This window comes from Cygnus olor, chromosome Z (genome assembly GCF_009769625.2).
Source record: "Cygnus olor isolate bCygOlo1 chromosome Z, bCygOlo1.pri.v2, whole genome shotgun sequence".
Classification (NCBI taxonomy): domain Eukaryota; kingdom Metazoa; phylum Chordata; class Aves; order Anseriformes; family Anatidae; genus Cygnus; species Cygnus olor.
Genome location: NC_049198.1, coordinates 45,320,166 through 45,464,344, shown reverse-complemented (window position 1 = coordinate 45,464,344; position 144,179 = coordinate 45,320,166). Strand labels below are relative to the sequence as shown.

Below are 144,179 nucleotides of genomic sequence, written 5' to 3'. Positions count from 1 at the left end.
AATACATTAACCTCTCAATGGTTTTGATGGCTCAGAATCATTCCCTCTTCATTTATAAGTAAAAGAGAGTGAAGTGTACTTTGTAAAAAATCCATTAAAAGGAGGCAACAGATGGCCATTATCTCCCTAATAATGTTTAATTATTCATACAAAAAATGCCATCGGCATTATTTTAGTCACAGAAGGCCATGGTTTAAACAAGCAAGTGCAATTTTGGAGAGCCTCCATTTCTGTGTGCACAGCCTGAGAAAAAGCACAGGACCTTGCTCTCACAGGTAACATGCTTGATTCTTTCTGGAACACTTGCGTAATGAAAAGCTCGGCTGCTGCTTCTCCCAGATGGGTTTTCTCTCTGTGAACAACAGTTTTGGCTGTGCCGGTCAGTAATGCCATCACTTCCAGAGAATCTGTTCTGGCGGTCTAGTCTCTCCACAGAAAATAAGCTTACTGCGGTGATGTGTTGAGCAGTATTCTTTAGCTTGTAATCTTTCCAGGCTGATTGTTTTTTTGTCTGGTAAGAAGAAAGAATGAAACTCACAATTTAATATTGTTTCGCCTTGTGAATTTATATTAGAAACGCTGGAGAGCACTCAGAACCCCCATATAACACTTCTTGACATCCTGTTTGAATTTCTGTAGGTATTATTCTTTGTGAAACATGAACCTCCTAGGACAGTTATGGCCTTTTTTGGTCTCATACCAATAATGTCTCCAGCTGAGGCACAGGAAATCCAAATTGCTCTTTAAATTAAATCAGGGGAAACCTTGATTCCTTGCTCGCCTCAGGAAGAGTTAATGGGAAACAGATGCACACTCCTATGAAAACATTACATTTTATATTTATCTACTCTTTGCTCATCTTTTGGCCTACTGGATTAAAATGTTAATATTCAGATTTTTTTCTTCTTTAATTAGTGTTGTGTTTGGTTTTACAAAATACTGATGATTTCATCAAAACTGAAATTCATGTCCTCTGGGAAAAACAGTAGCAAAAGTACCATTCGTGATCCAAACTTACACAAAAAAATGAAACACCTAATTGTCTTCTGTAATAAAATAGTCAATCTAGACTCAAATAAAATACTTTTTTTTGACTCAACCCAACAACTGTCTGCTGAAGTAAATCTCCCCTTAACAGAAAATTAAGATCTATCTTAGTTTTTACACCCCACTCCCTTCTCTATGAAACTATGAAATCTATTCACTAGAAGCATACCTTCGGTGGTGACAAAAGTGGCTTCCAGGTATCCTTCATCAAAACTCCACAGATAACATTTTAAGATCATCAGTTAGGTAATTACATGCCAGAAAACAAGTGAGCAGTTGTCAGTGACAGAATCAGAAAAAAAAAATTACCATTCCTGAGCTGGTTTAAATCCACGTGTACATTGATTCTTTTTCTCTGATGTATTTCTCAGGAGTATGAATGAACAAGGTTAGCATCCTTCTCCTCCCTCTGACTCGGGAAGTACACAAATATTCTTGAAAAGTAGAAAGCATTTTGTAAGAGTTTTTTTGATGACTGTGCTGCCTAGTATATACTAGTCAGCAATAGTGAGTCATATGTTGTAAAAATAATGCAAAAGGGAAAAAATATTTCTTTGTGGAAAAAAAAAAAAAAAAAAACAACTTTTAAAGTCCTTTTCAAAGCCTTTGTGTGGTTCAGAAATGTGGATAAAAATTGCTTTTAGCTGAAAATTGAGGAATCTGGCTGTCCAGGGTAACACTACATTTTATAAATACAGAATAAATAATTCATGTCTCAGCACCTGACACTATATGGCTAATGTTCTGAATTTGGTGACATTGCCCTCACCTGCAAGCAAGTAACTGAAAGGTTAATCAGGCTTATCCATATTTCATAAAAGCAAAGTCAGGAGCTCTTCATAACACTGAATGTCACAATCTCAGTCTGAAATTTACTTTCACTGTGACACGAAAAGCCAGTATTTAACATCTGTCATTTTTATAACCTGACACGTTCACCCAGCTGCATCAGCACACAACATTGTTAGTTGATGCTTCTCTCCACTTTGCTTTCCCATGTCCCTTGAACACTGGGAGTAGGCAAGTCCTCAATTTACTTGTCATTGACTGCTGAAAGTCCCTTGCTTCAAAAGTTACTGATGAGGCCTCTTATCAAATGACCAACTCCATCTTCCAGCTTTGAAAGGGATATACCCTCTCTCTGGCCCCCACTGTTTTTCCAAAAATATATGACATCTTTGAAAAAAGGGGCTGGTCCAGAATAAATGTGCCCAGCTAAGTGGAGCCCAGACCCCAGTCACACTGATATAAAATCAGAAGGTCTCTTGTGTTTTAACTGAGGTTGAGTAACCTCATATTCATTTCCCTTCTTTTCGTTTCTTGAAAGCACTAGTTTTATCACCTCCGGAGAGCTTGCTCTTTGCATGGCGACAGGAGGATATTGGCTAAAGGAGCTGTGGCTCCCTTGCAAGCGTAGCATTTTCTCCACCTTCTGGTTTCTTTATCAGCATCTCAGTGAGGAAAGAATGCAAACAAAGCACAAGGCAAGTAATGCTTCCGCAGCGCTGCCTCCCACCCCTGCTGCTGACCCACATGTGCAGTCTCCCCAGGAAGACCTCTGTGTGGCTCCACGGGCTCCCCAAGCTTGTTCTTTCCTCATGCTGCACCAGGGACCTCCAGGCAGTGTCAGATGTGCACACAGAGCATATTGCTGCGCTGTCTTTTATTTTGTTCTCACCCAGTCTTTTTACAGAAAGTATTTTTATAGTCTTCCATTGTAATAGACTGGCCTGACAAAAAAAGTGTTGGGTTTGTTTGTTGTTTTTGTTTGTTTGGCTGGTTTTGTTTGGTTGGTTTTGTTTGGTTTTAGTTTGTTTGCTTTGGTTTGTTTGTTTTGGGTGGGGGGGGGGATTGGTGTTGTTTTTTGGGTTTGCTTTTTTTTTTTTGGTTGGTTGGTGGGTTGTTGTTGTTATTTTTTTGTTTGTTGCTTTCAGACAGAAAAAGCAATTTTGTGCATAAGATAAGAAAGTAACTAGAAGCTGCTAAGCTTTATGTGTTCATTGCCTCACTGGCAATAGGTCTAACCTAGTAAGCAAAATACATGTTATTAGGAAATGCCATGATGGAGGTTTTAGATAACCATTTAAAGATAATGTTGCTGGAGGTGGGAAGTGCACAGGAAAGGGCTGCAGTAGTCGCCGTAATAAATGGGAGAGAAATAGCTACATAACAGCAGAGACGGTCTACCATCATTAAAATGCAGTAGTTCAAACCATGCAGGAAAGGAAGGTTGAAGGAGTTGATAGACAGGCAGATGAGGTGGGCAAGGTGATTGCAAGAAATGGCAGAGGTTGTGACTTGACAAGGAGTCGAAGTGGTAGAGATGCACTGTGCTCAGGAGGGGAGTCTGAAGCTGTGGTAGAAAACTGAATATTACTTGTTTGAGGGGCAGGAGGAAGAGTGATGGTAGGTCTGATTTTATTTGAGTTCATGTCCTGTGCAGAACACCTGCAAATGCCTTAGGCTGATGGATGAGTTGTTTTTTTGTTTTGTTTTGTTTGCTTTTAATGAACATAGCTTGCCATAGGAATGTATCCAATACAACAAAGCAGACCAGGCTTGGGACTTTCCATGTAGTATGCAGTCATTCACAGGATGGCCTAATTTTCACTTGGACATGTTTTCTCAAGTATTTGAACATTTTGTAGGGGCAAATCTCTGGATTTTGGTCATTCTCCTTGCTGTGGCATCTGGGCATGTCATTCATTGATCACAAAGAAGAGAGGTAAAATAAAGAAATCCTGTTATCCTGTGAGGCATGGGCAGATGTGGCTTGCCCAGAGAGGGTCTGCCATGACCAGCTCCCAAGCAAGCATGCCAGCTACTGGCCTGTTGTGCTCTTGACTGCATCTCCCTTGCTGTTTCCTGCCACCACATAAAGCTGAGATCTGCACTGATAGACACCAAAAGAGGCAACCTCATGGTTAATTTATATTTGCTTAAACAACTGCTGCCCAATTTCGTTTAGCACCTGTAAGTCTGTGCATGGTAAGCTGAAGTGCTTCCTGTGCAGTCTTGCCCTGTGCTCATGAATGGCATTTTGCAGTCTGTGGCTTGGGTCCAGGTCCTGCTCTCAGGTGCAGCTGGATAAGTCGGTTCTACCCAAAGACTTGTCAGGCTTTTCCTCCCTTAACTCAGCCTTAGTTACTTGCTCAGATGCTTATTTATTTTGTATGCTCTGTACAGTTTATCCTTTTTGTTTTACTTCAGAATTTACAAAATTATGTGTTTTTTGTTGTTAGTTGGTTGGTTTTGTTTGTTTGCTTGTTGGGGGGGGGGGGGGGGGGGGCTTGTTTGCTTGTTTGTTTTAATAATATGTGTGTGTGTGTTAACCCTACCTGGATTTCTTCTTGATGACATCAAGTTCAAAATAAATCTTTTCAAGTAGTGCATGTGTTACACACTGAGGCAAGTTTATGTATTTTTCATACCACAACAGTCTTTTAATATCTGGTACAAATGACTCGTAGATTCAGCTGGTTGTTGTCTTCTTGTAAGAGTAGTAAACTCAGTCTCTTCCTCAGTTGCTGTGTTGTACTTTGCATTTCTGGTTATGTCCCATTAAGCATAGAAGAATGAAGGGAGCGATGCTCACTGCAGCAGGAGCACTCTCAGTCGTACCAGCATCTCTCTCCTTTTTTGGTAATGTTTGGGTTAGGTTCTGGACCTGCAGCAGTCTGCCAGGCAGAAAAGCACCTCAATATTTGTAAGGGTGGAAAATTTGAACCCCCTCGTTGGTTTATTTACTATGTTTTACAGGGGACCAACTGCAGGTTTAAATGCTGTGACTGCTTTTAACAATCTCTGTCAGAAGCAGTCGTGGTGCTTGGAAGTGAGTGAATTTTTAGGGTGCTTAAAGAGCTGGCTGACATCATCGCGGGACCTCTCTCTATTGTTTTTCAATGATCTTGGGACTCTGGAAAGGTCCCAGTAGACTGGAAGCTGGCAAATGTTGTGCCAGTTTCCAAGAAGGGTAAGAAAGAAGACCCTAGCAATTACAGGCCTGTCAGTCTCATGTCAGTGCCTGGTAAAATTATGGAGAAGATGATCCTTGAAGTTATTGAAGCACACCTGGGGGACAATGCAGTCACTGGTCTCAGCCAATATATGTTCATGAGGGGTAGGTCCTGCCTAACAAATTTGATTTCCTTTTATGATAAGATCGCCCATCTAGTCGATCAAGGGAAACCAGCTGATGTGATCTTTTTGGACTTCAGCAAAGCTTTTGACACGGTTTCCCATAAGATCCTACTGGACAAAATGTCCAGCATACAACTTAGCAAAAACATCATACGATGGGTGAGCAATTGGCTGACGGGCAGGGCTCAAATGGTTGTGGTAAATGGGGCCACATCTGGCTGCCGGATGGTCGCTAGTGGGATCCCTCAAGGCTCCATTTTAGGGCCAGTCCTCTTCAATGTTTTTATAAATGATTTGGATGTGGGACTAGAAGGTGTTTTGAGCAAATTTGCTGATGACACCAAACTTGGAGGAGTTGTGGACTCGGATGAGGGTAGAAAGACCTTGCAGAGAGATCTGGACAGATTGGAGAGCTGGGCAATCACCAACCGCATGACGTTTAACAAGAGCAAGTGCCGGGTCCTGCACCTGGGACAGGGCAACCCTGGCTATACGTACAGACGGGGCGACGAGACGTTGGAGAGCAGCCCTGCAGAGAGGGATCTGGGGGCTGTGGTTGACAGCAAGTTGAATATGAGCCAGCAGTGTGCCCTAGCAGCCAGAAGGGCCAACCGTATCAATGCATCAAGCACGGCATCGCTGGTCAGTCGAGGGAAGTGATTGTCCCGCTCTACTCTGCACTGGTGTGGCCTCACCTCAAGTACTGTGTGCAGTTTTGGGCACCACAGTACAAAAAGGACATTAAACTGTTGGAGAGTGTCCAGAGGAGGGCGGCGAAGATGGTGAAGGGCCTAGAGGGGAAGACATATGAAGAGCAGCTGAGGTCACTGGGTCTGTTCAGCCTGGAGAAGAGGAGGCTGAGGGCAGACCTCATCGCAGCCTACAACTTCCTCGTGAGGGGGAGTGGAGAGGCAGGTGACCTATTCTCCATTATCACCAGAGATAGGACCCGCGGGAATGGTGTTAAGCTGAGGTAGGGGAAGTTTAGGCTGGACATCAGGAAGAGGTTCTTCACCGAGAGGGTGGTCGCACACTGGAACAGGCTCCCCAGTGAAGTAGTCACTGCACAAAGCATGTCTGAATTTAAGAAGTGATTGGACTGTGCACTGAGTCACATGGTCTAAAATTTTGGGTAGACCTGTGCGGTGCCAGGAGTTGGACTTGATGATCCTTATGGGTCCCTTCCAGCTTGGGATATTCTATGGTTCTATGATTCTATGACGATTTTCAGGTGTGTCAGCAGCCTACTAGGGCAGGACTGGGGGCGGGTAAGGAGGAGTGAGTTGGGACTGTGGGGTGGGCTTGGCTGGGTGTTGGTGCTGTGACCCCTCTGCATGCTGGACTCACCCCTTGTCCTGCCTAGGAGTGCACAAGAGGAACTGGAGAGGGGCTGATGTGCAGACAGGGAGTTGGGAGCTCCTGATGGCAGAGATGCACTCTTAGTCTGAGCTGCCATGCTTGCTGACTGAAAGAAACTACAGTACAAGTAATAGGGGCAGAAGTTAAGGCTTTTCTTCTTATTTTTGCAGCAAGATTATCTGGAGCTGCATTATGCCTGGGGGAGCATACAGTGAAGTCAGTGCCATCCTGCCTTAGCTGCTCTGAACACAAGCTGGATGGATTCAAAATGCTCGCACATGGTGCAACTAGTCCTCCCACTCACAGTAGGGCATGCCCTGTATCCCTTTATTTTCCTTCCAGAGTATTGCTTCATTATTATGCTAAATTGCAGAAACATCACAAATGTTTCTTCACCATTCTTAATAGCTGATTAAGTAGTTTTACCCTTACGTACTCCAACAAGCCCTGTTTAGCAAGGCTATTTGTGTTAACTAATTCTGATGCACCCTCTTGGATTTGACTTCTCTAATGAGAGTGCAGCAAGTCTGTTGTATCTAGATAGTGAAGCACTTCAGAGGTTCCAGCGGAAGATTAGAAGATCCACCTACACTCTCGGCCTGTACCTGCCATGCACCCTTCGACTGCTGTGCAATCTGTTTTTGTCCAGCACTGAACTACTGGAAGCCTCATGGTAAAATACAAAATTGATCATAGAGTTTACATTCCACAAATTATTCAAACAATTTAAAATGAACTTGAGTGGACTTTTTAACCTTTCTACCAAGTTATGCACACTGTTTTTACTGGCAGGAGGCTTTATGGTTGGGGTAAAAAAGTGAAACAAAGAGTCAATCATCTTATCTTAGCTGAGTCACCAACTCACTGTGTGAACGGTGCAAAGCCCTTAGTCTCTCCTGCCTTACTAACTAGTTTATTTTTCTAATTTATGAGTAAGCTGGGAGTCAAATACACCACTTGAAAGATTATTTTCTTGTTAAATCTATGTCTTCTTTTCGAAGGATTATCCAAGCATGGAACATATTGCACAATGCTGAGAAACAACACAGACATGCTGGGAATACCCTGACGATTTCTCTATTGTGAGTCTTCCAAAACATGAACCGGGCTGTTAGTACACATTCATCATACTTAGTACTGCCAGCAGTTCTTGAAAGTCCACTACAGCTTGCATGAGTTTGGTCATGAGTTTTGTTTTTCTCAGAATTCACACATTTCTCAAGGAGGGGAGACTTTCAGGTAATGATCTTATCTTTTCCTCAGGGTTGAATCATAACATTTTAGAGCATGCAAGTGGAACATGTAGCAAAGGCACGTTTGGCCCAGTGATGTCACTGGACTAGTCAGAACTTAAAACCAGATTCTGCACATAATTCTATTCATTTTGGATCAATTCTGTAGCTATCCTGGCTCTTGCATTTCTGTCATTCCTGAGAACTCTCTGTCTCAAGAATCGTGGTATGAAGAATTGTGCCCTATATGGTTGAGTCAGTGATACTGGCACGAAACTAAATATTTAACAAATTTATACTTCTGAAGACATCTACTCACTTCTGGGATTCCCCAGCTCTGATTATGATCATTCTACCACAATGAATAATCAGTCCATAATATTGAAGATACAGAAATATACTTGATTTTAGTTTACAGAACTCTATGACAGTTTGTATGTTACTTCATGGCCAAAGTATAACTATTTACTGCTTTAACTGTTGTGTTCTTTGTAATACATCATTATTTATTGCTTATCCTTAGATGGATATTGAGGTAATATCCATCCAAAATGAAAAGACTGTATTTAAGTCTCCTGACCCTGATTTTGACAAAAGCCTTGAACATTCCCACAGACTGTGGCTTGACTTATATGCAATATTCCTTTTAGTAAGAGTAACTTCTTTGTGAGCACGGCCCACATATTGCCAGCTGGCTGTGGAAAAGAGGCATGCCACAAAAAATATTAGCATTTGATTAAAAATGCTCTGACAAGAATAGAATGGTTGCAATATCAAGCATCACAATTGAAGTTATTATTTATCTCTTCCTTAATAAATAAATAAATAAAAGCAAGAAATAACATCTTACCCACTTTTGACCTCTTTGTTCATGTCAGCAGCACTTGGCGTCCAGTGGAGGTACGGAGATGGGCTGAAATCACACCCTTCAGTCAGGATGCTGCCTTTCCACATCAGGGACTTTGGAGGACAGACTGTCTGCATGTCCACAGCTCCACACTGTCTCCCACAGCACAGAGCAGGCTGCCTTGCCAGGGAGGGACTGGCTGGGGGAAGCCTGAGGGGGACATGGGAAAGGGAGGTGACAGCCTTGAAGGGAATTAGCTGCTCACACAGACTTCAAGCAAGGGAAGACACCACTGTGTCCTTTGGTCAAGTAGAGAGAGAAAAAGAAATGTGTACATGCAGATTCCACACTTAATTTAGATGATAATTGGTGTACTCTCTTACCTTTGTTGAGATTCAGAAATGAACAAGCAAATAGTGTTGAATAAAAGTTATGTAAATAGCAGTGAAGACGTTGGCTCGGTGAATGTGCAGGGTGTCCTGCTGAACTGGTGAACAGACACAAGCCAATTGGGCCCTAACCTTGACCGAGGTATCTGTACAATCTTCCGTTACCCAGAGAAACCAGGCTCTTCTGTGCTGGTGTCCATTTAGTCCTTCAGTGTGAGCAGAACTGATTATCTGACTCTACTTTTTACTTTACATTAGCTGCCTCTATAGAATTTTACATGAGTTTGTGTGTTTAAGGGCCGTTAAAATGGTATGCCATGGGTCTATTTGGTGATTTTTATTTTTTTTCTGAAAAGCATTGATGCTAGAATTTTTTGTGAAAATGATAACTGAATAAATGTGGGAATCATTGTGGGAGTGGGGGCAGAGGGTGGGAAGAGAGTGGGTGGCAGAGGAGGAAAAGAAAAACACTGCCTTCAGATTTCAACAAGACAGGAAATACAGAGACAATAGGAATGCTGAAAGATATAGTTGCCATGTGTTCTCTATTTTGAAATTATCATGTCTTTGCATACTTATTCATTATGTATTTTACACCTTTTTGCAGATCATCCCTTTATCTCAAAGGTTACAACAACAAACACTAGCTACTGTCTGAAGCCTGGGAAATGTGTTTTTTTACTTAGCAGACTTGAAAAAGAGATGTTACACTAACAATTTTACTGCTGGGTATAGGAAAATAACTTATTTGTTTTGCATCTTTTAAAACTAAATATATGTTTACTTGTGTGCTGTAATGCACTGGTGTAGGTATAAAAAATATTCGACAGTGTCATCTCTAGTTATAACAAACACTTTCTTGAAAGAGTGCCAAGTCCCAGGCAGCACTGCAGCCTTCCTTTCTCAGAGCCAGGCAGCATGTCCTTGTAGGACGGGTGGTCCCACAGCTGCCTCCCACAGGGTCCCTGTGATTTCTGGAGTCAGCACGGGGAGCATCACACTAGATTGGATCAAAATCAGGAGTGACACCACTTGACGTGCCCTGTCTCCCTGTGGGAAGCACTGTGATGGGTGGCTCACCGAACTTTCCAGTCACAAAATGGGGTAAGAGCAATACAAGCTTTGTCATGGCTACCCAATGGACACTTCAGCCTGCTAGCAAACTCTGGGGACTTCAATTTACTTATCTCTACTGAGTCTGAGCACCTGGCAGATCGTAAGACATCATGAGATCTACTGGAAATCTTTCCCATGGGATACTTCACAGACCCTTAAGAGCAGCTTTTGAAGTTTCAGATCTGCTGCAGGAGAAGGTCAGATCCCTTGTCACTTCTCTATGGAACAGATAAATCACTGGCTGGAGGAAGCTCTTCTTGCTGTGACCTGGGCCCACTGAAGTGGATGCCAAAAGAGGGTGTAACCCACCTCTTCGTCTGCACAGATAGGAGGAGAGGTGCCAGTGTCGCTCCTGCCACGAACCACCACCAGCACCATCCAGGGCTGTACCCCCTGTGGAAACCAAGGAACAGGAGGAGAGCTCAGACAGAGCCCTTTGTAATGGAGATGTCCCTTTTTACAAGGGTTGTTGCCACTGAGGGTGGTGGCAGCTGACAGGAGAATCCTGCCCCAAGAAGTGCAGTTGCAGCACATCCAGGCCTCTCTGAGGAGTCTCACAGGAGCTTGCCTGCAGCCCAAAGTCCTTTCCTCCATTATCACACGAGCTGGTGTTGCGGCCCTGCTGCAGCCACTGGTGGTACCAGCGTGTGCATTTGGAAAATGGTGACAGCGTAGGTTTTTCTGTAGATTTGCTGCTTTTTTAGGTGTGATGCTATGCAACTGTGATGACAGAAGATTCAAAAGGAGGTCTGAGGGATGAGAGGAAAAAAAAAAAAAAAAAAGGATTGAAATCTAGGAAACAAAAGGAAGAGAAGTCCTCAGAGAACTACAAAGTGTTACTAGCAAAAACAAGGGAAAAGTGAAGGCCTATTTCTGCTGTAACCTTCCTGGGTACAACAGGTCACTTTTGATTTCTAAGACAAATTCTACAGTTTCTAGTGTCCTCTGATTTCAAAGCATTTTTTCAAGGTGGAAAAACATCATCCACATTTAATTCATGGGAAACAGCAGCTGGGAGATCTGCACAAGGTCACACAGCAAGTGAATTTCAGAAGCTGGAAAGAAAATAAACCAGTGTGATTTTCAGTATCTTTCCCTGATCACTGGCTCTCTCAGCTTTCCCCTGGGAGACTTCTGCTCTCATTGCCTCTTCAGTCACAGGACAGGCTCTTCCTACCTCTACATTTAATGGGGGATGGAAACAGTCTCCTGTCTGCATCCCACTTCAATCACCGCTTTTAAGCCTGCACCAGCTCTTCCCAAGACTAATAGTGCTTTCCTGAGAGTGCCACTTGGTCTGCAGAATGCACAATAGGATGAGCCCATTGTTTTCTGTAAAAGCTCTTAGAGAAAGAAGGACTGCAGCTTATTGCTATAATAAAGGTCATAACACTGTTTTCTTATATTCACACTGTGTTTTTAGAAAGATCACGCATTCCTGATCACAAAAATAATAAATCTTCATGAGAATGTTGAGACTTCATCCTGCAAGCAGTTTACATTTTTAAGCTGTTCTCAGTCACACTAAGATTTCACAGTCTTAATCAACTCTTGATTTTAATTAGTAAGTATAATTCATCTATTACAAAGTCCACAGGCTAATAATGAAATTAGGATGGTCCTTTTTATTGCATTGGCTGCTACAAGCTGTAAGCAGAGAGCTGGTCCTCAGCACACAAAACAAGCAATTAAAAAACATCTTCTCTTAGATACCAGCACTGCTCAAGAATTGTTCAACACTTTGCAGGATGGGGGACTCCAGGTGCACACTTGTGTGCTAATTCTTCTGCTTTATCTGTTAGAATGGGTCCAGAGGAGGTCCACAAATATGATCAGAGGGCTGAAGCACCTCTCCTATGAAGAAGGCTGAGAGAGCTGGGGCTGTTCAGCCTAAAGAAGACAAGGCTCTGAGGTGACCTCATTGCAAATTTTCAGGACTTAAAGGGGGCTTATAAAAAAAGATGGAGAGCAACTTATTGATTGGGCAGACAATGATTGGACAAGGGGAATGGTTTTAAACTAAAAGAGGGGAAATTTAGATTAGAGGTTAAGAGGAAATTTTTCACTCAGAGGGTGGTTAGAGGGTTGTCCAGAGAAGCTGTGGATGCCCCATCCTTGGAGGTGTTCAAGACCAGGTTGGATGAGGCTCTGTGCAACCTGGTCTAGTGGGAGATGTCCCTGCCTATGGCAGGGGGGTTAGTATTAGTTGATCTTTAAGGTCCCTTCTAACCCAAGCCGTTGTATGATTCTGTGATTATAACAAAGATCCATGTCCTCACCAAAGCACCCCTGAAGCCCAAAGCTCCTTTACCGCAGCTGGTGCTGCTGCGCCTTCCTTTCTCCAGAACACAGTCCCAGAGAACTGCTGCCTGCTGTCACCCATGGCTCTTCCATGTCTGATATCTCTACTCTGCTGCACTTTGCCAGGAGGAGATTTCACAAGGCAGGGAGCAAAAGAGGGACTGCCTGTGTCTGTGATACAGGCAAGCCTCCAGAAAATAGAAGAAACTGACAGAGACCAAGTCCCCAGAATGGAATATCTGCCGGCAAGTAGCAGAAGACTATACCTGGGGTGACGAAACAACTCCTTGTTACTGACAGTAGAACAAGTCCTTGGAAATTACTTTTTAATTTAGACTCATAGGCATTGTCTGTTGTGCTTAACCTACTTTTGTCTGGTAGTAGTGTCTGAGCATTAGAGGATCACAGCTTCCCCCTCTTCCATCTCGAGCACCCAGAAGAGAAGGAATATTCTGACCCACACAGTCCCAGCTCTAAGGTAAGTTGGAGCCCATTGCCATGACACTGCACGTCTTCCACATCACTCCAGAAAAAGCATGCTGACCATGTGATCTAGTTGGTCAACGTTGACTGGTAGTAATGAGGGGAAATGGGTGGTGGGTGAGAAAAATGGGAACGTCAGCAGTGCTCTAGGAGCTGCATCAGGAAACAGGCGGGACTGGGAGCTAGCAGGGAACATACTTGTTTCTCTTACAAGTCATTATTTTTCTGTTTGTCATAATAGGAAGAAAATGAATAGAACACTAGAATAAGGCTTTAATCCTTTAGTATGTTGGGTTTGGCCAATAACGCATGGCAGCATTTGCAGGGATCTCCACACCAGTAACAACCACCATCACGTTATCACTGCAGGTTGAATGATCTACTGTACAGATTTTTTGTCTTTTTTTTTCTTTTAATTGCAAAGATGTTTAAGAAATAAAAACTCTACCATGCATAAGATTCTTCCTATGCATAGGACTTCTGTTCTATACCCTCAGACAAATACTAATGTAATTAAAAGATGTAGAAATAAGATTCTAAGGCGTTGGGAACATGGAACCATAACAATAGTACTGCATTTGCAGATCTCTGTCAAATTCGTTTGACTTTTTGATGGGAAACCACTTGCTCTTTTTATATATATACCTTTTCCAATCTTTAATTTCAAGCCAGATATTTCCTTGGCCAGTATTGTGTTACATTCAAACAACAGAAAAGTATATGCGTTTGAACTCCTCTGCTGAAAGCCATGAAAGACAAAATGAAAACGTCAGCTCACAAAAGCTGAGCACAAATAAGAGAGACTAAAACATTTATCTAGATTTCCTTCCTAGCTACAGAGAAGGTAATCATTACAGGATCCAATGGAAAACTAACAAACAAACAAAACAAAACAAACAAACAAAACTGTGATTTCAAACTCAATTATTTTCCAAAGTACTTTTTATTTATTTATTTATTTATTTATTTATTTTAAAGAGTTTTATTTAAGAACAGATCCGGGTAGTCTGCAACAATGATAGAGGCTTAAAAAATGTTCAGCAAAGAACAGTGTTTCTATTTGGAATAGTCAGAGGTCTTATTTAAATGTTTTTACAATAGTGTGTCTTGTCAAATCTATCAGAGAGGTTTTCATATTTGTATGGCTCATGCTCTACAATATTGTGCCTGGCAATGCAATCTAGCATTTTGAAAACCAATCCGCTTAGAAGCAAAAGAAAATGTGTTCTTGACATCTCACACGTCTCACATCTCTAAGCCAGGGTCCCAAAAACTACAGTACAAGCTCTAGAAAAACAATATCTTTCCATCCGCAGACATGTGTTTTAAAGTTGAAGATCCCAGAATGTGAGGGAAAGTCAGATAAGCCATGTAAGAGACATGGTTTGTTTTAGCAGGACAGATTAAAACTTGAAATAAACTTCCTATTCTTTCCCATCAAGCTTAGTTCATGTGCAAGAAAAGACCAGTGTATGTACGATGGTAACTCTCCAACAGGTAGCCTACCACTGCAGAGCCATGTGTAGGGCTTCCCCGGTCAGCCTACTTGTCAGATTATCTCGTTTCAAATTGGATGTAGTCTGTAAGTGCAGACAAGGTGCTAAGAGAATATTTTATCTCACATTTAGCTTCTTTAGTTGGAACAAGGCTCTTCATTGAACTGACAGGTGTTTTTTTTTTTTTTTTGTTTTGTTTTGTTTTTAAGGCTGTATCTAGACAAGATATGAAGCTGACAAGCAACTAAGAGCTGCACTTTAAGTGTCTACACTTAACTGACTTTTGCGTATTTTAATAAGCACAACTATCCAACAAAAAGAAAAGAAGAAAAAAAAAATTAAAAAAAAAAAGCTGAAGAACGAAAATTTTAAAATCGCAAGAAAAAGTGAGATTGGAGCTACAAAGCAATTGTAATTTGAAATGTATGGATGTTTATGGTCTGCATGTTTATGATTTGATCCTTATGCATCATTCAGGTAGCAGAAGAAGCTTTGGGTAGATGCTAAATGGCCTTTCAGGCAGTCAAAACCACAAAGCAGCCAAGAGAGACCACAGTGTATTGTTCACAGTAAGGCAACAAAGTTCCTTTCAGAGATCATCACTACCAGAACACATGAATAATCACACCATCCACTGAATTAATATTATCTACAATGGCAAACAGCTTCAAGGAATGCAAACAAAGGCATCTGCTGGGAACATTTTCAAATGTTGGGAAAGAAAACATCAGCAATTTGAACTTTGCTGGTTTTCAAATCTTTGCATTACAAAATTCCAGAAAAATCTCAGAGAAATATAACTTATTCCAGTTTCAATATTCTTGTTTGTTTCAGGAAGCTTTTTGGATATTAAAAAAAAAATAAAAATAGAATTATTAGAATCCTGAACTCAAATAGGAATTATACATTTTTATTTTTTTTTCTCCTTGATGTTAGGGTTTTAAAATATGCAGCATGTCTGTTCCGAGTTAAGCAAACTGTTGTGGGAGCTTCACCAATTGTAAGACTAAATACTCCCCCTCAGAATGTGTCTACAGTTTGCTTTCCAAACAGCTGTGTCAAAACAAAAGGCCTGGAGCCAGGAAGCCCTGATGCCTAACCCTGGAGGTGACACAGACAGTCTTGGGTAAGCTGTGTAGGCTCGATCCTGGAAGATATTAAATGCCTCCTGTAAGACAGAGAGATGTGTGCCTGGCATGGATTTCTGCTGAGGCGTCTCTTCTGGAACACCCTTTATCTTCGCTGCTGCTGTGGTGAGGAGAGAATCATGAAGAGGAGCTGGATGTTGCAATACTGCGGTGATGTGCTGAAGTGTGAGGTGGCAAAATAAAATGGTAGCCCTGGCATGGATTCTGTTAGCTTGTCCTCTCTGCATGTAGAATCCTAGAATCACAGAATGGCTCTGGTTGGAAGGGATCTTAAAGACCATCTCATTCCAACCCCCCTGCCATGGGCAGGGGCACCTCCCACTAGGACCAGGTTGCTCAAAGCCCCATCCAGCCTGGACTGGAACAGGCTAAGAGTGACTATAAAGGCTAAGAGAAGAAAAACTACCTGTAAAAACTTTAAAGAGGTGGGTATACATCATGGAAGGACTAGGCAGTGGCTAACACGTCTTGGGATCTACTAGGCAAATACAGATTGCTAACTGTTAGGTGGGAAGAGCTCTTATAGATTAAATAACCCAAGGTTAGTGTAAAGGGTAGCTTATGTGAGTGTGCATCAGTGCACTGATGCATGTTACCAGAACACTGAACAGTAATTATCACCTTCCCCTCCTCACCCTCTCCCACCCCACGCTCCCCACCACTCACAGATACTCACAGGGATCATGTTCCTTTAACATGTTTGATAGTTATGTTACTTAAGGATAGCAGGCCAGCACTAAAGTCTGAAGCTGCCTACCTGCCGAATATAAATTCAGAAAACACCTTACAAGATTCCAGGAGAGCACACATGTTTGAGACTCAAGTAACAAAAAAGAACTTTGGGGTTTACATGACCCATTACCAGTGAATGGTCCCCTGGTTATTAATGCTTCAGCACCTTTGCCAACAAATAGCCTTCCGGTTATTGATGATTCTTAAGCATACTGTTAAGTAGATCTACTTAGGTAAGAGCAGCTCTGTGAACAGCGTATGATGACATCAGTGAAAGGGGTAACGTGCCGGATGGCAAGCACTGGAAGTTTTCTCCTACTCAGGAATTGAATGTAAGGATGACATTGCCCTCTCGTGGGTAATCGCTGAAATGGAAAACGGCAAGCTCCAGTCCTAATGCTGGCCTGGTCGAATTAATACTGGAAGTCTCACTGCAGCCTCCGGAAAGCACATTTCATGTGCTCCGGTCATTGAGTTGAGAAATCCTCATGTGCTGCAGGATCAGGACTTGGTCGTGGCTAGAAAACTCAGTGTGCTGTCTAGGAGTAAACCTGTGAGGCTATGATCCAGGAACCAGATACCTGTAAGTGCCAGATACTTGAGCTCAAGACTCTCTTTGCTGGAGGAAGACAGGGAAAAACACCACGTTTTAGTGTTTTAGCCTAGGAACTAAGACACAGAACTAGGCCTGTGAGAGCCAAATCTGACTAGGACTGTTGTGCTTTCAGATCACCCTTTCTTTTCTTTTAACAATTTTTAGACTAAGTAGTTCAGATCACGTCTCCTGAGAGAGGAGTTCCCACAGTATAGTGTGAAGAGATGCAGGAGAGATGGGATTCATTTGAGAAGATGCAAATTTTTCACAGACTGTACTGAAAGTCCATTGTATAGAGGTAGAGATTGGCCCACCATGGCTGCCATATTACTTATTAATATTACTAATTTGAAGTATTACTATATTATTCTCTTCTCAACTCAAGAATATTCCCAGTGCTGTTAACCACTGTGAGAGCAGCAGTAAACCACCACAGCAAAAATACATAGGAATACACTAAACCAGCAATGTTTTGGTTTTAAAATTATTTATCTCCCATTCTGCTTTGATGTATATGTGTGTGTATTTATGTGTATTTATATATATATATGTGTGTGTATGTGTATATATAAATGAATGATGTATATTTGAATGTTGGTAGGAACTGCAGCCACTAAGTAAAACCTTTACCTATGAAGTCCTTATTCAGACTGTCTCAATTTCAATGTACTTGGAATGGAGGCAAAATAGAGAATGAGCAAGCAATGTCTTGCTCAGAGAACAAGCGGTGCTTTGAAGATCCAGCTGGCTGCTGGAAAGGTAAGATGGGAGATAAAAGGACTATCTAACAGACCAATGCACACAAAAAGAAGCCATGTTCATATAGCAAGTCTTTCAGACTAATACAATTGAGGAGACAGCAGCCACTTCCAAATAATAGCTACTTTTATTGTGTTGGATATTGTGCCTCCCACTGGAGCTGTGCGTCCTTGGCCCCCTCGCTGCAGCACGGCACCACAGGGCATGTGGAGGCAGCCTGGCCTCATCCCCATCACTTCTGGGCCCTCCTGTAACACACAGCCCCCTGCCTCTTCAGCTCTGATCCCTTGTCCTGACACCAGCGGTGCATCCCAGATCAGAACCATATGGTTGCAAGACCAAAACTCAGTTTCTCCCATTGTGGATCATCTCACCCCTTTGTAGTGTCTCCCTAAGTTCTTCATCCTGAGCCGCCAGCCTTACGCTCTTTGCCCATCTCTCCCCAAGCCCTCTGTTCAGCAGCCAGGCCCCAGATGCTTGGTTCTTCCTGCTGTGCTGGATTTGCTCCTGCTGCTCCTGCTTCCACACAGCAGTGCTGGCTCCTGCTTTCACAGAGATAAAAACCACAGGCACGAGCTGCTTCTACCAAAAGTCTGCCTGGGCAAGACTGAGAGTATGCATCCTGGAAAAAAATGTGTGCCTGTCTCTTTGAAACAAAGTTAGAAGGTACCTGTGGGGTCTCTGCATCTTTCCTCCATTAACTCTGGTGTCATGTGTGTGCTTGGAACTGTATCAATTTTCTTGGAGTAAATATTCTCTCCTTCCTCACTTTTTTTTTTTTTTTTTTTCCCCCTAAGGTAAGCATACCTTTGGTGCTGTGGGTTCATTTAAACGACATGTCTTGCTATCATGTTTTTTGTTCATACTTTTCTCAAGAGAAAGACACAGATTCATGAAGACACAACTTGTTTAGCAATTGCAGCTACAGGCATTTTGACTATGTTATATTTTTTCTTATCCACAGCAAAATGTGGTGCTTTCCAAATATTTTAACCCAGGAGAGCATAACTTTTCACACTCCCTTACTAACAACTTTGTAATGGAAAGCTTTATCAAAGCAATACAGTTTTGTGGATCACCTATAGATTATTTACCATAATTCTGCAGTGAGTCCACAGGCATAGTTTGGTAACTACTGGCTTAGGAAGTAAATCCCACCACAGTTTGTGTTCAGGTCCTGACATTGCCACAGATTTCATGGGGAACCTTTCCAGACAGTTTTATTATACTTTATTTTCCCCATCCGTAAAATGAATACAGATTGTATCAGCTGCTTCCCAGGACTGTTTGGATGACTGGTGTTTTGATGATGGTGAAATCTGGATGGATGTGACTAGACATGCAAAAAATGTTGGCGCCATTTTACCATCAAATGAGACCTGTAGTTTAGGGTTAGTCTTTAGCAGACTTCAAGAAAAAGCAGATTTAGAAATAAAAATAGCCAAAGACTAAATGTCAAAAATCATTCATAATTTCTTGTTGAATTATGTGTTTGAGAAAAAAAAGATCAAGGTTAACAGTCACAGAAAACAGGCAGATTTATCTACAAAAGAAGACAATGAAAACAAATTGAAAGAGCCACGCAGAAAAAAAAATATAAATCAGCAGCCTTTGGCTGCTGCCTTGCATTCATTGGATCTGGCTAATGGAACAATTTGGCACAATGTTTAAAAAAAATAATGCTTTAGCCACTAAATAATGTTCATTATTTTGTTGCTAAGAACAACTTTTAAGCCATTATTTCCCTGGTTAGTTTACAGCTTTGCAGCTTCTAGTGTTTGGATGGAAAGATTTCTCTACTAAACTAAGCTAAAAAAAAAAAAAAAAAAGTTGCATTTTTTCTCATGACAAAGATCTTTTTTTTCTTAGAGAACAAATCATGTTTAACTGAAGGCTAAGAACAGAACTGTAAAAATCTGCCCCAGAATCTGCTATTTTTCTTGTGCTTACTAGTTTCCATTTGTGAATCCATTTGCTAGTTTCATAGTTAGAACAATCCTCTACTATCCACTTTGCTATTACGAGTCCTAAGAGAAAAAAAAAAAACATTCTGCTTTTCATCAATGTTCCTTCCATCGATTTGCTTTTGCTATTATTATGGTCTATAGCAGCCCAGCTGAATTTCCACTTAGTGCAAGTAATGCAAGAGCACACTGCTGGTCCACATTCAGAATATTCAAGGACAGTAATCATTATTTCTGAGCATGCTGATAAAAATGCTTGAACCTGGACACTTTAAGTGGAGAATAATAGTTACTTTGTTATATAATGGGAGCTGCTACACATTTTATTTTTCTCTAAAATTATGGTTAATGTTTATGTAAATTCTGGAGATATTCATTGGGGGTAAAGAGAGAAAACAGTGTCACCACAAATCAGTGTCATAACTGCGGTGATGTCAGCGCAAGGAGGGAAAGATAAATATCATTGTTATGCTGAAGATAATCCTTAAATTGTTTTAAACCCACTTAAATCTGCTTTTCAGCATTAAATTTAAGTTAAGGAGGCAATCGACTCTGCTCTTGCATACAGGAGAATTTATCTTCAAGAATCTGGCTGGTTTCGCATGTGTGCCTTCCAAATAGTTGATGAATCTATCTATTTAGCTGTTATTTTTATCGTAGTACACCTCAATACTCTCACCTAACTGAGACAGCATGGTGCTGAGTTAACTTCCTCAGTGCTGTGAATAGTGCCAGACATGCATGCAACTAATAAGGTAATATCTCACTATCTGAACTAGGGAGAAAAAAGGTGAGAAAAAAAAAAAAAGATTAACTGCTAAATTCATTTTAAATGGAAGCACTGTTTCACAGTTGCTTTTATTTTACACACAGCAACAGAGCTCCTGCTGTGATAAACTAGAAGGCTGAAAAGCCACTGGAAGTATTCTCCCATGGATCAGACCTTGGAGGGCATCTCAGTTCAGAAACTCTGAACTGTTATTCAGAGAAAGAAAGAAAGAATGACAACCAATTTTATTGGAGCAATTTGAAATCAGATTTAAGAGAATCAAAGAAATTTTGACCTTTATGCAATCACTCACAGAAAAATGTAAAACATTTCTTTCAATAAGTGATATTTTATCCTGGGCAATTTCTCATGGGTGAAAAAGGTTTTATGTTTCAAAGCTGTTAAAAATCCAGTGGTATAGTTTTATTGCCTTTTTAAAATCTCAGAAGGCCATAATGAGGTGCAAGTTTGATGAGTCCATATTCTCCATGACCTACAGTGACACTGTTTGTGACGATAGCCTTACCTTCTCAGGATCATTCTGCTTCAGAGGGCAGACTGAGGTTCATGTCTTAGAAAATTTTTGATGTGTCTTTTCAGTGCAATAGACTATCAAGAAACAGTTTAATTTTTCCAGACAAACAAGAAGATAGAGGGCTTTTTAATGTGGTGAAAGTTAGGAGTAAAAACCAGTAGTGATTAATTACTGATAAAAAAAAAAAAAGTGTGAACATGAATATATCACTAAATCAGCATGACTGGCTGCTCATGTCTTGGACAGGCACGTGCTTTGTTGGGTTAAAGGCTGGCTGGGTGGTGGGGCCCAAAGTGTTGTGGTGAACGGAGATAAATCCAGCTGGAGGCTGGTCACTAGTGGTATCCCCCAGGGCTCAGTGTTGGGGCCAGTTCTCTTCAATATCTTCATCAAATACCCGGACGAGTGGACTGTGTGCACCAAGAGTAAGTTTGCAGATGATACCAAGGTAGTTGCAAGCATTGATCTGCTTGAGGGTAGGAGGGCTCTAGATAGGCTGAGGCCAACTCTCTGAGGTTCAGCAAGGCTCAGCGCTGGGTCCTGCACTTGGGACACAACAACCCCATGCAGCGCTACAGGCTGGGGGAAGAGTGGCTGGAGAGCTGTCCAGTGGAAAAGGACCTGGGGGTATTGGTGGACAGACGTTTGAATGTGATCCAGCAGTGTGCTCAGATGGCCAAGAAGGCCAACAGGACCCTGGCTTGTATCAGAAACAGCATGGCCAGCAGGGCCAGGGAAGTGATTTTCCCCCTGTACTCAGCTCTGGTGAGGCCGCACCTCAAGTACTGTGTTCAGTTTTGGGCCTCTCATTACAAGAAGGACATCGAGGTGCTGGAGCCTGTCCAAAGAAGGGCAAGAAAACTGGTGAGGGACCTGGAGCACAAGTCTGATGAGGAGTGGCTGAGGGAGCTGGGGTTGTTTAGCCTGGAGAAAAGAAGGCTCAGGAGAGACTTTCATGTACTTTACACTTACCTTAAAGGAGGTTGTAGTGAGATGAGGCTCTTCTCCGAAGCACCAAGTGACAAGACGAGTAAATGGCCTTAAGTTGTGCCATGGGAGGTTTAAGTTGGATATTAGGAAAAAATTCTTCACTGAAACGGTTGTGAAGTATTGGAACAGGATGCCCAGAAGTAGTTGAGTCACCATTACATTCTGTGATTTATTTTTTGGTGTTGTTGTAATTAAATGGTTTATTTGTTACATACCCTCCTACTTTGGGTAACTAATACAAATGAGAAATGCCTTCTTGTCTGATTAAGAGTTCTCTGTAGTTTGCCCAGATAGGTGTCCAGATGGGTCTATGAATATCTCCAGACTCCACAACCTCCCTGGGCAGCCTGTTACAGTGTTCCGTCACCCTCACTGTGAAGAAGAAAATATATCAAATTATATATAAAAAGATATCAAATTATATAAACCACAATTCTGCATGCATAAAGCAGACACACACACATAGACCATCAATTTCAAATTTATTTTTCTGGCTTAAATTTCTGACCAACTCAAAACAAACAAACAAACAAAAAAATAACTTTTATTTGTAACAAACGTGGTAAAATACACCTAATTTAAACAAAACAAGCAAGCCTGTTAGGTTTTCTATTACTAATGTATAGAAATGTGGGAGCTGGTGTAATTTAGTGTAAATGATAAATAGAAGAGTGATAAAAATGGATAATGAGAACTGGAGAAATACATGGAAAAGTGAAGGTTATATGCTGAAAACCAGCAGGTGACCACTGTTCCAGGGATAACACCTGCATTAAGCTGAACTCTCCTTGTATTTAGTGTAGTGTGACACCTGGTGAGATTGAAATATCCATTCTCACAAGTCCTCAGGAACTGTGAATCTCTTTTTGAAGTAAACCATTAAGGATTTAGAAGCAGTCTGAACTCTGAAAGCAGGTCAAGAGAGAGGACTTCACAATGTGGGCACAGAGCAGGGCAGGGAGAGAAGGTTATAATGCAGTTTGCCACCTTTTCCTTCTCTCACCTTGCAAAGCAAAGGACCAAGCTTGTCTCCTGCAGTTGGATCTCCACATTGGTGACTGAAATTACTTGCTGACTACATTTTGTCAATGAGTACAGCTGGGATTATCCAGACTGCACACAATTGTCCCATCAAGTTCTTTCCTTTAAGCTCTAGCAGATCAAATACTTTCAACATAGCACCTAGTGCCCTCAGAGCTTCTGCTGCATTTTGTTTTGCCATGCAACAATTACATAAGAACATTCTAGGGTGGGATTGAAAACAAATAACTCAAACCCATTGTCTTCTTTCAAAGGATAAGTGTGCCAACTCTTTTCAAACAAATCTGTTAAACAAATTATAAAGGATGGCTTGTTTGATGAGAAAGAAGCATCCTACCTGGATTTCCAGGCTGCAATTCTCTGATTTTTCCAAAGGTGAACAGAGCAGACAATTGAAGAACAGAACACAAATTGTTAAGAAGTTAATTGTTAAGTCTAAGCTCTTATACTTTTGTGCATCACTACACAAAATAGGCTGTGTAGTGAACAGTCTACTTTGCAGGTCCATGTCAGGCAGAAGCGGGTCTTTTCTTCAGCTGTACTAGAGAACAGAGAGCAACAGATTTTCAGCCCTCCATGAATACTAAGCAGTACTAGGGTTTATATAAATTTATAGCAGATAAAAACTGCTCTGCAAAGGGGCCTGACATGGCAGAGCAGCATCTGTGTGGAAAGAAACTTAGGTCCAGTGGGTGTACTGGTTCCACCCCAATAGCTCAGTTCCCACAGCCATACAACCTCCACCTACCTCCATGCAGCTCCTTCCAGCTCTTGCTCACAATGCTGCTGTGCCCTTGACCCAGTTTAAAGCATGTAGAGGCCTGCTCCCATGCCAGAAAATCGTTTGGTTTGGGGCATTTGCTAGGAGATGCAGTTTCTTTCATAACTGTAGTTACAACTACTTGTACATCAAACAGTTCTTCTTTCTGTACATGGGACGCTTCTGCCTTGGTCTCTGCATGTGCTCTCTCCTCCTTCTGCACCACACACAGTAAAATCCTCCACATATATTCAAATTCTTGTGTGAGCTTAAATGTGCAATTGTTTAGACTTTAAAACAGTTACCACTTGGAAAAGGCAATGTCTGCTCTCCCAGATGAGTGTGATAATGTGTCAACTTCAAATCTAAACTGAGACACTATTAACATGAACACTAAGCAGGTGATAGTTGTTAATTAAGGGTTTTAGCAAAAGCAGTGCTTTTCATAAGCACAGACTAGCTGCATTGCTGAATAACTCAGTATGGAACCAGGGTTACAGAGGATGTGTGTGTTAGCATAGATAAGCAAACAAGGACTGGGACACCAGGATACAATCAAGAACTCAAATCATTCTCTTTGCCTGCCCTTCCAGTCTTTGTTCTGTTCACCATATAGGACTACATGTCATAGCTACCTTAGGAAGTCATAAATACACCTAATTTTATATCATGGAATTCTGCTTTGGTGTAACTGACAATGATGCAGCTGCACACCTTCAACGTACACATACTACACTGAGTCACAAAATGCACTGGCATTGCATCAACTTACCTGGAGTTCCACAGCAGCCTTCAAACATCTCAGTCTCTAGAGACCGCATTCATTGTTTTATTATATGTTATTCCAGGAGAAACTGTGAGCAGAGAGGCCTTGTTACTTGCACAACAGATCTGGAACCCCAAGTTACCTTTTGAGGCTCAGAAAATTGTTTTTAATCTCAGAATGAGAAATAAACATAATGAGTAGATGGCTGCAAAAATGAAATTTGACTCAAAATATTCTCTTTTATGTCCAGGCAGACAAGCTTATCTGTTAAATGAAAGACAGAACCTCAACCAGTCCTGCTAGTAACTTGGGTGTATTTCAAACCAAAATTCCCAAAGTACAGAACCTCACTAAACAGCCTCATTCAGATCCACTTATTTTTCTAAAATCACTTATTTTAATACCATTTTGATCCTAGAATAGTAATACTGGTAAATTCTATATTTACACAGGAATTGCACATTCACATTGTATGGATAAAAGTGTGAAAATTGTTTTCTTTGATGCCCTATACTTACATCTCAGATTATTAGTATGAGAAGATTAGCTACTGACTATGCAAAACAATCCTTTATCAACCTATAGGATCTATTTACTTATCAACATCTTACAAATCTACACAGGCACAATTGCAGTGTCAGCATGGCACGGATATTTTCAGGACAATACTTGTGTCTTGCTCACCACCTGCCTGTAGTACTTTATCTATTTGAATTGCCAGGACTCTTGTCTGGGACCCAGTGTTGCAGGAGTCTGAGAGCACTCTTGTGCTGAATTATTTCAACGTGTGGTTGAAGTATTTCTTTGGGATTGTACCACTGTGATTAATTATTATTACCACTGTTATTTGATAGAAACAGTATCTTCCATAGGAACTTCTTCAATGTACAGTGACAGACCTCAGAGAGTCATGAACTGTATTTAACTTGATTCAGAGAATGTTATACGTTATACGTTAATAACGAAATTGATGAGGTAGAAGGCTTAAATACATCTCTGTTTGGGTTCGCTTATTTCTATGTCCATCTTCATAGAGCCTGACAGAACAAAATTTAGGGTTGCTCATTTATTACTATTACCAACACAAAGAACATGGAACTGCTAGAGCTGACTCTTATCAGCATCTGATCTTAATAAGCAAAGTGAAAACATATATTAAAAAAGTATGTTTAATCTAATATGTTCAGGAAATCATTGAAGTATTTGAAGAAATTCCCAATGGGGCAGTAACTACTTTAAATCATTATTCTTCAGCCCAAATTTCAAAATCTTGAAGATGTGACAAAAAACGTGTTAATTTCATTTTTCCTATTCCTAGAGAAAATGAAGGAGTTTTGATAACCATTACTATTTTCTTCCTAGGTATTTATCATGGTCCCATTGCATTCTGGCATAAGACTTGCAGTAGTTTTTGTTTTGTTTTTGCTTTTTTTAACCAGAGCTCCCAGAGGAACCATCTAGATAGGAGACCCGAAGGCTAAAATATGCAAGCCTGAATATTCCTTTCATTGCAAGTCATCCAAAAATTACAATCACATGAAAGAGTAAATGCATTTAAAACATGAAACGTACACATACACATATATTTCAGTGTGTTCCTTGGACACTGTCACTTTCACGGACCCTATCAGCATTATGTGAGGCAGCCTCCTACAAGCTGACAGAAGAGGGCAGAAAACTTTCTGCTGGCCTTGTCTTTGGAACTATCAGTGTGTTCTGTGTTCTATTGAACTATGCAAATTGTAAAAGTGACTAAGCTATTCTATACTGTTTAATGTATCTTATTACAACTGTGCTCAGTAATAACAGTAGCCACAATATATGTTCTACCCAAGAGACAAAAACTAGAAGTGGGACATTGAATTTAGTACCATGTATCTGACTTCATGTGTATCAAAGACCTTTACTTTTGATTCCAAAACATAATTCCAGACCAATAAGAGATTGTTGGTGGACAAAGAATTTCAGAAGTCATTTGGAAGGAAGCACAACTGTCAGCCACAGGAAATCTCTCTACTAGGCAAAAATTGGCATACAGGTTATTTGGCAGACACACTGCAACCCTAGGTAAAGCACCATCAGCCAGAGCCAAAAAAACCCACTTCCTACTTAGTCAAAAACATGTGAACCTTGTTTTGGACATAAAATGTGAAAGAAAAATGCCAGGCTTCGTCCAAGTATTTTGTCAAAGTAATGTAAAATTAATGCACCCTTTGTAATGGTTACTTTGCTCTTATTCTTTTCCTAACAAAACATGCATTCAGGCTACTCCAGCTTTCAGCAGCTAGATCCAATGACAGACTATCAGAATTGCATTAACAGCTAAATAATATAGTATTTTAGCACAATTTAGAATGACCTGAATTTTTATAACTAGATAAATGAACTGCTTTTTGCTCTGTAATGCACAGAAAAATATTCTTGGCATTTTCTTCTTGGTTCAGTGTTCACTATTTTAACCACAAACTGATAGTGACTAGTTGTTGGAACTTAAGCGGACCATACTGCAATTAAATTTATTTAGTAATCATGAAGACAGAATTGAGTTATAACCTTCAGGTATGCCTGTGACACAGTTTTGAACTGAGAATAGATGTTAGACAAATGTGGTAGTTCTGTCTGGTTTCTATTCTTCCACAAGCCAGTTAGCAGCAGTAGTAGGGCAGGAGAGGTACTGCCAAACAGCATTCAAATGATAATACACTGTCAATGACAACTATTTATTTTTTTAAAAGTTAGTGCCCTTTTCTGCAAACCACACAGACACATGGCTAAATTCCAGTGACCATTGCAGTGAGATGAATGCAGACTTAAATTGACCTAAAATCCCTTCATTAACTATTTTCAGTTGCTGTTTCCCTATGAAAGCTTAGGAAACTGTCCACAGACAGCATGATTTTGTGGTGTTTTTATTATTATTATTTTTTAACATCAGATGCCGATTTGATATTTTAACCAATAGTATTTACAGTTCAGGTTAATATGTTGATACATTTAGTTCCAAATTGTCACATATCCAAAGTATTAGCAAACCTTTACTGTTATCCCACTGAGATCTGCCCCTCTAATTTCACATGGTGCTGCTAATAAGCAAGTATCCTCCACTACCCTATATTTTAATGTATATTTTTCTCAAATACACATTAATTTAGCACAAGGGAAAAAAATAATTCTGAGATTCCGAACACTGATGTGCAAACCCAGCCCTCAATGGGTGTCAAAACAGATATTTCATAATATATATTCTCACTTCATCATCATAAATTTCCTAGCTGAATTTTAATTTATGTTACTGAATCAATGTGTCATAATTTAATGTGTCTTAATTATTCAAAGGACGTAATTCCATCTGAGCCTTAAAATCCTGCATTTTTCCATTTACATACATGCAGACAAACAATGAATTAATCTACCTTGGCCTAAGTGATGCCTTATATCTGTCAATAAGTTACAGTGGATGTTTTTGCCATGATTTTCCACATTCAGGCAACATTTGTAAAAGCTTTCAGAAATACTTTTACTATTCTTTTCTCAACTTTTGTTTGAAATGCATTTGCCATTAGCTAGTCCCAGAAGATCAGGTAGAGCCTGCATATTAGTTTCACGGAAAATTCACTAGAGAGCTTGGCATTCATTAGAAGAGAACCTGAGAATTGTTTATACAGTTACACAGTGAAAATTAGAAGTTGCCTGCAGTATCCCCACAGTTGTCATTTAAAGAACAGTTATGAGATGCTCTGACTCACAACTCTCAAACATTTGCCACATCTAACATTTTTTTTTTTAATAACTTCGTTTTTCTGGAGTACTTGCTTTTTGACTTAAGAATACATGACCTCTTTTAAATACATTTCCTTCCACACTGACACTCATCAGGGGAGAAATATTTTTCCTACATTGAAGGAAGATGACACAGTTACAGTAAAATCATCCACATAGCAATTTCAGGCCATCCTTGCTGAGATTTCTCATGGTCAGGCAAAAATTTCTCAGAAAAATAAAGAAACTTTATATATAAAAAATATATTTATATATATATATATATATATATATATATATATATATAAAATCTATAAAAATAAAGAAACTGTATGAAACAGGCAAGCCACGGGCCTGGGCAATGGGAACAGAGAACATTGCAACAACAGAGAGATGAAGTGGGAACACTTTAGGCATAGGCATGTAAAGAAGGAAGTATGCGCAGAACACCTTTATGGGGAAAGGTATCAACCCCATTCTGGGGAATCAATAAATAGGTACATCTCTACTAATACATGCAGCATGGGAAACAGGGCAAGTCAGAAGTCTGTGACGACATAGAGCTCTGACCTCCTTGGGATCGCAGGCGTGGTGGGACAGCTCACACAACTGGAGTGCTGCAATCAATGGATGCAGACTCTGGGAAGTGCAGGCTAGGACAGTGAGGAGGGGATACTGCACTTTGTGTGACAGCAGCTGGAGTTCACGGAGCTCTGCCTTGGTACTGTTCAGGAGCTAGTCAAGAGCTTACGGACCAAGACGAACAGGCAGACCAAAACAGGCACTCTAACAGTACGAATCTGCTACACACCACCTGATCCGGAAGATGACGTTAACTTGAGAGATAACTTACCTTCCAGTGCCAAATTCAGAAATCCAGGGGTAAAGAGAAGCCAGCAAGACTTATACAAATGCCCCCAAAAATAAAACCAGAGAAAGTATTTCATCAGTACTGACAATTAACATGTCATTTTCAGATTAGGTTGTTAACAAAGATAAGGAGAACTTTAGATTTGTATACTTCACAAATGTTTATTAAAGCAAACAATTTAATTTGATTTTCTTGACAAAATGTGTTAATCCCCAGAAAAGATCACCAAGAAAAATAGGTTTGTGAATATAAGATTTTTACTGTACAGATTTTGCAAAATAAGTTATTTGCATAGATATTATAGTGCTTCTTTATTACTATCTAAAATAGGCTATTCTCTTTAAGTTCTTCTGTATTATCAGGAGTGCTTTGGTTCATACTGAATACAGTAGATAAAACAATACAAGTAATTGTAAAATAGGAATTGCGTTTTATAACTTAATGGAATAGCTAATCTTCAAGTTGAAAACAAATTTTGTTTTCAAACAAAGATAAATAATGCAGCCTCACCCTTCTTGTTCTGAAGATGACAATCATTTGAGAGCTCTACAAAGTTTTCCATGATTTCTTGCCTTGATTTCATCTCTCAACTTATATTTAGCTAGAAAAATTCTGAAAGATATCTGCACCCTCAAGCCAGTTCCGAAAACAGGATAGCCCTTTGTCTCTGATCTGTTTTCTTCCCTTGTCAGTAATGACTTCTCCGGTTTGTTTCACAATCACCAGTTTAGGAATTGCTGTTATGTTGTATTTCTTCTTCAGATCACTGAGAGAAAAAAAAGTTAAAAATAAAAGACATCATTAGGAGTCATTTTAGGAAAACTAGTCTCTCATGAAGGCTACTTGAGTTGGTACACATGGGAAAGCAGAAGGAACGAGGGTCTGGACTTTCTCAGAGCTTGAGGCACAGCACGGGGTAGTATGGAGAGGTGGACAAGGCTGCAACATCATTTACCCGACCAGAACTGTGAGTTTACATTGTGAAACTTAGCTGAGGGAGTTGCAGCAACCTTCCCATTACTGCTCTTCACTGCTGTTCATAGTCTCCAGAGGAGCAGAGACTGCCCCTCAGGGACCATAAAGAGGTCCAGGGAAGTGTGACATACCTTTCCACCTTGTTTTTGTTAGTCAGAATCAGGTGTCTTCCAGTCTCCTTTTGATGGATGGGAGGAAATACAAGAGAACAATCTCACTTAAATTAGAATTAGCTATTAGTCCAGTACAGATATGTTGAAGTGGGCCAACTCCATAAAGGTATTTCCTAAAGCCTTCATTAAAGCATGGTTTGTAATTTTTCACTGTAAAAAGAGATTATGGAAGTGTCTTAAATTCCTTCAGTGAAACAGGACTTCTATATAATGAAATGTAAACAAAAGAAAAATTGGAAGAAGCGCACACAGAAGTTGTTCAAGAAAAAATAATTTCAACTCTTCCTCTCTCCATCACACAGACATTACTGATAGTGGCCATTTCTCAAAGTCAGGAGACAGAGAAATCCAGGTAAATTACAAGTAACTGCATTAAACAATTGTTTTCTAACAAAACAGTTAAAATACAGGTAAAAAGTTGAAAAGCCTAACAAATAGCAGTGTTCCGTGGAAGAAATCAGGATCTATTCAAACAGTTGATGAGTAGGGAACCCAAGAAAAATCTGTGAGAAAAGACTTCTGAAGGATGGAAATTCAACAGGACAAAATTCAATACCAGAAGTAAAATAATACTTGGGAGGAAAAAGACAGAACACAAGACATCTGAAAAAAAAATATTTATGTCAGCAAGAATGACTATTAATCACACACCAGAGATGAAAATGCCGAAATAGCAGGCTATCAGCCACACGTCGTAAAACAGAATTCACTGACTGTTTATGTAGATGAGTTGAAAGAGATGAATAAGATGCAAACAAGAGGAACATGCAACAATAAGGGAGAATCGAGGAATACTACCTACTAAACCATTTCAGTTGATCATGACATATGTAACTGAAATGACAAGATGAAAGATTTTCAAGGAAAACAGTTTAACAGCAATGACAGCTTTTGTTTACTTCCTACAGGACAAAATAATGAGCAGAAAGAGAAAGACAATCTCTTCTACACAAGAAATTCACCTTAATGATGTTAATGGGATATGGAAGGAATGAATTTTGTCTACTTGTAAATTACTAGTTTCAGTAATAACAAAGGAAAATTTAGGACACAAGCCAGAAATAAAACAATATCGAGGCTACAACTTAAAAAAAAACACCACTAGCACTAACAATTTGTTGGCATTACTTTTATTTATTCATAACACAGCAAACTGAAAGAGGTTTGTGTTTATTGGCATCACAGGACAGAGTTCATGTTCTGTTTCACTGGACAACAAAAAAATCAGTTTGTTGTTGAGCGTGCTGCTGAAAGTAGGAGCCTTAAATGTTTTAAGGAACTCCAGAACCCATTCACAACCCTGACTCCAAATCAGACAGAAAAGCAGAGATAGCATATTTGAAGTTTCTTCCCTTGCTTATGACAACACCGCAAAAACAAATTATTTCCAAATACACAACACAGCAGAAACTACTACTTTCATACAGTGTCAAAATAAAAGGAAACTATTTGTTGGATACAAACAAACAGGCAGGGAAACATGTTCACACTGACGGTCGTAAAGTCTGAACCACACCAGGGTGTTTTCCCATTGTTTTCAAATTAAGTGAGACAGTTTGAAAATTACCTGCTTCCTACCACAGCACACTCTCAACATGTGTATCCAGATGTTCAGATCAGAGACCCAGGAATCAAACTATATAGATGCCATTGAATTTTTATTGTTCATTTTGGAAGGCACAAGTTCAAAAAAATGCCTTCCAGCACAACACCCTGAGAAGTGATATTTCACACTATTAGTGGTATGAATGCAAGAAAACATTTGTAGGCATTGTTAGAAATACTAGATGTTATGCATACAGACATTCTCTACATTTTCACTGAAACGAGGAGGAGTCTTAAAAATACAAAAAGCAAATCCTCAGTGAAATACAGGCCCAGACAAAACATTCCTGAAACACACATTTCCATCTTTATTTTTTTGAAGAGAAGGAAAATCCCCAGCAGGTGAAGGATACTGCTCTGCCAATAAGTTGGCAGAGCAATAATGCAAGAAATATTAAAGAAGAAACAATACTGTGGTCTAACAACAGGTTTGCTTGCTCAGACAGTTCTGAAATAAAAGCAAACCACCAAGAATAACCACAGACTGTTCTGAAGTCTGCTAAAATGGGACGAATAAACCAGTCTCAAGCAAGCTCATGTAGAAAGAATGTAAAAGGTCATCACCCCATACCACTGGTATGAGTAACAAGATGGAAGATGTGTCTTGTTGGTTCAGCAGACAATCAAATAGCTTGAGATGCCTAACATAATTGTAGCAGAGACAGAACAGTAGGAAACTGATGTTAATTTCCCATGGAGACTGGATGTAACTAATTATTTGCTTTGCTAAGGGAATGAAATGCATATACAGCTTATCCACCCCAGCACAGCCTCTTGTTTACACAGCTCTGGACTGAAGGGTGCTTGCATCAAACCAGACTGAAGCATGCACACAGATTTTGCTTATGTTTGTGCGCAGCTAGTTATAGGAATGGACCTGAAGAAGACCGAGGAACACATCTGCAGATAATGCTTCTTCATCACCATTAATATGGGTAGAGGTGTTTATGAAAGCTTCTTAAAACCTATTAAGATGACCCTCTCTCTCCTGTGGGGATCTCAGATGTTGTGACTCATCTGCACAGAGAACCATATGGAACATCCATGGGCTAACTCCAAAGACAATTTATGAAATCACTACCCGCAAGCAGAAACATCACGCGCCAAAGGGAAACTCAATTTTCTTGCAGTAAAATAAAGCAATAATAACAACGTTTTCAAAGATCAGCTGCCAAGACATTCCCAGGTAAGCATAAAGGTATATACGGTGTATTTACTGACTAGGGAAACAAAACGACAATTCAGAAGAGGAAGCTATAAAAAAAGATAGCTAAGGAAGACTGAATGAGCAACCTTTGCTTAGTCACAGAGAATCTTTCAGTCAAATCCTTGAAAACGGCCCTGGCCACACAAGAGAGCAACTTTCATCTGCATATGAAATACAAGAAATGAAGACATGAAGATTATTCAGGCAAACTGGAAGCCACTTCAGTTGTTAGGCCTCTGATTCTTAGGAGAAGTGCCTACTGCTGGGCAGTGCTCACATGGTCAAGGTCTTGTGTTTCTCACACTGCCCTGCCACTAAGGAGGCTGGTGGTGGGCAAGAGCATGGAAAAGGACACAGCTGACCCCAAATGACCGGACGGATGTCCTGTAGCATCATACTCAGCAATAACAGCTGGGAAAAAGAAGGAGGGACATTCAGATTTACAACATTTGTCGTCTTCTTGGGTAAACATTGTGTGTGATGGAGCCCTGCTTCCCTGGACATGGCTCAATATCCACCACAGGGAGTACTAGACGAATTCCTTATTATGAATTCCTTTGCTTGTGTATGCAGATGTGCTTCATCTTAAATTGCCTTTGTCCAAAACCACAAGTTTCCTCCACTCCCATTCTTTCTCCCAGCACACTGGGCTGAGTGACAAGGAGTGAGATTGAACATGCTGCCAGGAGTGAGACTGAACATGCTGCAACATGGTGCTTTGCTGATACCAAGGGTAACACAACATAGGTGGAATAATTTTATGTGACTGTTTAAGATCTACACATGAGGGTTTCTGAGAGATAGACAACATGGGGCAAAGTCATTATCAGGCTGTGAATATTAATAGTATGTTCATACACTAGGGTAATGTGACATTTTGGCAACATTTGAATTTTAACAGCTTTCACCTGGAACTGCTTTTGCTCAAAAGCGGTAGACATCTTGCTAATCTGCTTCTACAGTATACGCTGTAACCCACAGCTATGTGTTCTCTTAGCAGCAAACTTTCTGCATTAAGTGCAATGTCACTGTTAAGTGACTAATAAGCATGCACATTGTAAGGATGTGATTCAGTTTTAGTGTCTGAAGAGATTTGGGATGACAGTCTGAATAGACAGATCAGGAAAAGGCTACAGCTCAGCTCCTCACAGATAGTTTCACCATCCTCAGCTACCTGCACAGCTGCCAATCCACACTCTCATCTAAAGCTTCTTAATATAAAATGTAAGCATACTTTTTCTTTTTTTTTTTTTTTCCTGGAATCTTTCAGGATTCTAGTTTTCACTAAGGCATACAGCACCCATGTACCCAGTTAAATACCAGTCTACCTGGCAGCCTGCAGATCTACTGGCATGCCACAGACACCTACCTACAGAGTATGACTGATTTCATAGCAGAGCTCAGTATAAACGCAGCAGTTTCCTCACATACCATCATGTAAACAGCAGTCCTCATTTACTAACATTAGTTGTTAACAAATGCTTCCTCCTTTTCCTCTTGCTCTCTACTGTTCCCATTCTCCTCCTATTGCTCATTTCTTTCTAGATCATCTTTGTCCCCACTTCTGCAAGGATCAAAAGCTTGTGCCTGCAGCACCAGAATCAACACTAAAGCCACAAGCAGTCAAGACACCAAGAGCAGTATTTCCTGTTAGTCATGGCACAGATGATATGCAGCAGCAAAGATGCAGCCCCCACATCAGGGAAACTGGGGAAATTGTCAGAGCTGACAGCACAGGAGAGTCCTGAGATCCTGCTCTGAATTCAAATTTTTGCTTCTCTGCAGGTACATACACTTCATACACCACCTCACAGGCTACTTCTAAGTAGGACAAAATTCATCCCCCATAAACTCCATGCCTCCAGGTATGAAATGTGTTTTAACCAAATTCAGGTTGGCTCTTTTGTCCCTACAAAGGACTTCAGTCTATGCTGCAGATGTATATCTTAAACACTGAAGTCACCAGCTAAACTATTTTAACTAATACACAAAGTGTTAAAATATCAAATTGTTACTAAGTTTAGAGTTGTGTTCTTAGAACCAAAGCATTTAGTCAGAATTGAAGTTTAACAAATATGCATCCATCTTGCCTAATGTCTGCAATGGTTCACTCTGCAGCCAGACTGCCAACTAATTCAGACTAAGCTTCTTAAGCACCTCCATGTAGATCCTTATAGTAAAACACAATAAATCACTTCAAAATCATTGCTTTCTCATATCCCTCTATACTTTGTTCTTCCATGAGCCACTTCAAACACTATGATCGTGCGGCTGCCCTAACAGCACAAGCCACATTTCTGTAGATTAGTTTGGAGGTCATTACAGATTTCCACAGAAAAGCCGATTAGGTTACCACCATACCTGTGTTCCATGTGACCTGGGCAAGTCACAGCAGAGTCTGGAACAAAACCCTAATCCACAGAGCCTGAAGCTGTAATTGCATTCCCATGGCCTATGCCAAACAGCTCGCTGCATGCAACACTACAATGCCTTCAGGAAGTTTGCCTGAATTCTATTAGTATTAGTAGTTGCTAAATACAATTACTGCCTGGGGAGCATTTGGAGAACTATGAAAAAAAAGCTCTTTTTTAAAGTCTGTTTTTGAGTCAATGGAAATTGTCATTAAAAACAAAGACCTAGCACTAACTGGCTGCTGACATCCAGGAATGAGCGAAGGAGGGATGAAATAATTCTTGGCTTCAGGTTGTTTGCACTTGAGGTTCTCAAAGTGCACTGACCAAACAGTGTTAGTAAACTCACACCGATCTGAATGAGAAGCTAGGGAATATGATAGCTCTGTCCTGGGTAGCACGCAGATATGGGTCTGATGTTAAATGAACTCTTAGTTTACTGGAAGCACTAGAATTGTGCTCTTCATCAACTTTAACTACGTCTTCTAATTTTTTTTAATGCTTTAACAACCTAGTCCATGTTTAAAAGTGACCCTAACACCTTGACTTTGATGACAGCTGCAACAATGACTTCCACAGTCTACTCATACACTATTTAAAGGGGAAACATCCTTCAGCAGTATTGAATTCACTATTTCCTGATTTCACTGAAGAACACCTTGCTGTTCTTACCTGACAAGATATGGACCACTTGTACCTTTTACTTCTATTACTCAGTACATTCTTACTAACATAAAGCTATGATACATGGTTACACAAAAGCTACTGCTTTATATAGCCCAAAGCTAAAAACATGTATATTTTCAGCCTCCAATTACAGGCATTTCAGTGTCCCCAGATACCTTATCTGTGTCCCCACAGTGTGTCACAATCAATAAATACTTACTGAGAGGAACAAAATCGTATTTCTGACAGGAGTCGAAATGTATCTGTACCCTTGACTTTTATGATCAATTGGGCAATTCTTGGTGTTGTCCTTCACCCTGTTGCTCTAGCCCCTTCTCACCTGCACCTCCCAGGACCTCTCCACAGCATACTGCGCTCTCCCAGCTACGAGTTTTATTTTTTTTTAAGCTGGGTGGCTTTCCCAGCCGGCCACCGCCGGCTCTCCAGCTGGTTTCCGTTACCTACCACACGCCCGAGCCGGGCGGCGCCGCGGTACTCACTGCCTGTAGGGGTCGTGGAAGGGCAGCGCCAGCCAGTCGCCGTGCATGGCGCGCATGTAGCCCGCCATCTCCTCGGCGCTGTGGTCGGAGGAGACGAAGACGACCTCGAAGGGCGCGGGCGGCTGGCTCTCCTCCAGCAGCTCGGTGTAGAAGTCGCAGAGCACGGGGGTGAAGTCGCGGCAGGGCGCGCACCAGCCGGCCGAGAAGTACAAGCCCACCACCTTGTTCTGCAGCGCCTCCTCGGGGTCCACGCTGCGCCCGTCCCTGCCGACCAGCAGCCGCCCCGCGAACACGTCCACCATCTTAGTCGACCCCCCCCAACCCCGCGGCCGCACCGCGCCGGGGAGCGGACCCCCCGCCGCCCCGCCGCTTTTATAGCTGCCCGCCGCTGACTGACAGCGGAGCTGGCCAATGGCCGCGCCAGGATGGGCGAAGCACCGCCCCGCCCCCCGCCGCGAGCCGCTGTTCGGGCGGTAACGGTCGGAGGGGCGGTGGGTGGCGCTGAGGTGGCGGGGGGTAGGTTGCCGTGAGGGGCTCCGAGGCGAGGAGTTTGAGCGAGGGCTGGCGTTTCACGTCTTTCTGTAAAGGCCAGGGCTTACAATTTACTGAAAATAATAAGTGTAAGCAATAATCCCTCCCGCACCAACGTCAGGGCTCATCAGCTTGCCCTGGGTTTCACTCTCTCTCCTGGGAAGGTCTCACCGGAAGGCTTTGGCAGCTTTTGTTGGATGTTTGACACTGGATTTTTCTCTAGCATGGAAAACGTTCTGAATTTTGCTTATATAAGGAAGGGGCTGTCTGTTCTCTGTTCAAGCCGAGTAGAAAGTCACATTCTATTCCAGTGCATTTGACGTGTGTTTGGCTTGAATACTGCTTATCCACCAGATACTGTGATAGAAATTAATAAAAATAGCATTATATTGCAAGTGTGCAATCTCTCGTTTGCCTAAAGAAACTTGTAGGGAAAAAAAAAAAAAAGGTAATTAAGTCTTGGCTGTAGAAGACTTCTAAAGTTTAAAGGGATGTGACAGGGTGATATGATAAACACCTGATATATTGTCTCATTTTCATTAATTACACATCTGATTAAAAGAGAGCATAACTTAAACTAGAAGTATCAATATTCCTCAAACCTAGTGCGGCTATTTACAATGGATACTTCAAGTATCTAAATATGGAGCCATCATATAAAATATTTCACGTTAAAACTGTGTATGTAAATGCTTTCTAGGCTGGTTGTTGCTCCTATTTTTCAGCTGCAGACCCTCAAAAATCTGTTGATTTTACTTTGGAAAAAGAGAGTTGTGACAGAAGTGTATTGTGATTTGAATACTGAATACTAGAATGGAACTAATGTTAATCATAACAAGTGTGTGGTTAGGTATATTGCAACTAAGTCCATGGTGAAATGATATCCCACTTCCACAGAAGTCTCCTGATCATCTACCATCTACTTACCGTATAGGATGCACTGTAAGAACTGAAATACTGGAAGTCAAAATTCAAATCTAATTACAGGAATAAGCTGAGCACAGGTCCTCCCTGCCCCTTTTTTCCTGGATCTTCATGAAGTTTTGACTTCATCTGCCTTTTTGGTTAGCTGCTCCATCTTTCTGTCCTGAGTGAAAGAAACCAAGTATCTCTTTAAAAATTTGAGTTTGTCAGAGAAATCCTAAAGAAGCATCACAAAAATAACACAGCAATCTTATTTAAGGAGGCTCTATCAAAAGTCACTGCGTGGTTGGATCGATATGATTTAAGAGATGCATCCATCTGTCCTTTCTCTCACCTCTTTTTTATTAAAGGAGTCAAGGGTAATACCAATAAACTGCTAATGAAAAGGCTGCTTGCTTCTTATGCAAAAAAGTTCATGCATCTTTAAAAAGGCATAATCAGGAGTTTAGTTATTATTATTCTTTTACAAGAGACTTAAGTATATGCAAATTACTCCTTAGAATCAGGGCCTTTTAACTTATGACATAGTATCTGACTAATTTGTAATCACTATTCTGGTATTTCACTGAAAAAAAAAAAAAAGAATTGTGTGGGCATTTGGAAGGTGTTTTTTTGATTCATGTACAATATTTATCCATGTTCATGGATGGCTGAGTTATGCTGTTTTGTTTGGATTTGAAAACATATCCAAGTTTTGTTTTCAAAACAGAAGTGACGTGAAACAAAGTAATCGTTGCACTTCTCCTATCTCCTATTGATTGTTTCTCCAAGTTTTGAATGCTGTTTTGTCCTGTTCTCCCTCAGACTTCCACCTGATGTCCAAAGTAGAAGAAAAAAGCCATTTTAAAAATTTGCCTCTGTTTTAAATAGCACAGAAGGGAAGTTCAGCTAACACAATCCTTCAGATTGCTCTATGGTCTGCCTTTGTGAGACTACCCATGAAAAAGGACGGAGTCAGAGCCTCTGGAGCCTGGAGAGTCACAGGAAAAACAAGTTCAGGCTTCCATAGGTTTGTTGTTGGTATTCCTTCCAGTTTCTCCTTCAACCAGTGAGAACATTTTTCCTCAGTTAATTATGAAGTGAAGCGATGACCCAAGGAACTTGCAACCATTCCACCTCCGTATGTTAGAAAGCCATTTAGCCAGAAACTGCACTGTTCCATGAGAAAAAGACTTATCAAGATTGCCTTCTAGGCCTCTGGGCAAGCAGGGAAAAGTTCCCAGATACCTACAGTGCCATGGGAGAAAAAGCTGTATGCACAAGGCTTGAGCTGACAGCTGTCTGTACTGGGGTTTGTGACAGATGTAACAAGCAGACAAGGTAATCCAGGCTGACAGGGAATACAGCTATAAATAATATAGTGCTTTGCGGCTCCCTCTATTTGTAACTTGCTGAAAGGCTGCCTGCAAGCAAATCAGCCACCACTTATTTCCCTCTGGTTATTCTTCCAGCTGGTAAAAACAATGATCTTGTATATGAGAAGAAAATTGCACTGCCTTCTAAAATCATTTTAGACTGTTTCCCCATTCCATAAGCATAAAAGCCACAGAGGACAGGAAAAAATAAAAAAATAAAACTTGTGTGGAAGGCTGTATGGATAGAGCACCCTGTCTATACAGAAGATAGGCACATGCACTCATATTAGCATTTAAGGAGAATTATAAATTATTAGCTGATGTGCTCTAGGTTATAAGCCTCAATGACAGTCATAATAAAGTTCTTGAAACTATATAGTGAATAGCTGCAGAACATTTGAGAAACCAAATACCTTCACCAAGAAGCTTAGTGTGATCATCTTTGTCAGGATATCACAGGACATTCACAAAAAAAACACAGCATGATATCACAGAAAGTCTTATTTTGCACCTGCTTTTGATCTGACTGTAAAGAATCTGACTGAAAGATCTGAAAGATCTGACTGTGAAGTCAGATCTGTAATACCAGCATGGACCAATATAAAAAGTTTCACATTGTGATATATCCCAAGCAGGATAGAACCTGTTTTGGCTACTAATGTTTTCTGCTACTATTCTCATTAGAGGTGCTAAAGCTATTGTGATTATTTTACTCCCTGGTTTCCATCTCCTGATAATAATGGAGCTCTTTATTCGGAACATGCGAGCCTTTCTCAGGGGAACTGGTATTGGCTAAGAGATGACACTATCAGGAAGGTTGTAAACAATACTCGTCCAGAGGAAGCCTCCTGGTAAGTCCCAGGGTAAAATAACTGAGATAAAAATTCCCCACCACAGAATATTGCATTTCTGATTTTGCTAGAATACAAGCTTTTAAATATTGTGTTCACTATATTAATGTGGCATTATTTAGTTCTGTCTTTTAATTTAAAAGCAAGACTTTTGGTTTCTTTGTACTCATATTGCAGAGTTGATCCTATTTTCCATGTGTGTTTTGCTTCAATTAACTTTGAAGTTAATTACAATTCCGTATTCTGACAAGCTCACGAGAATTAATAAGTATATCAAGAAAAAATCGCATCAATCAAATTATGTTTTCAATGGTAGAGGGCACCATTCCAAGAAAGAGACAGTGAAGAAAAGAAATGCAAGCAAAAATACGTGTATATATATATACATATATATATATATATATACACACACACACACACACTCAAGCCAGTGTAATTCCATACCCCTCTGGCTGCAGAACCAATGTCTCTATAAACTACATGCAAGTTAAAACATGAAAAGGTTCTGAAAGCCTGTCCAGGTATCTTCTGAATACACCCTTCACCCTCTCCTTCGTCCACCTCTTCCACAGCTGGCAATGCTCTGAGTAGTAAAGGATTTGATCCAATAAGCATTTCCAGTAAGTAGTCTCTTAAAAGTCCAGTTATCACTTGCAGTATATATTGTTATATACTAGCATATACTGAAAAGGTGTTAAATTTCAGTTAGGTCATAATTCTTAAGCAGTCTATAGGGAACGTGTACCTGTGTAACACAACTGGACAAGCCATGTACACACAGAGTGAAGCCATAAGGCAAGAGCTGACTAAATGTACCCAAATGACAGTGTCAAGTGGGTGAGGGCTTGTTGGACTTGTGTTCAGTTTAATCATTAGCATACAGTATACACAATACATCTACTTAATTATACCCTAATTTAAAAACAGAAGTGACAGACCTAATCAAGGTGAACTCTGTTTTGGCAAAATTAAATGTAACCCCTGAAAAGTCATATTAGAAACTGACCCTTGGGCATACCACTGTGTTTAAACTGCTAGTCAGAAAGGCAGACCACTAAGGAGACACTGACAGAAGGAACACACAGACTGAAGAAAAATGCGAGTGGATTAATTAATTGCATAAATAACAACAATTGATGCAACTACGTGAAGTAGTTATTTTTTAATTCACAGCCACAGCATGGACACTGAGGAGGTCCTTTATGTACTTCACAGTACATAGTAATAAGTTTTAGAGAAGAGAGTTGTTATAATTGAGTTATTGATGAGAAAACAGTTAAAATTACTCTCCAGGGTGTACACAGTGTCTTCCAAAAGAGAAGGAAGGAAACCATCTAGATTTCAACCCAATACATTAACCAGTGACCTGTATGATGAGACCAGTGCACAAATAAAATACTGAGCCAAAAAGATTCTGTTTTGTCAGGTACGGTCTGTCAGGTAAAATAGTTATAGGGTATTCATAGCACTCCTTACATTTGACACATTTGGTACACTGTTTTCTCAGCTGGGATCAGGAGACCCAAATACATGGGTCATTATTATATAATGCAGTAATATAAATACTTCGCGAATGTTCCTTCATTAATATTCTTGGATCTACTTCTCCCTATACAATTAGAAAAATTAACCAAATCAATAGCATACAGGTTCTTTAAGTTAAAATTTTGTATAATCATAGAATCACAAAATGCTTTGGGATGGAAGGGACCTTAAAGACCACCCAGTTCCAACCTCCCCTGCCATGGGCAGGGACACCTCCCACCAGACCAGGTTGCTCAAAGCCCCATCCAGCCTGGCCCTGAACACTTCCAGGGATGGGGCATCCACAGCCTCCCTGCGAAACCTGTGCCAGTGCCTCACCAACCTCTTAGCAAGTATTTTTTTCTTGATGTCTAATCTAAATCAACTCTCTTTCAGTTCAAAACCATTAATCCCTGTCTTATTATTCAAACTGTCATGTGCCTAATAACATACTACAGCCATCAAAAGGCGCCTGGGTTCAAAACTAACATAGCTGAGCATCGATAATTTAGCAAAGATTTACTGATTTCTTCTCGCAATCTGAAAATCCTGATTCAATCATCCTTTGTATCTAACTTCATCCTGTGTATCAACCTGGCAAACAGCATTAGGCTGTCCCAGTCAGTGCTGCAGCACACCTGACTTCCAGACAGGTTCAGCGGGGGAGCAATTCAGGGGGATGTAACACAGCAGCAGCACAGCAATAAGTGACAGCATTTGTGCCTGCGGCAATGGAAAAATACTGAAATAAAAATCCGCTCATGTTCATTTGAATTTAAACACTTCCCTCTTCATTCTTTTGCTTTTTTATTTAGTGTAATTAGACATTTCTTCGTGATGAGACCTCTGACTGGTCCATCCCTTCTAGGGTCAGAATCATCCAGCATTAATTAGATCCTGTATTTTTGTGCTTTACTGGGTATGCAGGGCAGTTCGAGACTTCCTGCAGAATCCAGTTTAGTCCCCTAATGACGCTAGCAGCTACCATCTAATCCTATTTGTTCCCAGAGCCTTTGATGGAGAAAGGCAGCCTGGCTCTCACAAAGACTTGGGTGGGAGGGACTCCAGTGTTTTGCTGGTAGCTTCACTTGCTTTGTTTCAGTAATTTGCTAAGCACATATAAAAATAAATGGCATCACTCTATATAAACACAACTGCTTCTGGCAAAATTCAAATAACACGCTTAAGTCATGGAAAGGACAGCCAGCATCTACTTCTGTCAACCTTGTTAGCAGCCTCTCTCCAGGCTGACTTTGAATAATTTAATTAACACAAGGATTTCAGGTGACCATTCACAGTATTGTTTCTGATTAGTTGAAAGAGTTTAGGTAACAAAGAGCTTAGACCTCGAAAACAAATGACAGATTTTTAGAACGGGAGAGGAGTCCCTGGTACCACAGAGGCAGAGCCTTCCTTCCCTCTTGTGAACCATCTTGCAAAGAGAGCACTACAGCATGGGACAGGACCAGCCTTGACCTGGCCCAATGATTAAAGGAATATTGCTTCAGAACTGGGTATGTATCTCCTTACAGCTATGGCAAAGAGCCAGTAAAAAGCTGATTCAGTTACCATTGTATCTTGCTGGAGCCTGCTGTCTCACTGCCATCCCAATGTGAGGTTCAGAATTTCAGTCAGTTGGCCCGGTGACCTCTTCACTCCACAGCACCCTTTTCTCTAGCAGACATTTCTGCACCTTTACATTGCCACGCAGCCATTTAAAATTAATGATTAATCCAAGCATAAACTTAAAAAAAAAAAAATCTCAAAATCGTATTAGTTATTTCTGAGGTGCTTGCCACCGATATAATCAGATAATTTATTGAAAAACAGAGATACGTCTGAAGGCAGAATCTACAGGATTCAAATCTCTCTCTTCAGCAGTACGGTGCATTCTTTCCCTTGCTCTTTCTTGACTCAAGTGGAAAAAGTCATCAGCATCACTTATCTCTGCAATTTACATCCTGTATTGAAAGCTAAAAAGGTTTTTACTTCACAGAGGAGCATCTCAACACAAAGCAGTAAGTAAAACATGGCTTTGAGGGAGATGACTGCATGCATCACATTTTTGAAAGTGAGATTTTTTACACTCACCATGCATTTCCCTACCTTCCACAACCTACTGTAGTCTGTAAGTCTCAAGCAATTTAGATTTTCCTTTTCATACTTTCAGGTTATGTCCAAGTGTATTTGTTAGCAATAATTAGCAGTAATTTAAGTTAGATGTACTTTTGTAATATGAATGTTATTGGTTGAGTTGTAAAAATTCAGCATTAGGAGCACATATGATGTTAATTTAGGCCATTTGCCTAAGCAATTTGATTATGTTTTACATATGAGAATTTCCCCGTGATAAATTAATTCTGTGGAAGCCAAAATGATTTGAATATTCCCTCATGTACATTCTTAGACTTTTAATATAAAGACCAGCTGAATTATATTTGGATTTACACCATTAGAGAACATTGCCCATCCCAGGCTATAGTCTTTTTTCTTTTCAGCAAAATTTAAAATATTGTTTATTATATATTTTCAGCATCTTTTTGGTTAGCCATACTTTCACGCTCCTGGAACGAGCTCTTATTTTTAGGTTGTGATTCAATAGATATATGGATCCATAGATTATATTTTTTCCTTGCTGTCAGAAATTCACTGACTCAATAAGACTAGGTTTACTTCCTTGATTTTGAAAAAAAAACACACACACAAAAAAGAAAAACGCAAACCCCCTGTCCCATAATCCTATTTTTTTTCATTTTATCCCTTCTTTCTGCCAGTTTCTCAGTAAATAGCACTAGAAAAGAACTTTGAAAGGCAGAACAAATATTATTTGAAGGCAGGAAACAGAATGAGTGAACAAAACATGAGATTCACAACAAATTAGTTTCATCCTTTCACAAATGAAGTGTGGGGTAAACTAGGAAAAATGTTTTCTTATAGTGCTGTTGCTATCCTTTTTACACCTCTGAGCACAGGCTCTGATTTATATTATAGATTTCTTTTACATTACTTCTACTATTGATTTTTTTTTCCTTAAAGCTTAAAAGAAACATAGAATCATGGAAAAGCCTGGGTTCTAAAGGACCACCAAAGATCTTGAGGTCCTACCTCTCATTGGGGAAAGGGAGCCTGCATGAGGTTGTCTAGCACCCTGTCCAACTGAATCTTGAAAATCTCCAGTGATGGGGATTGGATTCTACCACATCCCTGGGGAGGATGTTACAGTGATTGATTATATCATGATAAAACCCCTCCTGATGCAGTGTGTCCCCTTGTCTTCTCCATGTGGCTCATTGTGACATGAGAGCCTCCGTCCTAGTTGTAGCCACCCTTTAATTACTGGAATGCTCTAAGGTGGCCCCCCTCCTCTTCATGGTGAAAGACCAAAATCCTTCATACTTTCCACAGGGCAGGCTCTCCAACCTCTTTGATCATCTTTGTGGCCCTCTCCTTTGGACCCTCTCCAGTCTGTTCACACCTTTATCGAATGGTGGGGACCAGAACTGGACACAGTACTCCATGTATGGCCTGAAAAGTGTTGAGTAGAATGGGATGATCACATCTCTTAATTCCACTAGAAGCATCCCCCCTGCAGATGCAGCGCAGGATCCAATTTCCCTTCATTGCTGCAGCAGCCCACTGCTGACTTATGTTCAGCTGGTTGCCCACCAGGACCCCAGGTCCCTTTCAGCAAGGCTGCCCCCCCGCTACAGAGGTCCAAAAAGGTTGCTTTGTTTTCTAATTCATCACATTCGTGAGTGTTCAATGGACATCTGCTTTTGTAAGTTAAAAATGTCTAGGAGTTACTGAACAGTGTTTTAAAACCCATTTATTTAGAACTTTTACAGAAAGCACAACAACCAGTATTCCCAGGGCATCTGACTCCAGTGGAAGACCAAAGTCTTCATGAAGATAGTTTAAGTGGTTGTCCAACAATCAAGCTCAAGGGTATGTAGCGCAGTTCTGCTACAGTTTAGTCCAACTAGTTAGTGCAGCAAGACTAAAAACAGCAAACAAAAACCTGGCTCCAGTGTGGCAAAAGGATATTACTTTTCCTTCCTCATATTTAAAGGACTAAAAACTCTTGTCACTGAGCCATCATCCACACAAACAGTGTAAGGGACGAGGGAAAAAAACATAACAAAACAAACAAACCTCTCTCCCCTCTCAACATAGTAGCTAGTTACATGAAACAGTACCAATTTAACTTGAATTTGCACTTAAAAGTAGCATCAAGTGTGCTTTAAGTTGTGGTGACTATTTCAAGGATAATTACGGAAGAATATATTAGAATATAACATACATGGAAAAAGTACATAATGAACCATGCAGGAATATAGATGTGATATTGTGGAAGCTGCTATTCCACGCTGAAAACAATTCTCTCAGCCTGATATAATTTAAATGCAGCATGGATGCTATACATTGGATAACGATGTATGGGGACATGGAACCCTGGGCAACCTGATCTAGTGGAAAGTGTCCCTGCCCATGGCAGGGCCAGTGGAATGAGAAGGTCTTTTAGGTCCCTTCCAACCATTCTGTGATTCTGTGGCAGTTTTATTATCAGAAACAAGTCTCTTAAATGTCAAGTCAAGGTGGCAAATTCTTAAGAAAAAACAAAAGAAGCCTGCTCAAATCAGATGGAAAAAGTGCATCTAAGAAGCGTGCAAGAAGTTAAAATCTTTATTATCCAGCGCTTAAGGATGAAATAACATACCTACCATTTTCTCAACCCTGTTCTTATTTCTCCTTTGAGACCTTCATTATCATAAATTGCATCAGCCCAAGCTCCTCCAAAATACCCTTACTAAAGCTTATCCTTTCCTATAAGCAATGGAATCTGCTGAAGTCATCAGTGGATCAACTGCATACAGCATGAATACTGAAAAAAAAATATTTTAGATTTCAAAGTAAATACCTCACTGAGCAAAGAGGAAAAAACTTTTTCTGAAAACAGCGTATTCAAGGAGGAACCTGGCAGATGCGTAAATGGAGCACGGTAGTATTGAAGATGTAGCTCCAGCTAGGACTCCCACCCCCAACTCAAAAGTCTGCTGGCATTACTGTCTTCAAGACATAGATATTTAAACTGCTTGTAAATGGTCTCCTAAGCAACCAGCTTTCAAGGGCACTTTCACATTACTACAGTAATAGAGAACTAAAATATCTTTGTTTTCATGATTACTTCTTTTAAGAAAAGATAAAAAATACTATAAAACTGATGTTGTTTCAACAGTTGTAATACAGAATAGGTTCGGGCATTAGTTAAAATGCTTGTGTATCTATTTTTAACCTTAATTTAATGTAGGCAACTCATACAGATTAACATCTGTTTTTTGATGATGCTTTTGCTCAGCCAAGTCTTAGATTCTCCCTAATTGGCAGATATACACAATATGCACAGGGACCAGTCTCTCAGGCAACGTGATACAATAAAAAGGACACTGAACTAAGGGAACTGAAGAAGCTTGCGTATTCATCCCAACTGCATACTGATATTTTTCATAATGTCAGCATACATCTAATGAGCTTTCTAAACTTGGTGCCAAAATACGTATTTTAGGGTATCTATACAATACTTTCCACTGTGCTATAAAGGAAGAGGGCAGAATAAAGAAAATCTCTTCAATATTGAAAGTCTGCATTGGTAATTTACGAACATAAAAGAACTAAGTCTTCACATGATAGTCTGAAAAACCTCCATGGCTTAAGAAAACTTGCAACATGGTGATGTTAATTCTATTCATGACTCATCACCTCTAATTTGGATCTACTTTTTAATGCAAAAAGAATTAAGCACATTAATTCAAAGCAAACAAACGTATCACTTAAACATTGCCAAATGCTTCTATTGTTCACCACCACTGAAACACTTTTTGTGTGCTCTGGAAATAGATGCTCCCTCACAGAATAGTGTAATCCCTCAAACAGCAATTTTTCTGTTTGGTAAAATACAATTTAAGCAGTATGCTTTACCATAGTGAAATTCCATCTTATCAGCATTTATACTCACTTGGAAAAAAAGATAAAGATTTTAGCTTTACAACCAACCTTATTTCATAGGATATTATACCAGCATACATGGCTAAGCATTAGAATAATAAATCTTTTTTAATTAGAAAACTGAAGAAACTGATTCTTCACAATCTGAAATCACATCACTACATTCTGCTCATGAGAACAAAGTTTACAGTCGTAAGTTGCACATAAAGGGTTTATTTTAAATGTTTTAAGGATAGAGTTACATCATAATTATAAAAATTACTTACAGAATTAAGTAACAGATTTAAAGTGTTTATACTTCTAAATGCAGAGAACAGGGAACTGTCTACATTGTTCAAAATAAAATAAAAATAATGAAACCAAGCTCTAAAGATGAAGTCATTACCTAATTTTAAAATGTGAACACGAAGACCTTTGAACTATACACATACCAAGAACCATCCAAATTGCACTAATGATGTAAAATACAAAAAGCACAGCATTTTCAAGGAACCAGAAACTGTTTTTAATGTAATTCTTTCCCCAGAAGCAACTAATCAATTCTATCTGAAGATAACACCTCCATTTTAAAATGATTTATTTAATGAAGGCATCCACCTGTTGCAATAAAAAGGGGTATCCCCAAAGTCTATTCCTACCTAGTTTAGGGTTTGGCACTCAAAAGAAAAATAAAAAATGTAGTGTTTTACTGATCAGTTGTGGTCTTATTTGTTCTTTAACAGATTATGTGGTCCCTTCAAATGCTGTATGACACATACAACTGGAAAATTACCTTCCGTTGGCACTATGCTCGTCTCACCGGTGCATTTAATCCTACTAACAACCATTAAAACAGCACAATAAGCAAATTCACAAAAAACTGAACACAAAATAAAAACAGAACAAAACCAAAACCTAAACATTTTTAACATGCAACTTTAGTTTGTTACATTGAACGTTCTAACCCTCTAAGCATGCAAAAAAGGATGGTCTGCATTTAACTTTTTTTTTCCTTTTAAAAAGTTTTACATGGCAGCCTGACATCACGCACACGCACACACACAATATACAACAATACTACAGCAGGTAAATGTGAAAGGCCAATAACTTTTATACAAAGAACCATGGCCTGTGCCATCACAAGCCCTATGTAATTTTGGAAAGTAATGTTGAACCCCTAGAACAAGGAACCAACATTTAGTTACCAGGGTAACGCAAGCACTGCATGCAGATCTGAAACATGAGCCTAAAACAAAGCCCAAAGCAGATGGGCAGGGAGTGGAATTAGTCTCAAGCCTCAAAAAGGTGGTTTAAGCTAACAAAAACAAAAAAAAAAAAAAAGGAAAAAAGATGAAAAGAAATACCTACGCAACAGACAATGGGGACATCTAAAAACAACCATAAAATTTACAGTTTATAGATTATACTCTAATTGGCATAATATGTGGTGTATTAAAGCGGCTTGCAGAAAACCCACAAATGCAAGCCTAATGCTAAAAATGTTCCAGTAGACCTAAACGTCAGACATTTCAAACCAAACCTCATATTCCTCAGATGTATAGCCCCAAATTCAGTGTACTAGGTTATTTGTGTGTCTTGTGTATAATCAATACGCTCACTCATTCTTGTGCCACAAATATCAACTTGGGCTCATGGAGCCAGGCTCAGCTTTGAGATTTACATGCAGGACTCTTAAGAGTCAATAGAAAACACATAACAGATCTGCAGGATGAAAACACTGTATTGCAAATCTGCTCACTTTGTTCAAAACACAAGGAACATTTACGACTTGGGTACTTAGAATTAAGGACTGCATTGAGAAGCTATTCACTGAAATACAATAGCCTGCCTTTGGTTGCCCATGATGAAATACTGGACATAATGCAATATAGTAGCAATGGACAAAGAATTAAGGTATCATATTTATATGGTGAGTATTTATTACCATTCAACAGCATAATGAGGCACAAGCCTTAAGGCTAAAATATGAAATCAGGCAAAAAAATGGACAGAAAGGGGCTTAAACCACTGAGTCTTCGGTATCAAGAATACCCACAGTTGAGGTCATACAGACCTATGTTCTCTGATTAACAGCACCTCTCCTGCATCCTTCCACTAATGGCATAAGGGTGGATATCAGTGTATTCGTTCCTTCCATCAGCAGTGCTGATCTTCACAAACTGCATTTCTGTGAAGCAGTTCTTTGAAACTTGCAGAGCTCTGCCTTAATGTAACATGACAATTTTGTTGCTGTGCTGATCGTTGTTACCATTCTGATACTTTCAAAAGCTGCCACACTTAAACAAAAGAAACAAAACAAACAAACAAACAAAAACACACACACAAAAACCAACCTTAATCTTCATTTACAACTATCTTGCAAGATTAAAACCGTGAAAGGATTTTGCTGTTGTGGGCTGCTATTTACATCCACAATCTAATGCAGATGACTGAACCACTGAGACTGCCTATAGCTTCCATTAGATAGTACACCACTGGCATGCAGAACTCTAGTGTTCATAGAATGAAATTCACGTTAACAGCATACCTCAAAGCAAGTACAATGTACACCACAAAAGGCAACAGGTTTAAGCTGTAGATTTGTCCGGACACTCCTTATGTGGGAAAGCCAGAAAAAGAATAAGTTGGGAAGATGCCTTCTTAAAATAAAGTGGTTAGAAACAAACAAAAAAAGAAATCAAACAAACGACAACCAAAAAGGAATGCAACAGACTGAGCAGAAGGCAACAAATGCCTCTCCTTCTCTAAAGTTGTCTTCAACTAAAAAAAATTACTCCCGCCTCCCCCCTTTGAGATTGTATTTACCATGTAAAATATTAGCTACTGTTAGGCATCTAAGTCCACACACAAACATTCAGGTTGCTAGGTTTTGATATTAAATGAGACTACTGATTGCCAATGAGTAGTCTGGAGTCTTCTGAAGTAGCATATATACTGCTAAACTTGTGGCACCAAGCACTTGGGTTTTGCTAAGAAGTGTATATAACAAACAAATACAGAAATACAACATTTAGGATTGAAGGCAGCCTTGTTGCATGTATTTTACTGGTTCCTACAACTTGTAAATATGGGCCATTAACCTGCATTTTCTAATTAACTGGTTATACAGATTAAATATACTTTTATACTTTAAAGACTTTTCACTGAAAGGTGCATAAGTCAAACACTTGATATCCTACTGCCCTGTGACTACTGAAAATGCACAAGTATTTCCACGTACTGCAATTCTTAAAAAGCTGAATTTGAAATAAAGTGTAGAAACACAGCAGATTGGTGTTACTTGGGTTAGGCACTCCTTAACGCTGCACAAACTGTTCAAACTCTTCAGAAAAGTCAACTCTGTCCCAACCCTGAAAACAAGGACTGCCAGAAGCCAAGAAATTAAATTTAATGTTACAAAAGAAGGCATATCAAAATATCAAACTACACTTGCATGTGGCAGTTGAACAGGTGAGTGCAAGGTTGAAGAAAGTTAAAATCTATGAAAAATTTAGATTAATGATTACAATACTAGATCAACTTTACACAGCTTGAATTTGCAGCTGTTCTTTGCTTTTAACTCCCTCCTGCCCAGATATATTGACTTCCTTCAAGAAAAGGAGTTCTCTTACACAAAATGTGTCACGTTCACATACTTTTTTTTGTATTATTCAGAACAAAACAGTTTTGCTGGCAGAGATTGTGGGTTCGCAGGGACATTTAAGCTTTCATTAAACTGGAAAGCAGTCAAGTCTTTGTGTCTACAAATTTTACATTTAATAGTTCCACAAATTTGGCATAAGTTCACAATGATGTCTAGGATGTCTTCACCAAATCGTAGACATAAATATGGAAATCATCATCAAACTTGATGAAATAGACTGATGGTTTGGCTTCAACTTGATGAATGACCATGCCAGTCCTTTTTGAGCCATCTTCTTTGGCATATTCCACTTGTTTGCCTACCAGGCTGTCCACAACTTCACCTGGTTCCCGTTCTGCAGGAGGTGAATCATCTGTAACATAAAAATAGTGTACGTTGGCAGGGACTGATGGTATTTCAGTATGGAAAACAATTGCAGAATCTTCTGCAAAACTGGTAAGAAACAATCAGAAGGCTTAAATACAGAGAATGCTGAAAATAAGCTTTGTTCAGACAAGCACTTAACTGTTAGGCTTCTGGAAACCATAGCGTTCCCCCTCCCCCCTTTCAATTTTATGAAGTCAAAAACAGCACTTTGATGAAAGGGGTAAATCTATCGACATGAAGATTTACACAGAAGTTACAGAAAATTTCTGTGGATAACTGAATTTAAGCCACCAGCAGAAGGCAACATGATATCTATCTCATTAGCTGCCATACTAAACCTCCCTTCTCATTATTCAAAATTTGAATATATGCATGCCATTGCAACAAAAACACCTCTAAGATGTCTAGTAAATATAACCTCCTTATTAAAAAGGGCTTTTGATCCCACATTGGAATAGATGCCACTAGTAAAGTGTAACCATATTATTTGTCTAGCAAAACCTTCCCAGAAATATCGTTATATTTTCAGCAATGCCTATGCCAAATGTGGATGCAAAAAGGCATGAGTTATTATATGCCAACAGGGGTTTGGTTACAAGGCAATTACAGAACAAACACGATAAGCAGTAAAAGCACCATACTTGAGAATCGGAAGCTAACCACATCAAAACACACTTATTTCTCAGTTTGTCTTTTTTTTTGAATACACTTAGAATACACTTAGCTCAACTTGTGTTTTGTGTTCCAGTGAGGAATTTTCTTAGTAATGGTCCAACCTGCTGTGGCTTTTATTCTGGAAATCCTAAGCCTCTAAAATAATCTTTGTTCGTGCTTGAGTTGAGAACCCCTTACAGACTTTATCTGTTTTCTTTTCAATTCTGTGAGTTGTGAAAGAACTCCCAAATGAGTGAATGGATTGGCTTGATGCAGTTACACTTAGATTCTTCCCCAAACTTATGAAGTTTCTCTGCAAGTTTTTATTTCAGATTCTCTATAAATGCATCATCATACATAGTTATCATCCTCTTAATATCAGCTTTATGTAAAGAGTCTTTGTTAGCCTAAGTTCAAGCTTAACACATTTTAATTTAGAAGGAATTATGCAATGTTGATCAAGTTTTAGTGTAAGATCCAGAAATGCATTTTCCCCCCCAAAAAAAGTCTTGAAATGAATTACGCTGGAGGGGAAAAAAAAATCCCCTGGAAGTTTTAGTTACAGTACTATGGAAAGTTCTACCAAACTAACATAAGTACTTCCAGGTAGATTAAAATCTGATTTGAAAAATACTACTGGTAATATTCAATCATTGATGTAAGGACACAAATCGATCTATCTGGAAAACATCCAGATTCACAGAAGGTAGCATATATTTGAAGGGTTTTGGAAAGAGTCAAGCAGTAGACAGGTGCTTGCCTTATTTATTTAGGAACAGGAAGGTCACTTTTTTCATTAATATATGTGGCTTACGCTTTACAAGCGGCAGATATATTGCTTTTGTTAGGGCTGGGGAACAACATCTAAATAAACGATTACTACAGACAATGAACAAATAAATGCCACTTGTTTATTTAGTCAGCAGACTGCATGTTATCAGTAGTATGTACATCTGAAGGATTCACCAAATCAGTTTTAACTAATACTTATATAGAGCACTATATAGCCTTCCACTAGTTCACAATTATTAATTTACTTTGAAACCCAAAATTATTTGTCAGGGAATTGTTTTAGGTACATGGGAGAAATAAATCTCTTCTCTTTTTTATACTGGCTATCCAAATCTTTTGAACAATACTCATTCTGTGAAAATCCTTCTACGTAACTAGGAAAAACAAAAAAACTTTCACTTCAAAATACAAGGAAAAAATATCCCTCTAATCTACTGAACTACTTTTCTTGCTAGTGTATTGCAATGTGTTAGACAAAACAAGTTTTCAAAAGGTTAGTGCTTCTTTCTTTACTGAAAGTTTTCCCACACTGAAGACACCTATCACAACTAAATTTATCTGATTATACTAACAGGCCCCAAAATATTATTCCTATAAGAACTAGTTCAGAAATGCAAATCAAGAGTCATCTCTACGATCTCTGATACTTCTTACTATACAACAGTGAAAAGCATCTTGCTTGCCAGTTTCTATCAAAAAATCCAGAGTAGATATTTTCAGCAGAATTAGGAATACATATGGAAAATGGCTTTCTTTTACTACTACTTCTGCTGATTAAAGTAAAATATGCCAACAACTAACACAGATGATCTTGGTTATGCTATTATCTTGGTTAGCTCTCATATTATACTTTTTTTTAAAAGGGATGAACAAACAAGATCGTGTCCAAAAACAAACTCTCATGTCCATAAATAAATCATAGCCAAACATTAATATAAAAAGGTGTCACTTTCTAATAGAAAAAATGTAAGTGGCCTACTTACTGGAATCAGGCATAATACGAAGGTCACCTTCTTTATAATCATCTAAAAGTTGGTACATGTACAAGACAGGATCTTTCTCATAGGTAATATAAAACCATGTGTTCATAATAGGAGCTCGAGCCAAGACCATCCCCCTCCATTCATCTTTTGAGCCATCCTCTGTCTCAAACATATGTTCGACAGCTTTGCCAATCATTGTGTCTGCCAGGTGGGCATCACTAATTCGAGATGAAGCTGAAATGACAGCATTTCGTAAGTACATTCAAAAAACAGTTTTTCAAGATTCATGAACAAGTTTGATTGGAAGCTATTCAATTCATGTATAAAAAAATACTGTCCATTCCAGAGAGTTTACTATTGAAGAAATGCAGAAGAATGTACGGTTGTTAAAATAATAAAAACATTGTATTGCCCAAGAACAAGTAATTACAATAAAAGGTAAAGGAAGAACAACTGAGGATGCAGCAATGAAGACTCTTTGTATTTTAACTAGGTACTCGACAGGGAGAAGGGCAGCCAGCCGAGAAGAGTACGAAAGACCAAACAGAGCAGTTCTATTAAGTTTTTAATGAAAGTTTTGGGACTGGTTCTCCTCTAACACCACTCTAGAGACAACTTGCTTTGCAGTCCTAAGAAACATCAGCTTAGTCCTTTCATGGGTTAGGAATTAACTAGGTTAAATACTGAACTCTTTTGATTTTGTTTGAAAAAACTTGCAGTTTAATAATCCAATACTAACTGTGAAATTTAATAAGTAATGTTATTAATCAAGTTATTTTATTCTGAAAACGCTTCCTCCCGTTATTAGAAATACTTAGGGGAAGTACATTAGAAAAAATATCACTATCATACACAGAGCAGACAATATAACCAAAATGTCTTACATTTCAAATTTTAACAGAAATACCGAAGTTAACTTTTCATGAACTTGCTAAGTGTAAGACTCTAAACAAGAACTATAGAATGTACTACATATTATTTAAAGACAAACGATACCACTGTACTCGCTGGTATCATCAAATCTTTGTGAAAGCAAGAGAATTTAAATAGAACATTTAGATTACCTGCCATGTGACAAAAATGCATTTGACTAATGTAATTTAAATAGTCAGATGTTATCTTGGAGATGTCATGAAAGATTAGTAGAAAACATTTAATAGTAAATGTCTGTTTATATGTATCTAGGAAAAAAATAACACTTACCAACTCTGTCTGGAAGGACTTCAAGTGCTGAAACTCTTTCATCCTTGTGCAGTTCTAGTCCATACACACAATCAAATCCATCATACTTTATAAGATAAAGAGAGGGATTTACAGGAACTTGATCGAGAACTGTGCCCTTCCATTGTGTTACAGGTCCACTCCCTTCTTTCCATCCATGCTGTATTCTGCAGCCTACGATGTTTCTTCGTGGCTGAGAAATAGGTTTGCTTGGTCCCACATTGTTTCTATGCTTTCTGTACACAGATACAAACATAATATTAAACAAGTACATATCCAAAATTCTATTCCAGACAACAAGTGTATACTTTGTTTTAGGAAGATATAAAGCATATCATACTATTGGAAAAAAATTGAAAAGTAGTGGAACACTTTTGACATGCTTTAGAAGGTCAGTTTCATAAGTGTCCTTTCTAAAACTAGTTTGCTTAAGAACTAAGTTGCAACACTGAATGTAAAACTCACCTGAACAGGTCTCAAAGCACAAAGTTACCTGACAGTATTACAACTTTACTAACTCATTGCTTTCTCCGTGGAATAGTATTCCCTTATCCTAGGGGAAGAAATTGGTGGAAATATAACTGCTGGTTGACTAAAATTCTTTCATGGCTTCTTCTTTCCTCCCATCACTTGTGGTTTCAATTTAGGTTCCTTTTGCACTTAAATATATTTTTAACTCCAAGACATGTCAGAAACAACATTCCTCTAGCACTCCTTTTTATTGCAACACAAGAAAAATGATATGAAATAGTAATAGCAATAGAGGCGATACTCTTTAACATAGCAGAATGATTCAATATATTTTTCTGTTTTTCCTTTGTATTTTCATGGAATTTGCATGGCAATTTCTTCTGTTGAGTATCACTTGTTCTGATCAGTGGGCATGTAAGCTGGCTTGAAATTTCAAACCACGGAAAGCTTTATACAAAGCTTTATTCTATACTGTTATTAAAAACATTAACTGACAGTTTGGAAAACAAATAGGAGAAGCATCTGAACAATGTAACAGCATACAGGTGATAAAAAAATAGTATTATTTCTATTTTAGCATGTTACAATACAGACTTTAATTCCTAAAATGATTATTTAGAGGGTTGCCTGATCAAAATTCTTGTGAATGTCAACTAGTTCTAAGACAAATTTTTGGATTAGTTACTACTAGTACAACACTTCATTTAAGTGGCAGTCAAATATGCACACCACCAGCATTCTTCAAAGCAAATGTAAAGAATGAAAACCAATTGTGAAAAAAAAAAATAAAATATTGTTCCCTAGATTAGAGACAGTAACCAAAGATAAAAGTCTCTGGAAATGACAAAAGCTCACAGAGCATCACACGTATGATATAAATCCAAAAAAGACCAGAAACAGTCATAACAGTGAAGTCTCACAGTCTCACAGAGTAACGCACTCACTATATGAAATTAGAATGCATATTTAGAATGCATAGAAATCATAACTTTATCAAAAACAAGACTTATTTTTTTTTTTTTTATCAGCTTGTCCCACCTCCAGATGAAGTTTTTAGCAGGAAGTTCCATAGTATTTGTCAAAAATTCCTCTTTGTGATAATTTGATTTTTTCAGCAGGATAACCGTGCTGTGTTTGTACTCCTGACTTTGCGAGCACAAATTACTATAAACCTCTGCCAGTTAAGTGACAACTTTCCATGAAGTTGGTTATAATTTTATACAGAAAGTAGAACACATTTTCAATTTTTTTTTTGTGTGTCAGTAATACTTTACTATGACCAAATGAGAGAACTAGTTCTCGTCATAATAGAAATGAGTTTGTTTTACACGCAACTAATTTACTTAGTTCTAATGAATCAGAGTTCTATTTTAAGACAGAATAAAACAAACTAAAGGTTAAAAAAACAGCTAATTGAAAACTGACAATAATGTCAGTTTTTGACAGTCTGTTTACGTTGCCAATTATCTGATTATTGAAAAGGGTAAATATACTGTTCAGGTTTGACCTCACAGTTGATTTTACTTTCTGCCTGTAAAGCGTAACCCTCTTTAATGTTTAAACTGTAACAATTAAATGAGAGGCTTCACAGTCATTTTAAAGAATATGATGTAAAAACGCTACAGAAGTGAGTTCAAGCTGGTAACTACCTTTTAAAATACATCAGAGAGCAAAAAGCATGATGAACACGATTGCTAGTCAAGCACCAGCCAGGTATACCTGCAGTTCAAGTTGTTTTTGAGGGCTGTCCTACTAACTGAACAGCCATTCTCCTTCATTTGCAGTGGTTTTTAGTCTAACAAATGAGATCTTTAAACTAGTAAATTGACAAGGAAAATCTACTTTTTCTTGCATCTAAACATGTGGTAAGAAAGAGAGTATAGCTTCCTAACTGACAGTAAGTAAAAGCTACCAATGTATTTTCATACAAGAAAACAGTAGTCAACCCAAAACTTCTCAAGAGTACACTGTCTTGTTGATACACCAAGTAATACAAATGTGCTTAACCTTCTGAGATGCTATACCTGGAAGACCCGAAATGTTTTACTTCAATTTTATTAGAATTATCTTTAAAAATTCCACAAAGATTTCCTCAAAGTTTGAGATAACAGTTTTCCTAGATATGTGAAACCAGAAAACAGCAAGTCCTGGAAATAGCTCTTGACACATCAAATATGTCCTCATCGTAAATGGCCCTTCAATCCCCAAGGGTTTCAGATCCTCTTCCTTATCTTGAAGGCATTATGCTGGTAAACAAAACCTAGTTATGTGAAAAGGTTTCATTATCAAAACCAGATAGTTTATAAAGTTACTAGAGACTACACAGGTAGAAAGAAACCTTCATAGCTTTTGAAGCTGTGTTTAGATGGTCCTTATACAAACTTATTTGGCAGCTGCCACCAAGAAACCAATGTAGTGCAGAATTACTTAGGACTGGTAGCAGAAAATTATTACTCCAGGGTTGTACTTAGAAGACAAATGGGCATTTACAAAAGCAGCATGGCAATTCCCACTAATCTGAAGTTGTCCATTTAGGTATTTTATTTTATTTTTTTGATGTTCATCTCAGAGAAACACCACAGGGTAGAACTAAGGAAAAAAAAACAGCAAAGGATGAAAGAAAGCCATAACTCAGAGTTTGCAAAAAAGGCACAACTGAAAAAAAAACTGGGAAGAAAACGCTAAAATAGTGTTGGAGCAGCACAGTAACAACAGTCAGAAAAATTTCAGTCTTTCATGGTGTAAAGTAGAAAAGCTATTAAAAACAGGACACAGACTTATTACAATTGTGACCTTACTACAGACTAACACCAAAAGCAGAATGGCAAGAACTGTTATTATTTACTTTTCACAATATTCAGACTATGAGGCACATCAATTGAGACAGAAGCCTTAAAGTATTTTCCATACTCCTTCAAAAGCCGTAATTCAGTTGCAAAATTCATCTTCTGATGCTGCGGGAGCCACGACTGCAAGTTAAAGTGGGCTCAGAAATTCAAAAGGCTAGGTTCATCGCTAATTAAACAGTAGGCACAACCTGTGCATCGAGGTCCTTGAATTGTCAACTACAAGAAATCTGGGCAGCATACGAATAAAGGATTGTTTTTATATGTACTCTGGTACTCTTTCCTTACACAACAAAGGTGGAAAGATAAGATCTGAGAGACTACTGACTGATGTGACACCAATGAGGTCAGCTTCACATTCAGAGATCATCACTACTCACTGACAGAACATTTGGAAGAACTGTCCTTTTGTAACTGACCTATAGCCATGGGAACCCTTTCCAGAAGGCTCAACAGTTAACTACCACTTAAGAGTTCAGAAGACTAACCTGTGCTGCTCATTTTATCACTTCCTTGATTACAGAATCATGCCCTCTTCCGTGCTCTCGGCTCCTCCCTCTGCCACAAACCTTCAGAAGCCTGTTAAAATCCACCCCCCCCAAGGCCTTCAAGTGCCAGTAGGCTTGCTCCTCTTATTCTTTAAGTGAGGAATGTAAAAGTCACCTTAACTAAATCAACAACAAAGTATGCATTACTAACTCATGGTCTGCTCTAACAGCTCAGAGTAGTATCAACATACATTTTTACAGTCTTTTGTATCCCACTAGCTTAAGGTAAACTACACATACAAACAATTCTCTACTTGTCTCTCATTCTCAGAGGAATCAGTGAGCAGCACGTATCTCGGTTTGTTACACAAAACCTTTACTAAATGATCCACAAACAATAGAACTAGGCTAAATTAACAAAGCTAAACTGGATGGTTAAGTTAAATGCCTCAAGATCATGTCATATAGCCTTTACGCTAAGAAATATATAGCCTATTTAGGTATTTAAATAAGTGTATATCAACACAACAGTAAAGACAAATCTAGCCACCCTCAAGTACAAAAGGCAACCCACCTCTGATAGTCTTCCCATCATACACTCCTTTCTCTGAGCGGTTGAAAAAGAACAAGAGAAATTAAGTTTTAACCAACTCTACCTGCCTCTAGACAAATAAATGTTTCTGTTTGCCTTCTATGAAGATAGACAAGAATGGATAATGATGAGTTGGTGGAAGGGATTAGAGTAGTATTACATCAGGTGTTGTCTCTGGGAAACAATTAACAATCAGTTAAGTTAATCATAGAAAATGCACCTGCCAGGCAAATCTATTTGGATTGATGCATGTTCTATACCATCATTATAAGACTTTACACTTCAAATGTAACTAGTAACATTTTAATAAAGTTTTTAATAAGTTTTACGCTTAACCAGCCCAGATTTCTCCCACCAGAGATGCAGCCAGATACACCTCACTGTTAAACACTAAGATCAGTCATGTCTAGAGTACTACCTCTGTTTTCTCACAGCTACACACCAACATTCAGCTACTGCTGCTATTTAAAAATGTTGTACAGGAAAGAATGCATGCCGTGAATGTATAGTATAAGCAGGTATCCTTCACACACAAATAGCAGCCTTCTCACAGAATTACTTCAGTATGTTCTTTATTTTATAAAAGTGAAAAATGCCCAGTTTCTGGCTTGCAACTGCTTCTGATTTCCAAAGTAATTGTAAAATTCTATTCAAAAGCCAATTTCAGAGTAACATTGAAAATGTTGTTTAGAGCTCCATTAGCGGATTATTCTTTCCTATGGCCCTAAACACACATACAGGCTGAATACTATTCCATAAGATCTTCAGGAAAAAAATGGCTAGAACAATAGAGATACATTTCTAGAACAGACCTTCAAGTTACTGACAGCTATACTTTCGTAAAAATAATAACAACTTACTTGTGGGAAGTTCTTTTCTTCATCATGCTGGCAGAGACTCCTGCATGACCTACAACATAAATGATAATGAAATTATTGAAAAATAAAGCGTGTATACAGTGTCAAAGAAAGTGAGCTTACATAAGAGCTTTCCTTTTAAGTGCCAGAATGTAAACTATCCAAACACTTCACGTTGTGATCGATCAATCAACTCCCACAATGGGAGAAAACTCTGCAGAAGCAGACAAGAACTACAAGCTCATTAAGTCTGGGGAAGGAGCTGACCACAACAGCTAGAAAGAAAGCTGAATTTAATACAACAGGGACCTGAATTGTGTTTGTTCCAGAAGAAAGGCCACAACAGTTGAGATCACCTCCCTACAACAGTTAAGAGAATCAATTGGCTGTGTAACTATTTGTCTTTGTGTTAATGCAAATGAATGTCTTTCTGAGTTAGCCAGACCAGCACGGGGGAAGTATACGTGTGGTTCAGCCTACAGAACATATAAAACAGCAATGAATGAAACATTATTAACAATTAAAAAGCCTTTCATACTAACTAATACAGCAAAGATTCTGTTTGCGATTTTAGGCTGTTATGAGACTGAGTAATTAGAACGGCAATTAAAGCATGTTTATAAGAACTATTAATAAGAATTTTTAAAAAAGTAACAAAAGTTTGATTAGAAACTCAAGAGTAATTGAGACTTGACTACAACTAAACAAACTTTCTGACCATATCATTAGCTACCTCTTCTGTGTATGAGATGGATGTGAATGATTTATACTTAATATAACAAAACTTTTTATTAAAAATAAGGGGGTGTTTTATTAAAAACATAATTATTAAAAAATAAATCCGTTCTCACAATGGAACTTCATCATCAGAACATGAATACACATTCATGTAGTACATTATCATAGAATCATACAATGTTTTGGGTTGAAAGGGACCTTAAAGACCATCCAGTTCCACCCCACCTGACATGGGCAAGAACACCTACCACTAGACCATGTTGCTGCTCAAAGGCCTATCCAACCTGGCCTGGAACACTTCCAGGGATGGGGCATCCACTACTCCGCAGTACTCCAGGTAGGGTCTCACAAGAGCAGAGCACAGGGGGAGAATCACCTCCCTCACCCTGCTGGCCATGCTGCTTTTGATGCAGACAGGAGGATACAGGTGGCTTTCTGGGCTGTAAGTGCACATTGCTGGCTCATGTTGAGCATTTCAACAGCCAGCATCCCTGGGCCGTTCTCCTTAGGTCTGCTCCCAATCCATTTTCCACCCAGACTGTGTTTGCACTTGGGATTGCCCTGGCCCAAATGCAGGACCTTGCTCTTGGCCTTGTTGAACTTCAAGAGGTTTGCACGTGCCAACTTCTTGATCCTGTCCAGGTCCCTCTGGATAGCATCCATTCCCTCCAATATGTTGGCTGCACCACTCAGCATAGTGTTGCCTGCAAACTTGCTGAGGGCGCACTCAATCCCACTATCCATGTTACTGACAAAGATGTTACATAAAACCATTCCTGATGCAGACCCCCAGGGGACACCACTCATCACTGGTCTCCACCTGGATACGGTGCTATCGACTGCAACTTTTTGGGTGCAGCAATCCAGACAATTTCTTATCCACAGAGTGGTCCAACCATCAAATTCATGTCTCTCCACCATTTCAAAAAAAAGGATACTGTGTGGGACAATATGAAATGCTTTGCACAAGTCCAGGTAGATGACATCAGTTGCCCTTCCCTTATCCAAGGTCATAACCACATTGTAGAAGGTCACCAAATTTGTCAGGCATGATTTGTCCTTAGAGAAGCCATGCTGGCTCTCACCAGTCACCTCTCTGTTCTCCATGTGCATTAGCATTGTTTCCAGAAGGATATGCTTCATAATCCTGTGGGTCACAGAGGTGAGACTGGCTGGCCTGTAGTTCCCCAGGTCTTCTTTTTTTTCCCTTTTTAGCGGTTTACATTTCCCTTTTTCCAGCCACTGGGAACTTCTCCGGACTGCCATGACTTCTCAAATATGATGGACAGTGACTTAGCAACTTTATCTGTCAGTTCCCTCACATGCCTCTCACTGGGATCGGGTCCAATGGACTTCTACACATTCAGGTTCTTTAGATGGCCTCAAACCTCATCTTCTATAGTGGGTGGGACTTTATTCCCCCAGTCCCTGCCCTTAGATTTTGGGACCAGGGAGGTATGGTAAGAGCACTTGCCAGTGAAGACTGAGGCAAAAAAAGTTGAGTGCCTCAGCCTTCTCCACATCAATTGTAGCCAGGTCTCCTGTTTTACTTTTCAGTGGGGGTAGTTTCTTTTGTCTTCCTTTGTTATACTATGTTCTTGAAGAAACTCTTATTTTTCACTTGTCTAGCCAAATTCAGTGCCAACTATGCCTTGGCTTCCTGCACTCCCAAGCCATATATATGCCTATAATCTTCCCAGGATATCAACCCTATAATATTCCCAGGATATCTCTGCCTCCATTGCCAATGCATTTTCCTTTTGTGTTTCAGTTTGGCTAAGATGTCTTGACTTAGCCAAGCTGGTCTCCTGCCTTTCCTGCCCAACCGCCTGTACGTTAGAACTGAGAGCTCTTGAGCCCTCCAAAAAATGTCTTTTTTAATTTCTTTATACACACAGCAGATGCCAAGGTGGTTGAACCTCATAGGACCAGGGCCTGCGAGTGTGTTGCTTCCTGTAGTTGAAAAAAGAACTCAACATCAACATCCTGCCCTTGATCAGGTGTCCTGTAGCAGACACTAACCACAAAGTTTCCATTGTTGACTTGTTCTGATTTTCACCCATAAGCTCTTGACCTGTGCATACACATTCTTCAATGACAGTTCTTTGCCTGCTCAATCAATCCTTTTTTTTTTTTTTCATGGAGGGCAACTCCCCAATCTTTCCTTCCTTGTCTGTCCCCTCTGAACAGTTTGTAGCCATTGACTGCAGCATACCAGTCATGTGATTCATCCCACCAGGTTTCCCTGATAGCAATCAAATCAATTTTCCAGCTGGACAGCAGCTACCAACCTCCTCCTCATGTTTGTTACTCATGCTGCATGCATTTCACAGAATCATAAAAAAATATCCCAAGTTGGAAGGGACCCACAGGGATCATTGAGTCCAACTCCTGGATCCCCAAAGGACCACCCAAAATCAGACCACATGTCTGAAAGCATTGTCCAATCACTTCCTGAACTCTGTCAGGCTTGGTGCCATGACCCTGGGGACCTGTGCCAGTGCCCAACCACCCTCTTGATGAAGAACCTTTACCTGATATCCAGCCTGCCCCTCCCGTGTTCGGGTCCTGTCGCAGTCCCCAGAAAGCAGAGCTCAGCGCCTGCCCCTCCGCTCCCCTCGTGAGGGAGCTGCAGGCCGCCATGAGGCCTCCCCTCAGCTTTGGGCTGAACAAACCAAGGGACCTCAACCGCTCCTCATACGTCTTGCCCTCTAGACCCTTCACCATCTTTGCAGACTTCCTTTAGAGGCTCTCTAACAGTTTTATGGCCTTCTTATACTGTGGCACCCCAAACCTCACTTAAGGTAAGGCCGCACCAGCACAGAGCAGACTGGGACAATCCATTCCCTTGAGCAGCTAGCGACACCATGCTTGATGAACCCCATCATATGGTTGGCCCTTTTAGCTGCCAGGGCACACTGTCAACCCACGACCAACTTGCTGTCAACTAGAACTCCCCCAGATCCCTTTCTTCAGGGCTGGTCTCCAGACTCTCATCCCTCAACCTGTATGTATAGCCACGGTTGCCCTGTTCCAAGTGCAGAATCTGGCACTTCCTCCTGTTGAGCTTCATGCAGTTGGTGATTGTCCAGCACTCTAATTTGTCAAGATCTCTCTGCAATGCATCTCCACCCTCAACGGTGTCAACATCTCCTCCTAATTTATTATAAAAACATTAAAGGGGACTGTCCCTATACCTGAGCTCTGGGGAATCCCACCAGTGACTGGACACCAGTGTGATTTAACCTCATTAACCCCTTTAAGTGCAACCCATCAGTCACAAAATACAATGCGTGAACAGGTATTTGTCTAGCTCTACGCTGAACATTTCGTCCAAAAGGATACTGTGAGTTATCCTGTGTTGGGATTGAGTGTCATTCCTCAGTACTCTAGTAGGTGCACTCTTTGACCCCGTTACCTGCAAGTACCGAGTGTCATGGTTTAGGGGAGTACCCCCCAAGTTCGTTACCTTTTCATTAGTTATTCTGCAGAAAACTTGCTTTCTGCCCTCAGCTCAAGGACTCTTGCGAACCTATGCATTAGAAGGGAGGTCCAAAGCACTTCCCAAAGTGAAGAAAAAGAAATTTAGAGGTATACAAAAGTAAGACTTGTAACAGAAGCTGCAAGAACCTCAAGGGAGAAGGTATACAGACCACTGGGAACAAGCCTTTGCCATGCTCAGTAACTTCTTACATTGTGAACTTTTTTTTGATATGATACATACTCTACAGACAGATTTCTTCTCTCTTGATTTTGCTTAGGTCAAAAATTTTTTGACTATGCATACACAATCCCCATAAGTGAAAAGTATCAAACCAAAACGTATTTACAATAAAAGTCTACTGAAGTTTGAGAGGTGACTTTTACTGTTTTTGCTGTCAGGTGAAGACAAAAGCTTGACAGGTGCTGAAGGAACTTGTTTTTTTATGCAGTAAAAGCTCTAAACCAAAGCTAACTGACTGACCATTGCTCACGTCAGTACTTTGAGATAGCCCTCTTAAGATAAATATACAAATTACAACATTTACATGTAACAAACTTAGAAGAACGTAAGATGACACTTACTTGAAAATCCTAGAACAAACCCACGATGGTACTGATTACAAGCCTGTTGGCAATAAATCACCTTTGGATTTTGTGTTGGCTGAACTCACTGATGTCTCAAAAAGACAAGTTTATTTTAAAGACCTCTCAAATTAAACTAGTGAATTGTGTAGCACTTCACTCAGGTGAATCTCAAATTGTAGCAAGAGTTCACTGAATCGTGAACATTTATCTCACCTACAGGACCTCTAGACAGGAGGATTGAACACCACAAAATCCTTACATTTAGCATATTCTAGCCAAAGGCAGAATTATCTGAGAAATCATTCTGCCCAAACCTTTCTTTGTTCAGGCAAATAGTTCAGCAATAGTTTTTGCATTGTGGCTAGAAAGTTCAACAGGTTCCACAGACAATCTGGAGTTGTAGATAGACTTCAAGGCGAATGGAAAGGAAGTGCTCAAGATGTAAATAGTGCCACTTTATTATTTATCGCTCTGGATAGCATCCAGGTTACTGCTAACAAGATATACTGAAACAGTACATCGATAATTCGTGTAATTTTAGTGAGGATTCTGAAAGACAATGGGGAAAGACCTGCACAGTTCATGTAACAGAACAAAAACTCCATTTAACAACTGCACCATAAAGCACCTATATTGTCCATCTGTTCCACAATGAATACTACCTGACCCATGTCAAGACTAAATATATATATAATAAATATATATATATATACATATATATATATATATAATATATATACACACACGTTTTAAGCAGCTAAAACACAAGTCTTTGAATGGCCTTCAAATAGATGCAAACAACATTTCTCTTAAGTGGTAAAATCCATCAGGGCACATTTCCAGAAGAAATATTTAGAAATGTTGTTCCATTTTTCTTTTATTTACAGGAGTTTAAAAAAATGGAAGTAGTAAGATATCCTAAAATAATCGAAAGAATTTTAAGTCCTATGTATTTAATTTTTTTCCCCCAAGGTTAAAGGGAGAAATAAAACTTTCACCAAAAAAGACGCGCAAGAAACTTACTTTCCTGTGACAAGCGAGGCAAGGGATTCTTCTTTCCCTATTTAGAATTACAAAGAGCTTGTAGAGTCTCTCTACAGAGCTATTCACTTGTAAATGCATGTCATTTTAATGAATTACACCTATGAGATGTTCCATTGATATGTCTTTGATATAAAACATTTTGGAGAGCAAATTTAAAAAAGATTATCTTTTAACATATGCATATATTGCTGATTTTCTTCTTCACCTAATGATTGTGGAACATAAAGTAGTAACCCAACTTACGTAAGTTCTCCCCAGATGTGGTATTATCACAGCCACTTGATTAATCTAATTATGCTTCTATCACGTTCTCTGTCAAGTGCTCAATTCACAGCAGAAAGGTGTGTTTTTTTTTTTTAAATCCTTATTTAAAGGGCAATATCTTGACAAAAATCTTTCCAGAGAAAAAAAAAAGTCTGTGTACTAAGCATTTTAGGGTCAAGCAGTTTGGTCACAAGCAGTAATGTGACTTCAGAGATGTTAACTATAACTAGAGGATATTAATTAACATGCTAACTAGAGGACATTCTATATACCACAAATGCCATTGACTGAATGGGTTTAAACTTACATTCTTTATCTCATCTGTACTATGGAATGACAAGTTCTAACTACAACACTCCATGATATATGCTATATTTTAGGTAATGTTGAAAATGTTCTGTACAACTAAATCGGCATGAACGTAAAAATAAAAGAATAAGTTAACACTTAAAAAAATTGAAAGTAAATGGATTAGTTTTATGCTTCTTCATAACAAGCAGCAAAGACTCAAACTGGTGGGTCTGAGGAAGGGGAAAATACTTACGACTCAAGCTCTTACAAGCTTAGTAATATGTATTTTTCCTAACAGAAAATGAACTAAAACTTCAACTTCTAGTCAAGAGCAACAGAATTAAGCATTTAATTGTCACATGGTGTTGCATTTAAGGATACTTTGATCAGAGTCAAACATTTGCCTGTTTCAAAGCCCTGCCAAGGACTTTCATTGAGAAAGTTTTGCAAAGTTTAAAGCATTGAATAAGCTGACAGATAAAACAGGTTCAGAATTGCTGTTCATAAATACATTTACTGCACTAGCACTAATATACGATGATAGTGCTAGCAAAATGCTGTCCCAGCTATTCCCCATCCAATAGTGAAGGCACAAAGCTTACCAAGAAAGCGTCCCTGCCTTGTTGGAAGAGAAGGAGCACAGATCGACTGCCTCTTCTAAGTCTCTTATCTCCCTCAACTCTTCTCCAGCTTTCTTCTCACTTTATCTAACAAATGCTAGCACTAACTCTTCTTCCCAATGCTAACGCTTTTTCCACACTGTCCTGTTTTACTTTACATCCTAACCTTATCCGTTCCTCCCAGCCAGAGTGACATTTAGCATGATTTACAGAATCAAAGAATCACAGAATCATCTAGGTTGGAAGAGACCTCCAAGATCACCTAGTACAACCTCTGACCTAACACTAACAAGTCCTCCACTAAACCATATCACTAAGCTCTACATCTAAACGTCTCTTAAAGACCTCCAGGGATGGTGACTCAACCCACTTCCCTGGGCAGTCCATTCCAATGCCTAACAACCCTTTCAGTAAAGAAGTTCTTCCTAATATCCAACCTAAACCTCCCCTGGTGCAACTTTAGCCCATTCCCTCTCGTCCTGTCACCAGGCACGTGGGAGAATAGACCAACCCCCACCTCGCCACAGCCTCCTTTAAGGTACCTATAGAGTACGCTAAGGTCACCACTGAATTTAGATGGAGATTTGAGTACTGTAGTCAAATATGTTTAGCATGTACTTCATTAAGTTAATTATCGCATTCAGGGGTGTTAACTTGAATATTCATTTTACAAATAATCAAGCAAAAAGTTTCACTTTGGGCACTATGGCCTTCAAGGTTCTGTTCTGAAGACGTTTATATGCCAGAACAGGACAGTCCTGTTAGCACAAGACACCCTCCTTTGCCAGCTTCTTATACCAGGATTGCAAACATCCATCCACAAAGTTTGTATGTGAGATAAGTGGAAGCAAGCTTAATTCCCCCTTGCCCAAGGACAGCACTTATCAGTGACACTAGCAAGTCTGACTATTCTCCATACATTATCTGTGTGGTTTTTTTTTGAGGTCAGGTTAATTCTGCTCAAAACAGGTTTTTAAAATACATCTTTAAAAATTCAACAGCAGCACTAGAAACTGAGTACTTCTGCCTTACCGTAGGCAGACAGATAAAAAACAGCAAGATAAGACACACTAAACCATTCTTTCATGATGCTAACTCCAAGAGATGTATACGTAGTATTTCAGCTGGGGAGTGCAGAAACGGAGACTAGGGTGAAGAATGGAAGAAGAAAGTTATTGGCAATATTTTTTACCATCACGACATCGATGATACTATCCATTCAAACCACCAAAACCAAATACGCTCTTTAAAGCACACCACAGCATCTTACTTGTCTCAATATCCCCTGTATTTACATTAAAGAGCAAAAGCTGGACTTTTTAAAGTCGTATTTCAGAATTTGCTGTGGGAACAGCAGTAGTCCCAAGGGAACTATTATTGATATGGTTGCTATTTTCAAATTACTTTCAGGGACCTAAGGGCACACTTATGCACACCTAGTACTGCCCAACCTCAACTTAAAAGGACTGGGGAAGGAAACGGGTTATTTTAATCAAAGCAGACCAAGGATACAGAGATAAAATAAATTCCTGACTCTGTTTAAGTATTTCACTGAAGTCCTAAACAAGTCACATCTTGGACTGATATCTCTTAGTTACTGCCCCTGTGAACTAAGGAAAACAGTTGTTTTTAAGAAGGGAAAAATACATAAGCATGTGTGTCACTAAATGTGTCTTAGCTCTTTTCCTTACTAAAATAATCTACTTTGTTTTCCAACCATTCAGTAAAGACATTATGATTGTTCCTGACCATCACAGTTTGGTGGGATACTGGACCTCTAGGGGATATCTGACAGGAAAGACTGTAGAAGACCATACTTTATACTTCTATGGAATTAACAGGTGATCACAAAACTAAAGAAGTCCAAACATAACTGTAAACACAACAACAGTAATTTTCATTTTATTTTTTCTTACAATTGATTATTTTAAATATTGTTAATAAAAAATCATCTATATTCCTCTATATTGGGGACAGCCATACACAGACACAAGCACACTGCCTAGCACAGAGCAGCTGGATGATCTACTGAAACTTCTTGCAGGAAAGCTAATCTGTATTTCTGAGAAAATCACAGATACAGTAGTCACGGCCTCTACTGTTGTGAAAAAAAATAAAAAACATGTCTAGCATTTTTTCTCTCCATCCTCAATCCTAACCATTATTTCTCAAGACAAAACTATGAAGTGTGCTCTTCAGTAGAGTTCATATTTCAGAAGCCTAAGCATCAATCAAATGTATCTTTTACACCTATGATTTAAAAAAAAAAGCCATTTTTTCCCCAAAGATGCCACGACACCTGCAATGCCACTGATTGATAAGTTTCTACAACTGCATGAAATCAAAATCAATTGCAAAAAACATTGGTAATGTGTTCAAGTTTTTAAAAACGATAATCCTAATCACCCATATGAATAACCTGAGACATCCACTAGATTACCGATATCCTTAGATAGTCTTTTGCAGCTTGTACGTGATCCCAATGTCTCCTGGAATCCCATGATTATTTCACATGATTTAAAAATGAAATGAAGTTTAAGCAATTTACATAATTTCACTATCTGTCTTAATTAGGGAGAAAAATCAATAAATAGAATATTTAATTCGAACTTTATATTACCTACTCCCAGATTATGGCATTTTTATAAGTAAGACTTCAATAACTTATTTTCCACTGGAAGTATCTAGTTGGAAAAGAGTTATTTGTTCATGTTTCTTGGAAGTAGCAACTGTCTTTAAAAAAGGAAGGCAATGAACGTCAAAATGGCAAAGATACTTCCACAAATACTGTAAAAACACAGCAAGTGCAGTTTAAAAGTTACTTGTTAATGTACAAGATTCTCTTTCATGGTTGTCCTAACAATATTAAGTATGTAGCAAATATCATATTTCCCCCTACATTGTTAATGTCATTACCCTTTACTTTAAACAAATTAATTGTCAAGTCTAGTAATCAACTAAGCATTCTCTTTCTTCTGAAAAGCTCTAATAAAATAAATCCTAGTAGGATTAGCAGGATCACTACTATCACTAATAGGACAAATCCTTAACACTTCCAAATGAGAAAAAAATACACGACCACTTTAAAAGTGTATAAAAGGTCATAAGGATCAACGTAGCTAATCCTAACACATAGAACAGGTGTGGTTTTGTGACAACTACAGGGCTAAGTCATTCTTCCCTGGCAAATAAAGCTTATTAATATATAACTGAGGATGAACCTCTCTTAACCTATTTGCAGCCTAAAATCTCCTCCTTAAAAAGAAGAGGCAGTCGTAATTTAGCAACTGTCACTTGACCTGTACTTGACAGCTTTCTTTGCCGGAGACACTTAAAAAAAGAAACAAAAAAAATTACACAAAAAAAACAATAAAAACAACTATCCTACTACAATCTTAATTTATATCACTTCCTGCCTTCAAAATCATTTTATAAATTCTGACAAACTCAATTTTTGCTATTTTTTTCCCAAAGGAAAATTTGATCAGTCTCAGTAAAATTTCTGCAGTAATAAACCAGTGTTCTCTCTCCTGCCTTTAAAATAAGCTATCTGCCTTTAAATTAAAATCTCATGCCTGATCGTTGTTGTAGAGTGGGCTATGCAGTCCTTCTAATGACAGCTGCCTGCTGTCCTACCTATCCATAATCAAGTAATAAACAACAAATAATTCCATCCCCACATTTTTATTTCTCCAAAAGAAACACAGTCCACCAAATATCGTAAAAACCAAAAGCAACAACATGAAAAAGGTCAGCAGCTGTCTGACTCAAGAAAACAAAAGCCAGAGGCAATACCCAAGCCTAGGTAGCAACTACGCTAAGAGTTGAGGCTGACCAAATGTGTATGACTTACGGGTTATATTTAAATGACAGTTCATCAAGTTAACATAAATTTAAGGACTTCTCAGTTAAGATTAGAAAATTTGATAACGAAAAAGATTTAAATAGTAAATGTTGTATGGGGATATTATAAAGCAAAAGGAGCATCTAAAGAAACAAGTGTAAATTTATTGATGGTTTTGCATAAGGTAAACCACAATGAAATAATAATGGAAAGTGCAACCCTTCAAAAAAAGTTGAAAAATAAAAAAGGATTCATGAACAGTTGAAAGGATAAGAAGGAAGCAATATTTTCTACAATATATTTAAATAAAATTTCCTATTTTTTAAATAGATACCATCTAGCCATGCAATCATCCTCTAAATAAGTTTTATGACATTTCAAATCTGTACTGTAGTTTCACTGATAATTGTATATCGCAATTAAGTTATAGATAAAAATTCTAACATTTCCCTTAAAAACTTTGTGTCTGAATTTTCTGAACTTGGACGCATTGATTCGCTAATACTTACAAAGTCATCAGTACTGAAGTCAACCTTCAGTACAGAGATTTTCCTTTTTTTTTCCTCCCACAAATACAATTCTCCTCCCACTGGTATTCTGCTAATGTCAAGAAGAAGGATGACTTATCAGCTAGCTGGATGAAAACTCACTGAAACAAGTGACTATGACTCTGCAATGGATCATTCCTTTGAAACTATTCATTAAAAAATATTTGCATTTGAAACATTAATGGAAGCTAATCACATGTAAAAACAGTAAGTTACCAAAACATTTCAGAGAAATTTTCCAGCATCAGTTGCTTCAGCTCCAAATGAATTGGGAAAGTATCTGACACCACCGTAATGGGCTACTGCTTGTGTATTTTAAAAAGTTATTTGCATTTGGTTTATTGAGATTTTTAGAAAAGCACCGATTCACAATGGTTAGTGTTAGATAATGTGCTGCACCATGCATCTACAGTTCTTCCCTGTGTAGGTCATTAGAGAGTTTCATTTCAGTATAAAATACGGAGATATTTTTCAGCATGAAATAAAAACTATTAAGTCACTTCATAGCAGAAAACTGACTATATATACAAAAAAATTTACATTACTTAAATAAGTACTAATAAAAAGCAGGTAATTGAACAGAAGAATGAACGACATTCATCTATAACATTTTCATCCTCTAATGCTGGTCTGTAGAATTCCTAACTTGCAAATGGTAACTTCTAGGCCCTGTCCTGCACACTAGTCCAGACAGAATGCACTGCTGAAGTAGATAAGAGACTAGCTTAGTTTCTACAGGACCAAGTAGAAAAATCTTGAACAATTCTTGTTTACTCACTTGATGCTTTTGTTGCATCATTGCTGATAATCCTTACTTACCATCACTGGTAATCCTGATAATCCTGTACAGAACCCAAGACTGACTGAGATTTGTCAAGCTGCAAAACTTTAAATAAGCCCAACTGGTCATAGGAGTCTGAATGCTTACTTGTATTTTGCATTCCTCTGAATTGCTTTTAAATACTTCTGACTTATCTTCAATTTAGATAACACACATCCTAGCAATAGTCTGTACATCTAGACAAACCTTTTAGCAGTGTTTAAGACATGTTCTTCTACAATTACTAGATGAAGTTTTACAGCAAGTTGCAAGTATACGATGAATACACTTCTGTTTGTTCCAGCATTTTTGAGATAAGCAAGAGAGGAATTTGCTCCTTAAAATGTCAATGTAATCCTATAAAAAGCTCATTTTGTTCCACTTCAGAATTTTATTTAACATACAGTTCTACTAAGACTTTGATATTATGAACTACTAAACACTTTTTATATATTGGTCTGTAATGCTTACATTTAATTATGTCTTTTTAATTTAGCAGCTTCTGTATCAAGAGCTCTTTTAAGATGGGAATAACAACACCTTTATAAAGTCAATAATACATTAAAAAAAATCTACAAAGTAAGAACAATTTTACCTCCTGAAAGCAAACAAACCAAAAAAGCAAACCAAAAAACAAGCTTACCTGCATCAGCTCTGGACCGTTGACCCGGTGATTTTCCAAATGGGGTCTTCATTCATCTGTGTTTAAGTGAGCAGCAAAGCTGCTGGACTAGGGTGAAAATCCAGTTCTTCCCAGATCCCAGGGTATCTTCTTTTTATGAAATAAAACAGCTACTTATTAATCCACTATTCAATCACAAATTTGTTCTTCAAATGTAGAAGATGCACTTTCAGTTATATCACTCTGAAAAACAAAACAGGTGAAATATAAATAGTTTGATTTGAAGCTTAGTTAAAATAAGCATTAAAATAAAACAGTATTTTTTGCTTTCATACTCAATTGGAATTTCCTTCATATTCTGTTATTCTGAACACACTGAGCAAACAGGGGCCATGTAGGCCAGTAGACAGCAAAACAAACAATAAGGATGCTGCTTTTCCATCACATTCACAGTCAAGTTCCATGTGAGATCAACGTCAGCTACACACAACTGTACATAGGAAAGCTTCTTTAAAACCACTTAGCTTAGCACAGGGAAGAACGTCTACTAACTTAGTGCAAGTTCTGTTTCAGGGTTTCTACCTTCAGCAAGAGGTAAAGCACAAACCTACTATTTCCATTTATTATAAATAAAACACTTCACATCCACATAGGAAAGTAGCCTTTCCACATAAAGTTTAAAAAAAGTCTGTAGAAAAAAACTCTTTAAAGGTATCAAAACCAGACTCCACTGCTACAACTACTCAAGATCAACTAGCTGAAGAAGTTGTTGGTTCACAGAACACCTACAGAATTCTTGGTGATTCTCCACTTCTAAAGTCACCTGATTCCTAGAATATTTAGCCATTACTTTCCTCTAGATGAAGGAGATAATTGAGGACAACTTTTTAAAGTCCTACTGAAGATTTAAATTACAACAACTAGTAAACTCAAGTCACTTGAAGTGACATGTGATAACACAATCATTAGGCATAGACAACATGGATTCACAAAAGGAAAGGCTTTTCTCACTAATTTGATAACCTATGATAAGATCATCTGTTTAGCAGATGAAGCGAAGATGGTAGATGTAGTTTTTCCTGGATTTTACCAAGGCATCTGATACTGTCCATCATGGAATTCTTCTGGACAAACTGTCCAACTGAAATGGGACAGGTACACGCTACACTTGGTGATGAACTGGCTTGACAGCAGAGCTCAAAGGCTTGTAAGTGAATGGGGCTACATCCCGCTGGTGGCCAGTCACTAACAGCGTCCCTGAGGGCTCTGTTTTGGGGCCAGTCCTGTTCAGCATTTCTGCTGGTGATCTGGATGGAGGAGTGGAATGCATCCTCAGTAAATTTGCTGATGATATGAAACTGGGAGGCACTGTTGACTCCTGGGAGGGATGAGATGCCTTGCAGAGGGATCTAGATTGCACTGGGATCTAGAACACTGGCATGAAGTTGTACAGGTACCTTAAGGAGGCTGTAGCGAGGTGGGGGTTGGTCTATTCTCCCACGTGCCTGGTGACAGGACAAGGGGGAATGGGCTAAAGTTGCACCAGGGGAGGTTTAGGTTGGATATTAGGAAGAACTTCTTTACTGAAAGGGTTGTTAGGCATTGGAATGGACTGCCCAGGGAAGTGGGTTGAGTCACCATCCCTGGAGGTCTTTAAAAGACGTTTAGATGTAGAGCTTAGTGATATGGTTTAGTGGAGGACTTGTTAGTGTTAGGTCAGAGGTTGTACTAGGTGATCTTGGAGGTCTCTTCCAACCTAGATGATTCTGTGATTCAACAAATGTCAGGAAAACACTGGGTGCTGCACCTGGGATGGAGTGATGCCAGACACAGGCACAAACTGGGAGGCGAGTGGCTGCAGCAGCTTAGCAGAAAAGGACCTGGGAGTGCTGGTGACAGCAGGCTCAGCAGGAGCCACGTGCCCTGCCAGCCAAGCAGGGAAACCACATTCTGGGGTGCATTAAATGCAGCAGAGTCAGCTGGTGAAAAGGGGTAATTTTCCTGCTACATTTAGCATTGATACAGCCTCATGTTGAACGCTGTATGCAGTTCTAGGCTCCACAACATAAAAGCATGTTACGGTACATGAAAGATCTCAGAGGAGGCAACAAAGCTGGTAAAAGGGATGGAAGGCATATCCTGTGAAGCGAGGCTAAGGACACTGGTTATCTGGTCTCAAGAAGGACGCCAAGAAGCAACCTCCTGGCTCTCTGCAACTCCCTATTGTCTTGAATGTCGTCACGAGGCACTTGAAGGGCAACCAGGCGATCAGGCCCAGTCAGCATGGGTTTATGAAAGGTAGGTCCTGCTTGACTAACCTGATCTCCTTCTATGACCAAGTGACGCGCCTGGTGATGAGAGGAAGGCTGTGGATGTGATCTACCTTGACTTCAGTAAAGCTTTTGACACTGTTTCCCACAACATTCTCCTCAAGAAACTGGCTGCTCACGGCTTGGACTGGCGTACACTTCGTTGGGTTAAAAACTGGCTGGATGGTCGGGCCCAAAGAGTTGTGGTGAATGGAGTCAAATCCAGTTGGAGGCTGGTTACTAGTGGAGTCCCCCAGGGCTCAGTGCTGGGGCCGGTCCTCTTTAATATCTTTATCGATGACCTGGATGAGGGGATCGAGTGCACCCTCAGTAAGTTTGCAGATGACACCAAGTTAGGTGCATGTGTCGATCTGCCCGAGGGAAGGAAGGCTCTGCAGGAGGATCTGGATAGGCTGGACCGATGGGCTGAGGTCAACTGTATGAAGTTCAACAAGGCCAAGTGCCGGGTCCTGCACCTGGGGCGCAACAACCCCGAGCAGCGCTACAGGCTGGGAGATGAGTGGTTGGAAAGCTGCCTGGCAGAGAAGGACCTGGGAGTACTGGTTGATAGTCGGCTGAATATGAGCCAGCAGTGTGCTCAGGTGGCCAAGAAGGCCAACAGCATCCTGGCTTGTATAAGAAGCGGCGTGGCCAGCAGGTCTAGGGAGGTAATTGTCCCCTTGTACTCGGCTCTGGTGAGGCCGCACCTCAAGTACTGTGTTCAGTTTTGGGCCCCTCGCTACAAGAAGGACATCGAGGTGCTTGAGAGAGTCCAGAGAAGGGCGACAAAGCTGGTGTGGGGTCTGGAGAACAAGTCTTATGAGGAGCGGCTGAGGGAGCTGGGGTTGTTTAGCCTGGAGAAGAGGAGGCTCAGGGGCGACATTATCGCTCTCTATAGGTACCTTAAAGGAGGCTGTAGAGAGGTGGGGGTTGGTCTGTTCTCCCACGTGCCTGGTGACAGGACAAGAGGGAATGGGCTAAAGTTGCACCAGGGGAGGTTTAGGTTGGATATTAGGAAGGACTTCTTTACTGAAAGGGTTGTTAGGCATTGGAATGGGCTGCCCAGGGAAGTGGTTGAGTCACCATCCCTGGAGGTCTTTAAGAGATGTTTAGATGTAGAGCTTAGTGATATGGTTTAGTGGAGGTTTTGTTAGTGTTAGGACAGAGGTTGGACTAGATGATCTTGGAGGTCTCTTCCAACCTGGACAATTCTGTGATTCTGTGATTCTAAGGAAGGGAAGGGCAGAGGGAGGTGCTGGCCTCTGCTCCCTGGGAACCCATGGCCGGATGCACAGGAATGGCACAAAGCTGTGCCAGGGGAGGTTCAGACTGGACAGCAGGAAAAAATTCTGTACCATAAGGGTGGTCAAACACTGGAACAGGCTTCCTAGGGAGATGGCTGATTCCTCAAGCCTGTCAGTGTTCAAGAGGCATCTAGATATACAGCAGATACATAACATATATATGCCCCATGCCTGTCCACATTTAAGAGGCACTTAGATAATACTCTCAATGATGTGTTTTAATTTTGGGTTGTACACAGTTAAGACAGCAGGTTAGGTCAGACCATCCTTTTTAGCCCCTTTTCCTGAAGAAATGTCATTGCTGTAATCATGTTCGCTGTCATCCGTTAAATGGAAGATGACTCTCTCTCTTTTATTTCAGTTTTGCAACCAGCTGTCAGTTTTGATACACAGGTTAAAAACAAAAGAATGCCCCTAACCAGTGACCAAGCTGAGAGAAAAGGTGTATCTTATGCTTGTGCCTTACTGAATAAGGGAATAGACAAGGACATGCCTTGAGGTATGGTGCAAGCGTTACACAGAATAAGCAAATTTACACCTAGCAGCATTTGCCAGTTCTTCCATGAATAACATTCATTAACTTCTAGGCACATGAGAGTACTACAGCGGAATACTCCTAGGAGGAAAGAGCAATAGGGAGACAAAACTACTTACTAATTTCTCATTTTTCTATTTTAAGCAAGCATTTGGTAACTTGTAGTTTTTGGAAAGATCAGTGTTTAGAAGAATTAACTTAAACATTCAGTCAGGAGCTTGTACAAATTTGTGAAATGGAAGTTTTCAACATTCTGTTAAAGGAGCATATTATTTTTTCCACATTTCACCTCCTCTCGAAATCTACCACTGTATAAACAACAATGCTGAAGGATACCCAGGCAACAACACTGGAAGTTTAAACAGCACTTGAAGACGCAAGAGGAAGCAATTGATTTAACCACTTTACTAGAACACAGCATGAGGATAATTTTTCCTTACCAAACTCAAAAATACTTTATTCTAGATCAAACTACTTTAATACAGAAATATTCCTGATTATGAAAACAAATGAATTCACAGCAGTGCTCTCATATACTGCCATACTGAGTCTCACAGGCTCTGTGTACCCATATAAGAGAAATCCATTCTTCCTACAGTCCAGAGAGAAGAACTGTAATCTAGTATACTTCTCTATTTTTAATAAAAATGAAATAAAACATGCTTTTCTAAAGCTTGCATTATGAATTCAATTTCTGTCTTAGTTTCACTCGGATAGTTGTGAAGACCAACTAAGAATAAGAAGGCTATTCAAAATAAGGAGTGCTAAGACCAGGTTAGAATAGTACAATCATACTAACAGAATAGGGAGGAAGTTGCATTAAGACTGAAGAAATAGAGCTACGTTAAAGCTGTATTTTTTCCACCATAAAGGTAAAAGAGAAAGAACAGCGTGCATACAGACTACACAGCTTTTCCTGTAAGGCAGTTTAACCACCCTCTATAACCTCTTCATTATTTAGAAAAATTAAAATATATATATGAGCTTTTAACTCTCCAGAATAAATATAAACACTTAAAATAATACTCTACCTTAACTTAAATTACATGCATTTCACTGCAACACATAGCAAAAAAGATGTTTACTGCACTCTAGTGAAAGCTTCAGGACCCTACTATTGCCGTGCAAGAAGGATGTTAGGTAGCACAACAACATAGCTGTGATAATTAATGCTAATGGCACTGAAAACACAGCCTTAAATGCTTCTAACCTTTAACCACCATGAACACGGACAGAAACTTTGTGTTCAAGTATTGGCAGACTTGCTGAGGCACTGCTTCAGTCAAGAAGAAAGTGTTTGGAAGGAGGAAGAGGGTAGTAGCACATGTTGCTAGTATAACTTAGATACACAACTGTAAATTCAAAATACACACCTCTGATATTAACTACAGGCTTCTGCCTTCTAAGGTCTGTTCCAGCTTCAAGAGCTACCAGTGAGCAGGCCTTCTGGCACCACCTAGCGGGCTCTTAGCATTTCCAGTTTGGTATTCATTTCCGTTGCTCGCAGCTCCCTGTAAACCTGCACTGACAGTCTGTTCAGCGCAGGATCAGCCCAGCATGTCCCAAGACCACTTTGTGAAAAGAGACGTTCTGAAATGAAGTGTGTCAGCTGAAGAGATGTCTTGCTAAGTAACATTTTGATCTGTGCAACTCGGCTCAGAACTGCTGGTATACATTTTAGCTGGAGTAGAACCATGGTTTCAGCACAAGCTACTGGGATAAGGCAGGCATCTTAACACAGACTCCTTACATTTTACCATAGGAATAGAAAGGATGATTGCATTCAAGCCTTCTGCACACACACCCTCCCCTAAGAAGGACCTTAACATTAGAATATCTCCTAAATAACTGTGAGGATAAAAATACGTGACTACTTTCAGTTAGTGTTACTTAAAAACAAACAGAAAACAGAAAAACAAAAACTTTCCTGTGCTGTGAGAATTCAACCATTCAAATTCCAAGTCTGCTTTGAAGTAGAAGTACCCTACAGACTCATCAGCAAATTAGTTATTAAAAACTTTACTCCCTATCACTAAGGCTTCATAAAAGTATTAGCATCTGAGAAGAAAGATAACAATACATAAACCCATGAACACAAAGGTGATTTACAGCTGACAACGATGAAGAGCAATACATTTCAACTCCGGACAGACTCCAAATCAAGGACTTTCCCTTCCCTCAATATCCTCTACAGTTTTTCTTCTACCCATAGGTGTGTTATTTGTCTAGAATTGTACAAAAACAAGTAGCACTGGCATACGGCTCTGTGTGTACATATACAAACAAAAATAAACACACACTTAAGAAATAAAATTATTTTCTATCTACAATGCTATATTGATGCAACTGCAGATAATTCAACAGAAGACCGACAACCTGAAACTTGTGCAAATTACTTCTTGTTGATAGCGTGCCTCTGCATGTGACTTCTAGTGAGAACGGGACTGTAAACAATATACTCTTTCTGCTAAAGGGGAAAAGAAACACTACCTTTTTTGTTTGTTTTCTTAAGTACCTTGACATTCATAAAGCAAAGAAAAAAAGTACTGTGATGATTTTTTAAAGGCTGGCATAATAAAATATTACACTAACACCTCAGATAAAAAAAATACAATTATTTTGGACTTGAAAAAAGTGTTTTAACCTTTCAGCAAACTCCTGTACTTTGTGTCCACAATTCTATGTCCACTGCAAGAGACAGCACACTGCAGTTTTTGTTTATATTTTTTTTAGCATAAACAAATGGACAGATTAGATAAAGATTTTAACATAACGAAGAAAAAGGGGTCTGTTTGTAAATTCTGGAGACAAAAACTTCCCATTATATCACAGAACCAGAGAAATTGAGATCATTTAGGAATTGTAGACAAACAAATGAACAAAAAAAAGTAGAAAAACTATAAGCAGTATATTAATTTGACAATTATCCCAATACTTCCCCCACAGGTATTACTGACAACTCCAAATGATTCAAAACTACACAGGTAGACTTCTAAGATTAGTATGCTTTGTAAAGCTATTTCAGGCAACTATTTGAATGAGTTTTGTCTAAGCCAGCTTTCAAGCAAGCACAGGTCTTTACTGTAACTTTACTGAAGTTAGAAACAATATTTCGGGTGAAACCTGGACTTATTTGTTTTGAAGTACAGCAGGGAACTTAAGTATTTGTATAGTTTTGCAACAACACATACAAATGGTAGCTCTCAAAGACTGCATTTAAAGGTCTTACACAAAAAAAAAGCACAGCCAGAGGAAAATCCTCCAAGTACCATTTCCAACGTTTCCTGTCTGTCTACCTGTTTTTTCTCCTTGAATTACCAAGATGTAGCTGTTATTGCAGTAACAGTATAATTTTTTCTCTATTTCCACTCAATTTTCATCATAACGTATACTATTAAAGCACTTGGTCTCCCTTACTTCATCCAACTTAGCATTTAAGAGCTCTTGTTTTTGCAACAGATTTAATTTAAAACCAACTCTGATGGGATATGTAATTCAGCCACTCTGTGGCTGAATTTCATTAGATCCAGTACTACAAATTGGTATTTTAAATAAATTTGATTGGTATTTTTAATTTGAGGGGCTCAGTGATCACCCTTCTAACACCAAAATATCGTCTCACAAGACTAACTTTAAGAACTTTCATACTACAGGTCAAAACTGTAATAAAAGCATTGGTAGAGATAGCATGAGAGCACAGGATTCTTATCCTGCGTCATACAGTGCACCTATTTCTGACTTTAAAGGATTGTTACAGGTTAAATGCTAAAAATATGTTATTTCCTCTGAAACCTTATAGAATAATTTTTAGCCTAGTTCGCATTACCCTTACGCTTACAGAAATAGCTGCTGCAGGAGATGAAAGGTACAGAATTTGTTAAGTGTGTTCCTGTCTGCATTACAGCACTCATCTCTTAATACTCTGCAACACAAGAAAACAAGTAGGATTTTTCAGTTTCTATGGAAAAACACCAAACAAACCAACAAACCAGCCAACCCAGGGTGATCGTATCCAACACTTCCATCCTGGACAACTGCTGTAAATTACAGGAAGAATATACTATATGCAATTCAAGGACCAAGACTTTGGCTGTATCTTGCTGGCATCTGCCCCTTGAAAAGCTGTGTGTTACTTGGAGAGAGAATGTTTCAGGAAGTTACTTCTAAGCACCCTACAACAAAGGGCAGGGTATTTAAGACATTCACAGGAGTATACATCACAGTTGTAAAATAAAACATCCGTATGTGAAAAGCAAATATAAAATGCAAGACCTTCAAATGTTTTCCCAAGAACACAGGGGATGAATCTGACTAGTGCCACACCAGTGAAATTGCTTCCTTCAGTGCTGTTTCCAGAAAGCTATAACAGTTAAAGTCTCTCCAGATACTAAAAACTACTGTTTTGAAAGCTTAGGTATCTAGAACTGAACTCTCGCTTTTTAGGAGTTCAAGTTCAGGAGTTCAAACATAGCAAGGTGGCAATTTTTAGAGCTTATCTAAATCCTACCACAATCAGGAGTATTTCAGACTTTCCTGTCATTTACAAATTACAGCAATGTCATCTCATCCTCATGTGACTGGCTTGATATGGTATGTTAACCTTAATAAAAAAATCTACATCCAACATGAATGTAGGATTCTGGCTTAAAAATGAAAGAGCCTCTAGAAGTGACATACAATTGTTGTAGTTCCACAGGGTTTGCATGAAATGCACTGCATTTATATGTATCAAAGATTTCACTGAGTGGGTCACAAGCAAAACCACTGAATATTAAACCTGTCAAACAATTTGTCCTGAGATGACTCAAATAGCAGGTGAGCTGTCTGTCACAGCCTTATAGCTACATGCAAATCTGTCCAGTGAAAGCACACAGGTACCTCAATACATTTCAATTTAGCTTTTTTTTTTTTTTAACCCCAGTCCAGACAGCTAGTTAAAATTAGTCAACAATTAGGCACGCGCACCCAGCATGCACTGTAGTACTGCACGTGAACTTTACGTTATTTCTTTCCCTTTTTCTCTCTGTTCTGGAGGAGGGTAACAAAGTTGGTAAAAGGGATGGAAGGCATGTCCCGTGAGGAGAGGCTGAGGATACTCAGGATGTCCAGTCTGGAAAAGAAGAGGCCAAGAAGTGACCTCATGGCTTTCTGCAACTCCCTGGGGAGGGAAAGGGCAGAGGGAGGTGCTGGCCTCTGCTCCCTGGGAACCCATGGCCGGATGCACAGGAATGGCACAAAGCTGTGCCAGGGGAGGTTCAGACTGGACGGCAGGAAAAAATTCTGTACCGTAAGGGTGGTCAAACACTGGAACAGGCTTCCTAGGGAGGTGGTTGATTCCTCAAGCCTCTCAGCGTTCAAGAAGCATTTGGATATTATAACAGGTATGAGTAACATGCTTTAACTTCTGGTTAGCTCTGAAGAGGTCAGACTGTTGGACTACACGGTCTTCAAAGGTCCCTTCCAAATGAAGGATTTTATTCCTTTGCACACACTTTCATGTGGATGACTGAATATTTTAAGCCTACTCAAACACATGACTGGATGTTTTATGTATGTTTGAACACATCACAAGAGAACTGGTATTTACCTTTCATGTTACCAAGTTCTAGGTTGTACCAGCTTGGTTTTTCTATCTTCAATGAGGGAGTAAAAAGTCTTTAGAAAAAATTGTCCAAAGATTCTTAGCAAACAAAAGCAGAAATTGAAGCTTGATCCATCAAAGAAATGCCTGGAAACATCTGAAAATCACAAAATGGTTTGTGTTGGGAACAACCTGAAAGATCATCTAGATATTTTTGATGTGGCCCCGGGTACAATTGGCCTCCTGGGCTGCACGCACACATTGCCAGCTCATATGCAATTTTTCATCCACCAGTATCTCCCAAAAGCCAACTCTGCAAGGCTGCTTGCAATCCATTCATCACACAGTCTGTATGGACACTGGGGATTGCGCTGGCTCAGGTGCAGGACCCTGTACTTGGCCGTGTTGAACTGCATGAGTATTGCACAGGCCTACCTCACAAGCCTGCCAAGGTTCCTCTGGATGACATCATCTTAAGTTTCCTATATATAAAGGTAAGTAAGAATCTCAATGTAATGTGAAAAAAGTCCTATTTATTAAACCTCCAATCTCTGTTCAAAGTAGTTCAAGATACCACTGTGCAGGAAGCTTTAGTGTGCAGTTACAAAAATGAAACCCTACTTTATATGTCTACAGAGCTAGGAGGTCAAAGCTTAACAAGCCTTTCCATTATGAGTTTCCTATTCTAGCATGAAGTTAACATCAGAGGATAAAGGATTAAGCATAGAATTTATTAAAATTTATTATAATTTTGAAAGGTAACTTGTTAACAGGGCAGTTCAGAAAACCGCCTCTATTTTCATGCTGACTTCATAATGGTCAAAGGACTACTTTTAGAAAGCACTATAACTGGACATTCAGAACAAAGCAGTGTCAGAATTAGCAGTTACCCTACACGGACTGCCACACAGAAGTTACGGAATAGAATTGTATGTCTCTGCTACTTAACATAGAAAGATTCATAATTCATCATGTTCTCAAGCAGAACCTTGATGTTTATGTCATCAACACATTATGCAGCAGCAAAATGTAATTACAAAATAATTATGAGTGAAAATTTTGACACCAATATCATTGGACATAAGTTTAAACATAAAACTTATGACTTGGGTCACATATCAGAGTCATTTTATGTGTATAATTGCCTGATACTACTACAGATTCTCTTAAAAGAGTAAGATCTGTTAAATTGAAGTGAAAGTGGGAAGTAGAACCCCAAGACATTTTCAAAGAAAACTGATAAAGCAATTTGCTTTACAACATATAGATCAAGTTACATAATAAATGCAACATGAATTGTAGCCTACGCTACTAAAACTCCAAGATAACAATTGTTTATATTTTACTTACTTTCATATTTCACAGTAATGAAAAAAATGCTCAAATAACATCCAAGCTAAACACACAGACAAGAAGCAGCACAAAATATTTGTGTACTTGTGAAATATTTGTGAAAGTGTTTGAACCTCATCTAAAAATTTATTTTCTTAAAAGTGCAGTTCAAAAAAAAAAAAAGAAAACAAGCCTGGACACACCAACTTTAAATTCAACTTTTCTTTGGCATACAAAAACATTGTTTGATAAATTTATAAAGCGAGATTTTTATTCTACAGAAAATTATGGAAAAATTTCCCGTTAGTGTACATTGCTAAATCAATACAATTTTTTTTCCCCACAGTAGGATTCCTGGTACTTGCTACAACATATTGCTTTTAATATTTGCTTAATTCTTACTTAATAGCAAAGTCTTGCACCCATTTTATTTGCTTCACTCTAGCATCATATAATCATATAGTATCCTGAGCTGGAAAGAATGCACAAGGGTCTCTGAGTTCAACTCCTGGCTCCACACAGGACCACACAAAAACCAAACCATGCATCTGAGAGCGGTGTCCAAACATTTCCTGAACTCCAGCAGGCTTGGTGCCATGACCACTGCCCTGGGGAGCCTGTCCCAGTGCCCGACCCCCCTCTCGGTGCAAGACCTTTCCCTCACACCCATCCTGACCCTCCCCTGTCCCAGCTCCATGCCGTTCCCTCGGGTCCTGTCGCTGTCCCCAGAGAGCTGAGCTCAGCGCCTGCCCCTCTGCTCCCCTCGTGAGGGAGCTGCAGGCCGCCATGAGGCCTCCCCTCAGCCTGCTCTGCTCTGGGCTGAACAAACCCAGGGACCTCAGCTGCTACTTGTATGTCTTGCCCTGTACACCCTTCACCATCTTCGTAGCCCTCCTTTAGACACTCTCTAATAGTTTTATGTCCTTCTCATACTGTGGCACCCCAAACTTCACACAGTACTTGAGGTAAGCGCAGAGTGGAACAGACACCACTCATTATGATGTTATAAAAAGATTAAAGGGGACTGGCCCTAAAATGGAGCTCCCTGTGGAACCCCAGTAGTGACTGGCCACCAGACTGATGTAATCCCGTTTATAGTAACTCTGTCTAACCATCAGCCAACTGCGCACTCTAGTTCTGTACTGCTCTGAATATAAAAATAGAGCTAATTTTTGCCATGTTCTCTAGAGCTCTGCTCCTCTCACAGTTCACAGTATTTTCAGTACATGGATAATGCTGTTTGAGATGTGAGATAAGCCCTAATGAGTGTACAACAGAAATGCCTGTTAATACTGTATAGGTACAATAAAGCACTTCTATTAAAAGTATCGGGTTAAGAAGTCTCTGCCACTGTCAGCACCTAGCTTGTCTGGCTCTCCACATTCATTACGCATCAGTTATCCTTCTAGATTGCCTAGGTCTCTTTATCAAAAAGATGTTGTTGCACTATAGTTTCTAAAGCTACCACTCCAAGCATGTTCAGTGCAAGCAGAACAAGTTTTTCACTCCTTTTTAAACATGGTTTAAAGACCTTACTTCCCAAGCACTGCCTTACACCCTCTTTCTGTATTATCCTTCTCCCCCCCTACAGCTTCCAATCTTCCCTGCATACACTGATATATTATATTTATATATATATATACACACACTTTTTTTTTTTTTACACATAGTTCATCATACCAATACTCTCAGAATCACTGCAGCATTTTTTTCTGTCTAAGCCTATTTGTAAAGCTAGCTATAATACATGCTTGCCTGGGGATTCCATTTTCTCAATGAAGGCTACTTGTCACAAATAACTTTTAGCCATCACCTCTGAGAAAACCTGCATTTCAGTCAAAAACAAATCTATTAAAAGAAAAACACACAAAGCAGAACAGAGAATACAAACAGACAAAGCCTCTCTGGTCTTCAGCAGCACAACAAATGCCACACTCCCAAATTACGGTCACAATCCTACCCGGCCCACACAATGCTGGATAGAAAGAAAACATATGTAAGAACTTAGAGAGCTCTGTTGCCAAACCCCAGTAGGCCACTGCTAAATATGCATGAACAGGAATTGCTCACTGTTTAATTGTTCAGAGTTGATGTTCTTCATTAGTAGTTCACTATTTTTTCATTAGTAAAAACACTACGTCCTTATCAAAGACGTATATATACATACACACACACTCTTGTATAATCCTCAGTTACACCTCTCTTATTTAAAAGGTATAAGAGGATCTTATATTAAGATCCAGAAGGCTACAGTTTCACCAGGAAAAAAAATATTTTTCTTTGTTATATCATCATGAAGACAATTAAGCAATTTTGGTTGAAATTTTCTTAGAAGTTCAATTAGTTTGAAGTTCGCTTCTGTTAATGCTGGATGTATGCTTTAATGGTCCATCCTGGGCAAGCAAATGCAATTGCAAACGAGCACTTCGAAATTTAAACACAAAGCAGCTTCCAGCACAAACAGAATCACTGTACTACAGTTCCCCAGCAGCACAAAATTTTATATAGCTTCTGTAGCATCATTTACCAACCATAGTATCATCCTGCCAGCATGCCATATTAATTCCGAAATGCAGTAAAAGGAAACAATTTTAAATCTCTAATCTTACACCAACCAGTTCTGACCAGCTGCTACATACTGGTCTTTCCATCATTTTGTTAGAGAAAACATGTTTCTCCAAACTTTTCAAATCAGTGTTCCCCTCCCTCTTTCCACCCATTGAAGTATCATTTACACTTCACAAAGTCATCCACATTCACAAATAGTCTGTATAACAGAAGTTCTGTTCATTCAGCTCTTAATTCACACTCATTGCAGTGTATCTTAATAATGAACCTTAAGTGAATCTTAATAATGAACCACATTTGACCAAAAACTTAACCTGATACTTGACAAGTCATATATCACTTTCAGTTAAATATTCAAGAGTTTTAAGCCATGCTACAGCACGATGCAGGACACACAAGCAGTTACACATTCTCTTAAAATTATACAAAAATAAGTATATAAGCTTTCAAAATAGTATTTGAAAAAAATAGTTAAGTAATCCCAGCAAAATATTTCATTACAATGCATAAAACTCAATGGCTCATAGTTTTGATTTTAAATTACTAGTCACAACTTTAAGGACAAACAAAATGATTTTGGAAGTGCTTTTCATATCTCCTTCCTGTTCAAAAGGTGTAATTTTACCAAATTCTGCAAAATGGACCAAAATGAGTTAATATCGTTAAGAAGCAAAGTCCTGTCAAATAACACTTTATTATCTCTAATCACATCAGCCTTTCTCTCTTGATGAATAAATGTGACTGAAAAGAAGTTGATTTTCCTAACTGTTCATAGCAAACACTTAGGAAAAGAGCTAATGAAAATCACTGATAAGAATGAATTTTAAGCACAGGTGTCCATGCGTACATTACTGTTCACAGCAAAAAGAACTATACTAGTAACTCAGATGACATCTTTAGCTTACTGTTCTGAAAGGTGGAACAACACTATAACCAGAAAAATTTTAACTAGAACAGATGAAAACAAGTTAAAATGTGATTATCGCATAAGCACTTCACATACCAAGGAACAGTTCTTAGGTATAGAGAATTAGTAAGATCATCAACATTTCTAGTGAAAGAGATAAAAGTTTTCCTATTTTATAAAGTCAGTGAATTAAGACTGTCAGTTGCAGATCAACAGGAAATCTGTTCTTGTTCCCACCTTGGGAAGGAAGGGCAGGGGACAATCTCTCTTCTATAGGAGGCAGTCACCTAACATTGTTCTTTCTGACCAAGTACCTAAAGACAGATGGAGAAGAACTCTTTATCAGAGAGTGCAGTGTTAGGACACATTGCAATGGCTTTAACCTAAAAGAAGGTAAATTTAGATTAGATGATAGGAGGGAATTCTTTACTCTGAGGGTGGTGAGGCAGTGGAACAGGTTGCCCTGAGAAGCTGTGGATGCCTGGAGGTGTTGAAGGCCAGGCTGGGTGGGGCTTTGAGCAACCTGGTCTAGTGAGACATGTCTCTGCCTATGGCAGGGGGGTTGGAACCAGGTGGTCTTTAAGGTCCTTTCCAACCCAAACCTTTCTGGGACTCTATGACTTGCTTATTGTTCTTGCTTTCTTGAAACAGTGCATACAGGCACACAATTTGTGACAACAAAAATTACTTTTTATTTTTATTTAATTAAATGGTATTAAGAAATGCTTTAGGCATTGTCAATATAATTCTAAAAGCCAAACATTCCAGCCGTGAACAACACACTAAATGCTTGGCCCAATTTTCCAGCAACTCAGCTTCTACCTCTCATGATGCACTTAGTAGGATCTTAGCATTCCAAAATCATTCTTGATCTTCTCTACTAATACAGCTATTTCTAGAAGATCTTCAGAAACACAATTCCTCATGCTAACTAGTTGCATTAGCAACGTATTGCATTGTTGATTTTTTTTTTTAATGAAAGATTACTGTAATGTAATTCAGCCTTGGTCATGTGAGCTACAACTCCTTACAAAAGGGTCATAAAGTTGGATCTTGCTAGTTCTCTAAAACAGAAGCTAACTTTTCTACGTAAAAGTATTGAGGCTGAAAGGTTCCTCAGACCATCAGCTTTAACATTCAGCTTGTGCAATCGTATCTTTTAATACTCTCCGTTTCCATTGCATTTAAGATCTGTTCACACACACAGCTGGCTGGAATCAAGTTCCATGACCAATACTGCTGAGGTGTCCTACCAACCCAGTATAATGAAAGCATGAAAAGGTAACGTTGTGATTTAATATAGTCTTATTTCTGCAAGAATCTTTTTTTTTTTTTTGTCATACTAGTAGAGTTGGAGCATATGCCTCTGCTGTAGTAACACAAAAAAACCTGTAATATTTGTTAGAAAACAAGTCTCTTCTATTCCCTTAATTTCCCAGGACACCAGCAGTTGGGTTATGACTACACTAACAAGTTGGTAAATTTTATTTCTTCCATTAGAAGCCTTAACACTTAATTCTACTAATACGCAGGTAGTCCAGTCCTAACAGAGTATGATGATCCTGGCCATCTAAGACTAATTTATCACATTGTTCAATTCTCTTCACATGGTTTAAGAAAAACACTCTTCTTTATTTTGTTTTAAAAACAGGGGAAAGAGGACATTTTCCTCTACAGTAAACATGATCCACATCACCAAATTAAAAAAATTGTTTTGAAACAAACACCGTAACGAAAAAGCAAATAATTGATCGAACTCTTGAGTTTTACTTCAGTTATCAGCATTTTCTTTTGTTTCTAAAAACAATGATTACCAGCTCATATAAAAACACGGCAACAGTTTTCCTAAAGATGTCTACAATACCAGTCTATAGTTTTTCCAGATGTTTCTGGATTATTGTGTATGCTGAAGGCTTTAGCGATAGGTAAGTGCTTTCCCCCTCCCTGTGATATAATATATATTGAAACAGCATCTTAGAGAAGTAGGCCTGGAAGACTTCTCAAAATGGTCATCTATTTTAATCTCTTTACTTGACAGAACGTTGATCATAGCTTAATCCATACTTTCCAAGTTTTGTGTTTCTGTTTACTGTTCCTATACATTTTCCATCTTTATTTTTAAGGAAGTATGCTGCCTAAAAATCTTCTGTCAAAATTTGTAAGCATGCTTCCATTTTACCTTTTGTATCACTAATGGAACATGAATGAAAATGAATCCCAGGAGATGCGCTAAGCATGGTTTGTTTATCAGAACTCCCCAGGAGACCATGGTACATTTTATATCTACAAGAATCATCAACAGCTGAAGAAACCAACCTTCCTAATGAAAACTACCTCTCAGTACACAACCATAATTTATTTTTTGTACTTACACAGCAGGTTAAAGCAAGCAATGTTTTTCATTTAAAGACGACTAGGTGATTGATGAAATAAAGCAACTTTGTTCTTTTTCAAATCAACCTAAGAGCTGCATTGCTTTTTCATTCATATGGTACAGGGCTACTGAATGAGATGTCTTTACTGCAGATCGTATGAGAAATTGATTTACTGCATTTTCCCATATATTCAGCACCTACCATCCACCAAAAAGTTCCACAAGCTTTACTGTCATATCCCAGCCATGCTAATTACTTCTAAGTAAAAGCTTTACTGCTATAACAAACCAGATATTTTTAAGAATCTGAACATTTACATATTTGGATTTTCTATGGAACACCTATAAAGACACGTTAGCAGATTACGCATGGAACTTCTGAAGGCTTACAGATATCCACTGATGTAAATTGCAATAGCCAGCCACTTATTTCAATACAAATTCCCCACTATATCTCACTATATTTAAGAAAAATACTTCTAGTAGGCTTCACATTTACTTTCCCAAAAGAACTTGCAACCATTACAACAGATCCTTATGGAGCAGAAATACAGTAAGTTTTTCAAAATATTGACAGTAAATAATGATGAGTTCATGAAAAACTGCCAGTCCAGAAATCTGGTGCACACAAACACCTGAAATATCATCACATACAGCTTCTGTTCCCCCCCCCCCCCTTTTTTTTTTTAAAGTATATCTCACTACCTGCACAAACACAGTCAAGGAAAATTATCCCAATGAACTTCAGCAATGAAATTCCTTTTTTGCCCTCACAAGTTTTAAATCATATTAATTGATGGGAAAGATACCTCTCAGCCCTCGAACTGGCAGCAGTGAAATGTAGCTTCCTAACTCTAAGTAGCAAAACAATTCAAGACATAGGACAACTCACTATCAGTTATTGAGATCTGTTTCCTAAAGCATGTTAAACACTGGATAACTTATAGCTAATATAAGCTCAACAGAAGCAAGAAATCCATACAGATAATTGTAAACAGACTTCCACCATTTCCAAACCACTAGCAGCTGATACTGCTGTTGAAACTGTTCAGGGAAGAACACTGAACTAATAAAAGGAAGAATCATCTGTTGGCAGAGCAGATATTAGTAGAAATCTTCAGAAATATTAAGCTTCCATAAAATTTGTGAACATTAAAGTGTCTGTAAAATATTCTAGCACAGTTCAAGTTGCAGCCTTATTTATGTATTAGGGATAGCAATTACTGAAGTCAAAGTAATACAAAAAACTTACATACTCAGTTTTGTCTTGTGTACAGCCAGCAAATTAAAGCATTCCTTTGAACTTTAGGAACTTGCACACCATGCAGACTCTGCCACATGCGGATATACCCACGTATACTAAAACTGAGTGATCTTCACAACAGCACTGTAAGTGCAGATACACAAACAACACTGACTCCTCCACTCCCTAGCACCTTCTGCTACCAAATGAGCTAGCCAGAGGCCAGCTAATTTTTCTTTTTGTGGACTTAAAAATATGGACAAAGGACAGAAAGGGGATGACTAACTTGGCTTTCATCGAAAGAAAAGTGTATTTTTAATATGCTTGATCTGTTTTTCAACATTTTTTCATGTAGAAGTCAGAGAAGATACATTATTCAGACCAGTACTGCTATGTAGAAATTAGCTCATCTCTGTTTACAGCTTTCCAAAGTTCTTGATCTTCCCTTGACAGGTGCACCTGCAAGAGATGTTCACTGTGGCTGATGCAGCTCAGTAGTTCATAGATCAAGACTCTTCCCACTGTTTTGGGCTTGAGATAAACTGGAAACACTTAGGGAACCTCTGATCAAATCTTTCCTCATTATGGTAATTAGTGCTGCTCTACACATCCCTGGAGTTCTTCAGAGGACGGAAAAAGGCCAAGAAAGACTTACAGCCTTTCTTCGTATCTCTTTCACTGTAACTGGTGAAGGAATGGTACATCAGTGGGTTTTATATCCAAAAGGCACTAATCTTTAAATACCAATCCTCAAGTCACATTTGCTGATTGTAAGAAACTGACCACAGCAAACAACGTTCACTAAACCAGACAAGCTGTCAGTATGTCCACTGATGGTTACCATTCGTCATAGGCTTAGGATTTTTCTTCAAAGACAGACATCAACACACACATGTAAAAATAAATAAATAAAAACACTGACAAAACTAAATACAAAGTCATTATACAAATGATAATGATACAAAAATAATTAAAGAATGAAATTCCTGAGGTAAAATGTGTGGGAATGGGTAGTTACATATTCAAAAAGTAACGAGAAAAAAAAAGACAAACTGTTTGAACTATAGGTTTGAAGTTTTGTCTCACAGTAAATAAAATTAGTTTTCTGCAGTTCCCTCCAGGTATCAGGGGAAAGGACAAATATATGACTACCACTTTAAGAATACATTCATAAATAACTTTCTTTTGTTCTCTGGGTTAAGTTCTCCAGGGGAACATATTGCAGAGCTTTAGAGTTTTAGTCTGCTTTTAGGGCTTATCCACAGTAAAGCCAGCTATCACACATTTGTCTAAAATCAAACTGATTTAAACATAATGCTTTCTTATTTGACCTGCCTCCCACATCAGCAACATCACACCAATATTTGGCTAAGGCACTGAATGACATATTGCCATATGGTTGCCCTTTGAAGAATTCCTCGTTTACAATATTAATCCAAATAACACATACCAAAACAGAACACAAAAATCCAAAAAATTGGATTTGTACTTTGGTATTAAAAACACACGCTGGCTGTTCCACACTCAACAGGAATCAAGCTAAAAAGGGCGAAGAGAATAGGCTAATGTCCAATGTGCTTACAAAAGCTTAATTAAAGAAAATCAACAGAATATACTCATCAACATAAACTTTGAATTTCCACCTGAAACTACGTAGAGGATTTTAAATTAAAAAACTAACTACTGGTCTGTTCCCTTTCAAGATGTGGAAAAAACAAGCATAACACATTTCTATAAACAGAACTTTCAGTTATTCTCTGGCACAACTAGTTTTCCAAAAAATATTTTGCCCATTACTGCAATATTATGCATGCCTTCAGTACCAGAACACTGAAGACACAATCGTAGAGCATTTTTAGAGTTCTTTTAAATCCGTACTCTACTCTCCTCAAGCAGTTTGGCTAAGCAAAAACTTTTGTTTGTTCTGGAATGATTTGTCTATGCCAACAGAAGAATTAGGAGAGTAGGAATTTAACAGTTTGATTTCAGTATCCTTCTATTCTAGTACGGAACCAACATAAACAGCTAGTTTAGCCAGCTAGCTTTAAAAGTGGTAAAATTTATCACTTGGTAATATTAAAGATATGACATTCTTTTCACCCCATTGCTTCAGTTCTTCTTGTGACTTCTTCTTGTGACTTTGCACAATATGCCAGGACTCTGAAGCACAGTGGACCTTTTAGGGTATCCACATAGCTACTCTTCATGGCAATGCAAAACTACTCGCTAAGCCTTGTGTATGTTCCAACTCTGACTGATCATTTAATAAATGCACAGTCTTTAATAATTAAAAAAAATCTTACAAGACAACACTTCTATCAACAATTTGAAAAGATCGAGTATTTTTTCAAATCCATGAGAACCTTCCCTGCAGCCCTTTACCCAAAGGTAATCTTAAATTACTCCTAATTGTTCAGCCTACTTCAAATTACCTTGCATTTAACCACAGGGCAAGAACATGTACAGGCATCAGGGTAACAAGCTGTAACACGTCCGTGTAATTGCCTTAAGTTGCACACTTTAACATCATGGTAAATACAAAGTATTGTAGGTTCTGATCACTGATAGGCAGCCATCCTCCTCCTCCTCCTCACCCAACAGCATACGCACAGAAACAACCCCTGCCCAGGGTACGTGTACTGTAATAAGGTGCTGCCAATCATCATGCACTTGCACTGGTAAATGCAACTTCAAGTAGTATAATGCAAATTTTGTCCTTACTCATTCTTTTACAGATGGAGTTGACCTAACTAATTTTTTATAGTTGTAAGCAAGTTTACTTGAGTTGGTTTGGTTAACAGTTACAATGACAAATCTCTGCAAATCAAAGAGGGAAATTTCTGTCTGAAAAGACATTTCCCTGTTCTCTGTTTAAGTGTCTTCTCAAAGGTGCTACTTAAGTCATTAGCTTCTATTTGAAGGGTAGGTTTAATTGCTATTGTCTAAGTCTAAAATGTGCTCTAGTCAAAAGGATATCCCAGACATTCTAAAGAGCAAGCCCAGGGCAAACATAGCTAACCCTGCTGTTAGAAGATAATGGACTGTAAGTTGCCACACTTAGTCTTATGTTAATTAATCACTGTAAATCAAACTCCTGGGTTCACATTTCTTCAGGAGACTGTTTGATCTTTCACTGACATTTCAAGCGTACAATAGTTAGTTCTCAACAATCCAGACTAGTAGATGCTGCTACACATAGCTGCCAACATTGAAGGAATACAAGTTTGATACCATATTATAAAGGAAAGGAAAAAACAGACTCGCCGTACCACAGACCACTTTCAAGCTTTTTGATTTACCAGCGGTCTGTGGACCATAAGTAAAAAATTTGTCCTGAAGATGTGTTCTGAGAACTTTTAAGTCCAATGCATTTGGATTCTACAGCGTACTGGACTAAGCCACTGTGACACTGAATTTAAAGTAAGTGTAATTGAAGTATTTTCCTAAGTCAGCCTTAAAATTTGTGGCATCAGTTTTTTAGAGCAAATATTTTGGTGACATAGTTGAAACTTTTCCTAAGCCTTCTACAACTTTATTCACCAAGGTCCACAACCTAGAACGTATTTTGTTCCCTTCTTTCAGGGATGACAGTCCAAGGTTTAGAAGTTGTTGATTCTTAGGGTCTACATTCAATTTCTGCAGCTGTTTTATAATTTACTCACAGCATAATCACTTTATCCAAGATGAGCAGTGGTAGATTACCAGTCTGGAGAGAGCTAGAATTCAACATCAGAAGACATCAGCAGCTTCGGATAGTAAATCAAGTATTTATATAACATTATTTAAGATCTTCGCTACAGCAACTAATCCACCAATTTTAAAAGTAGACAAAACCAATGCATGTTTGAAATTTTTATCATGACAAGCTATTACTCACAGCATTAATTAAAAAAGTCAAAATTTAATTGCTACAAACCTCAAACTAAATAACCAATGAGGATAGACAAACAGTAATTTGGCACTTAAAAAAAAGGATACAGCTGCAAAATAATTGGTAAGAGGAACAAAGCATTTACAATGCATTATCTCTACATACAACCCAAAAGATGACAAGTTGTTCTTTGAGCCCATTTATTCTTGGATTTGAGACATGCATGCCTATACTTCTCTCATAATCAATGTCATTGTAACTACAATCATATCAGACCAATGAACGCATTAGGGGCATTAACTTGAATATCTGTCCTACCCAAATATTGACTGCCTCTACACTATTAAAAGTCTGGTTCTTTTAAAATTATTTGGGGAAAGGGGAGGAATTAATGAATTAGAGACCGTGGGTAAATTAGGACTCAAAAAGCCTCCTCTAGTCACATGAAAAATGAACAAATAATTTCATTAAAAGTTACTGTAAATATTAACATTTTGCAAGCTGCTGCATGATACCAATACAGAGATCCTAAGCCGCTAGTCAAAGTGCAGGAAAAAACAGAAAAAAATGTCTCCTTACACACCTGATTCAAAGAAAAACTTACAGACATGGTTAGACAATTTAAATCAGCAGCAGTCAGTTTTACCTATCTTTGAAATGGAGAAAAAAGAAATGGGACTCACGGAAAGTGATCTCTTGTCTTTTATTTGCATCTTGAAAAAAAATAAGCAACTAGTCACGAACTGAATTTATCTTACCTATTCTCTTCACCTCCAGCCATTTTAACTTAGCCAAAAGCAGTTCTCATGCAAATACATTAAAGTAATTGTTTACATTGGAACAGTAAGTCACTTAAGTGAAAGCATTTGCAGGTAAGAATGCCAAGACTCTTGCCACAGCAACCAATGATATGTTATTTTTCAGACCAACTGCAGAATATTCACTTTGTTTCTATGGTGTTATTATAAATATCAACCTAAACAGATTATCAGCTTTAAAAGGTGAATAGCTGCAATGACTGTCAAACAATGATTGTCAAAATTGTCATGTGTAGTAATGGCAAGGCACTGAAAACAAAATTCAGCATTATATCAGCAGCTGCAGCTAAATACATTAGTTTTTGTGCACGTTCTTCCCCCCCACCCTGATAAAATTGGAGGGTCAGGGAAAGAACAGCACTTTAAAATGAAAACTGTTACTTGTAGAAGAGTAGTAAAGCTGTAGAAAAAGAATCTCCAATACTGATCACTTAAATACTTCAATCAACACTGGATAAATGAGCAAGGGAATGATAAGAACTTATTAAATTGTTGATCATAGTGTTTTATTTATTTTCTTTGTACGAAAGATGAGAACCCTCAGCACTAGAACATTACACGGTATTTTCTTTGTTTATATACAGATCTTTCAGGTTTTTGGCGGAAAACACACCACATCCTGCAATGGTAGAAGCTGATAGGGAAGACAGCTTGGAAAGAGGAAGGTGGGAAACGATTCTGAAACTAATGGCTTTCCCCAAAAGCAGTGAGGAACTCAAAACAGATTGATCTGTCTCAAGTGATTGAACTGTGATCCTCATACAGACCAATTTTCATACTTTTTAACAGGCAGATAAATACACAAAGAGAAAGAGCTAGTTCTGAAACTGCTATCTGCACACTCATTAAGCTAATTAGATCTTGAAGTATTTAAGAGGCTGTAGAACTGTTTCAAGTTGCTCCGTGAAAAGTTATTTACTGAACTGTGGAAGAAATGTATTTTGAGAGAACACCTGCAAGAATTTGCGTATATGACAGCTTTGCTCAGAAATTCGAAAAACTAATCTAAAAATCAAGGTATCCGCTTAAACTCAGCTGTCAAAAACAGCCTGTAGCTCAGTCTACACCGACTACTCATCCCCCTTTCTAAAGGTGTCTCCCTCCACTCCCAAAACAAGGTATCTATTATGTTGGGAATCAACACTTTTGCAAAATTTGTTTGCAACACTAATTGCAAAATTTGTTAGTATTAGGTGTTTGTAAATGCTATCAAAAAGTATTCACAAATGCAAGACACTATTCAATATAGAAGCAAGTTAATTTTATTTGGGAATTGTACTTCAAAACATTTTTAAAACCGGAAGCACTGCCTGTGAATAGGCTTGTTTGGCTTTAAGGAACTGCCTTTACAGACAAGCAAAAACAGCTACCTCCAAAATTTAATTCTTGCCCTGTCATAGTAGAAAGGTGAAAAATGAGGGTAAGAAGGAAGCCAAGCTCTTAAGAACAAAGTGACTCCGAAGTACTCTTCATTCCCTACCATACCTTATTTGTCTCACAGAAAACACGCATTCCTTTCTTAGACTCGGATAATAAGCTCTCGTCAAATATCCTGTGTTGAAATTACTTTATTGTGTATGTAATTTATTGCACAAATGGAAAAGAAATGAGAAAGCACATTCATGATAGGACTTCAGAGTATGAACTTGCAGCAGCAGCAACAGGTAGATGTAGATCTTTCTCTTCTTGTTAGCTTGGTAGTCTCTGCAGAAAGCTTTATCTTTGACCTGAAATAGATTAACTAACAAACATATCCCTTTTTTCCTGAGATTTTACACCTGTCTAGGCAGTGATAATAACAAAAAACCACCCTTTTTTTGCAATTTTTTGACCTTTAGTGCTTGAAACCAGATTGAGTCTATACAACTATCAGACATAGGGAGAAAGAAATCCAGAAAACGAAAAAGACAGGCATCTTCCAATGAAAACACAAAAGGCAGAGTACCCATCCTCATAAAACCATGACAGGCTTTCTAGAAATCTGTCCTATAGATAAATAGGGTGCACACAAAAATAGGCAATTACTCCTCTGCCTTTTGTGCTGATCCCTGCTATGTGCCCACTCCACTCAAACATACGGTCTCCGAGCAATGTAGTTAGAGGCCTAAGCATGACTAAATACTAGGATGTTCACACACAAAGAATCTCACCCCACTACTTTTTCTCCTTCAGTTAACTTTTATACACCCAGGGAACCAAGATAAAAAAAACATCTCAAATGAATACATATCATAGAATCACAGAATATCCCGAGTTGGAAGGGACCCGTAAGGATCATCGAGTCCAACTCCTGGCTCCACACAGGTCCACCCAAAAATTCAAAAAATTCAGACCATATGACAAATAGCACAGTCCAAACGCTTCTTAAACTCCGACAGGCTTGGTGCAGTGACTACTTCCCTGGGGAGCCTGTTCCAGTGCATGGCCACCCTCTCAGTGAAGAGACTCTTCGTGATATCCAGCCTGAGCCTCCCCTGTTGCAGCTTGACGTCATTCCCGCAGGTCCTATTGCTTGCCACTAAAGACAACAGATCAGTTCCTGCCCCGCCACTCCCCTTGCGAGGAAGCTGGAGGCCGCAACGAGGCCTCCCGCTCAGCCTCCTCCTTTCCAGGTTGAACAGGCCAAGTGACCTCAGCTGCTCCTCATACGTCTTCCCCTCTAGGCCTTTCACCATCTTTGGATCCCTTCTCTGGACACTCTCCAATAGTTTCACGTCCTTTTTGTATTGTGGTGCCCAGAACTGCACACAGTACTCGAGGTGAGGCCGCACCAGCGCAGAGTAGAGCAGGACAATCACTTCCCTCCCATATAAATTCTTCATGCATCTACCCTAAAACTTTTATCTGTAATGCAGTGAGTTTCATTCACCATCCCGTCTCCATCATGTTTGCAGCAAGGTATTACTATTTTAAAGTGTACTAATAATGGATGCAAAGTAAAAGTCACGTGTCCCTAGCGATATGAAAAAAATTTGTCTCATGATCCTCTCTATACAAACCAATACAGGTAAAACAGAGTAGGAGTGAATCCCACCCCCAAAACTTAAATTATTAGGCCAGCATATGATCTGCGAGGTTGCTTTCCCTCTCTGCCTTATAGCTAGCAACTAACAACACTCTTTTGTTTTAAAAAAATGGAGGTGCAGAATACTGACAGGCATAATTCACCCCAAGATATATTCCTGCAGTCAAGGGACTAAAAGAGACTTCTGTCCTTATTCACCCCAGAAGTCTTTTTCTCCTTCCTTCAGCAGCACACAGAGACTATGACCCTGAGGACAGCCCCTGTGAAAGCTCCATCTACCCTACATGACGTCAGGCGTGAGCACCCAGTACTCTGGTTCCTTGTTATATCAAACACTTGCATATTCCTCAACTCTAAAAGAACTTATGATACAGATTTTTTTTTTGAATTATTTGAATCACAGGAATGACAGACTTTTCTGATAAGCTATTTTTTGAATATACTCGTCATAGCATTCAGCTTAACTGATAATCTCTCAAAGCTGCAGCTCCACTGATGGCAAAACAACCATTAACAAATTCGTGTGTCATCTTTCAAGATGAAGACAAAGATCTTCCAAAGCAATTAATGAACAAAAAGTTATTATGCCCATTAATAAAGCTCTCTGCGACTGAAGGATTTTGAAAAGGAAGTAGTAAATTAATCTCTAATGTATTTGCTCCCATTTCGATTTCACTTTGCTATTCATGTAACTGCTTAAAACACTATTATAGAACACAATGGGCAAGCAACTGTCCAGAATTAGAGACATAGCCAACTGCCTTGTGAGTAGAAGATATACATTACATGACCTACACCCTCCAAGCTTTATTTCAATTGTTTGTTTGTATCATTCCTACAAAAAAAAAAAAAAGACTGTCTACCCTCCAAAGATTTTTACAACGAAAACTGGAGCATATAAATTGAAGACCAGTGACTGTGAGTTACAGACACACAGAAGAACAGGCACAATGCTCATCAATATCTGATAGGTACATATTATTGCTTACTGGAGACCTGAGCACTGTGCTGAACTTAAGCAGATGTTATGTTTTTCAAGGTGTTTTTCAATTTGAAAAAGTTGCCAAGAGAACTCAGAAATGTCACCATGGAAGTATTCCAGAGCATGCTCTCTTCTATACTACTTAAATCACAATATCTAAATTAAATCTAGCATGTTAGAAGCTTATATACTTAAAAACCTCAAGTGCAAATGTAAGATTATACACCGCATTTAAGCTAATTTTTTCAACACACTGGTGAAGAATTTTGCATGGGAAATATAGATACAAATGTAGTAAAATGGGTTTTGCAACACACATAATTGTTTGATTTTAATAAATACCAGTCAAGAAGTCAAACAAATCTTCCAGTTTTCACTCACTGAGGGTAAGGGAACATGATCTAGTAAAATTCATTTTTAGATTTAAAACGGATTAATTCAAGGAAAAAAAAATCTGATTTTTTTTTTAAAAGTGTCAAAGTGTATATAGGTAAAATTTTACAGCCTTCAGCATGATGACCATAGATCATCTAGAACAGCTTTCTATGCTTCAGAGCAAGTCAATGAACATTACCATAAAGAAGTATTAAACCACTACTTTTTTTCATTTAACAAATGACTGACCACATCTGTGCAGAGCAGTATCACATAGCAGCACCAATGCCAGACATGAAATTGCCAAGTAATGTTATACTTTACAACTCAACAGAGTAATCTTAAAACAGGTGAAAGTCACAATCATTCTGTGTTCATTAATTGCTTTACTGTAACAGGTATCTAGGAAGGAAAAAAAAAAACGACAAGCAGCATAATGCATAGAAAAAAACCACTGGAGGTGCACATTCCCAGGGAACTGTCATCTTAACAGGCTACTCCCAAAGTTACATGGTTACTGTGTCAGTGTTGGGAACTCATGGTACAAGACTACCTCTGAACAACTAGGAAAGCTCTTAAACCAAAAGGATGAAAGATCCACCTCTGACCTTAAATGCAGCAACACATTTTACAGGTACGCTTTAATTCTGTAGCATTTTCAAACTTGCAGACATGTGGTCAGAGACTTCACCAGATTGGCTCCTCAACAGTTTAACACTAAAACAAAGAAAAAAAAAACTTGGAAGAAAGATCAAGAATTGTTTTGTTACTGCACACTACTAATCACTAGTGATTGAACCCAAGGCTTTTCAATTGGGGTAGCTGGCACAGCCATATGGGGACTACCAGCTGCAAGATGATCAGAAAGTAGTATACACGTACGGCTATGCAAGAAGAAGCGGAAAAGAAAGAGAGATGCCTTCAAACATGGCAAGAGGGCTCAGCAACTGGTTACCATGATAAAAAATATTCTCTCTGGACAAGGCTACTGTAAGTCAGCAATATCAGAATAAACGCAAAATTAATAGAGAACACAATAACGGAGTACGTAAAATGATACAAGTCTGTTTTGCTCAAACTACCATCTGAAATGAAAAATCTAAAGCTCAACTGTCATTCTGTATAGGTTAATTATTTACTAGATCATTGAAATCCATACAGCTACTGTTAAAATACTTATCATATCTGACCACTATTTGTAGGTCAAGAACTTGAATATATTATTAGAGCATTCAACGGTAACCAGAACAAATGAACAGCAAAAACAACAAAAAGCAATAACCAAGCAATCAAAAAACCCCTAAGAACTTGACCTTAACAAAAAGGCTATAATAACCTATCTATCTACCTATGCCTGCAGCATATTATCAGTAACTGTTATTCTGCAGACAGAACTCAAAAAAATTAAAAAAAAGTCACAAAGAAGATAGTCCAACATCTCAAACACCTTCCAATAATGGCAAATATCGGAATATAATTAGCTAGTATTTAGTCACCACAGTTACTGACTACAACTTATAACTCAGCAGTTTGTGGAAGCATTACAATACCATTTCCAAGTAAGCATGTCAAACGAGACCTCAAGTAGCATGTATTTACAGCAGTTTTACAACATAGTAATAAACAAAAAAGAGTGCTTCTGCATCTGCAGAAACATATACAGCAACCCAACAGCCAAATTAATACATCTCCTAAATTCTATTTGCCTTCAGCAAATTCACATTTTACGCTATAATAGGAAGTAAAATCCAACCACTACCACACCCTGAAAGAACTGTTTGAATTAAATGTTTTCACCATCACTTGAAAACTGCTTTAATGATGTGGCCTCTTTGTCACTAGAATCAACTGTTCATACATAACTACAAGTTAGTTAACTACACTGTGTTTCGAGGAACTCAACACTTATCCATGTCATAGAGATATGGATGGAAGTGGTCTGCACATTTATACCACGTTACAAATTCCATTAAGTCATGTGGTATGCTGACATCTAAGTAGCATCTGCATAGCAAATGGGACACATCTTGATATACAGAAAGTACTTACAAGGAAAACCAGTATTAAGAAACATCAGCATCTGACTTCCAATCATAAAACTAAAAAACTTGGCAGAGTAGTCAGGCAAGGAAAACGAGAAAAACAAACTATATAAATATATATTAGTTTTATATATATATAAATTCTCTCACACTGGATATGAGAAACAAGCTATCTGATCATGTTAGAAAAGATAACTCTTCCATAACAATAATTTTCTCCTTTGGTTCAGCTTCAGTTAACAGCTTCTAAAGATTTTTATTTTTTAATAATTCATCAAATGAGTTTTAGAGTCATTTAAAAAAAAAAAAAAAAAAGAAAAACACATTCTCATGCCTTACCAGCAGGAAGTCAAGTTTTACCTAATACCTGGGGGAAAAAGAGGGAAGTAAGCAAGGAAAAACAAAATTAAAGCACAAGAAGTTCACAGCAACAGGCCTTAAAGTCTACAAAAACTGGCCTTTTCTTTTCGCTTCCTCAGAAATATACTTAGTGAGATTCCTTCATTTGCTAAACACTAAGCAAATAAAGTGTTACATTAAGAAAAACACTTTAAAGCAGTTATTGCATCAGCTGGATGTTTACAGATCTCAACATGTCAAAAAGTGAATCTTGGCAATGGATGACACGGGCTAAGAAGTCAATGGAAGAACACATGGATCAAAATAATACAGAGGAATTACTGAAGTATGAGATCAACTAGAAGTACTTGTTACCTTCAAGACTTTACATTTTAATTGGTAATTTCACAGACGTGTAGAACTGCGTCACAACTTATTTGATTTACTGAAAAATATTTCTTGTAAAAAAAATAGAAAACTATTCATTTCTACAGTAGCCAACAAACTATCAAAGTTAGCTGACTTTTTCCTAAGGCTTATTTCCCAATATGAACAACTGAACAGTTTTGGAAAAGAAGGTTTTACTAATACTTAGTTTTTAATTTGGCTAGAAATAGCCCAGCATTACCCACGGTTACAAAAACACTGGAGTGTCCTCACTTAGAAGCACCAAACGCACGAAGGTTTGGCAAGTTATTGAACTAGACTGGCTCATCATGGGACACTTATTAAAGCAACAATATTGATTTCTGACCAGTTCATCAACACAAACAAGACAGACGAAAAATCTTCCAGGTATCATACAAACGAACAATTCCAACTTAGAGCAAAGATGCTATAAACAACATATAACTTCATTAAGGCTAACAAAGCATAGCTGGATTTTACAGAATAAAACTCATTTCCAGCAACAAAATTAGAATATACTAGAGTAAGAAATGTGACTAAGTGGTTCTTTTCAGTCCATATCCATCCTTAAATGGGTGGGTTGTGGACAGTGTATTTTTACTTTGTTCATTTTGTTCAGTAGCCTAAAGACCAGGCTTAAGTATCCAAAGGTCTATTCAGATAGAAGAGCTGCATACCTCAGTTTCCTTTTGGTACCATTTCACACTACTACCAGAAGAGCGGTGACTGCAAAATTTGGTGGCTATTGTAATGAACGACAGATTATTTACTACTAGTAAACTATTCTAGTGACTTTACCAAAATTGTTTTCTTGAACAGGTTGTTATATGTAAAAAAGAGTAACTGACTGCTGCAGGAAACTAATGATATATCAAGTTACAGACTTTTGCTCAGACTTTTCCATCTGAGTATTACAGTTGGCTCAGGAGCCATGACGTAGATACACATTCCAAAATGATCTTGTAACTTGGATGACTCCACTCAAGTTTTACGTTGTTGTAAACTCATTACTACAATTTATTTTCTACTCATGCCCGTTAATCAACGCTTGTTAATATGGATAGAAAAAGCAGGTGAAAGGAGTCACAAAATTGAGAAGTATTTATATACGATATTACACTGTAATGCTAGAATTAAGTAACTATTTATGTATCAGTTAAAAGCTGTATGACTATGCCATCCCAGTGCTTCTCTACTAGAAGCTTCCAAAGCCAAGTAGACAAAGATGACAGAGCTAGCTAGGACGTTCGTTACTTTAGGGCACCGCTAAGGTATTAAGAGAAGCCAGGGCAATCCACACGCATATGCTTTGAATAAATCCTGTCTTCAATCTTCAAAGAATGAAACGTTTACTACGAATGACAATAACACATCTTGAAAGCAATAGGAGGCATCTATCTCTGCATCGTCACCATTCTCCCCTAGAGTTACACCCTAGATATAAATCTGTTCACAGTAGGTCATTTCAGACGTGCCCAGCGATCTACCTTATTTTGGTTTTAGGCCGTTAAGAAAGCAATAAAATAAACAATTTCCATCGAAGCCAGAAGGGGGTGCTCTGAATAACTGAGGTTGGGAGGGGTATCGAACTGAACGTTTGCCTTGCGTTAGGAGAGGTCAGAAGCATGCTATCTTGTTTCAGCTCAGGAGCTCAGTTAAGTCACGATGCCGTGCGTTTTGAACAAAAAAGGAAGCTGGAAGGCAGGAGTGCTCCTTTTAACAAAAAGGAAATGCTTCAGTTTGCTATTGTCATCACAAGGGCAAATTAATCTGTGATAGAAAACTAACAACATAAAGACGTGGCAAGCGTTAATTCCAGTTTTGTACCCCATGATCTGCCAGCTATTTGAGATACTGACAAGATGATACAGGGAATGCAACAGAACACAAAAAGCCTATGCTGCGTTTTTTTTTTTTTTTTTTTTTTAAATCTGCACAATGCCTGTTCTGACCCAACTAGTTCAGGTCTTTTAAATGTGACTGTGCTGAGTTGATACCTTACACTGAACTACACCCTGAAATGAAAGAAACGGCCCTAGATCATTCTGCAAGTGTAATACAGTATTTCGTCTGTGCCAGCACTTTGGTGCATCGGCCTCCCCCCACCCAAAAAGAGAAAATGATACGCACATTCCAATCGAGCCTCTCTCAGCGGGGCTCATCCAACTCTCCCCCTCCCCTCCTGCCCTCCCCCCGGCCTTGCCAGGCTCCCAAACCCCTTATGATTTTTAGGTTTCATTTTGTGGTAAACAGCAAAACGAAAGGAGAAAGCTCCCAAAGCGAGGATCCTTACCCTTGAAATCCCGCCATGCGCGCAATAAGGAGGGTGAATTGTTTTTCCTCCTTTTTTTGGATGGGAGATGAGGGGGGAGGGGGAAGAAACAAAAGCCTAATCGGAGATGAGGCTAAGCGGCGGAGACAGAGGGAGAAGGCGGAGAGCCTGGTGGAGGAGCAGGGCGAGCGTCAGCCATGTTGTGTGTGTGTGTGTGTGCGTGTGTTGGTCCAGTATTTACAAACCTGCAGCTGCAGCAGCGCTCGGAGCCTGGGAGCGAGGGGAAGGAAGGGAGGGAGCGAGCAGGGCGAGGAGGGAGGGAGGGAGGAGAGAGCGAGAGGCACCGGGAGAGCAAGGGCAGGGAGGGAGGGAGGGAGGAGGGGAAAGCGGCGACAGACAAAGGATCCCCGCACCGCCCGGGCGCAGCGCAGCGCACTCACTCACACACACACACACGCTCGGGGCGCCTCGCCCCCGCTACCCCGGGGGCCGCTGCCGTGCGGTCGGCCCCTGGGCGGGCCCCAGCCCGGCGGTGCAATGCAATGGCTCGGCGGCGGAGGGGAAGGGGGGAGCTGGGGGGGGGGTGGCGGTGTGCTGAGGGGGGGGGGGGGGGGGACGGGGGCCGGGCGCCGAGCGGGGCCGCGGAGCGCGGAAGGGTGGCGGTGGTGGTGGTGGGGCCGGGGGCGGAGCGGGGAGGGACGGAGGGAGGAGGGCAGGGTGCGGGCCGCCGCGGGCGCACACATCGCGGCGGCCTCGGGGGACGGGAAGGGGAGGGAGGGGAGGCGAGGCCGGGCCGGGAGCGGCGGCGGCGGCTCCCTCCCCGCACAGCGACTCCCTCCGGCCCTGCCCGGTACTGGGCCGGGCCCGGCCAAGGGCGGCGCGACGGGCTGCGCTAACCCCCCGCCTCCCCTCCGCCGCCTCCCCGCTCGCTCACCTGCCGCCGGGGCGGACGCCCGGGGGTGCCAGGCGGGCGGCCCGGGGGTGCCAGCGCTGCAGCCGCCGCCGCTGCTGCTGCTGCCCCCCCGCCTCGCCTCGCCTCGCCGCGCCGTGCCTTGCCGTGCCGCTCAGCTCCTCCGCGGCGGCAGCGGGGACGGCCGCTCCCCTTGTCTCGCTTGCCCCCCGCCGCCGTCGTCGCCGCCGCCTCCTGCTCGCCTCTGCCACATTTGGAGCCCCCTCTGCCTACGCCAGCTCAGCCGCCAGGATAGAGGCCCTCTCACCTTCCTGCCAAATAGTGAGCCAACCGCAGCCAGCCGTTCAAAACACAGGGCCGGGCCCCGCCCTCCGCCGCCGCCCGCCCCCCCCCCACTCGCCCCCCCCCACTCGCCCGCCTCGCCGCCGCGCAGGCGCACTGCGCCGCCACAACTGCGACAGGAGCGCAGGGAGCACGCCCCGCCCCGCTGCTGACGAGAGCAGCGCGCATGCGGGGCCGCTTGCACATCGCCCCCTCCCCCCCGTCCTCGGCCGTTACTCGGCGCCTCCGCCCGGAGACCGCCCGTCAGTGAGCCGACAGCCGCCCCGCGGGCTCGTCACCGGCCGCCCGTCGCTGCCCCTTCGGTCCCTCCGGCCGTCCCAGTGGTTTCAGAGCCACCGGCGGCGTCCCTGCGACCCGTGAAAGTGCGGCTGGCTGTGCCGCTGCGGGCGGAGGGAGCACACGGCTGCCTGAGGGCAGGTAGCTCCTCGCGGGGCGCAGGGGATGGCGGCTGTCAGGTGCTGGCTGTGGGAGTTGGGAGGTGGGACGGTGCCAGGATGAGAGCAGGGGGACCTCGGAAGGAGAAAGGCTGCGCTTGGTGTGAAGCTGTCTTCATGTTGGAGGAGCGGCGGCATTGCTTTGTGGGATGGCGGAGCAGTTCCTTCAGCAGGGTTCAAGACTGTCCTCCTTTGGTTCCACGTAACAGGGAAGAAACAAGAGTCTCTGTGTGCGGAGCAGGGGTGCACCTCAAAAATCCCAGACAAACAATAGCAAGAGCCTTAGGGACAACTTTCTTAGAGTCTTCATGACTCCCAGCCTAATTTGGTGCTCCCTACTTCTGTCTTTCATTACATTGAAGGACAATTCCTGAGATGGCAGCTCAGAGAAGTCAAAAGATGTTTAGAAATTGCCAGGAAAGTCTCATCTACTGAACTATTAGTGTTAAATCCAGGGACATCTAGAATAGGGGCAGCAAGCTTCTTAACTCTTGCAGTGGCCACCATTTTCTAATTAAGGAAATGTGCACAGTCTTGAGTGAGTTAAATACAAGGAAGAAATTCAATGAGACATACCAGAGGTTGTCACAGAATCACAGAATGGTTTAGGTTGAAAGGGACCTTAAGGATCATCCAGTTCCAATCCCCTGCCATGGGCAGGGATGCCATCCACTAGACCAGATTGATCGAAGCCCCATCCAGCCTGGCCTTGAACACCTCCAGGAATGGGGCATCCACAACTTCTCTGGGCAACCTATGCCAGTGCCTCACTACCCTCTGAGTGAAGAATTTCTTCCTAATGTCTAATCTAAATCTACAGTCGTTTAGTTTACAGCCATTATTCCTTGTCCTACCACTACACTTCGTGACAAAGAGTCCCTCCTCAGCTTTTCTGTGGGCCCCCTTTAGGTACTGGAAGGCCGCTAGAAGATCTCCCTGGAGCCTTCTCTTCTCCAGGCTGAACAACCTCAATTCCCTCAGACCCTCTTCATAAAAGAGGTGCTCTAGCCTTCTGATCACCTTCATGGCCCTCCTCTGGACTCATTCTAATACTTCAGTGTTCTTGTGTTGGAGGCCGCAGAGATGAGTGCTGTTCTCCAGGTGGAGTATCACAAGAGAAGAGTAGAGGGGGAGAATCACCTCCTTCACCCTGCTGGCCGTACTTCTTTTGATGCAACCCAGGGTACAGTTGGCTTTCTAGGCAGCAAGCGCACATTGCCAGCTTTTGTTGAGCTTCTCATCCACCAACACCTTCAGTTTCTTCTCCTTAGAGCTGCTTTCAATCCATTCTCCACCCAGCCTGTATTTGTGCTTGGGATTGCCTTGGCCAAGATGCAGGACCTTGCACTTGGCCCTGTTGAACTTCAAGAGGTTTGCGCAGGCCCGCCTCTCAAACCTGTCCAGGTCCCTATCCCTTCACTCCAGTGTGTTAACCACACCACACAGTGTGGTGTCATCAGCACAGAAAAGAGAATAACAGTTTAGATAGATGAAAACGAGTTGTGGTGTCATCAAGTCATAGTCCCTCATGGTTTGCTACATTGTTCAAGTGTGGAAGTCCATGAGCCATTCATAGCTTCAGACTGACAAAGAACAGGATGGGAAACATCGATGAGTAGGATGGTGTTCTCTGACAGATTAAATAATTGTTCCAACACTGAAAGCGAGTGAGCAGCTGAGGCACGGTCTGCCTCAACAAATGCAATGGGTACTTTTTTCAGAGTAGGCCTTGGCACGCATATCAGACACAATACGATTTTTCCTTTAAAATGTTGTAAGGCAAAGAAAGGTTAATGCATCAACAGAACCATAAAGTATTGTTAGGTGTAGGTATGTGACTAGGAGAGACATGCAGTCAATGTACAAAAATAGAAAATGATTTCTGGAAATTAGTTCAAGCAAGTATACACATTTGGGATCTGTATAGTCAATGGTAGCAACTGTGCAGGGAAAGGTCCAAATTCCCAATTGTAGTCTTTTTTTGAGATAGAAAATAAAATATCAGACCAGAAGTGTACAAGCATGTATATTTTGCTTAAAACAGGAGAATAAAGAATTACAACTTTAGAGAGCTCTATGTTAATTTCACAATTCTCAGTTTCTTCAGAGATGGTCTGTAATGGTTCGAATTCTTCTGACAAAGGGTTCCCCCAGAATCTGGGAGATTTTTCATTTACACCTTAAGGAAACTTTTAGCGAAGATGACTAAAGATACAGTTCTCCAAGACCATTAGAAAAAAGTATGAGTGTGTGTGTGGAAGAAAAGGGTTCATTCTCTTAGAACAGTGAGGTAAGGAAAATTACATACCTGTCTTGAAGTTTTGTGTGGGATGGAGTGCAATTCTCTGCTGTCTGGTTTGAACCTTCTTGCTTTCCTTCCATGCTTCCACTTACGCTTCTGTGCTTCTGTCTTTCCTATACATAGACCCTATAGTTAAGTGAAACACCATCTTTTTAGATTTTCTTGTATTAGGTGAGTCCTTAGCTTTAAAACTCTTGAGGCAGTACAGGCACAGAATAATAAAAATTTTCTGCTAATCCTGGACCGAGTCGGGGCAGTTGTAGTGGTCTTCTCCTGGGAAAAAAAGGGAGGTTCCAGAGAGCCATTACTTTGGGAAGCCACCTAGAGCAGGATCATCAGGAGCCAGTAGCTCTTCTTCTCTCATTTTGGGTACTGGGCATTGTCTACAGAAGACTCTGTGTTCTTGCCTGGAGGGAGAATTCATGGGCATGCATTCCCGTGGCAGACCTATCAGTGGTCCTGTGACCCCTGAGCTGGCCAGAAAGTCTGTCCAATTTGTTGAGAAGGTTTGAGATAGATGGGCCATCAAGGCCATTTACCCATTCTTTTGTATTGCTAACAGCTGCTGCCTGACTCATCCTTATGCAGGGCAGGGCAAACCTGACTGTTTAACCCTTGCAGCTTTGGATGTGACCTTCTGCTTCAGCCAGACTCAAACTGTGTGAGACGGGATTGCTTGAGCGCAAGCCTGGAGCCTGCATTACGCTCCCCGCTCAGTCTTCTCAGTCTTTGCTGGGCACCTTCCAGGGTGTTTTTCTAGAAGAAGAACTGTGAGTGATGGCAAGTCAGTGTCTCAAGCTGTACAAGTTTTCATCTGGTCCAACAAACCATCCAAAATTTTGTGAGAACTGTGAGTATTTGAATTTGTTATTATGGGGTGGAACATGATTGAGAACGTCTCTTATGGGAGAGTGACCAATTGAGCAAAGTCTAACACTACTCATAATGCCTTGCCCCTGCCTACCTTAGCATTGATGCTAGAAATATATTGTTATGGAAATGAAGGGTGCTGTTTTTCAAATTGCTTTAACTGCTCTAATACTTGATGTAAGATGCACTGAGTGAATAAGGTTCACTTTGAGAACCTCTCTCTATATTGAGACCTGTACCAAATAAAATATGGGATAACAATTGGTAAATTTGAAATTGGAGCTTAATAATGACATACTGTTTAAATGGGGTTGTCAAATCGGAAATCTCATGTGAATGTCAGAGTTATTACAGGAACAGCTATTGAGAAATGCAACTATTTGTTTAATTTTCCTAGATTTAAATGACAGTAATTGCCAGGAGCTCTGACACACAAAACTTTACCTACCTAGACAATAGAGCAGTTATTCTTTACTAAATCAAATGTACATGAAGTAAGTTAGTGGGGTGTGGCAACAAACAGGGATTATGTTTCTCTAACCTTTGGAGATCACAAACAACACCAGGACTCATATTCATGACAGCCTTCTGCATTCATAGTTTTAGAGATTTTATTTGTTTGTATAGTGGTTCATCTCTCTAGAAAACATTACTAAGTCCTACTTTGATTGCAAACAGAAGTGGATTACAGGATAGACATTAAATACGTCAGCATCTGAAATTAAGATTGTGAAAAATCAGTTGTGTATCTGGATGTTAAGAAGCATTTATCAATGGACTGTATTCAGAGATATATCTGTCATGGTTATTTGTTATTTGATCAATTATACAACCTCTGTAAATATTTGACCTATTCTAGCTGTTCCAGTCATGAAAATGATTATAATCTTTAATACATTCTGAGTTTGCATACTTACTATAGCCGTATGTACATTATTTTCCAAATATTGAGTACTTGAAAGCAAAAACAATTCATGATTTTCTAGAATATTTTCCCATTTCAGAAGTCTTCTACCAGTATCCTACTGTCTGGTGTCTAGCTGGTTTTACAGCATCACTAGCAAACAAATCTGCTCCATTAGGACCTATAAAGTTCTGCAAACCTCTTTTAAACTTGAATTTGTATGTTTCTAAATGCCCTGGTTTGTTCTGTTTTAGAGATACATTTCATTGATGATGAAAGGATTAAGCCCATGCATAGTTTGATTTTTTTCTTCCCAATGCCAAAGTGTAATTCCCTTTCAGACTTTCCCTAAAGATAATTTACACTTTCACAAAGTGTTTGAAGGAGATAACTGACATATCTTTACGGGATGTGGTTCCATTCAGTGGAATGAGCCAATGTGAGACTTTTCTTATTCAAATCTCTATCTTTAATGGCCCAGTTGAAGGACTTTGTCACCCAGTGTTATAGGGACAGGCAGATTCTTTTAGGGATCCTCTGTAGAGTGAGGACCAGCCACAGGGTTGCAGGTACGTGTAGAGCATTATTACAGGTACACTCTTTGCTGTGTTAAAAACTCTCTGGACGGCCACACGCAGAGAGTAGCGGTGAATGGAGTGAAGTCCAGCTGGCAACTGGTCACCAGCAGCGTTTCCCAGGGGTCGGTGTTGGGGCCCATCCTCTTTAATATCTTTATTGATGATTTGGATGAGGGAATTGAATGCTCCCTCAGTAAGTTTGCAGACAACACCAAGTTAGGGGGGAGTGTTGATCTGCTGGAGGGTAGGAAGGCCCTGCAAAGGAACTTGGAGAGGTTGGGTTGATGGGCAGAGGCCAATGGGATGAGGTTCAACATGGCTGAGTGCTGGGTCCTGCACTTTGGTCACAACAACCTCATGTAACGCTACAGGCTTGGGGCAGAGTGGCTGGAAAGCTGTACAGAGGAAAAGGATCTGGGGGTGTTGGTCTACGCTCCCCTGAACATGAGCCAGCAGTGTGCCCAGGTGGCCAAGAAGGCCAACGGCATCCTGGCTAGCATCAGGAATAGTGTAGCCAGCAGGAGCAGGGAGGTGATCGTCCCCCTGTACTCTGCTCTGGTGAAGCCACACCTCGAGTACTGTGTTCAGCTTTGGGCCCCTCAGTACAAGAAGGACATCGAGGCCCTGGAGCACATCCAGAGAAGGGCTACGAAGCTGGTGAAGGGCCTGGAACACAAGTTCTATGAAGAGCAGCTGAGGGAACCGGGGTTGTTTAATCTGGAGAAGAGGAGGCTATTTATGTAGAGAGCCTTATTGCTCTCTACAACTACCTGAAAGAAAGGTGTGGGGAGCTGGGGGTCGGCCTCTTCTCGCAGATAACCAGCAATAGGACTAGAGGGAATGGCTTCAAGTTGCGCCAGGGGAGGTTTAGGCTGGCGATTAGGAGACATTTCTTCTCAGAAAGAGCAGTCAGGTGTTGGAACAAGTTGCCCAGGGAGATGGTGGAGTCACCGTCCCTGGAGGTGTTTAAGGAAAGGTTGGACGTGGTGCTTAGGGACATGGTTTAGAGGGAGACATAGATGGTAGGGGATGTTTGGACCAGATGATTTTGGAGGTCTTTTCCAGCCTTAATGATTCTATGATTACATTAAAATTTTAGCAATCAGCATAGAGTATTATCTATGATTTCTAGGAGTTAGCATAGTTTATTTTTAAACAGAATTTCTAATAATTGCCATAGCTTACCATTATACAGAATTGCTAGCAACTAGCATAATTCTCTTATCTAGAATTCTGAGTTACCTGAGTTACTCTTCAGTCACCTGGACCCTCTGAAGATTGGGTCAAATTCTTAATGATCAGTGCGTGATACAATAATCGTAATTTTCATCTAAAAGAACATGAGTCACTCAGCTGATCCTTGGAGGAAGATGGCAATGGTGGAGGCATTCCTGACCACCAGGGAAACAACGGTTTTGCTGTCCAGCAGCAGTTCTGGTCCAAGTCCCTCTTAGGATGTGCTGCTTCTTGATTTTGTATCTCAAATGCTGTTACACTTCCCTGTTCCATAACGGGTGTCATCACAGACTGGTGACCCAGTGCTTGGGCTTTGATATCACTGGCAGGCTGATGTTCTTATCACAGTGCCAAAAACAGGGAGAGAAAAGGGAGGTTAATTGTGATCAACCCCCTTACATGTTATGGCAGTTTGCCTTACAAAATGGTGTTGGTTATGTTAACCATATTACCAGAGGTCAGAAGAGGGTACCAGGCACAGGAGTCCATTCTGCAACAACTCTGTTGGTTTTAAGACAGGTGAGAGTGATTAACCAAGGTACAGTTCGTCTCTTTTAAGAGACAGCCTGTCTCTTTTAAGACTTTAGGCCCTGATACAAAAGCAAAACTAAAAGGAGAACTTGCAGCTCAAGCAATAGGTGACGGTGCTGCCTCATGGGTCTCAGTATAAACATCATGGGTGATGCTGACATCTGCGATTTTCCCTGCATAATTCCACAGTGGTTTACAAGACAAAATAATTCCTTTCTGATCATCTATGAAAGCGTGTGTGCTATAACAAAAGCATAGCAAATCACCAGAGGCACACAGGACTATCAGGTCATCTGAGAGTATGGAAACTATGAGAGGTGTATTCATTTGTTTCACTCATGCTGTTGCCTTCGAACCATTGCATAGAGGAGTCCAATCCAGCATACTACTTTGTATAGCAACTCCAAACTGGTAGAGGCACATGTCTTAGCTCTTCATCAGTTGTTTGGATGTTTTTGGCTGTTACCACTCTCATTGTATATATCAACAAAATGAGTAAATATCACTGCACTTTTTTTTTTTTTTTTTTTTTTTTTTTGCGTGTGTGTGTTAAGAGTAGAACTAGAGAAAGGTGTTTTGGCCAAACCCACACCCCCATGCCCCAGTAAAGGACAAATTGTAGCAGAAGTGTTTGAAACTATTTACATTCTAATAGCTATTACCACTCTGTGCAAAGATGAAATTTATGTTAATCAACTCTGCTCAGGGAACTCACCTATGGGTGCTTATCTTTGGCAGATGAAGGTTCACTTTTCTATTTGTTCGACTGAGAAGAATGGAATAATTTCCTCCATGGCCTGCCACGCTTACCCTGTGAAATTTCAGCCTGATAAACATCAGGACTAACCTCATCCACAAAGTAGACTGGTCCATCCCACTTATGTGTCAGAGAATGTTTGTTCACAGGGTATTATTTCCCGTACACTATTGCCTGATTTACACCCCACATGACTGGTTTTCAGTCACATGCTAACCTTTCATCCATATCCATTTGGGCTTTCCCTAGTTGTCTTCCTATGTGTTGGTGAGCCCTGGTTATTTCTATGACTCTACCTACTCTTCTATAGTTACTTTGTGCTTGGGTCAGGTTCCAAACCTATTCCAAAATCCTGACCTATTCCAAACCTTGAGGACTTAGGCATTCTCATTTGCTGCCCCGTCATAAATTGGGACTATAACCATGAGTTGCTTTAGATTCTCTCAGCTCCATGAAAATGATGGGGAGTTTCTCATCCTAATTCTTGCATTGCAGTTAGCTTTGCACTGTTTTTCTAAAGCTTCCTGAATTGTGTGGTTTACCTAAATGTGAAGATGTGGAGTGCCTGGCAGTGTAGAACCTCTGCTTTATTCCTAGGGCTTTGCACAGTTTGTACATAACTTTTCTGGCAAAGGGGGTGCGGAGATCAAAATCTACTGTATGGGGCAGACTCGATTATAAAAAGATGTTAAAGAACAACTTTGCGATCATGGCTGCAGTATTGATTACTTAAAGGTTCTACAACAACCAAAATATATATGTTGTTTTGAACTGTCACTGGCAGAGGTACCACAAAGTCAATCAGCTGACCACGGCCATTTAATATATCGGTGCTGGATTGGAGCTTTTACTTCTGTGTAATCTGCATTGGCCATGGATAAGAAAGTCAGTTCTCATACTAGCAGTCTACATTTGTTTTTATAGTAGGCCTCCACCTAGTGTCATTCACTCTTCTTGCGGTGTAATAATTATTTCTCTCCTTTATTGTGGTGAGTTGATCTGATTTATCTTTTCCTTCTTCAGCCAGTTCTTTAAACTCAGGGTCCCCTTCAAAGAGGATGCTAAATTCCAAAATTGACTCTCCCAGTTCTGCCCTGAACACAAGTTGTGACAGCTGCAAGCAGGATAGTGCTCTGTGCTGTGCTCAGACTTGTATACAGCTTACTTGGACATATTACTGACCCTATTTCTTATTTCCAGTGTGCTGTTTCAGTTTGCTCTTCACTATGGTCACAAGTGTGTGTGGTTCTGATAACTCCTTTTCTCATCTGGAAAAGATTAGCTATTTGTTGCCATTCAGCTCTGTGCTACTGGCTTGCCATCTGAAGTCTCCAGATTCCTAGTTAATTGAGCAGGAAGGCTAGACTGTTGCCAAACTTGATCTAGGCTGAGTCCATAAAAACTGCCGGAAGAACATTTGACAATTCAAATTCTCAAAATCTCCAGCACTACCTGTGGCTCTATGGTGGTTTTACCCTGCTGGGCAGCTAAACTCCACCAAAACCACTCTTTCACTCCTCCTCCTCAAAAGGAGAGGGAAGAAGAAAGTATGATGGAAAGAAAAAAAGGCTCACGGGTTGAGATAAAGGTGATTTAGTGAAAGGGTAAAGGAAGAGGGGGAAAAAATAAAAGGCCATGTGGAAGCAAAGAGGGAAGAAAAAACTAATAATTATTCTCTACTTTCCATCAACAAGCAATGCTTGGCCATGTCCTGGGAAGCAGGGCTTCAATACATGTGTCATTTTTTTGTGAGGACAGACATCTTCATAACGAGAGCCCCCCCCCCTCTTTCCCCTTTCCTACCTTTTATTGCTGCGTGTGACCTCATACGGTATGGAATATCGCTTTGGTCAGCTGCCCTGGTGATGTCCCCTCTTGCCCACCCCCTAGCAACTGGCTTTGGGGGATTTGTAGAGGGAGCCTTGGTTCTGTGCCAGCACTGCTCAGCAATAGACAAAACACTGGTGTGATAACAGTGCTGTTCTAGTTACAAGTGCAAAGCACAGCACTGCATGGGCTGCTGCGGGGAAAGTTAACTCCATCTCAGCCGGACCTAATACAGTAGTTCATGCAGACTGAGGACATGCTAAACCAGATGGTACTCTACCATCTAGGATATAACTTCTCCAATTCTTGTTTGTGTAATATTTTTGTGAAAGGAAGACCTTTCCATTTTACCAGATGGTAAAACCCTTTTGTACAGTTTGCTCATGTGATTTACTCCATTTTGCAGGCCAAGAGACTTTCTTTACTTTGGGGAGGGGAAAAATGTACAGTTCGCCCTCCACTAACAACCCATATAGGGCTGCAGATTCCTGGGATGGAGTTTTGACTACAGCATTGACTTTGCTGACACTATGATGAACTAAAGCTACTGTCTGTTGTACAGTTCTGATGTTGCTAACCAGACTCTCCTTGTTTTTACCTGAAATTACTTACTTTAAAGGAAGTTTACTTACAGTTTTCATCATCACTTTGGACATTCCAATTACATAACTCCAATGTTTCATACTCCATACTAGGGCAAGGCAAACCTTTTCACGTGAACTGAACTTCTATTCATTTACATCCAAAGTCTGGATGCATAAGCCTTGACTTGCCTGTTTGAATTTGAGAATTGGTGGCTCCAGTGCTTTCAAAGGAACCAGGTAACTGATGTAAAAGGGGAGAGATGGGTCTGGGTGGGCTAATACAGTAGCTCTTTGTAAATATATAAGTGCTTAACTCTGTTCCTTTCCCACATCCTTTTCATCCTTTTACAGTTTCTCTTGAGTCGCCACTATGGAGCCTTGGCTTTTTTTTCTTTTTTTTTTTTTTTTCAAAGGACTTAGTAACGTCTTGGGAAAAAGTAATTAGGCCTAAAAATGACCTTAATGAGTGAGTATTGGTTAGTGCAGGATTTTTGTAGTGTTTCCAACTTCTGAACATCCAGGGAACAACCATTTTTCACCCAAGAACATCTCTAAGTATTTGACTTAGTTTTGAACTAACTGAGCCTTTTGCCTACAGACTTTTAAGTCATATTTTAATTGCAACAGGAAGTACTTCTTCCCTGAGTTCTTTTGTTCTCTCCTTGGTGGGTGAGTGGATTAAAATGTCATTGACATATGACATTACAAACTGTTTGGATTTTGATCACAATTTTTCTGACATATGTGATTACATGTGTATAGAAGATACTGAGGGAAGGCTAGTAACCTTTGGGGTTTGAGTGAATGCAAATAGAAGTCATGAAGTGCAAAACTCACATTTGTAACAGAAAGCTTGCTGCAAGGGCACAAGGGTTTCTGTTACAGTGATAATTACTTACAAAGACCCTGCTGCAATTGCTGTCACAACTTCCTTTTATATGGCAACCACAAGAGTTTCCAGAGTGCACAGGCAGTCAAAGCTCTTTAGACCAAGCTTCAAAGTCTGATCTCCTTTGCACACAGGCCGCATAGGAACATTACAGATTGTCAGCATCTCTATGAGAACACCTTGAAGTACAAAATTTTCTATTACCTTAATTACTACCTCAGTCTCAACTCAGTATTTATTTTTCAAGTTGCATGATCAGGTCCTTCAGTCATTGTATCAGCTTTAATCCTGCCACACTCAGTCTTGTTTTGTGTTCAGGTTTTCATGAATTTACCTGCCTAAGCATCATCAGTTGTGGTTGCAATGGGTCCAACAATGGTAGTGCATTATGGCTATGCACAACAGAAATGACTGGGTCCTTCCTCAAAATACCATTAAAAAGTATTTGACAAATCCACTGTAAGATAATTTTACTTTAAGTTTGATACACCCCAAATTCTTCCTTTTGGGCTTTTACTAATAGTGCTGTGTGTTATTCCCTTTAATTTCTCTGGTTGTAATGTGATGTTTTCCCAAACCGGGGCATCCAGCTGCGCTCCATCTTAGCTACTTAAAATGACCTGCTCTTGAGGTTTTCTGGCTTGAGTTTACCATAGACAGTGCAATAATGTTCATGGATGCTCCTGTGTCTGTTAAGAACTTGACACAGTGAAAACTCAATAACCAAAGTTACTAAGCAAGTATTCTTTATTACAGCACTGGGTGTGGGGGGGATCGCTCTGCTTAACACACATACCAAGAGTTACTGGCAGTGTGCTTATATTAGTGCAATATATACATATTCATTGCGTTTCCCATATGTCTCTTGCATATTCGTCATGTCTCTGAAGAATCATTAACATAGGTTCCTGCCCATATTCACATGCATACTGGAGTCCTTGGGTGGTTGTTCGGTGTACTCTGGTGGTCTTTTGATGACGGCCAGAAGTCTTCCTCACTGCTAAACCTGTGACCTTTCCTTTCTTTGACAGACTTCAACAGTCAAGCCAGTTCTTTCTGGTTCCATTATCTATGAATACAGTCTTTTACTCCCTTATCTTTGGGGTTGTCCTGTCCTTTTGGTTAACATGCAATTGTGTTAGCTAAGACCCACAGAATCAACATCCTTTACCTTGTTCCTTGTCTCAAACTGGGCCAATTTTCCCAGGTTCTTAATGGCCATTTTGACTGAGTATTTTCCTCAAGAATCCACTGGCAAAGGTGTCAGGATTTGTAGGGTCTTCTGGTGGAAGGTGCTCTCGTCCCTGCTTTGTCTTTCCAGCTCTGTGAAAGCTTCCATAAAAGTATCAATAGATTGGGTATAGTAGATCATTATATTCTCTCCAAAATCATTCAGTTCCTTTCGGAATAAATGTCTGAACAGATCTTGTGTGCATTCCAGAGATTTTGTAAAGGGATTCCTGTAGGCTGACTTGATCTGCACCTTTCAATGGCCTTGGTTTTCATTATCCACATGGTTTTGGTTAAAGGTTGGTCTGCTCTGGCTAAAGATTAGACTACTGTATGAAGAAATATTGAAGTTTGGGTTTTACGAAGTCTTCTGTCCTGTCCCTGAAGCTGAGTGAGGGTTGTGATTAGAATAAATCACAGTTTGAACAGGCTCACAGTTTTTCACCTGTGACTGACTATGCCTCCTGATGATTCCAGTGTCCTACAACAGTGCAGTTACTCTCAGAAGAGAGGATTATGACTCTTCACTGGGAATAATGGGGATAAAACCTGTTGCATCCACCTGCTAAGGTTTATATCTGGATTGGCTAAAATTCGTAAGTCTTCCCTAAGCATATGTGCATCTGTGTTAGACAGAGTTCCATAAGCCAAGCTGCATCTCCTCCACCTAAATGTGGATACATGCTCTGCGCTTGATTTCACCAATTAGAGTATTCCTATATGAAGGGCCTAAGTGGTCTGCAATGGACTTAGCCTCATGGGGCTTCCATTAGATAGTTTCCCATACTTCTTATTGGACACTTGCTTTGCTATTTCCCATTATTTCAACCTTTTATGTCACTATAATGCTGACTGGGTGGAGTCTCCCCAGCTCAGGACTGGAAGGAACTTCTAGGAGTGTGTCTTTGGGAGAAGGTTGCCAAAGTCTGGAAAAAAATATTGAATGAGAAAGTTCAGGGTTTAGAAGAATATCAGAAATTCCTTCTTCCTTCACAACAACTATTAACACTTCATGCAAAGGAAATTTTCTCTTAGATCTGCAATGATTGCATTGATAAATTGATTACATGGCTTTAGGTTGCTTCTGCTAGGAACTAAGTTGCTGTTCTAGCTTTCTCTAGCTCATTTTCTAAACCCTTCTCTAAGCCTTGAACTTTTTCAACTTCTAACTCTAATTGTTTAGTTTGCAAACAAAGGTCCTATGTACAGAAGCCCTAAGATTTTCTTTTCTGATTAAGATGGTGTTTTGTTAATTTGGAATTTTAACCTCCTTGGTTTTAGAATTTCTTTTTCTAAGTTCTCTACCTCCTCATCTTTTTCTCCTAGGTGGTCCTATGCATGATGTGAGGCATACAACCGAGTCCAAATATCCCAAGTGTCAATTTTATTTCCTTTCAGTTTGGTCAATTTGCAATGTCTAGTGTATGTTTCACATGCAGCAGACATAGAATCTGCTACTTCAGGACAGCTGATGCTCCACGGGCATTTCCATCACTTAATCACCCACTTATAAAGGTTAGTAACATTTTTTAGCTTGAGCTGCATGGTCTATTTTATCACTTTCCATACTGCCTTTACACAAACACTGTTGAGAATTTTGGTGCTTCTATAGGTTAAACAATAAGAAGTGTTAAGTGTGATTTCTGTAAGAACCAGTTCTAGAGTTCCATTTTTATTTTTTTCCCGGAGGATACAGAAAGCCAGGCTAAGCCTGCACAAACCATCCACTTTTACTGAAGGACCTGTCCCTCAGTTTACGGGCTGCCGAGTAAAACTATGATGTCCGTGCTCCTTAGGACAGCTTCCTGCATGAAATATTGTTTGAGAACAACTAGGATCATCTTGGGGACAATACTTGAAATCATTAGACCACATGTGATATCAAAAAAAGTCATTTGTTGAGAAATTTTTGCACTCAACAGCAAGGAATGTGTTCACTCCAACACACGTACATTATTGTTTCTTTACCCTGTAAAGGGAGGAGAAATTAGAAAGGAAATTCCAGATTATAGCTTCTAATCCTGTGCTGAGTCAGGGCAGTTGTAGTGGTCTTCTCCTGGCAACAAAAGAGAGGTTCCAGAGAGACAATACCTTGGGAAGCCACCGAGAGCAGGATCATGCTTAGTGGTGCGGAATCTAATTGGAGGCCTAAAGCTAGCGGTGTCCCCCAGAGGTCAGTACTGGGTCCAGTGTTGTTCAATTTATATATCAACAACCTGGACAGAGTGCACCCTCAGCAAGTTTGCTGATGACACAAAGCTTGGAGGAGTGGCCAATACCCCAGAGGGCTGTGCTGCCATTCAGAGGGACCTCAACAGGCTGGAGAGATGGGCTGAGAGGAACCTCATGAAGTTCAACAAGGGCAAGTGCAGGGTCCTGCACCTGGGGAGGAATAACCCCAAGCACCAGTACAGACTGGGGGCTCACCTGCTGGAGAGCAGCTCAGCAGAGAGGGACCTGGGAGTCCTGGTGGACAGCAGGCTGACCATGAGTTATCAATGTGCCCTTGTGGTCAAGAAGGCCAACAGTAACCTGGGGTACATTCAGAAGAATGTTGCCAGCAGGTCAAGGGAGGTGATCCTCCCCCTCTACTCAGCCCTGGTGAGGCCACACCTGGAGTATTGTGTCCAGTTCTGGGCTCCACAGTACAAGAGGGACATGGAGCTACTGGAGTGAGTTCAGAGGAGGGCTACGAAGATGGTTAGAGGACTGAAGGACCAGTTGTAGGAGGACAGACTGAGAGAACTGGGCCTGTTTAGCCTGGAGAAGAGAAGACTGAGGGGAGACCTCATCAATGTGTATAAATATTTGAGGGGTGTGTGTCACGAGGATGGAGCCGGTCTCTTTTCAGTTGTGCCCAGAGACAAGATGAGAGGCCATGGGCCCAAACTGAAGCACAGGAGGTTCCGGCTGAATGCGAGGGGACACTTCTTTACTGTGAGGGTGACAGAGCACTGGGACAGGTTGCCCTGACAGGTTGTGGAGTCTCCTTCTCTAGGGATATTCAAAATCCGTCTGGATGGCATCCTGTGCAATGCGCTCCAGGTGATCCTGCTTGGCAGGGGGGTTGGACTAGATGATCTTTGGGGGTCCCTTCCAACCTCGGCCATTCTGTGATTCTGTGATTATCATGAGCCAGTAGCTCTTCTTCTCTCTTTTTGGGTACTGGGCATTGTCTACAGAAGACTCTGTGTTCTTGCCTGGAGGGAGAATTCATGGGCATGCATTCCCGTGGCAGACCTATCAGTGGTCCTGTGACCCCTGAGCTGGCCAGAAAGTCTGTCCAATTTGTTGAGAAGGTTTGAGATAGATGGGCCATCAAGGCCATTTACCCATTCTTTTGTATTGCTAACAGCTGCTGCCTGACTCATCCTTATGCAGGGCAGGGCAAACCTGACTGTTTAACCCTTGCAGCTTTGGATGTGACCTGGATGTGAGAGTTCAGCCAGATTCCAGCTACATGAGTCAGTGGATTGTGTGAATGCAAGCTTGGAAAAAAAAATAATCATCCGGTTAATATTCAAGAATCACCTCCTCCAAGCTCAGGAGTGATGCATCCCAGCAAAGAGGAGGTCAGGCAAAAATGCCAGGAGGCCTGCATGGATGAACAAGGAGCTCCTGGACAAGCTCAAGCAGAAAAAGGGGGCCTACAGAGGGTGAAAGCAAGGACAGATAGCCTGGGAGTAAAACAGAGAAATTGTCTGAGAAGCCAGGGATCAGATCAGGAAAGCTAAAGCCCTACTAGAATTAAATTTGGCCAGGGATGTCAAGAGCAACAAAAAAAGGTTTCTACATGTACATCAGTGATAAAAGGAAATCTAGAGAAGTTGTGGGTCCTCTGTGGAAGGAAAGGAGGCATGGTTGCCTGGGACATGGAGAATGCTGAGGTACTTAATGACTTTTTTGCCTCAGTCTTTACTGGCAAGAGCTCCAGCCACATGGCCCAAGTCCCAGAAGGCTCAAGACCATCTAAAGAACCTGAAGGTCCACCATAGTGTGAGAAACACTCTGTTGCCAATAACATAGGCTCAGCAGAGGATCTCAGTCAAGTAGCATCAATTCATGATTGCAATGGCAGGCGTCCCGCAAGCAGGAGCGCACCTAATAGTCACATAGTACAGTTTATATGCTTTATTTCTCAAGGACTGGGGCCCTCCCCTGTTTCCCCGTTGACTGGGTAGTCCAGGTTCATAACCTATCCGATGCTTCACAGATAATACATGTCTTTCAGTTGCCAGCCTGTTATTTTTCAAGTTTCTTTTGACTTTTTTTACTCTTTGAGGTGGTAATGTTTCTTCCCTTACCTGTCTTGACTTGATACCATGAATTTCACCTAATTTGCACTAAGGAGTCTGGTTGTCTGCATTTTACAAGTTTGTCTGTTAAGTTTTCTTATCACTGCAAGCATATCTCAATGCCCTCTAAACAATATAACTCTAAACAATGTAACATCTGTAGAAAAAAACTCTTTCTTATGTGGTCACATACACCCAGTGAATGCTCTTCTGTTGAATATCAATTTAGTACTTGTCTTTCTTACCCCTCCTGCCCCCCATACATTGGGCATTCCCAAGAAGCAGGATGTCTGGTACTTCCTTTGCTTATGTTATCAATTCTGGTGAAAAACAACATTTTTATTTCCACAACAGGACCTGATAAGATGCATCTGAAGGTCCTGAGAGAACTGGCGGATGAAGTTGCTAAGCTACTGTCCATCACATTTATGAAGTTGTGGCAGTCCGGTGAAGTTCCCACTGAGTGGAAGAGGGAAACATGACCCCCAGTTTTAAAAAGGGAAAGAAGGAAGACCCATGGAACTACAGGCCAGTCAGTCTCAGCTCTGTGCCTGGTAAGATCATGGAGCAGATCCTCCTGGAAACTATGCTAATTCACATGGAAAATGAGGTGACTGGGGACAGCCAACATGGCTTTGCTAAGGGCAGATCATGCCTGACAAATCTATGGTGACCTTCCAAGATGGAATTACAGAGTTAGTGGATAAGGGAAGAGCAACTGACATAATCTACCTGGACTTGTGTCAAGCATTTGACATTGTCCCCCATGATATCCTTGTCTCAAAATTGGAGAGACGTGGATTTGATGGATGGTCTACTTGGAGGTTAAGGAATTGGCTGGACGTCTGTGTTGTCCGATAAAAAGTTATGATTCATTGCCTGATGTGCAATAAGTCAATCTACACACTAGCTCTAGAAATTATTTATTTCAGAATTGTGCAAGACTGGGTACCAGGTGGTTTCCCACAAAGTTGCTACACATTCGGACTTTCGATGCCATTCTTTATACAGTACCTTTTCACTACAAATACATGTTTGTATGAACCCCTAGCCTCCAGTTGGTTACATAATTCGCACACTGCTGACATGACAGAATCATTCTGTGCATCCTGAGAGAAGGGTCCCTTGCTAGGAAGGGGTCTCCCAGCCTAGGGGCATAAATTCTACTATAAGATGAGAGTAGTTCACAGGTAATTTACAGTAAGATACTTCTAATCTTTGTTTTTCAGCCAACTATTCATGTTATGTTGTTTGGTGACTGTTCAAAGGCATAGTCAGGATGTCTCCCTCAAGAATGTCAACATAATGGTCTTCCTGATTAGCAGTTCCTCACTTAATCATCCTTTACACATTGCCAAGGCCTGGGTCATCTTGCCCTTCCCTTAAAATATGTATTTTTATCTCTTTCGTACAAAACAGAATTAAATATCTACTGCTATCAGTTGCACTCAAAGAGTTGCAGACAATGGTTCAATGTCCAAAGTAAAGTTCAGCAACATGTGGTGTTCCTCAGGGGTCAGTATTGGGTCTGGCGCTGCTTAACATCTTTGTCGGTGACATGGACAAGGAGATTGAGTGCAACCTCAGCAAGTTTGCCAACGACACTGAGCTGCGTTGTGCAGGCAACACGCTGGAGGGAACAGATGGCATCTAAGGGAACCTTGGCAGGCTTGACAGGTGAGCCTGTGCAAACTTCATGAGGTTCAGCAATGCCAAGTGCAAGGTGCTGCATCTGGGCTAAGTCAATCCCAGGCACTAATGCAGGAGGAGCAGAGAACAGAGTGAGAGGAGCTCTGATAAGAATAACCTGTGGGTGTTGCTTGATGAGAATCTCACAATGAGCTGGCAATGTGCGCTTGCAGCCCAGAAAGCCAATCATGTCCTGGGCTGCACCAAAAGAAATGTGGCCAGCAGGTCGAGGGAGGTGATTCTCCCCCTCTACTCTGCTCTTGTCAGACCCCACCTGGAGTACTATGTTCAGCTCTGGGGCTTCCAGCACAAGAAGAACATAGAATGAGTCCAGAGTGGGGCCACATGGATGATCAAAGAGCTGCTGGAGCACTTCTCCTATGAAGACAGACTGTGGGAGCTGAGTTTGTTAAGCCTCGAGAAGAGAAAGCTCCAGGGAGACCTTACAGTGGCCCTCCAGTACGTAAAGGGAGCCTGCAAAAGAGCAGGAGACGGACTCTTTGTCAGGGAGTGTGTTGAGAGGACAAGGGGTAATGGTTTTAAACTAAAAGCGTGTAGATTTAGATTAGACGTTAGGAAGAAGTTCTTTACTCAGAGGATGGTGAGGCACTGGCACAGGTTTCCCAGAGAAGCTGTGGATGCCCCATTCCTGGAGGTGTTCAAGGCCAGGCTGGGTGGGGCTTTGTTCAATCTGGTGTAGTGGGAGGTGTCCCTGCCCATGGCAGGGGGTTGGAATTAGATGATCCTTAAGGTCCCTTCCAACCCAAACCATTCTATGATTCTACAATTCCATGAATATCTTCGGTTTTAGTTGTAGTTGTAGATGTAGTTTTATATTGTAGCATGAGTGAGGAATATGATCCTTGAAGTTTCCTGTCTGTGGTTCCAGAGAATTCAAAGATATTTTCTCCATCAGGTCAGTGGAAAATAAATATTTTATTTTTATTTTATTTTATTTTATTTTAATGTTTTCAGGCTACTAATGAATCAGAGGAAACAAGTAACGTGGACTGGCCAATTAGCAACATCAGCTTGCACCCTGAGTGTAAGGAGAAAGCAGTCAGCGTACTTAGAGATGTGAAACAAGGATTTAGGTTGTGGCTGCATTTTCCTCACTGTCAGGACAGTAAGCTATTCCTACCTCCCTCTTTGCAGCTTGTTCTCTTCATCTCACCGCCTCCTGCACTGTATTGACACAGGTGCTTGAGTAGTATTAGGAAAATTGTAGGTTACACACAGGCAGACATATGTACATACAGGAGAAGTTTGGGGGCAGCACCACCGGCTTTAAACTCTTGACAAATGACTGTCTAGATGGAGGTAGTGTATTAGAAAGGTTTAGGTTGTTTTTAACAAGACGGTCTGAGTGTGGAGGATCCAAGGGAATCAAAAGTACCAGAAGAGATGTGGATGTGGAATGAGTAAATGGCACGTATTTTAGCAGATTGGCAAGATCCTTTCAAGTCTATGTGCATATTTAGAGCATCCTTTGGGAGACAAAGGGCGGCCAGTAAGTACCAGTGATTCACAGAGACAGGACAGCTTGAAGGGTCTATCAGATCTTAACAAGAACAAAAATGTACATCCAACTCAGCACTTCATCAACAATGTTAAAAGGGACCCAGAAGAAGTACTGAGGAATAATAGCCTGTGTACCTCTGCATCATCTAGAAGTCTGAATGCTTGGAAAGACACCTAGCTGCACACTTGGCAGCACCTGATTTTTGATATATGATTTGGACACACACTCCTTGGTGCTTGGTGGGTATGAAAGTATAGGTGATTTTTTTTTTATTTTTTTTCATTCCTACAAGGTCTAATTTTGAGCTTTGTTACCAGTGTTGCAATATTCTTAGCTACATAAAGATTTATGTAGTAAAAGGAATGTTGAAAACTGGAAGAATGTTTGAGGAAACTTGAGGCTATAAGTAAATAAACTAAGAGTTTCTTCTTAGTTTAGAAGATCTTTAGTCTCCTCCATTACAGAATCACAGAATGGTTGAGGCTGAAAGGACCTCTGAAGATCAACTAGTCCAACCCCACCCTGCCAAGCAGAGTCACCTATAACACTGCATAGGATCACATCCAGGTGGGAGTTGAATATCTCTGGAGAACGAGATTCTACAGCCTCTCTAGGCAACCTGTTCCAGTGCTCTGTTAATGGGCACAACTGAGAAGAGTCTGTCCCCGTACTCTTTACGCTCTTCCTTCAGATATTTATACATGTTGATGAGATTCCCTCTCAGTCTTCTCCAGGCTCAACAGGCACAGCTCTCTCAGCCTCTCCTAATACAAGAGTTGCTCCAGTCCCCTAATCATCATCGCAGCCCTTCACTGGGCTCACTCCAGTAGTTCCTTGTCTGTCTTGTACTGGGGAGCCCAGAGCTGGACACAGTACTTCAGGTGTGGCCACACCAGGGCTGAGTAGAGGGGGAGGATCACCTCCCTTGACCTGCTGGCAACACTACTCCGAATGCAGCCCAGGGTACCATTGGTCTTCTTGGCCACAAGGGCACATTACTGGCTCATGGTCAGCCTGCTGTCCACCAGGACATCATTTTACTTACATGATACCTAAACTTGTGCATTACACTCCAACGGTGATCTCCAAGGTGAATGGACATGTGGTAGCACTAACCAGCCAGACACTTCCCAGAGGTGCACAGCAAAACAAAATGAGTCATAAATCACTGTGGTGTAAAACCTAGCTAGTTATAAAGAACAATTTGCTTCCAGTGCAAGGGGACAGATCCTGGAAGGAGGTGCCCAAAGACAGTGTGGAATCTTCAGAGCGTTTCAAAACTCATCCAAACAATTCCCAAGGTAATGACCTCTAGAGGTCCTTTCTACTTTTTTTTTTTTTTTTCCCAAGATGATATATCAAGGAAATAGTAAGAAAATGTCACTTTACCATTTTCAGTCAAAAAAAAAAAAAAAAGTGCTTAGAAAGCTGTTATCTACAGTGGAATTTGATAACATGTAACAAGTAGCTTGTCCAGAAATATTTCAAAGTATCAAACTAGACTCTTCCATTAATACAATAAAGACTAACATGTATTTTCTTCTGTAGAGATCTGTTCCTTTCTTCTGCATTTTCCTAGGAAAGCGTTCACCCCAGTAGGCTCTAGGAGCAAGCAGGATTAAGTATCCCACTATGGACAACCATTTTAGTTGGTGAGATGAGAGGTCTTCCCTTGTGTTCCACAGCAGCCACATTCCTCTGCCTTGAGTTGCATAAAATTAAGGGCATGGATTCGTCTCAACTGGTAAAATAGCACAAGATACAAACAGAGGAAAATATGAACTAATGAAATTAATTATAAATACTTTTTTTTTTTTAATACAGTATTAATGCAGTCGATCTGCATATGTTAAAGTAACTAATTTCTTATTTTTTATTTTTTTACTAGTATTTTTTACTTTTTAAACTATAATTTCAGTCATAGCACAAGCTCACTGAAAATGCAATATCTAAAATTACTCACATTTTTTATGAATTTCATTCAGAACTTTTTATTAATGGTTTACTATATTAGGAATTTTATTCTATGAACTCCTTGACTTTGAAATCATAATAAGCCTGGGATGAGCAGGGTCAGTAAATACACAAAGTGAGACAATTTTCCTGCAAGTTTAAATTGTTTCAGATTTTCATGACATACATATTCCCAGCAGTGCAGTAAAGTTCATATTTTTATGGTGTTAGTATATTGCTTAAGATTCAGTAAAAGATGTGAATTGGCTATACATCTCTACAGTGGAAGAATCAACAAACAGCTGGTCATCTGACAATTCAATCTCTATTTGTATAATATTAAATTATTTGATTAATGTGGCTAAATTGTGAGCATGGAATGGAAAAAAGTGACAAAGCTGAAACTTGAAACTATTTATAGCAGGGAATTGAGAGCACATCTGATTTTAAAACATCTTTGTTATGCTCCATATAACATGATATACCTATTATCTTCCAGAAAAGAAGGGCATATGTTGATAGTAAAACTGGGTCATAGTGAATGAGTATCAATCTGAAGATAAACACTTTCTACATACAGATACATACACACACATGCACAGAGTTAGCGGATAAAAATCTTGCAAGCATTAAATAAGCAGCTGTGAATGATACTGCAGACAGATTTGATATAGATGACTTGACCGAATAAGTATGAAGGGCACTGAACATGTCTTTATTAGGAAACCTTAAAAACATTTCACTGTGTCCAGATTACATCCCAACTGCAAGAGACCTGAGGGGATCTTTATGCATACCCTGGATTCTTTTGTAGTGCAAAATCTGTGGGAGGAAGCTAGCTATGACTTTGTAGTTCCTGCAGTCTGGATCACTAGTGAACCAGAACTGCAGAATGGCCTACAAAGCACATCTGTTATGTATTTAAATTCATGAAGCAGATTTAGGATAGCAGGATACAATGCCTTCCCAGTCTTCTCAAGTGGCTAGCCTAGGAGTACTCCTACTCTACCAAATCTCATGTGGAGGCGGGCAGGAGTGTTAATGCTTTAGGGATATTTAGTGGAAAAATAACCTCTGAGATGTGGTAGTCTCTACATATTTCCATACTTTGATGTTCAGAACTGCTGATTTTTTTCTGTTAAATGCCTGACAGTCTGAGGACAAGACCAAACCAGCTGCCTCTTATCTACCTTCTCATGTTCTATGTACAGAGAACCAATTTAAGTTCATTAATTATATGGATAAGTGCCTTGCTGGGTCCAGAACAGTTCTCAGATGGAGAACTGTGTGTTTCTTCCTATTATCAAGAGCAAAAACAGCAAATAAATTAACTTTTATGGTTAGATACTAATGTTTAAAAAATTGATTTTTAAATGAATGATTTTATGGTATTAGTTTAGATATAGTAAAGTTTAGGTATCTTTACCATAGAAGAAACAAGATAGAACTTTTTTTTTTAATTTATTTATTTTTTTCTCTTTAAAGTCTTTGCCGACAAAATTTTGCCTCTGCAGTACCTTGACTTTGATGCTTGCAGTGCGTCATTGTTTTGGCTGGGATAAAGTTAATTTTATCTGTAGAGACTTGTATGATGCTGTGTTTTGGATTTTTGATGAAAATAGTGGTGCTAAGACGCCAATGTTTAGTTGTTCCAGAGTGTGCTTACACTCAGTCAAGGACTTTTAATTTTCTCGTACTGCCCTGCCAGAGAGAAGGCTGGGGATGCACAAGGAGCTGGGAGGGGACAGAACCAGGACAGATGACTTGAACTGGCCAGAGAAATGTCCTACACCATATGGAGCCATTCTCAGAAATAAAACTGTGGTAAAGAAGGAGGAAGTGAGGACATTCAGAGTGATGGCATTTGTTTTCCCAATAAACTTTTATGTGTGATAAGACCTGCTTTTCTGAAGTGGCTGATACCAGCCAGCTGATGTGAAGTGGTGAATGAATTCTTTGTTTTGCTCTGCTTGTGTGCACAGCTTTTGCTTTGCCTAGTGATCTGTCTTTATCTCAAGCCATGAGATCTCTCTCTTTCACGTCTCTGATTCTCTCTCTCATGCTACCTCGTGAGAGTGAGCGAGCGGCTGGGTGGCACTCATCTTCCTGCTGAGCAGCCCTTGTTCTATATGGCTATGTGACTTTTGTAAAGCTTTCTATCAATAATTATCTAGGATCTGACTGAACCTATAATTGTTTATTCTGTTGATAAAATGAGATGAATAAAAAAAAAAAAAAAGAGTGGGAGGAGGGGTTGTGTACCAATATAGACAGTGGCCTGTATAACTAAGCAGAATAGCACTGATAGATAAAAACTGACTCTACTGCTTTATCCTAATACCTTCCCACCCCCTTTTGCTGTTTCTTCTGACATGAACAGTGTTATGAGGAAATGAGTTCAGGGGTATAATAAACACTTAGAAATTGTTCATAATTATGTCTACTTGGAAAAACCATGTGTTTTTCTGCGTAAGAAAGGCAAGGTGAAGAGAACAGTCAAAGAAGCACCTTTGTGTCGAGAGGATGGAGCCGGTCTCTTTTCAGTTGTACCCAACAACAAGACAAGAGGCAATAGGCCCAAACTGAAGCACAGGAAGTTCTGGGTGAATACGAGAGGACACTTCTTTACTGTGAGGGTGACAGAGCACTGGGACAGGTTGCCCTGAGAGTTTGTGGAGTCTCCTTCTCTGGAGATATTCAAAACCTGCCCGGATGCCATCCTGTGCAATGTGCTCCAGGTGATCCTGCTTGGAGGGGGTGGGGGGTGGGGTTTGGACTAAATGATCTTTGGGGATCCCTTCCAACCTTGGCCATTCTGTCATTCTGTGTAAAGGAAGAACTACTCTGATTACCATATTACTACAATGAGAAGATGGAAAGAGAAACAAGAACTAACCAAAGTAAAATGTGTTAGAGATGCAAGGCAAGTTTAATCAAGGAATTCACTGATCAGGAGCAAAAAGTGCGCAACACAGTCTTTGAGTTGTCTACCCATCACCAGTTTTGAAAGCTCTAGAGAGTGAATGGATGAGTCTGAGTTTGCACTCCTCACTGCTTCTTTTTTGTTTTGTTTGTTTGTGTTTGTTTGTTTTGGTTGTACAAACAGAATATGTAGGCATTAAAAATGTAGTTTAGCCAACACCGTTAAACAAGTATCATGTTGTTAAATATGTGTTACAGACATTGGTGTGTGTTACAGAAAATAGGTTTGTCATACTGCAAGAAAAATAGTTTGGAATCACTTAATCTTATGAAATAAATATGATGTTAATAAAAAGAGGAAGGTGGGAAACTAATGGTGGAGGCTTGGGATGAACAGTCATGAAAGTGACAGAGGTCTGTACATTTAATTTCAAGAGCAAAATCTTGAATTTAAATCTACAGAAATTTTCAATCTTCCTTAGACTCAAAAGTGTAATGACGCATACAATAAATGTATTTAAGTGATACTGCAGTTGAAAGCAGAACTAAGAACATAATCTACTACATATTTAAAAAGATACGTATTAATGTGTTTTACACATGGCTAATAAATAGAAATTCAAAGACAACAGAGACCCACAGGAAGATAAGAACTACTTAGCAGGGCAATATATAGCATGATTTTCCTAATTTAGCAGATAGCTAGTACTTCACCAGAGATCCACTTTTACTTCAGTTTTCTATCTGAAAATTTACATTTCTGTAGACAAATTATTTGTGCATTATGCTTCACAACTAACAGTGGGAGGAAGCATTCCTGCCTTGCAAACCCTACTGTTCTCTGAGGAATGGAGAACTTACTTCAACACAGCAGGTATGAGTTGTGAAACAGATACCTCTTCCTTTCGCACTTTTGCTCAGCCAGCCATCTCAAACCAGCTGCCCAAAATAGCTCAATTCTCAAAACACACTTTCAAATCATTTTATGACTGTTTTGTCTCTATATTGTGTCTGTATACATGTCTCTATATGTGTCTATATTAGGGAGTTCTAGCAATCATTTTGTAGGGGGTAAATTTGTCTTCAATGAAAAGTTTAGTTTTTCCTGTGTTTGCGGTGAGAGACTTCTGTGACTCATGATGCAGGTATTATTTTTAAGGGTTTGAAGCTAACACCTCAAATGTTTATAACTTGCAACAACAGTGGTAAATAGTAGCTTTGTGGGTCTGAGAAATTTGGATCAAGAATGAAGGAAGTCCTGTCTGATTAGGAACAGCTGAAGTTTTATTGCTGTTTTCACATAGACATTTGTTACAAAGAGAACCTGAGAGAATCATATTCCCCTTGTGTGAAACAAAATAGCACTATGTTGTCACAGCTGTAATATTGAAAACCACAGTGTTTTTTCCTTTTTTTTTTCTTTTTCTTTTTTTCACCTCACACAATTGTAACACCATAGAAATCAACAATCATGTGAATGTATTTGGATGATTTCCAAGCAGAGCACAAAATATCCCTGATACTACTGTGTTAAAAAAGATTCTGTGGATAAAAGTCCAGGCAGAAAGTGTGCAGAGGATCTACGTGGCCCCTTAAGCAGCCCAAAGAACAAGAAGTGAGGGAAAACAAAAACAAAAACATAAACAATAAATTGATTTCTCAAACTTTATCTATCACAAATGTTTTTGTAAAAAAAGTATTTTCACCCAAGCAAGTTTTGTTTTTAGACCACAGACCTTTGTTTTAGACCTTTGTTTTTAGACCACAATTCTTCCACAGTGTGGTTTCACAGCTCTGAGGTGTTACTAGAGCATGAGGAAGCAAAGCAGGTTAGTCTCAGTTCAGTTTTCAAGAATGCATGAAGCAGCATAGATGAATAAAAAAAATAATGAATGACCTGAATTTCATAATGAACTACTTTCATTGCCTCTTAGGAAAGTAACATTTTAAGGGACATAAATATGGCTACAGACACATTGCCTTTACAGTGACTGCAGGTCTGTAGTCAAAAACACAAAAACAAAATCCAAAACAAATAAAAAACTCACCAAACAACAACAACAAAAACAACAATCATTCCTTAGCTTTTTATTCTTTTAACTGAATCCCAGACCTGGTGACTAGCATGTGGTTTGCTCGTTGTAGAGTTTTTTTAACACTGAGGGGCTGGTTTGATGCCAACCCTCAGGACTAACAGACAATATACAAATGGATTCAATATAGCTTTTTTCTATTTCTTCAATTATGAAAATTCTACTGAAGTATGTGCCAATCTAATTTACATGTGTAGTGAGTAAGTTCCAGGAATATCTGTATGAGTCACTGTATTACAATAGTGTGTTGCCATTTACAACCAGCAGTCCATTTTGAAAACTGGAGGCAAAATTCATTTTCCTTTGAATCTGCAGCTAAATGTGTCAGGTGATCTGACAATGGGTTGCATCCATCTCTATGGAGACAATGCATTTGTATTGTTTTGACACTTGAGATATAAACCACATCATCTTACCCTTGAATTAACTCTTGGCGAAAACAACAGTAAAGGTTTCTGATGACTGACATTGAAATACGGTACCACTGCTGATATAAATGTAGGGCAGGTCTCACATTTTTACTGTCTTTATGCCAAAAAACAGAAGAAGAATTTTCCATAAATGCTTACTTATGATGGATTCTGTGCTGGATTAATTGAGTTTAAGCATGAAATGTTCACTGGTAGGTGGTGTAATGAGAAAGTATTGGTGGCTAGCTGAAAGGGTGATTCCATTAATGAAAATAATAGCAGATTTTGTCTGTAGAGTTACTGAAGTCTGATTTATGAGCAAAAATATTAAATATAATCTTTAAAAGTCCCTATGCATTGTCTGAGAGGAAGAAAAACAGGTGACCTAAAAACAGGGATTATTAATCTAAATTTAGCAATCTGAATTCCTGCTAAATTAGCTTTTGTGCAGATTATAGACAGTTTCAGTTGCTTTAAAGATATAGTCCAAAATATTTGGGATTAAATTTCAGATGCAATTCAGCCTCAAATCCAATGTACCAGACATGATCCAGACTGAGAAAATATTTTCTGTGTACACAGAGAAAAACGTAAGACCTAGGGAACTGCAGGCTAGTCAGTCTCACCTCTGTGCCTGGCAAGATTATGGGGTAGATTCTCCTGAAAACTGTGCTAAGGCACATGGAAAACAAGGAGGTGACTGGGGACAGCCAACATGGCTTCACTAAGGACAGACTGTGCTTGACAAATATGGTGGCCTTCTACAATGGCATTACAGCATTGGGGGTAAGGGAGGATCCGCTGATAACGTCTATCTGGACTTGTTCCAAGCATTTGACACTGTCCCACATGACATCCTTGTCTCTAAATTGGAGACACATGGATTTGATGAATGGACCACTTGGAGGTTAAGGAATTGTCTGGATGGTCGTACTCAAAGAGTTGTGGTCGACAGTTTAATGTCCAGGTGTGGTCAGTGGTGCTCCTCAGGGGCCAGTATTGGGACTGGTGCTGTTTAACATCTTTGTCAGTGACATGGACAGTGGGATTGAGTGCACCCTCAGGAAGCTTGCCAATGACACCAAGCTGTGTGGTGCAGTTGACATGCTGGAGGGAAGGGATGCCATCCAGAGGGACCTGGACAGTCTTGAGAGGTGGGCCTGTGTGAAACTCATGAGGTTCAACAAGGCCAGGTGCAAAGTCCTGCCTCTGGGTCAGGGCAATCCGAAGCACAAATACAGGCAGGGCAGAGAATTGATTGAGAGCAGCTCTAATGAGAAGAACCTGAGAGTGCTGGCAAACTCAACATGAGCCAGCGATGTGTGTTTGCAGCCCAGAAAGCCAAACATATCCTGTTGTTGCAATCAGTTTTGTTTTGTTTTGTTTTAATAAAAATCACCTTTACCTTTTCTACTGCCTCACAATGAATTTGTTGCATTAGTTGGTACAGAAAAATAATATTGCTGAACTGGTTGGCCAGTATGTCAGTCTCCCTGACAGAAGTGTATCTCTTAAGGGGGCATGCCAGACTCTTCAAGTTATGGCCTAATGACATAGAAAGGCTGATCTTCACCCAGCAATGTGTTTTATATTGTATGTTGCTATGGTGCTGTCTCACATTTGAATTGCAGCCCATCTCTGAAATGGATCCATAGATTTTTATTCCATATGTGTTGACCTTGGGATATTCTTGCATTCTTGACTGTGAAAGTGATGTGATACAAGAGATCGTAGACCTGGTAATTATTTAAATTCTCTTCCTTTTTGACATCACAAACTCACTTTTTTTTTTTCTTTATTTTTTTTTCCTGATAGTATCAGAGTCCTTGTAGGAAGATAAAAAAAGAAATATTTTGTGGCTTGTATTCAGTGGATTTGCCTGTAAAGTGACATGCTGAAAATATTTAACAAAGAGTTAGTAATTAAATATCTGTGCTGACAAAATTTGAATGATAGGGTGGGTTGAAACATGTCTGAAGTGATCTCAGGTGAAATAGTGCAAATATCTTGTCTCCGTTCACTTGAAATTCATATTATTTGATGGTCAGAAGTGAGTCCATAGCCATTAATTTAATTGACAGATGATAAGAAATATGTTAACTGTTCAATACAATTTATCTGACTGTTCAGTAAAATTTACCAGCTAAACAGTCACATGGCACTTGGAAATATCATATGTTTGTGCATCAGAAAAAAAAAAAGAAAAAAGAAAAAAAAAAGAAATGTTAATCTTTCTTGGTGTGGAATAATTGCTGGAGGTGAGTTACTGAGGTTAACCATATGTCCACATCTTAAGAGAAGGTTCAGCACTGAGGAAACTTCCAGGGTGATATGCAGCAGATATGCAAGGAATCCATGACAGTCCCCTTGGCAACATAACCTGCAACCTTAGGTATTGGTGACACCAAGGGAGCTTGGTGTGATGACTCTAAGAGATATAGCACAGAGTTTGGAGTGGAGTGAAGATACCATGGCCAGGCTCTGTGCTATCACTGCAGGGATGGGAAACCTGATGATAGATCAGATACTATCATCAGTACTATCGAACTCATAGATTGCCTGGACAGCCCTGAGTCTAACTGATAACCAAAATCATGTCGTCTGGGTGAACTTTGCTCATTATAATCTCATTATAATGCCAAAACACATCTCCATCCCAAAGTCTACCTTCCTTCAAGGTATGACTACCCCTCATTGAACATGTGCTCTGAATTTCTTTGAGCCTATACCTTTAAAACAAAAGTGAAAAAAATTATACCAATCACATCGAAGATGAACATGACTAGAGTCACTTAAGCTCCACCTAAAAGTAATAAGATAGTATTAAAATGGCTTAAGGCAGGAAAATGTCAGGGAAGACACCATTGCACACAAGTTGAAGGACATTGCTGACTTCTGGGATCAGTCAACTGGCTGAACCTCTCTTCCCACCCATAGGGATGCCTATTGGTTGAGATCTGAACTCAGTTATATCGAGATCTTCCCCAGGAAAACTAACATTCGCTACAGAGTTGTTTCATAAGTTAGCACGTGTAGTTGGTTGTGTTTGTCATATTCTTGTTATTTGCATGTGCTTTGCAGACAGTGTATTTACCACCGGCAATCCACAAGAACCTGTACTCCTGTTGCTTCAATAAACTACACCAGTCATTTACTAGACTGAAAGTATTGTGATATTTGTGCATCTGTGATTGTGATTCATGAGACCGGAATTACAGTACTGCAATACTGTACTGTTTGTGCATCCGTGATAATGATAATTTAATATATTGAATGTGACTTGACTTACAGTGACAAATTGGGCATCACTCAGAATCCAAGCCCAGCTGCCCCCAGCCCCTCTGATATCTGAGGACAAGCTGGAACACAAGGGGGTTTAGGTCATGCCAAAGTTCTTTACCCTTTAACACAGCGCTTGGTAATAACTACTTTTAAGCTAATCTAAAAAGAACTTATAGCAATTTCCTAATGATTCTCGCATATAGGGTGAGACCTTTGGCATTTTAAGAAACCTACCCTATACAAACCAGATTTTCCGGTTATAGATAATACTTTAACAACTGTAGCATAGTGTTTAAATAAAGAACCATTAACTGCTAAGAAGATGAATACAAATAAGGTATAGCAGCAGGAAATATCTAACTTTGTAAAATGGGAAATAAAACAAATAAGTAAACTCAACACTTGAAATTGTACCTTTATGATTGTGAATTTATCTAGGGTTGTCCTCCAATCTGAATTATTCTATGATTCTGTGATAGAAAATATGCCTATCAGGGAAGAGTACACTCTGTGTATTTTAATTGCAAAATGGAATTCTAAGGAAAACTGGAACTCCAAAGAAAACTTGACATTTGTGAATGAAAAACTTCTCAAGGATAGAGTTTATTGAATGAAGAATGTCATCCCAAGGCAGAGGCCTATTATCAGCTCATTATCTGCTCATTATTAACATCAAATTACCTATTGTGTAATGGAAATTAATATTATTAATTGCAATTTAACATAATCTTTGTAAGGCAAATAACCATATTTATTTTAATTTTAATTCAATTTTATTTTATTTTATTTACATTAAGGCTGGCTTATGACTCTTGTTCTCAGAAAACCACATCTTATTTCTCAGTTTTTGCTTGTTTGTTTCTGTATTTGTTTTTGTTGTTGCTTTTCCCCTCTTCCACTATCTTCTGGTCCTCTTATTTCCTACTAGGCTAAATAGAGACAACCCATATCTACACAATCTAATGGTTTGCTAAACTTCTTTCTCAACACATTAGAAATAGGTATCTTGTATTATTCAGCACAAACTGATACATCTAATGCATATATCATCTTTGGAACACAGATATGTATTCTATCGACATATAAATATAGATGTATCTCAGATATACTAAAACCTGTGAAATAAGCTGAGGTGGTTTGTTAGACAGTGTATCCAACGTAGAAGTCACAAGTTTAGCAAGAGGGAACTTTGACTTGGAAAGAACAAAATAAGCTATAGATGAGAGATGGTAACTTTGGAAACACCTTCCAGAACAAAGTCATACACTTCTATGTCCTAAATTTAAAGACATTTACATATTGTTTGTAATCTATACTGTGTAGTTAATAGGATAGCTAAGGGTTAACAATAGAATCCTATCCCTTCCCATCAACATCAGATCAAAGCTTCATCTTGCAAGTATTTTCTAAAAATTAGTTGTTCATACAAGGCATTATCATTAACTGTGTTGTAAGAACACTCACTGAAAAAAACAGCTCATTGCACACAACAAACTAACACATCTGATACGGTTTGGTGCTTTTTCATCCAATTAGTATGAACATATGCTGCTTCTATGACTGACATCCTGTACTTTTCCCTCCTTTTCAAAATAATGCAACTTTTCTACACACATATCTCTCTAGAATCTAATAACTTCAAATTTGCAAAACCAAAAGATTTAGTGTATGGAACAAATTTATATGTTGTAGAACAGTAATCTTCACAGCCCTGCAATACAGAGCTACTCTTATAAATGGTTTAATGAGAGATAATTGGGTCAGATCACAGTTATTTTTCCTGACCCAGTTTCAAAAGAAAATGAATGTAGAGCCTTGCGCTGCTATTGAATCTTGGAAATTTAATTTTGAAAATCAAACATCAAGTTGTGAGTAATTCTGAGAAGAAATCTGGCTACAAGACTGGCAAGTCTGATATCCTGACAAGGTGGGTTTATATGGTCCCTCACTACAAGAATGGCATCGAGGCCCTAGAATGTGTCCAGAGAAGGGCTATGAGGCTGATGAAGGGCCTGAACACAAGTTCTATGAAGAGCAGCTGAGGGAACTGGGGTTGTTTAATCTGGAGAAGAGGAGGCTATTTATGTAGAGAGCCTTATTGCTCTCTACAACTACCTGAAAGAAAGGTGTGGGGAACTGGGGGTCGGCCTCTTCTCGCAGATAACCAGCAATAGGACTAGAGGGAATGGCTTCAAGTTGCGCCAGGGGAGGTTTAGGCTGGCGATTAGGAGACATTTCTTCTCAGAAAGAGCAGTCAGGTGTTGGAACAAGTTGCCCAGGGAGATGGTGGAGTCACCGTCCCTGGAGGTGTTTAAGGAAAGGTTGAACATTCAAGGATTGTAATTAATGTATAATTACTTTGATGACCCAATAAATAAATATGTGTTCAAGTGATGTCATTATATATCAGATCTCTTGATCCTTTATCCTAAGTTTGTTTTCCCAATGATATTCTGTGGTCTTCAGTCTGGTACATTACTTTTTTAATGCAACACTAGTGTTAAAAGTTATAAATACCTGATCTAGAGGGAGGCATCCCTGCCCATGGCAGGGAAGATTGGAACTAGATGATTTTTAAGGTCACTTCTAACCCTAGCCATTCTATAATTCTATGAAATACAATATGTCTCCCATACAGAAAAGGATGTGGTCCTTTTCTTTTAAGAAAAGTGGTAATGTGTCTTGGCGGTTTGACATTTTCTGTCTGCCAGATGCCAACTCAGTTGGTCTCTTACCTCCCTTCCTCAATAGGATGGGGAAAAAAATAAGCTAGAAAAGCTCATGGGTTGAGATATTGGCAGTTGAATAAGGAAAGAAAAAGTCATACATGGAAACAAAGACAAAAGAAGAATTTGTTCACTACTTCCCATTGGCAGGGAGATGTCCATCCACTTCCTGGGCCTCAGGACCTCAGTATGCCTAACAGCTGTTTTGGAAGTCAAGTGCCATAACCATGAAAGTCTTTCATTCCTTCTCCTTTCCCTCAGATTTTATTGCTCAGTGTGATGTCATAGAGTATAGGAAAACTCTACAGTCAGTTTAGGTCAGCTGTCCTGGCTCTGCACCATCCCTACCACTTACCCAAACCCAGCCCACTGGCCTTTGGGGATGGGCACTGGGAGAGACAATGTTGTGCCAGCACTGTTCAGCAATAGCCAAAACATTGGTGCATTACCAACACTATTCTAGCCCCAAATGCAAATTACCATACAAGCTGTTGTGAGTAAAGTTAGCTCCAACACAGGCAGACCCAGTACATACACACTATTCCTTTTTTTTTTTTTTTTTTTAATTTGTACTATTTTTTGAGTATTTACTTACAGAAAGTTTGCTTGGAAATAAATTGTTGTTAGTCAGAATTTATAATTGTATCATAAAGTGCAAGGTCCTGCACCTGAGCTGGGGAAATCCCAAATATGAATACAGGGTGGGTGATGAGTGGATAAAGAGCTGCCCTGCAGATAAGGACTTGGGGTTATTGGTGGGTGAAAAGGTTGATGTGAGCCAGCAGTGTGTGTTTGCAGCCCAGAAAGCCAGTCGTATCCTCAGCTGCATAAGAAGTGTGACCAGCAGGTCAAGGGAGGTGATTCTCCTCCTCTACTCTGCTCTTGTGAGACCTGACCTGGAGTACTCCCCTTTCCCTGGAAGTGTTCAAGGCTGGGTTGGATGAGGCTTTGGGCAACCTAATTTAGTGGAAGTTGCCCCTGCCCATGGCACGGGCTTGGAACTAGATGATCTTCAAGGTATCTTCCAGTCCAAACCATTCAATGATTCTGTGATTCTATCTTGTATATTTGAGAAATTATGCATTGTAATAATGTGTTGGGTGAACAACTTGCTAATGGGTTGGGCTCAAATAGTTACAGTAAATGGGGTTATATCAGGCTGGCAACCAGTAACAAGAGGGGTTCCACAGGGCTTCATTTTAGGGTCAGTTCTCTTCAATGTTTTCGTAAAAAAACTGGATGCAGTACTGAAAGCTATATTAAGTTTGTGTAGTACACTAAATTGGTAAGACCTGTTGACTTCCTCGAGGGTAGAGAGGTCTTGCAGAGAGATCTTGACAAATGAGAGGTCTGGAAAACCACCAACCACTTGAAGTTCAACCAGAGCAAGTGCGAGGTTCTGAACCCATGACAGGGCAACCCATAAAATACATACAGACTAGGGGGGCGAGAGGCTGAACAGCAGCTCTGCAGAAAGGGATCCAGGGGTCCTGGCTGATGGCAAGTTGAACATGAGCCAGCAGCGTGCCCTGGCACCCAAAAGGGCCAACTGTACCCTGGGGTGCATCAGCCAAAACACTGCTAGCTGGTTGAGGGAAGAGATTGTCCTGATCTGCTCTGCGCTGGTGTAGCCTCACCTTGATCTGTCTGCAGTTTTGGGTGCCACAGTATGAGAAGGACATAAAGCTATTAGAGAGTGTCTGAAGGAGGGCTACAAAGATGGTAAAGGGTCTAGAAGTCAAGATGTATGAGGAGCAGCTGAGGTCCCTTGGTTTGTTCAGCCCAGGGCAGGTTGAGGGGAGGCCTCATGGCGACCTGCAGCTCCCTCACGAGGGGAGCAGAGGGGCAGGCGCTGAGCTCAGCTCTCTGGGGACAGCGACAGGACCCGAGGGAACAGCATGGAGCTGGGACAGGGGAGGGTCAGGATGGGTGTGAGGGAAAGGTTCCGCACCCAGAGGGGGGTCAGGCACTGGCACAGGCTCCCCAGGGCAGTGGTCATGGCACCGAGCCTGCTGGCGTTCAGGAAGTCATTGGACACCACTCTCAGACATATGGTCTGATTTTTGTGTGGTCCTGTGTGGAGCCAGGAGTTGGACTCAATGATCATTGTGGATCCCAAGGGTAGAATCATAGAATGATTCTCAGGGTATTCCGTGATTATATGCTTCTATAAAATTGTTCATAAATACATTTTTATGACAGATTTGCAAGGTATTAAGTCTTTTGGTTTAACAGATAGATGCATGATATCAAGGGCAGGATGAACAGCCCAGCTTTATCAAAGAAGTAACATTCAGAAATACAACTGAGAAGTCTCAACTTCCCAGTCCCTTTTCTTGCTAAAGGACCAACTTTTCTGTAAAAATAGACTACTTACCATGTGACTGCTCTATATTCTGCATAGGAGATGCTTATATGAGCAGGATGCTTATATAATGTGTATCTTGTTTTGAGAAATTAACCTTGCATTGTGGTTTGAAAATTTTTAAAGGTCAGACCAAAATAATGAAAGAATGATATGCTTTGTTGTGTCAGACAGTAAGATGTCCATGAAATCCTAGCTGATTCTGTGAAAACAACATTCTGTTATTCAGGGTTAAAACCTGTCGATTTCTTTTCTCCATTGCCATGGCAGCCTTCATCTTCTGTATAATTGCTAATACATTCACCTTACCATGAGAATGAAAACCTCATCTGAAGATTAATTTATAAAATTCAGCTATTCATATTGCACACGCTTTGTGCCACCTACTGCTTTTCCTGCTACAGTCAGAATCACACCTCTGTTTCATTCCATTTCTACTGCTTCAAAAATGAGACATGAAATTTAACAGCGACAATGAGCACAGCTAAGTTCAGCTTTATTGGTGGGCAGGTTGTTTGTGTCTTAATGCTGAAATAGATATATGAATGCAAATTCCAGCTTGAAAGGTCAAAACACTCTTTTTTATTTTACTAACTAAGGTATGAGAAAGTTGAGGGAAAACGCTCTGCTCCTGGTTGGGGTACTACAGCTGCAGAGTAAAGCACCATTTATTTATTTATTTATATCTTAAACCTCTGGAGTAAAGGCAAGACCTCCCATTGACTCCAGTAGTATCAGCATGCAATCTCTGTGATAAAAACATAAGGTCGGGGACTTAAGAGTCTTCCAATCATATCTGCAGAAAGTAAGAACTTATTTATATTATTTACATGGAGAACACGTAAGGACCAACAAAATGGAGTATTTTCATCCATGCAAACATGGTGGTTTCGCATCGGTAAGTAGCCAGGCACGACCATGCCTATCTCTCATTCCCCTTCCTTAAAAGGGCAGGGGGAGAAAATATTATGATAAAAGCTCATGGGCTGAGATAAGCATAGGGAAATCGAACATGTATTGCTGTCACCAGCAAAACAGACTCAGCACAAGGGATATTAACGTCATTTATTGCCAGTTAATAACAGACCATAGCAGTGAGAACTAAGAGCAAACTAAAAACACCTTCCCCCAAACCACCCTCTTGCATCTTCTCCCTCCAAGTGGTGCAGGGGAATGGGAAATGGGAGCTGTGGTCAGCCTACAGCACTTCGTCTCAACCACTCCTTCAGGGTCACTCTCTGCCCCTGCTCCCCGTGGGGTCCCTCCCACGGGATGCCGTCCTGCCCGAACTGAGCCTGCGGGGGCTGCCCACAGGCAGCAGCTCTTCAAGAACTGCTCCCACACGGCTCCGTACCACGGGGTCCATCCATCCCCCAGGAGCAAACTGCTCCAGCACGGGTCCCCCACGGGTGGGCGGCAGCTCCCCCCAGACCCCCTGCTCCTGCGTGGGCTCCTCTCCACGGGCTGCAGCTCCGGCCCGGGGCCTGCTCCTGCGGGGGCTCTCCATGGGCCGCAGCCTCCTCCAGGCCACGTCCACCTGCTCCACCGGGGGCTCCTCCACGGGCTGCAGCGTGGAGATCTGCTCCGTGTGGGACCCATGGGCTGCAGGGGGACAGCCTGCTCCACCAGGGGCCTCTCCCTGCACAG

The 144,179-nt window shown here is 40.0% G+C and overlaps 2 protein-coding genes and 1 long non-coding RNA gene across 10 annotated transcripts; 1 reads left to right on the top strand and 2 right to left on the bottom strand.

Moving 5' to 3' along the window:
- Positions 1-29,240: 29,240 nt before the first annotated feature.
- Positions 29,241-37,010, bottom strand: NXNL2 (nucleoredoxin like 2). Its single transcript, XM_040541600.1, has 2 exons — positions 36,637-37,010; positions 29,241-29,865 (listed from the first exon to the last, which is right to left on the bottom strand). Exons 1-2 carry the CDS (start codon positions 36,936-36,938, stop codon positions 29,697-29,699), a joined length of 471 nt encoding a protein of 156 aa, XP_040397534.1. The 5' UTR covers positions 36,939-37,010; the 3' UTR covers positions 29,241-29,696.
- Positions 37,011-48,017: 11,007 nt separating this feature from the next.
- Positions 48,018-109,894, bottom strand: SPIN1 (spindlin 1). Of its 8 annotated transcripts, none has more exons than XM_040540410.1 (6): positions 109,876-109,894; positions 73,618-73,839; positions 60,741-60,789; positions 55,466-55,719; positions 54,263-54,496; positions 48,018-51,819 (listed from the first exon to the last, which is right to left on the bottom strand). In XM_040540410.1, the coding sequence occupies exons 2-6, from the start codon at positions 73,667-73,669 to the stop codon at positions 51,620-51,622; spliced, it is 789 nt and encodes a 262-aa protein (XP_040396344.1). In that variant the 5' UTR covers positions 73,670-73,839; positions 109,876-109,894; the 3' UTR covers positions 48,018-51,619. The 8 variants fall into 8 exon arrangements, with proteins under 8 accessions (XP_040396344.1, XP_040396339.1, XP_040396337.1 ...); XM_040540405.1 differs by lacking the exon at positions 109,876-109,894 and adding an exon at positions 107,099-107,171; XM_040540403.1 differs by lacking the exon at positions 109,876-109,894 and adding an exon at positions 106,816-107,099.
- Positions 107,245-125,018, top strand: LOC121061501. Its single transcript, XR_005815129.1, has 2 exons — positions 107,245-107,550; positions 123,925-125,018. It is a non-coding gene; the product is annotated as an uncharacterized LOC121061501 (long non-coding RNA).
- Positions 125,019-144,179: the final 19,161 nt, after the last annotated feature.

What these genes read in the sequence shown, in the direction of transcription:
- NXNL2 (XM_040541600.1), bottom strand. Translation starts at nt 36,938, where the DNA reads ATGGTGGACGTGTTCGCGGGGCGGCTGCTGGTCGGCAGGGACGGGCGC. An exon ending in TTCCACGACCCCTACAGGCA is followed by an intron (nt 29,866 to 36,636) that starts GTGAGTACCGCG and finishes TTTTTCTCTCAG; the next exon opens with TGATCTGAAGAAGAAATACA.
- SPIN1 (XM_040540410.1), bottom strand. Translation starts at nt 73,669, where the DNA reads ATGAAGACCCCATTTGGAAAATCACCGGGTCAACGGTCCAGAGCTGAT. An exon ending in AAGAAAAGAACTTCCCACAA is followed by an intron (nt 55,720 to 60,740) that starts GTAAGTTGTTAT and finishes ATCTGTGTACAG; the next exon opens with AAAGCATAGAAACAATGTGG. An exon ending in AGTCCTTCCAGACAGAGTTG is followed by an intron (nt 54,497 to 55,465) that starts GTAAGTGTTATT and finishes CTGTCATTTCAG; the next exon opens with CTTCATCTCGAATTAGTGAT.